This window comes from Bufo bufo, chromosome 3 (assembly GCF_905171765.1).
Source record: "Bufo bufo chromosome 3, aBufBuf1.1, whole genome shotgun sequence".
Taxonomy (NCBI): Eukaryota; Metazoa; Chordata; class Amphibia; order Anura; family Bufonidae; genus Bufo; species Bufo bufo.
In genome coordinates this window covers 568,510,461-568,654,639 of record NC_053391.1, presented here as the reverse complement: position 1 = coordinate 568,654,639, position 144,179 = coordinate 568,510,461, and the positions used below count along the sequence as shown (strand labels likewise).

Genomic DNA, 144,179 nt, shown 5'->3' with positions numbered 1-144,179 from the left:
GCTCTACTTGTATATAAGTTTAATAGAACAGGTTCTGTAGACATCTATGTGGAATCAGCTGGCGACGGTGTAAAAGGAGTGCGCTTCTTCTTGACACTAACATCGACCTGTAAGGCTGACTTCATACTTGAGTTATTTAGTCAGTTTTGGCCCCGTGACTGCCCTAATAAGTGAAGTGTGCAGTGATTCTAAGAGCGACGCCTGTCATCTGCATGTCATACCGACTCACAGTATTATTTCACTACCAAAGCAGACTCCCTATGTGTTACTACAAGGCACAGTGTTCTATACCACTATAAAGACTCTCAGCAGCCAGAAAATAGCTGTTTTTAACGCAATTCGCCCCAAATGAATTCGGACCACAGCAAATTTTTCTGAAGAATCAAGTTTTTGAAAAATTCACTCATCTCTAATATATATATATCAACAGATTAAGTATGAATGGCGCAGTAAGTGAACAAGATAAAGGCGGCGATATTTAGACCGCCTGTTAAGACTGAGCCGGACACACAATAAATATATATATACATATATTAACAGAGTAAGTATGAATGCTGCAGCAGGTGAACGAATTAAATGTGGCAATACATTAGACCACCTTTTGAGACTAAGGGTACTTTCACACTAGCGTTATTCTTCTCCGGTATTGAGTTCCGTCACAGGGGCTCGATACCGGAATAAAACCTAATGCATTCTGAATGGAGTGCTTTCCGTTCAGTAGGCATCAGAATGTCTTTGGCCAAATACCGTAAGAGGGACTGAACTGGAGAAAATACCGCAGCATGCTGCGGTATTTTCTCCGGCTAAAATTCCGGAACACTTGCCAGAATTCCGGATACGGCATAAATTTCCATTGAAATGTATTAGTGCCGGATCCGGTACCAAGTGTTCTGGAAAACCGGATCCAGTTTCCTGGTCTGCGCATGCACAGACCTTTAAAAATGTGAACAAAATAAATACCGGATCCGTTTTTCTGGATGACACCGGAGAGACGGATCCGGAATTTCAATGCATTTGTCAGACGGATCCGCATCTGGATCCGTCTACAAATAATATCCGGCAACGGAACTGCCTGCCGCATCCTCACAACGCAACTGTTAAAGTACCCTAAGTCTGATGCACAGTAAGTCTATGTATAACAGTATGGCAGGCGCAGCACTATGAAGTGCCTTTTGCGCTGTGGAATTAGAAGAATTTTGATATCTCTGACTTTTTAGTCTAACCATACTGTCTATAACTCTGTAATTCCTCTAGCACCATTCTTTGGAAGCAGTAGGTTTAAAGAGCACACAAAATGCTTGAAATAACTTCTTTATTAACTTCAACTTTTCTTCATATATAACACTGCCCGCCTCCGTAGAAGATAGTCCATGTACAAAACACGTGTTGAATAAAGTATCATAAAATGGCGGTATGCATAAGATGGTGGTTCAACTGTTCAATCTCGTCATTCAACATAGAATGGTGGCTATATTTCTCTCTTGAGTATCTGTACTCTAACTTTAAGTCATTTAAGCACTTTATGATCTCTGAGGTCCAACTAATAGTTCTACTTGCTGAATTTGGTCGCAATTTGCAGTATGCAGTTAGCAGTAACTATTTGCAGATTGGTTGAGTATGATCTGGTATGGTTATATGCAATTTGGATTGCAATATGGAATTGGAATTTGGATTGTGAACTTTGTAGTTTGCAGTTGTATGGCTCAGTAGTTCGTTTGAATGCAATTGGTGGAACTGTAAGTAAACATACATATCACGAGTTCAGTATGCAGTTCTAATCACTATATTAACAGTAGAAACATTATATAACTGTTTTAAATACCTGTTTTGGCCTCTTGCTTCCATAAAACATAGCTCTTAGTGGAGTGTGTGTCTGTTCAGCTCCTCTCTCTGGTGAATAATGATTCCAGCAGCTCCTGCTAGGGGGTTTTCCCACACAGACTGTGTGTGAGGCTGGCTGTGATTGGTCAAAACTCCTGCTGTGTGTGAGGCTGACTGTGTTTGGTCAAGACTCCTGCCCTGCAACAACAGTTTACCTCTATGCTTTCTGTTTCTGCTGTTTCATTGAGCTTACCTCACATCCATATAATAAATCTTAAAGGCATATTATCTTTTATGTGGGGGATTGGGTCAGCACAACCTGTATGTAGGTGCACATCACTATGGCGAAATACATACACAAACAAAAAATACAAATGTGATAGCACTCTACATCCAGCATTCCTCCATCCTGGATGAGGCATTGGTGTACATTTTGGCCAAAGCGTAATAAGCCACTCACCACGTCAAGGTCGCCTCTAATGAGTGGTCCCTAACACTAGTTCCTACCTGTTCATGGGCCATGACTGCCACACAAAGTCCAGGGAATGCAGGTCAGGATACACGCCAAGCACACTCTGCTTTTAACCCTGTCCGGTGCCATTACAGCTTTCATCGGATCCAGGGATGCAAGTACCTACATGCACGCTGAGCCCACCATATACTTCTCCTGGAGCCAAATGGCTACTGGTAGGTTCTATATAAGCAGACTCAGTTTTATACGGACTTTAAAACCAGCCTCCAGGACAGATTGACTGGTCAGGTGTGCATGACTCCAAGGAGATCGCCACGCCTCCAATATATGCTACAAAGAAAAAATGTGGGGGATTGGGTCAGCACAACCTGTATGTAGGTGCACATACACATCTGTGAACACAATATATAACAGTTTTATTACATCCAAACATGAAGTCACTGTAAATAACTCTGCTTTTGTCTTTAACACACAAACATAGGAACTGTATTAAGGTTATTGGCAGGTTTAGCTGTAAAAACATATACATAAGCTATATTAGCAACCTAGGACAGGTCTTAGTTGGCCAGTTACATGGAACAATAGAGGGGCTGGCCTCGTCTGACCCAAAAAATGTATTCAAGCGATGACCAGGCAGATAGTTACAGCACTGAAACATCAGGTGATAATCTTGAAAATGAGAATAGAGAAAACAGGGCAGTAATGATGGAAGACACCTACTGTAAAGGAAAAAAGCATTATGCCTCAAGATATTGCATGTCATGTGCAAAGAAATGATATACTGTACTACAAAAAGAGTTCATTGATTATTTGGGGGGTCCATTTCAGGTCTTGCTGGCATTCCAGATTTTGACCAGTTTCCATGGAGTTGGGGGGTGTAATGGTAGAAAGATAGGCTAGGCCTTGTACTACAGACCAGTCTGGAAAGTCATTTATGCCTAGAATACAGAGAACTTCTGGGAAGTCTGCAAGTTTGTGTATAGCAAGTGTATTCCCGTCCTCAGGAAAACAAAAGCCAAATGGAAAAAGCCATCTGTAAGCGATTTTTCTATTCCTTAAAACTTATTTCCAAAAAGAAAACTCATGCCACCAGATAGCTCTCCTTTTAAATAGGCTTTGAAGCATAACTTTGATAACAGCTAAGCAAGCATGTCATTTGCAGACACCTGTTTGAGGGTGATAGCCCCTCGTCACTGCAGAGCAGAGAGAACTAGCTTAGCTAGGCCTTGGTCAGGATCTGTGTGGTACTATTTCTCCTTATGGAGAGCAACTAGTTAGTGTGAGGAGTCAGACAAATGCTCCTCTGAGTTTCTGGGAAAAAGATATGGAAATTGTCTTTTCTTCAAAAAGGAAAAGAAAGCTAAACATCTGATGTCAATGCTTGATATTTTAAACATGTCCTGAAGCATAACTTGGATAGCAGCTGTGCCAGCATCTCATCTGCAGACAGACTGCCTCTCATCAGTGTAGAGCAGCAAGAACTGACAGTCACCTAGCTAAGCCAGTTCTCTCTGTTCTGCACTGATGAGGAGCAATCACCCTAAGGCTCCATTCACACGTCCGCAAAATGGGTCCGCATCCTTTCCGCAATTTTGCGTAACGGGTGCGGACCTATTCATTCTCTATGGGGACGAAATGGATGCGGACAGCACACAGTGTGCTGTCTGCAGCCGCAATTGCGGAGCGCAGCCCCGATTTTGGGTCCGCAGCTCCGCAAAAAGATAGAGCATGTCCTATTCTTGTCCGCAGCTTGCGGACAAGAATAGGCATTTCTATGGGGGTGATGGGCTGGTGTGTTGCGGACCCGCAAAACACACCACGGACGTGTGAATGCAGCCTAAAACAGCTATCTACAGATGAGAGGCTGATTTTGCTATTATCCAAGTTATGCATCAAAGCTTGTTTAAAAGGATAGCTACCTTATAGCTATAACTGATAACTTTATAGGATCGCTACCTACATCTGGTAGCATAAAATGCTTAGCTATTTGTATTTTTGGAAGAAAAGCTAATTTGCATATACTTTTCCCAGAAATCCAAAAGGAGTGTTGGCTAGCATATAAGACTATGCACACCTTACAATCCCTCTCCCTATACCCCCCTCTCCTTCTCCGCCAAACAAATCTGAAGAAATTAAGATTTTACTTAGGCTACTTTCACACCTGCGTTCAGGTGTCCGCTCGTGAGCTCCGTTTGAAGGAGCTCACGAGCGGTCCTGAACGCAGCCGCCCGGCCGCAATGCATTCTCAATGGAGGCGGATCCACTGAGAATGCATCCGCCTGCCAGCGCTCAGCCTCCGCTCCGCTCAGTGAGCGGACACCTGAACGCTGCTTGCAGCGTTCGGGTGTCCGCCTGGCCGTGCGGTGGCGAGCGGATCCGTCCAGACTTACAATGTAAGTCAATGGGGACGGATCCGCTTGAAGATGACACCAAATGGCTCAATCTTCAAGCGGATCCGTTCCCCATTGACTTACAATGTAAAGTCTGAACGGATCCGCTCAGGCTACTTTCATACTTAGAAAATTTTCTAAGTTTTAATGCAGACGGATCCGTTCTGAACGGATGCGAACGTCTGCATTATCGGAGCGGATCCGTCTGATGAAACATCAGACGGATCCGCTCCGAACGCTAGTGTGAAAGTAGCCTTAATTGCAACTTAAAAAAAATAATTCAGGCCAAATATCAATTTGCTTATCTCTAAACCTTATATACAGTGTATATGAGCCTTTGGGCGAAACACATCTTGCTATTAATTGAACTGACTGGTTCAGTGAGAAACTGATATTGTTGTGCTGTTCTGCAAAGATTATCTAAACGTTTAGCTCTGTTGTAGAACAGTTGCTATCTGAGCAAGTTACTGCTCTTTATATTTTACATTACAATGGAACAGAACTTTTCTGTATTTGCACTTGTCACATTGGCAAAGCTGAATACACTATGTGTCCACCCAACCAAATCATTCAATGCGGGGACAACAAAATATTCCTGCGAGCAGTTTTATGTATGACACAGGGCACTACCTATTTTATAGGTAGAATAAGTGGGTTGTCTAATAATTTAAGAAAATGGCCTACAAGCAGGAAATTGTAAAACAAAAAACAAACATTACTCATCTGTTCAAGGGGTTTTCAAGGAGTCAAATATTGATGACCTATCCTGACTTCATGGCCTATATGCCGCTCAGTCCCATTAAATTCAGTATACAATGTACAACGCTGGGCTTGGCATGCTGTGAGAAGGCTGCAGCGCCCACTAAAGTGCCATGGCCTCTTCAAGTGGCTGATCAGCAGTGGTGCCAGGAGTCAAACCCCCATGGATCATGTTCTCCAGATAGGGCCTGGGCAGCAACACTACGCACAGCCACTATACAATGTACAGCGCTGTGTCTGTGTTTGGTATGCTGTGAGGAGGTGACCTGGAGCACCTTTGCCTCTTCAAACAGAAGATCTTCGGGGGTGCCGGGGGTCGGACTCTCAGCAGTCAGATATGGCAGACCAGTTTTCAATATTGTACTCGGAAAACCCCTCTAAATCTTCTGCCGCTGCAGAGCAGTACCCCAGACCTAGGGGTATCTGCAATTGCTGTTGTATTATGTATTATATACACTGAGCAAAAATATAAAACGCAACACTTTCGGTTTTGCTCCCATTTTGCATGAGCTGAACTCAAAGATCTGAAACATTTTGTACATACAGAAAAGACCCATTACTCTACTGTGGAGTACTGTGTACAGTTTTGGGCTCCTGTAAACAAGGCAGACATAGAGCTGGAGAGGGTTTCAGAGGAGGGCAACTAAAGTAATAACTGGAATGGGGCACCTACAGTACCCTGAAAGATTATTAACATTAGGGTTATTCACTTTAGAAAAAAGATGACTGAGGGGAGATCTAATTACTATGTATAAATATATCAGGGGGCAGTACAGAGATCTATCCCATCATCTATTTATCCCCAGGACTGTAACTGTGACAAGGGGACATCCTCTGCGTTTGGAGGAAAGAAGGTTTGTACACAAACATAGAAAAGGATTCTTTACGGTAAGAGCAGTGGAACTCTCTGCCTGAGGAGGTGGTGATGGTGAGTTCACTAGAAGAGTTCAGGAGGGGCCTGGATGTATTTCTGGAGTGTAATAATATTACAGGCTATAGCTACTAGAGAGGGGTCGATAATCCAGGGAGTTATTCTGATTGTCTGATTGGAGTCGGGAAGGAATTTTTTGCCCTTAAGTGGGGAAAATTGGCTTCTACCTCAGTTTTTTTTTTGCCTTCCTCTGGATCAACTTGCAGGATAACAAACTTGATGGACAAATGTCTTTTTTCAGCCTTATATACTATGTTGCTCTCAAATATTGTTCACAAATCTGTCTAAATCTGTGTTAGTGAGCACTTCTCCTTTGCCGAGATAATCCATTCCACCTCACAGGTGTGGCATATCAAGGTGCTGATTAGTCAGCATGAATATTGCATATGTGTGCCTTGGTCGGTTGGATTGCTGAAGATAATGCTTCCAGTCGGTTAAGCACCAACCTCTCTTCCATCAAGTGTATTGAAATTTGCAATACAGACACAGTTTTTGGATGCAGGGCAGTATATGTCACAGAAACCCAGAGAATATTGACACTATATTAGGCCCAGATTATTGGAATTTGCAATACAGACACTGTTTTCTGATGTAGTACAGTATTGGTTACAGAACACCACAGGATATAGACACTATATTAGGCACAGATTATTGGAATTAACAATACAGACATCGTTTTTGGATGCAGGACAGTATGTGTCACAGAAACCCACAGAATATAGACAATATATTAGGCCCAGATTATTGGAATTTGCAATTCAGACACTGTTTTCTGATGTAGGACAGTATATGTCACAAACCCACAGAATATGGACACTATTTTAGGCCCAGATTATTTGAATTTGCAATACAGACACTTTTCTGATGTAGTACAGTATTGGTTGCAAAACACCACAGATTATGGACACTATATTAGGCCCAGATTATTAGGATTAGTAATACAGACACTGTTTTCTGATGTAGTACAGTATTGTTTACAGAACACCACAGATTATGGACACTATATTAGGCCCAGATTATTAGGATTAGTAATACAGACACTGTTTTCTCATGTAGTACAGTATTGTTTACAGAACACCACAGATTATGGACACTATATTAGGCCCAGATTATTTGAATTTGCAATACAGACACGGTTTTCTGATGTAGTACAGTATTGGTTACAGAACACCACAGATTATGGACACTATATTAGGCCCAGATTATTAGGATTAGTAATACAGACACTGTTTGCAGATGTAGTTCAGTATTTTTTACACAAAGTCACACACTACGGACACTAGTTGTGGACCAGATTATTAAAGACACAGTCTGCGGATGATGTACAGTATATGTCACTAATAGGTATAAAATAAAAATATCTTGCTGCTGTCAAACACACAGTAGTCCTTAAAAGGACTTTGGGATCTTTGAAAAGCTTTTGGTAGTAAAAACAGCAAATTTATAAATCGCTACTGGCATTACAGTGAGGGCAGTACTTACCTGGACCTTTATTGGCTGCTTAAAGCCCGTGAGACGTGCAGAGAGAAGACTTGAGCATGGCGCTCGAGCACATGCGGTACTCGGTCGAGTACCGCCATGTGCCGAGCATAGCGATGCTCGAGCCGAACAGATATTCGGCCGAGCATGCTCGCTCATAACTAATTACATCACATATCGGGAAGGGGTTAAAAAAAACGGTATTGTTGATTTCAATGGAGTCCAATGTCTTATTTTTTCACAGCCGCTATTCACTGGTCATTAAAGCAGTTGTCTCATCATGGACAATAGGGGCATATCGCTAGGATATTCCCCCATTGTCTTATAGGTGCGGGTCCCACACCTATATCGAGAACGGAGCCCCTCAAGTAAAGGAGGGCGTACTGCGCATGCGCAGCCGCCCTCTATTCATTTTCTATTTGGCAGGCGAAAATAGCCAAGCGCTGGCTCGGCTATATCCGTCGGCCCCATAAAAAAGAATGGGAGCGGGGGCCGCGCATGTGCGGTACGCTCCCATTCACTTCTATGGGGACCCAGCTTGGTAGTGGCCAGACCGGAGTCCTCCAGCCACCACCTTGCGGGGCTCCGTACTTGATATAGGTGCGGGTCCCAGCGGTGGGATCCGCACCTATAAGACAATGGGGGCATATCCTATCGATATTCCCCCATTGTCCATGATGAGACAACCCCTTTTAACGTCATTATAGTACACAACCTCTTTAATGATGGCTAAATTTATGCCGACAGCAGGGTTATTAAATCTTCCCCATTTTTTCTACTGTGGGAAATATCATCTTGCTCATTCTGGAAATGCTCCTTTTATACAGTACATTCAGTCTTTAGAATCACTGCAATTCAGAGCTTTCCTTTTTTATTAGTACTACTAGTGGCAGTGGTAGTACTAGTGCTCATATAATTACATTATGTTTTTTTTTCTCTTTGACAGATGTTTTCTTCCTCAGAAATGTCCTTCATTGAAATTTTACTATCTGCATGTTGTCACTTGCTTTTCTTTGATGGCCCATATCTCTCCTGTTTCAGTCTTTTTATATGGTATTTTCTGTTATTTAGGCCTCATGCACACGACCGTGCTGTTTTTTGCGGTCCGCAAACCGCCGATCCGCAAAAAACGGAAGCCGCCCGTGTGCCTTCCGCCCATTGTAGACATGCCTATTCTTGTCCACAAAACGGACAAGAATAGGACATGCTATATTTTTTTGCAGGCCACGGAGCAACGGATGCGGACATCACACGGAGTGCTGTCCGCATCTTTTGCGGCCCTATTAAAGTGAAAGGGTCCGCATCCGAGCCGCAAAAACAGCGGCTCGGATGCGGACCAAAACAACGGTTGTGTGCATGAGGCCTAAAGCTGAAAGTCAATAAACCATTAATGAGAAAACGTCTGTTTTGTATATATTTCTTACACTACGTCTCTGCATCCTGCCGAAGGATACTTTTAAAATGAGGTGCAACAGAATGCATCCTGCTGCTATTGATATCTATTATTCAAAAAACAGAATCCATGTGGATCCGGTTCTTAAGGCTACATTCATACCACCAATCCATGTGCTTTCCACATCCATATGTCTATTCCGCAAATTATATAACATGTCCTATACTTGGCTTTAAAATGCCGACCGTGGCCCCATTAAAGTGAATAGATGCGCAAAAAAATACGGATGTTACACAGACAGCCTCCATATTTTGTGGATCTGCAGTTTGCGGACCACAAAATACATACAGTTGTGTGCATGAGCCCTAAACGAGACAGGGAAAAAGGAGCCTGAAGACTATACAGCATATCCAGTTGTATGATGTTTTAATAATACATTTTCGCAATAATAAAACAATACTTATCTGTAGGATCTACATATCGTGTGAATCTAGTCTTACAGATAGGACTACACGAGAACTCTGCAGGTAAGGATAGTAAAAACGCACATATTGAGACATGCAATCAAAGGCCAGATTCAGACAACTCGATCACCTTAAACTGGCCTAACTCGATGGTGATATGTAATACCCCAGAGTGGTCTCCAATGGGCTAACCATAATGTCATCTGTGTATTTATTCCAGGTTCTCCCACATTGGGCATTCCTAACCATTGCTATGAAACGGTTATGTCCATGTAATATGCCTAGTTCACCAGCAGATGGCAGTGTATATGGCAGAGAGTTTTTAGATAGAATGGAACTTACCATTCCATTCTCCCCCTTTTGGGCAAAAGTTGGCCAGTACCATTTCCTACCAAGGGAGGGGCTGCAGGAAGTTTCAGTCAGTCTGGAGTCTAGTCTAGAATTGGAAGGAGACAAGAATTACCTCATCCTATAGATTAACGACAGAGTACTATGAGGGGGGTCAACAGCCAAAGGTACCCCACTCTAAAGGTAGCAGAATCACTACAAAGTCCAGTAACCAGACTAAAGATGAGTTTAGCACAGCAGAGAAGGATAAAGCAGAATATCCCAGTTTGCCTGCCAGTTTATGCCAAAACCTGCTGGAACCAAGAGAAAGATCATTTTTTGGACTGATGCAAGTGAGTCAAGCAAAGCTGTTGAACTTTATAAGGTCTGGACTCGACTATTTCTCCACCTCCACAATTTCGCTCCCCTTTATTGCTTCGGAGCCTAACCTTGGAGAGTGACAGTATTCAGGTAGGAGCACCGTGACACAAACAGACTATTAAAGCCGCACCACACCACTCGGCATTCCTATAAACCTGGGACACGATTGGCCCTGGGCGGGCAGCACTTTGCAGATGCAACAGTCACAAAATTACAAGCCTGTTAGATTATTGGATGCAGTCTGCATATTGCATGCAACTTTGCCAGCAACAGATTTCTCTGCAACATGTTTATTTTTTTGTGTGTGTGATGGCTGTGGCAAATACTAAATCAGACATATCACAAACACACATATCGTATGACATCAATGCAACAGCAAATTGCAGACAAATCACACTTTTTTTGTTGTTGCACGACTTATGTGAAGCCTGTTGCTGCATGACCACTGTGCATGCCAAGCCTAAAACAACTTTCTCAGGCTTCTTTCACACTGCTGGCAGGATCCAGCACTGCAGGACATTATCTGAATGTCCGCCAGCCTTATTGTCTATAATGGGGTCTGGTGGAGATCCGGCCTGTACCTGACAAATATACCTGGATTCGGCCAGACAAATACTCCATATCAGTATGGCTTTATGAGGGATGGGTTCTGTCAAACTAAGATCAGTTTATACAAAGAAGTAAATTCAAAACTGGACTGAGTCATTGGATGCAATGTATCTTGATTTTTTTTCAAAGCATTTGATACTGGGCCACATAAAAAGTTGGCACATAAAAAAAGAATGCTTGTGTACACTATGGCCAGGACCCATGTTGTTGCTGTCATGGTCTTACCTTCTTGCTGTTCTCCTTCGTTTGACATGTGCTGGCGGCCATCTTGGTTTCTGGGTTTCTTGTAGCCTCCCACCCTGCGGCTCCTCCTTCCCACTGGGAGGAGCTGGATGCCTAGCTCATATATATAGGAGGTCTGTGGCTTCAGTTCCTTGCTTGGTCCCTCCTGTGTTCACATGCTTCTAGTCTGCTGCTGCTTCTGGTTCCTGATCCTGGTTTCGTCTCGACTACCCTGCTGGTTTCCTGATCCTGGTTTCGTCCGACTACCCTGCTGGTTCCTGATCCCTGGCTTCGTCTGACTACCCTGCTGGTTCCTGATCCTGGCTTCGTCTGACTACCCTTCTGGTTCCTGACCTCTGGCTTCGCAAAGACTCTGCTTCGGTTTCGCCATCCGTTTGGACTTTTGCTTTACAGCTTTATTTCAATAAAGCCTTCTTATTTTCACTTATCTCTGTTGTACGTCTGGTTCATGGTTCGTGACATTAGGACCAAGCCATGAATTCTGACGGTACAGGGCCATCCACGCTACCCACGCTGGTTGCCAGACTTGATCAGCAGGATCACCTGTTGGGTCGGTTCGCTGTGGCGTTGCAAACCCTGCTTGAACGCACGGCTCATTTCGCTCCCGTTTGCTGATGGGTCGGTTTGTCGCTCCTGGGCCCGCTCCTACTGCCGCTCCGGTTGTTGCGCCAGAGTCTACCCCGACACCTGTTGTTGCACCTGCGGTGTTTCGGGGTATGACCGGTTCTGCCCTCTTCCACAGCGCTTTGGGGGAGAGCCAACTCAGTGCCGAGGTTTCCTTAACCAGGTGGGCATTTATTTCGAGTTGCTGCCACATGCCTTTCCTACTGAGAGATCAAAGGTGGGCTTCTTGATCTCGCTGCCTCTCGGACAAGGCCTTGGCCTGGGGCCAGCCCTTTATGGGGAGAACAACAATCCGGTGGTTGCCGAGTTTTCCGGTTTTGTTGCTTCTCTTCGGAAGGTATTCGATGTGCCGGCTCGTGCTGCCTCTGCTGCGAAGCTCCTTATGTCCATCAGACAGGGTTCACGATCCGTAGCTGAATACGCCATTGAGTTTCGTACCCTGGCAGCAGAGGTGGGCTGGAATAATGAGGCTCTGGTCGCTGCTTTTCACTCATGGTCTCTCGGATGCCTAGAAGGATGAGGTTGACAGCTAAGGACCTACCAGTGGAGCTCGAGTCTCTTATTTCTTTCCTGATTTTGATTGACACCAGACCTCAGGGAGAGACCCTTCCTTTAAGGAGAGCCTGCGGAGGTTTTCTAACAGATTGGCGCCTACGTTTGCTGTCCACCCCGTGCCTCCCTCTCCTCCCACGCCTCCTGGGGATGACTTGTCTGGGGTGAACCACTGCAGCTGGGGTTTGCTCGCCTGTCCGAGGGGGAGAGGGTACTCCGGAGACGCGAGGGCCGATGCATGTACTGTGGTCTCGGTTGGGCATTTTCGGTTGGCATGTCCGAACCGTCCGGGAAAACGCTCGCACCTGAGATCCACCCCCCTTCTCGGGGGCAGATCTTGGGTGGAGTCTCCTGTCCCGGTTTCCCGTGTTGACAAACACTGATCACTGTTGTCCTCTCCTGGGTCGGGGGCTCGGTGACGACCCAGGCGTTGGTGGACTCTGGTGCTGGTGGTTTGTTCATTGATAAGGTGTTCGCTGCCGCCAATTCCATTCCTCTGCAGGCTCGAGGTTCCCCACTGGCTCTTGAGGCGATAGACGGCAGACCCCTTCTGCCGCCACACGTGACTCATGAGACCCTTCCAGTGGGGATAGCCATTGGTGCCGTTCACAGAGAGTCGGTCTGCCTCCAGGTTATTTCGTCTCCACACTACTCGGTGGTCTTGGGGTACCCCTGGCTCCGGAAGCATAATCCGACTTTCGATTGGAGATCGGCCGAGATCCTCTCGTGGTCACCGCAGTGTGGGGCTAGTTGCATCCATGGGTCTGTCAAGTTGCTGTGTACTTCCTCGGACTCTCTGTTGCCTCCTGAATACGAGGAGTACCGGGATGTATTCGATAAGGTGCGCGCGGTTGCCCTACCTCCGCACCGCCCATACGATTGTGCCATAGAGTTACAATCTGGTGCCGTTCCTCCTCGTGGCAAGGTCTATCCACTGTCGGTAGCGGAGAATGAGGCCATGGAGGAGTACGTGAGGGAGGCGCTTTCACGCGGACACATTCGCAAATCCTCGTCCCCGGCAGGGGCTGGATTTTTCTTTGTGAAAAAGAAGGGCGGTGAGTTGAGGCCTTGCATCGATTACAGGGGTCTCAATCGCATCACGATCAAGAACGCTTACCCGATACCCTTGATTTCCGAGCTGTTCGATCGCCTTAAAGGGGCCACGGTCTTTACCAAACTCGACCTGAGGGCGGCATATAACCTGGTAAGGATCAAGGCGGGCGATGAGTGGAAGACCGCGTTTAACACCAGGACCGGTCATTATGAATCCTTGGTTATGCCCTTTGGGTTGTGCAATGCGCCCGCAGTCTTTCAGGAATTCATCAACGGTGTTTTCCGTGACCTGTTGCAGCAGTGTGTGGTGGTCTATTTGGATGACATCTTGGTATATTCTGAATCCATGGAGGCCCACATTCTGGATGTCAGACGAGTGTTGCAACGGTTACGAGAGAACAAGCTGTTCGGTAAGCTTGAGAAATGCGAATTTCACCGATCCCAGGTAACCTTCTTAGGTTACATCATTTCCGCTGAGGGGTTCTCCATGGATCCTGAGAAGGTTTCGGCTGTCTTACAGTGGCCCCAGCCCAGTGGTCTTCGTTCCCTGCAGCGCTTTTTGGGCTTCGCCAATTATTATCGGAAGTTCATCAGGGACTTTTCCATGCTAGCCAAGCCTCTCACGGATCTGACCAGGAAGGGCAGTAATTCCCAGGTCTGGCCGCTCGAGGCCATCCGAGCTTTTGAGGCTCTAAAGTCCGCCTTTGTGTCGGCTCCGATTCTGTCGCATCCCAACCCTGGGTTGCCCTTTGTCCTCGAGGTGGACGCGTCTGAGACGGGAGTAGGCGCCCTTCTGTCTCAGCGTAGAACACCAGAGGGTCCTCTGCTTCCTTGTGGGTTTTACTCCCAGAAACTGTCTTCCGCGGAGTGCAACTATCAGATTGGTGACAGGGAGTTATTGGCCATCGTGCAGGCCCTTAAAGAATGGAGGCACTTGCTCGAGGGTTCGGTGGTTCCGGTCCTCATCCTGACGGACCACAAGAATCTGACCTACCTTTCTGAGGCCAAGAGATTGACACCACGTCAGGCCAGATGGGCTCTGTTCTTGTCACGTTTTAATTACGTGGTCTCCTACCTACCCGGTTCCAAGAACATCAGGGCGGATGCCTTATCACGGCAGTACTCCGAGCTGTCCAGGGAGGAGTCGATTCCGACTTCGGTCATACCTCCGAATCAGATCTTGGCCGCCATTCGCACCAGCCTGACCTCTCCCCTGGTGAGCAGATTTTGGCGGCTCAATCTGGTGCTCCCTCTGGGAGACCCAACGGCAGATGTTTTGTGCCTGAGAGTTGCGCACTCGGTTGTTGCGAACCTACCATATCTCCAAGACCGCGTGGCATCCGGAAAGAATCAGCTGTCCTGGGCCGTTTCACGTCTGTTCTGGTGGCCTTCCCTACGTTCCGACTCGCCCGCATATGTAGCGGCATGCTACGTTTGTGCCCAGAGTAAGTCCCCTCGGCACCTTCCGTTGCGGCCCTTCTGCAACCCAGATAGCCACCGGGGAGCGCCCTTGGTCACACCTGGGGATGGATTTCATTGTGGACCTCCCTGCATCCCGAGGCACTACGGTCATTCTCATGATTGTGGATCGGTTTTCCAATATGTGCCACTGTGTTCCTCTCAAGAAGTTACCCTCTGCACAAGAGTTGGCCACGATTTTTGCAGGGAGGTCTTCCGGTGGCACGGTTTGCCCAAGGAGATTGTGTCGGATCGGGGGGAGGCGTCAGTTTGTGTCCAGGTTCTGGCGCGCCTTTTGCTCCAGTTGGGGATTCATCTCTCCTTCTCCTCGGCCCTACCACCCTCAGTCCAATGGGGCCGCAGAACGATCCAATCAGGCCTTGGAGCAATTCCTTCGTTGCTATGTCTCCGATCACCAAGACAATTGGTTGACCTCCTGCCCCTTGGGCTGAGTTTGCCAGGAACACGGCGGTGAACTCTTCCTCTGGGACGTCTCCCTTCATGGCCAATTATGGGTTCCAACCTGCGAGTTACCGGAGGTATTCTCTCCCCAGGATATTCCGGCTTTGGAGGATCACCTTTCGTCCTACGTGCTTCTTGGGTACTCATCCAGAAGTCCCCTTGAGGTCTCTGCGCAGCGCCAGAGACTCCAGGCTGATCGCAGACGAGCGCCTGCTCCTTCCTACCAGGTCGGAGACCGTGTAATGGTAGTCCACCGCAACCTCAACCTTCGAGTGCCCACTCCCAAGCTGGCGCCTCGCTTTGTTGGTCCCTTCCGAGTGCTTCGCAGGGTAAACCCGGTAGCCTATGCCCTTGCGCTTCCTCCTGGCATGCGGATCTCCAACGTGTTCATGTCTCCCTGTTGAAGCCACTGGTGTGTAATCGTTTCACTTCCTCGTTCTCGGCCTCGTCCGGTCCAAGTGGGTAATGTGAGGAGTATGAGGTGAGCAATATCCTGACTCACGCCTGGTCCGCGGTCGGGTGCAGTTTCTGGTCCATTGGCGTGGTTATGGTCCAGAGGAGCGTTCCTGGGTTCCCTCCGCAGATGTCATGCTCCTGCCTTGCTCCGAGCCTTCCACGCACGCTTCCCTCAGAAACCGTTCTTTACTCGCGGTAGGAGGGGCCCTTGAGGGGGAGGTACTGTCATGGTCTTACCTTCTTGCTGTTCTCCTTCGTTTGACATGTGCTGGCGGCCATCTTGGTTTCTGGGGTTTCTTGTAGCCTCCCACCCTGCGGCTCTCCTTCCCACTGGGAGGAGCTGGATGCCTAGATCAATATATATAGGAGGTTCTGTGGCTTCAGTTCCCTTGCTTGGTCTCCTGTGTTCACATGCTTTCTGTCTGCTGCTGCTTCTGGTTCCTGATCCTGGTTTCGTCCGACTACCCTGCTGGTTCCTGATCCTGGTTTCGTCCGGACTACCCTGCTGGTTCCTGATCCTGGTTTCGTCCGACTACCTGCTGGTTCCTGATCCTGGCTTCGTCTGACTACCCTGCTGGTTTCCTGATCCTGGCTTCGTCTGACTACCCTTCTGGTTCCTGACCTCTGGCTTCGCAAAGACTCTGCTTCGGTTTCGCCATCCGTTTGGACTTTTGCTTTACAGCTTTATTTTCAATAAAGCCTTCTTATTTTCACTTATCTCTTGTTGTACGTCTGGTTCATGGTTCCGTGACAGTTGCAGCGAGCACCAGTGGGAGTCAGTGTAGAGGATGGGAGTGGCAATGGCCCTGATATAGTATAGTTGTATCATGGTGTCCTACCTCAGACAGTCACTCCTTGGGGTCTGTTGCAGTGAAAGGTGTAGCATTGAAGAATGAGGCCAAAGTTAAGCGTAAAAAAATCCTTTTACTAAGTGCAATGTAGAACTCGAGAATACAAACAGTAGCAGCAGGCTTTAGTGCAATTCTCTTCTGGCACAGCTGAGGAGGTATGGTGGTAGGTTGGATGGCTGTAGTTCTGCACTTAGATGTTGTTGGCCTAGTTGTAGTTTGGTGATAAGGGTGTCTTTGGCCCGTTTTCCCTCACCTTACAGCAGTGTCAATAGAAACAATGTTGCAGTTCACTCTGCTGTCTCTGTTCCAAAGAGTTTACCTGCGTCCTTATTTACATACTGGGGAGTGATGGGATATATGTGACTCCATTTTGTCTCATTTAGCACGTGTAGTACATTTGGGTTAGTGCACTACAAAACCTCCTCCCCCTATGGAATGTGAGACACTTCCTTAAACTGTTTCATGAAATCCATACATGTTGAAAGTATGAACAGCCTTCTAGCCATAAAAGACATCTGGCTCAGTGTCTGCCAGCCCATGTGTATATACCTGATTGGTCAAATGCTGTTACTATGAGTCAGCTATGATGTTTAATGCAGAGCTTATGTGTGACCATACTATTGGTCAAATACTAATGCTAACTATATGATTGGATGTAAAGGAAGCTCTACCCCCTCTATTAAAACTGTTTGCCAGCTGTGAATAAACCAGAATGGATTGGAAATAGACATGTGTTCATGTGGTCTATCTTCTTCATTCTCCCGGTACCGGTAAGACTTAATTCAAGCTGGCCACTGAAATCATGTGTCAGGGACACACCGTTAGGGAAGAGAGTAAATTTTCCTTACAGATCTGGGGACTCAGTCCGGGATTGGGAGGGTCAACTCTTCAGGTCTACCGTGAAAGACATCAATTTTTGTCCGCCTTGGACCTGGGAGCAATGACCAAAATCCCATTCAAGTAAGTCGAACCATCTATTTATGATTTCAGTGGATTGCGATGTCTGGGACATGCAAATGTTGATTTTAAGCGGCTCATATCATAGGGTCCATATCGTTAGGTAAAAATGTTGATTATAAGAGGCTTAGTAAGTCCATATCGTTAAGAGATAGTGCACTATATAAGGATATCTGTTCCGGGAACAGAAGGATACAAGCTTGAATTAACTCTTATGTATATATAGTATAAGTATTTTAGAAGTATTAAGATTATCTGTCTGTGTGAGATGTTGGCCGGGTGGTAAGTTTACGGTCGCATCCCGCTTTGAAATCATTCTGTTTCTATCACTGCCAACATGTAAACTTTGTTGCACGTCTAGTCCCACAAATTATTTTCTAGTTAACACATGAGTAGACAATTTGGGCAAGATGTGATAATTGCAGTTTAAAATGTGAAACAGATTGTTATGCCAGGCTGGCAGGGATGAAAGGCTGCAAAAAGCTGTTAGAAGCTTACAGACTGGTTACATCAGAGCTCCTGTGATTGTGAAGGGGGGGCTATAGTGAGTGACAAGACACAGCAAGTCAGGACGTTAATTCATGGCAAGGAAAAAGTGTCTCAGTGGTTTGCAATTAGAAGGGCTTGTGTTAAACGTTCAGAAATGAACTGGTTAAGTTTTGTTGCCCTAATGAACTGTGTGTGTTTAAAATAGTGACGATTTATAGTCCTGGAATAGAGATTACAGCACTAAAAGATGGACAGTTAATGGCATAAGTGTATTGATAGTTGAAGAGAGAAGTTGTTGAAGGATAATAATAGCCTGGTGCAAGCTGAGTTATGGTGGAAAAGTGTATATGGAAGTGACTGAGAGAACTTGAAGTTAGAGAAATGAAATGAGCAGCATTTCTTATTTCAAGATGGAGGATTTTGAATCCTATAGAGAACAAAGAAGTTGCCATGAGGCATCCCTCCCCCCCCCCCCCCCCCCCCCCCCACCACATCTGCAGTAAACTCCAAAATGTCACTTGTAGTCCCACAAAAAAAAAAAAAAAAAAAAAAATTTCTTCCTGTTCTGTCTGAGATGTGTTTTCAGAGAGAGCCCCCTCCCATCTCACCCCCCTTCTCTGCTCAGGAATTTCATATGGGGGTTGAGGGGGGAGGGGGGCTGCTAATTGGTAATGCATAAGCAGCAATGTGAAGATACTAACCTGTGTTATCTATAAGATATTCCAGACAGGGCTCCAGTATTAATTGTATCTTTCCAAATTGTATGTTCCGATAGTTTAAAATGTGCCTGCAGTGATGATGCTAATTGGAAGTGTCCACTCGTATCAATCTAAGGTTGCACCCAATAAGTTCTTATTCAGATGTGAGTAAAAGTTTGAGGAACATGTGGTACAGCTGAACGTCTTGATGTATTGCTTTACTTCCCCTGTTTGAACACTCCTGAAATAGGAGACGCAAGGCAGAGGAAATGGGGGAAGTGTTAGTTATATAGAATAAGTAACGATGTGTGTAACACTAAACCAAAAAAAACGACATGGCATATAAGAATGATTTGTTAATTTTAACAAAATGACTGTATGATTAACATGTATATTGTTTTACAGCGACAGACCATCAGCAATTGCTGTGTTTGTCTGTGCTGCAAGTTTGGGATGTAACAAAGAGATTGTGTGATTGGGTGAAAGATACATGATTCAGTGGAAGGTGAATGGTGTGGCTCTGAGTTGTATGTACGTAGCAGAGCTGTGTGTGTGCAATTCATATTTTATTGTATAAGGGCGTGGTTATGAGCTGGTTTGTGAAGATGAGTACATGAAAATGTATATGAATGCGTATGGAATACGGTATTTTGTTTTTTTAAATATGCGCATTAAGAATTTTATTTTATTTTATTGAAGTTTTTGGGTTTTTTATTGGTACCACAGCATTGATCAAGCTGTACATTTTTATTTCAATGAAAAAGTTTTTATGGGCCCTTTGTGTGTTCATGTCTGTATTGTCAGATCTGTTTGTTTCAATGTTTGCAGTTACATGTTACATGTTCAGTGTTGTGCTTAACATCAGAGCTCTGCTCGTATGGACAGCTAAGATTCTAATGGCAGAACAGAAGACAGACCAAAGCGTCCACCAAAAGGGGGCGGACTTAGGTGACTCAGAGTGTCAGGAAGGAAATGTGAGCCCTCTATGGGAATAAATGGGGTACTGACAAGGACATACAGAACAGATTCCTTACCAGTAGAAACCATGACAGGGAATACATCATTCATGTATTTAGCATTATACTAGATTGCCCAGTCAGCCTATTAGGGAGAGATTTGTTCATTAGGCTTAACTTGCAGGTATCAGCAAAGAATCAGGACATAAGAGTACACTCAGGTCTCATTCCAGGTCTCTACACCAGTGCCACTGATTCTTGCAAACATACAGGACCACCCAGAATAACATTAACCCTGCATTATGGTCCTCAAATGAATATGACACAGGATTCATAGATTGCACACATTACACAGCTACTGTGAAACCAGGTGTCATCTCAGTGTTTCCAGAAACAATACCTGCTGTTAAAAAGAGAAACTTGATGGGCTTAGGCCAATGATAGAAGAATTCCTACAAAAGGGAATCCTGGAAGAGGTGATTTCACCCTACAGCACGCCCGTGAATCCAGTGACAAAGGCAGATGGTGCTGCCCGCTTTGTACAGGATTTAAGGGCCATCAACAACATCATTGTGCCTATAGCCCCTGTTGGTACCTGATGTCACTTAATTATTATCTGCCATTCCAGCAGACGCTGTTTGGTTCAGTGTGATAGATCTGAAAAATGCTTTCTTTTCTATCCCAGTTGATAAGATAACCAGACTACTTTTTGCTTTTTCCTTTGACAGACGCCAACTGACCTGGTGCAGAAATGCCCTAGGGATATGCTGATTCACCTGTAGTGTACAGCATAGTCCTCCGAGCGATGTTAGAGTCATGGTACATCCCCCCAAGGTTCTGTGCTGCTGCAATATGTCGGTGATTTATTACTGTGTAGCATGTCAGCGGAGGCCAGCATTCAGGATGGTTTATCACTGTTATAATGGTTGTCAGGATGTGGTCACAAAAGTGACACTTAAGCAAATGCAAATGGTGTAAAATGCAGGTTGAATACTTGGGCTTTGTCCTACAAAAGGTGAACGGAGAATCAGCACAGAAAGAGTCCAGTCTATTGCGGGTTTGGTCGCCCCGCACACCAAGAAAGAAATGTTATCTTTCCTTGGTATGATAAACGGTAGACAATGGATTACTGATTGCTCCCACTATGACAATGTTTTTGAGGCAAGCCACTCTGGATGGAAATCCAGATTTGATTAAATGGTCTTCTGAAATGTACAATGCATTTGATTATCTGAATGTTCGCTCATGTCGAGTCAGGGCTGGGGCCTCCCTGACTATAATTTGCCCTTCCACATGTTTGCACGCCAAAATTGTAAAACCATGGCGGGTGTACTGACACAAGAAAACGGAGGCAAGTTGCGTCCTTGTGTGTTTTTCTCAAAGGTAATGCCCACCTCTGTCCAGGGGATGCCGGCATGTCTGCGTTCTCTTGCAGCCTGTGCTATGATGGTAGAGTCGGCAAATTCTTTCACAATGTGACATTACACCATTTTGCACACCACTCATGATGTTGTAGGCCTACTCAAGGACATCCGCACTCAACACAGCAGGCAGCTGAGCTTATTGCACTCACTAGGACATGTATTCTACATGCTGATAGACCTGTCACCATTCATACTGAGAGTAGGTACACACATGGGGTAGTGTGGGACCATGGTATGATCTGGCAGAGGAGAGGATTTACGGCAGCAGATGGTAAGGATCATGTCTCACAGGGCAATGCGCTGGCAGTTAAGATGGCGAAATGAGTTGCCAAAAGCAACCTCACAGGTTTGTATAACCATTGGGAGATGCCATGTTTGGCACCTCCAACCGCTGAGATGTTGCACATGCTTACTGATCTTCAGTGGTATGTCACTGAACAGGAACAGCAGGACTGGTGTTATCCAGTATTGCAGAAAAATCCTGAGATAGGATTAGTCTGCGAAGAGGGGAAGTTATGCATTCCCCCAACACAGTGCTTCCATCTTAAGTAGCACATTTCCACAGAGTAGGACATAAACAGCATTGAGATACTCATGGGTAGGCCTTTCCCCACACCATGGGCAAGACGCCCCCTGGTGGTGCAGGAAGGGGACTTGGACCTGATCAGAGAGAAGTACTAATCTGATCAAAGTCCTCAGTAAAACTGAAGAAAAAGTGGCTTGTAAGTCTCCTTCTCTTTCACAGGAATCAACCCGTCCATTCCGGATAGGCAACCAGGTGATGATCAAGATCTTAAAGAAGGGAAAGGAACCAGGAAGTTTCACCTACGGACCACCCACCGAGGTAGTCGTGATCACCAGAACAGCGGTCCTCACTGAACAATCGCCCACGTGGATCCACGCCACAAGGATTAAGGTGGTGAAGAAAAGAGAGGTACTAACGGGGGCAGACAGCCCTGACCTCCAACGAGGCCCAGAGGTACTAACGGAGGCAGACAGCCTTGACCTCGAAGAAGATACAGAAGGGGTACTAACGGAGGCAGACAGCCTTGACCCCCAACAAGATGACGCAGTCGGGAAATTCCTCGAGATGGCTGAGATGTAGTGCCTTAATAATTGTAATTTTGTGTCTCCTACTTACTGTCCCATGGCTGTGGAACAGACAGATATACCTGGAAACAGAATGCAGAGGGGAAGACAGTCTATGCAAGACAAAGGAGAACTTATGGCTGTACCTGGCCAAAACTCTGAACTTAACTGACTTTTGTCTCCAAACCACTTTATCGGCATCTAACATTTTGGAGACATGTCTGGTAGCAGTCCTCACCCCAGTAGATGTATGGACGGAGCTCCTACGTTCCCAATGGAATGACGCAGATATGGAGGATCATGATGTTAAATATGGATATGTAAATCCTTATCATGCTTGTTATGACTGTCCTACATATGAGAATCTGCAGAGTAATATGATAGAAGTAATTACAGGTCTTGTCACAACAGCAGAAATATGTTATAACTTCACCTGTGATGAGACACTATTGCCTCCCTGCATACAAGCAAAAATGCAGAATAAGATTAAGCCAAATATTTGTGATAGAGATTTAGGTAGTTGTAAAAAGATAATATCAGGAAAGAATATGCAATGTAATATTACAAAAACAGTACCATCCCTAGACAAACATGTACCTCTACCAGCAGGATGGGTATTGGCCTGTGGGAATACTAGTTACACATACATACCGGCCAATATTACAGAGGGACCCTGTACAATAGCCAGGCTGACATTAGCAATGATACCACTATTCCCAGCAATGCAGATACGACACACGAGAGACACTGCCCTACAGTTACCGGAAAATTGTGATTATAATGTGAATCTCCTCTCTAGATCAGAATATATGAGTTTAGGGGTATCTTTGATAGGAGTACCAGGGTTGGCCATATATAACCACAGGACAATATCAAAACTTGCCTGTTTTATGGTAAAACAGATAAATGTTACTAGTGCAGTTCTGCAAGATATGCTGCTGGATATACAATCGTATGAAAAGGCTATCTTGCAGAATAGGGCAACTATTGACTATTTATTGTTCCAACATGGTGTAGGATGCTCAGCGTTCGCAGGGATGTGTTGTTTGAATTTATTAGATCACTCCCGTGGAATAAAAGATGAAATAGGCCAATTAGAGGAGATGAGAAAACATATAAAACAAGATGTTGACCAAGGTTGGTGGGACTGGCCTTTTTGGCTGAATATCTGACTTTGGTCAAATAAGATATGTTTTAGGAGTGGCACTCGCCGTGGTCGCTGCAATAGTGTGTCTCTGCTATTGTCTACAGTGTGCGCCCTCCCTTCTTACCATATGTCAAAAAGGTGGCCGAAAGAGGGGTACACTCAACATTCCTCTATACTCCGGTAGAGGTAGAAGAGGCAAACACAACCTCAACAAAGCCTGAGGATTATACTGCTGAAGGGTATATGGAATACCTAAAGGCTTATAAGCAAACCAAGGGAGAACAGAGAAAGAACCATATAGTATATATATATATATAAGGTTCTAAGAGGGGATTTGATGGGATATATGTGACTCCATTTTGTCTCATTTAGCTACGTGTATTACATTTGGTTAGTGCACTACAAAACTTCCCTCCCCCTATGGAATGTGAGACACTTCCTTAAACTGTTTCATGAAATCCATACATGTTGAAAGTATGAACAGCCTTCTAGCCATAAAAGGACATCTGGCTCAAGTGTCTGCTAGCCTATGTGTATATACCTGATTGGTCAAATGCTGTTACTATGAGTCAGCTATGATGTTAATGCAGAGCTTATGTGTGACCATACTATTGGTCAAATACTAAGGCTAACATATGATTGGATGTAAAGGAAGCTCAACCCCCTCTATTAAAACTGTTTGCCAGCTGTGAATAAACCAGAATGGATTGGAAATAGACATGTGTTCATGTGGTCTATCTTCTTCATTCTCCCGGTACCGGTAAGACTTAATTCAAGCTGGCCACTGAAATCATGTGTCAGGGACACACCGTTAGGGAAGAGAGTAAATTTTCCTTACAGGGAGTGGGTGCTCCAGGAGCTGCTTCCTCCTCCTCTGGCAGGAGCGGGTCCTCTCCCTTCCCCTCTCCTCTTAACTCTGCCTAAAGAATGCTGAATCACACAAGACTTCTCCCTACTGGCAGACAGCCGGACAAGTCCACTGTCCTAGGAGGTGTGGAACAGGGTGTTAATCCCTGTCAGGGTGGGTTCACATCATGTTGTATGCCTCTGTTTTACATATACATTACAAAAAAAAGGATACAAAAACACACCAAGTTCTTGTATCATGCACAGTCCAGTAAATATATATATATATACTGTATATAATTTTTTTTAAATGGTAAAAAAAGTATACTTTTTTTTACAATTGAACTCTATGGTGAACAGATGCCACTGTATGGCATCAGTCTGAGGCATCTGTTTAAGGCTACTTTCACACTTGCGTTATTGTCTTCCGGCATAGAGTTCCGTCGTCGGGGCTCTATGCCGGAAGAATCCTGATCAGGATTATCCCCATGCATTCTGAATGGAGTGAAATCCGTTCAGGATGCATCAGGATGTCTTCAGTTCCGGAACGGAACGTTTTTTGGCCGGAGAAAATACCGCAGCATGCTGCGCTTTTTGCTCGGGCCAAAAATCCGGAACACTTGCCGCAATGCCGGATCCGGAATTAATGCCCATTGAAAGGCATTGATCCGGATCCGGCCTTAAGCTAAACGTCGTTTCGGCGCATTGCCGGAGCCGACATTTAGCTTTTTCTGAATGGTTACCATGGCTGCCGGGACGCTAAAGTCCTGGCAGCCATGGTAAAGTGTAGCGGGGAGCGGGGGAGCAGCATACTTTACCGTCCGTGCGGCTCCTGGGGCGCTCTAGTGTGACGTCAGGGGCGCCCCAAGCGCAGGGTATCATGTGATCGCATTGGACACGTCATCCATGCGCATGGGGCGCTCTGACGTCATTCTGGAGCGCCCCGGGAGCCGCACGGACTGTAAGTATACCGCTCCCCCGCTCCCCGCTCCTACTATGGCAACCAGGACTTTAATAGCGTCCTGGGTGCCATAGTAACACTGAAAGCATTTGGAAGACGGTTCCGTCTTCAAATGCTTTCAGTTCACTTGCGTTTTTCCGGATCCGGAGTGTAATTCCGGCAAGTGGAGTACATGCCGGATCCGGACAACGCAAGTGTGAAAGAGCCCTAAGGCTACTTTCACACTAGCGGCAGGACAGATCCAACAGGCTGTTCACCCTGTCGGATATGTCCTGCCACTATTGCCGTGCCGCCGGACCGCTGCTCAGTCCCCATTGACTAAAAAGTCGGACATGCAGTACTTTTAGTCCGGCGGCCTTTTGCCGTGCACTGCCGTGCTGCGTCGGAGCTCCGCCCCCATTGTAGTCAATGGGGACTGAGCGGCGGTCCGGCGGCACGGCGAAATAGCGGAAGTATGTATCCAACAGGGTGAACAGCCTGTCGGATCCGTCATGCTGCTAGTGTAAAAATAGCCTAACGTATACATTTTTTGTATACATTAAAGGGGTTCTTCCATGAATGATGTAAAAAAAGACATAATATAGGACATGGCAATCTCTTTCTAACAAAGCTAGAACCAGCCCTGTATCTCACATGGTTCCAGTGATGCCCCCATTCATTGCTTTGCTAGATTTTTATCAAGCTAAAAGCTGAAGGAGAGTATTTTCTGCTGCAGCTCAGGGGGCGTGTCCATGCTCTCCCTATTACAACTCAGGCGGCAGTTGAAGGATGAAACTGAGCATGTGCGGCCATCTCAGTGAGCAGGACAAAGAAATAAGAAAAACAAAAAAATGGTGTCGCTATACAGATATATTTTATAGAATTATTGAATAACTCACTGGCTATGCTAAATTCCTAATTACATGCAATTAGAAAAATATTCAGATCCAGGTGCTGGTTTGAAAACTGTAGAATATTTTTGTGTGGGACAACCCCTTTAAACAGATGGGAAAAACATGATGTGAAACCAGCCTTACAGACAGCCATTGCCACACAATACCTCCCCCTGCTGGATAAAATGACATAATACATAAGACAAACATAACGTTGTATAGAATTACATGTAAAACATGTGAGAGCACAATAGTAATACTCTCAACTCTGGGGTATTACACAGTCTTGCCAGCAGCCCACTTTCAAAGGACATCTATCAGCAGAGTTGTACCTATGAATCTTACTGACCTGTTGCATGTACGCTTGGCAGCTGAAGGCATCTGTGTTGTTGCCATGTTCATATGTGATCATATTGCTGAGAAAAATTAAGTTTAAGGGTCCATTCACACGTCCGCCATTTTTTTCCGGATCCGTTCCGGATTTTGCGGACCCATTCATTTTCAATGGGCCCGGAACAGATGCTATGTGCTGTCCGCATCCGCACTTCCGGATCCGCAATTCTGTTCCCGAAAAAAATAGAACATGTCCTATTCTTGTCCGCAACTGTGGACAAGAAAAGGCATTTTCTATATAGTGCCGGCAATGTGCGGTCCGTGAAACGCGGAACGCACATTACCGATGTCCGTGTTTTGCAGATCTGCAAAACACCTATGGACGTGTGAATGGACCCTAAATGTATGCAAATTAACCACCAGGAGCAATGGGGGCATTGCCGTTACACCTAGAGGTTCTGCTCTCTCTGCAACTGCCGCACCCTCTGCACTTTGATTGACAGGACCAGATAGTGTAAATGTGATCATGCCTGCCTCGCCCTGTCAATAAATGTGCAGAGGTTGTGGCAGTTACAAAAAGAGCAGAACCTTTAGGTGTAACGACAACGCCCCCATTGCTCCTAGAGGCTCATTTGCATATATTAAAACATAATTTTTCTTAGCAATGTGGGCACATTTGAACATGGGACCAACCCATCTGCCTTCAGCTGCCAAGTGCACAAGCAAAAGGTCAGCCAGTTTCATCGGTACAAATCTACTTACAGATGCCCTTTAAAATTAACTCATTTTCTTTTTAGGTCTCTGAAAAGTTAGTAATGCTGATGACTGTTGTGTGGAGATGTTGCCACTAGATGGCTTTTTTACATCAGCCATATTAACGTCTAAAGACAGCAGGCGATGCAGGTTCACAGTCTGCTGCAACATCTTAGCGTCACTGCAGATGAGGGGGGGGGGGGGGAAATGGCTGCAGAAGTGCCCCAGCACTAAGAACCAACTGTAACCAACAGCCTGTGTATTTAGTGCTGGCTCCTGCTTAACAGTCAGGGTTGGAGGAGATTCACCCCTTTATCATGTCGCAATCCATACCGGATCAGGTTTTCCAGTAACCTGATCGTAGCTGGGGAAGCAATAGTCAGTCCTTCATAAGTCCCTATCTGCTGTGTAAGCCTGCTGTTAGGGCAGACTAGTGTCATGCTGACACAGAATATAAAGTATTAGCATACAGGAGTATGCTAATACTTTACAAATGTGAAATAAAGTTCGGTATTCGGTACTGTTATTGAATCTGAATTGTTAAAATCACAAGCCTTTGAAAAAAAAATCACCGTTATTTAGCATAAAATACATTTTATTGCACACACATTAAATAAAAAAATACACATTAAGTATCCACATGACTGTAATAGCCTTAATTTAAAGGCTATATACACCATCGAGGGCAAATTTTATTATGATTGCATCTTACTCATTTTGGGCTAAACATTTTTTCAATTGGTCTTTATTAAAAAATATTGAGCCATTCTGTTTTAGCTGTTTGAATCTTACTTTTTACTTTCACTTTGTGCCTGTCATCTAATAAATCTTATCTTTAAATTACCAGATAGTAACACACAACCTTTTCCCTCTAATCTCTTTATTTTCTAATTGTAGATTTTTTTCTAATTCTATTTCCTGAACATGATTATGGGGGCAGCCATATTGCCTGAGCTGTTCTTAAAGGGTTTCTACCACCAGAAATACTGTTATGTAGCTGACTGACATTAGCGATGCGCTAATGTCAGCACTACATAACAGTATGTTTTTTACCTTTTGGTTAAAAAAAACACTTTTATAATATGCTAATGAGCCTCTAGGTGCTATGTGGGCGTAAAATCAGCACCTAGAGGCTCCGTCTACTCACCCTTTATCCCGCCGAGGTCCCCGTCACCTCTTGATTGATGTGACGGTTCGCAGTAGCGTTGACTAAATCCCGCGCCTGCGCCGTTCACTTCTGTCTCCGGCGCAGGCTCATTCACTTCAATAGAACGGCTCCCTCCTATTCTCTTCAAACAGCTGATTGCCAGGGGTGCAGGCAGTCGGGGCCTTGCCAATCTGATATTGATGACCTAACCTGAGGATAAGTCATCAATATAGCAAAAGCGGAGAACACCTTTAAAGCCTTTTCATTGTGCAACTTTAAACTTTAACAGACCTCCCAGAGTGGCCAGAGCTACGGTGGTAATCATACTTGCCTGTTCCCCAACGCTGGGTTCCTGCCCCATCACTCCACGGCTGCTTCCGCAGGTCCTAGGTCTCACTACAATCAACATCCTGTCAGGACCCAATTCATTGCAAAATGCAATGAAGGGAACACATGGTGGCAAAGTTCCATTCATTGCATTTCATCATGGGTATATTAAATAAAGTTATTGATATTACCTGGTACTAGAACTGGAAATTTCTAGTGTTGCCCTGAGATGGAACATCTTCTATCTGGATTGGTGGACAGCCTAACAGATGAGAGAAGAAGAAAAAATGGTCAGTGCGCATTCACGTATCTTTCAAAGAAGAAGACAGTCCAACTACCGGTCTATCAATGGAGGAACTTCTTAAACAACTTATCTACAAGGCAGAAGCTCATGGGGCGAAGAATGGCTAAAGAAGTGCTTATCTGAAGATACATAACCTGAAGATGCATTGGCAGGATCTTCTAATTCAGTCTGCTGCACAGGGAAGAGCGCGAGCATGGAGATTATTGATTTAATGAAAGTCACTGGTGCGCTCATACGCATTGACGATGCAGGAAATAGTCAAATAGTCTTACCAGGAAGAGAAACAGCCAGGACCAGATCGTCTATGCGCCACTGCTGACATCAGTAAAGAGAAGAAGGAGTGAAAAGAAGAAGAGAAAAGACAGCCTAGCAAGAAGAAAAACAACATAAGGAAGAGGACTCAGTGTCACAGATTAGGTATAGGAGGAAACACCAAACTAACAATCAGGATGAAAAGGGAAAGCCACTAGGCCTCAATGCTAGGGAAAGGAAAAGGTCACCTCCTAGTAACCCTATTCCTGGTCCTGACTCCTAACCGTATGGGCACCCCTTGAAGGTAGAAATGCCCATACCCTGGAACCTGGTACCCTGGAGACCCTACAGATCCCTAAGAATATTGTCAGGGCTGAGGGAACCCATTCCTTCACCGATGAAGGAACTGGCGTCTCCCTGAGGCCTAGTAAAAAAAGCAAGAAAGGGAAAACAAAAACACAAACGCGACACTTAACTTCTGTAGTGATAAAGCAGGAACACCAAAGACGACCTCACACCAGCTCTGCCAAACCCAAATTAAGCTATCTACCGCACAATCAGAAAGGTGGGGCAACACAAAATAGGGTAGAGTCACAAACAAACACTGAATAAAGAGTAATCAAAGAGGCTGTTAGATTCCTCCATGCTCCGCCAGTCTTCTTGATCTCCTGACATCTGGTAAGATGAATGAAGACGGCTTTTAATACCCCTGAGGGTCATTTTGAGATTCTGGTCATACCCTTTGGGTTAACCAATGCTCCAGCAGTTTTTCAAAACTTTGTCAATTACATCTTTCATCATCTGGTGGGGAGGTTTGCTGTTGTATATCTGGATGGCATACTAATTTATTCTCCAGACATGGAGACTCATTAGGATCATATCAGACAGGTGTTACAGATCCTAAGGGAGAATAAGTTGTATGCTAAGATGGAAAAGTGTGTATTTGCAGTTCAGGAAGTGCAATTCCTGGGTTACCTGCTTTTATCCTCAGGTTTTCATATGGATCCCGAGAAAGTCTGTGCCGTGTTGGACTGGGATCGACCCGAAAATCTGAAAGCGCTTATGCGGTTTTTGAGGTTCGCAAACTACTACCGTAAATTCATCTAAAACTATTCGACTGTGGTTAAACCTTTAACAGACATGACTGGGAAAGGTGCCGATGTCGCTGTTTGGTCTGATGCGGCATTACAAGCCTTTTCTGCAGTGAAGGAATGTTTTGCTTCAGCCCCTATTCTGGTGCAACCGGATTTGTCACAGCCATTCATTGTAGAGGTTGACGTGTCAGAGGTAGGGCAGGGTCCTTCACCTAGTAAATGGCAGCCATTTGCTTTTTTCTCCAAAAAACTCTTGACTGCTGAAAGAAATTATGATGTGGGTAATAGAGAATTGTTGGCCATTAAGTTGGCTTTTTTGAGGAATGGCGTCATTGGTTAGAAAGAGCAATTCATCCTATTACGGTGATTCTGGTGGTTGTTGATCGTTTTAGTAAGATGCTGCATTTTATAGCATTATCTGCTCTACCTAATGCCAAAATTTTTGCACAGGTGTTCATTGATAACATTGTGAAACTACAGTCAGGTCCATAAATATTGGGACATTGACACAATTCTAACATTTTTGGCTCTATACACCACTACAAATGGCGTTGAAATGAAACAAACAAGATGTGCTTTAACTGCAGACTGTCGGCTTTAATTTGAGGGTATTTACATGCAAATCAGGTGAATGGTGTAGGAATTACAACAGTTTGCATATGTGCCTCCCACTTGTTAAGGGACCAAAAGTAATGGCACATAATAATCATAAATCAATCAAACTTTCACTTTTTAATACTTTGTTGCAAATCCTTTGCAGTCAATTACAGCCTGAAGTATGGAACGCATAGACATCACCAGACGCTGGGTTTCATCCCTGGTGATGCTCTGCCAGGCCTCTACTGCAAATGTCTTCAGTTCCTGCTTGTTCTTGGGGCATTTTTCCTTCAGTTTTGTCTTCAGCAAGTGAAATGCATGCTCAATCGGATTCAGGTCAGGTGATTGACTTGGCCATTGCATAACATTCCACTTCTTTCCCTTAAAAAACTCTTTGGTTGCTTTTGCAGTATGCTTTGGGTCATTGTCCATCTGCACTGTGAAGCGCCGTCCAATCAGTTCTGAAGCATTTGGCTGAATATGAGAAGATAATATTGCCCAAAACACTTCAGAATTCATCCTGTTGATTTGGTCAGCAGTCACATCATCAATAAATACAAGAGAACCAGTTCCATTGGCAGCCATACATGCCCACACCATGACACTACCACCACCATGCTTCACTGATGAGGTGGTATGCTTAGGATCATCAGCAGTTCCTTTCCTTCTCCATACTCTTCTCTTCCCATCACTCTGGTAAAAGTTGATCTTGGTCTCATCTGTCCACTGATAAGTCGCAGTTTTTTGGGGCATATGGGTTCCATCACCAGTTTGGCACATTTTCTGGTTCCCAAACTTCTGGTATTCCTGAGGAGGAAAGATTTTCCTCTTCTTTGTCTTCTATTTGGAGGAAAATTCAAAATAACTTGAAAAAGATGGGCAACAAGTATAATCGTGTGGCTGACAGTATGAATGATCCGGACCTGAGAGTGGGTGATTCTGTGTGGCTGTCCACAAGAAAAATTAAGCTTAAAAAGGTACCTTCTTGGAAGTTGGGCCCAAGATTTATTGGTCCATATAAGATCATTGCCATTGTTAGCCCTGTAGCCTTCCGTCTTGAACATATTTCATAAATCGTTGTTGAAAGATTGTGTCGAACCTGTTGAGCCGTCCTCCTTGCCTCCCACTCCTGTCATGGTCGACAGTAATTTAGAATTTCAGATCAGCAGGATTGTGGACTCCCGAGTTCTCCGTAGATCCCTCCAGTATCTCGTCCACTAGAAAGGTTATGGACCAGAGGAGAGGATGTGGGTTCCAGTGGACGATGTTAATGCTAATCGTCTTGTGAAGGCCTTTCACAGAGCTCATCCCGATAAGGTCAGTCCTGGGTGCCCGGAGGTCACCCGTAGAAGGGGGTACTGTCACGGTCCCTTCTGTGACAGATGTCAGGAGATCAAGGAGACTGGCGGAGCATGGAGGAATCTAACAGCCTCTTTGATTACTCTTTATTCAGTGTTTGTGACCTCATCCCCTGTTTCAGGTGTAGCTTAGTACTCCTTATTCTACCCTATTTTGTGTTGCCCCACCCTTCTGACTGTGCGGTAGATAGCTTAATTTGGGTTTGGCAGAGCTGGTGTGAGGTCATCTCTGGTGTTCCTTCTCTTCCATCACTACAGAAGTTAAGTGTCGCGTTTGTTTGTGTTTTGTTTTCCCTTCCTTGCCTTTTGTTACTGGGCCTCAGGGAGAAGCCTGTTCCTTCATCGGGGAAGAAACGGATTGCCTCAGCCCTGACAATATTCTTAGGGATCTCTAGGGTCTCCAGGGATCCAGGTTCCAGGGTATGGCATTTCTACCTTCAAGGGGTGCCCATACGCTTAGGAGACAGGGCCAGGAGAAGGGTTACTAGGAGGTGACCTTTTCCTTTCCATAGCATTGAGGCCTAGTGGCTTTCCCTTTCCCTCCTGGTTCTTAGTTTGGTATTTCCTCCTATACCTCATCCGTGACACTATGTCACCAATACCAACATATTTAATACCATACCTAACCTGAAAATCAGTATAGGTATAAAGGAAAATTGTATCAAAGAGGCAATGATATGCCAAATTTCCCCCCTTGTATATCATTTAAAATAGACAATAAAAGAAAAAAATTTGGAAAAAGGAATACGTGGATATTTTTTATTTGCTTCCTTCCTCAGAAGAAGTAGTGAAAAGTGATAAAGATGAAAAAACAGAGGAAGAAAAGAAATGCACACATAAATTGTTTTTGAACTGGAAACAGGCATTCTCAATTTACGCCGCAGTTCTAGGTGAAAAACACTCCAAGTTATTCAGTAACTAGCAGAAGGACCCGGCATTGCACGGTTATATTTCATCTATTTCATTTAATGTTTGTGTGTGTCGTTAAAAGATATCAACAGTATCCCCCATAACAGTGACCTCTACAGCACCTAGAACTCTACAGTTCCCACACCTTAACACTCACCCCCCCCAGTGCCCCACCACTTTAAAATGGGACTTCCACAGCTGTCAGGGACCCAGGAAGGCTGTTCCTCATCGGGTTCGTAGGCGCGGGCATCGGGTGCAGGTAGCTCCTCCTCCTGGCAGGGCATCTGGCGCTGGTGTGGCCAGTGCGCATGCGCGGGTCGGGCGCCGGGTGCGCGTGCGTGGTATGCAAGCCACGCGCGCGGAGATGCGAGAATTGTGCGCATGCGCCATTCCAAACCACAGGTGTTACTCAGGCTGGGGGAGGACTTCAGCCTTCACCACTTGCTCTCAGCCTGATGATTGGCCTCTGACTGAGGAAGCTTCCTGATTGCCCTGGCAGCCAGGGGGCGGTCCTGGTCTCCCTGTGTATTTAAAGCTGGTCAGAGCCTTGACTCATTGCTGAGTTATTGTACCCTATGGTGAACACCCAGCTCCTTCCTGTGAACATGTTGTTTAATCTGACTTCCCGGCTACAGAACCTTTGCTTGACCCTTCGACCACGATTACTGCTGCCCGCCCTGACCCGGAACTGTACCTGACTACCCAATTGGATTATCCTTTTGTATTACGCTATTTCTGGACTTATTTCGCCCCCGCCAAGGGGTTCCACACCTGACCCACTACTCACGCCCTGACATAACTCAGCCTGACCATGGAACCCGCGGGACCTGCGGACGGTGCCCTTTCTTTGTCCGAGCAACTGACGCTGGTGGCGCAAGCCCTTCAGGACATACAGACCAGCCATGAACACCTATAGGGGAGGATGAGTGCCCAGGAGCTGCGCCAGGCCCAGGCCACTGCACTACCACCCTTACCTCCTTCCGTTCCACGCCCCTCACTAGAGGTGGTGAACAGTGAGCCTTCCTGGAACGCTTTTCTGGAGAAAGGAGGAAATTTCGTTAGTTTCTCATCTCCTGCGAACTACTGTTCTCCTTGAAACCCCGCACTTACTCCTCGGACTACGTCAAGGTACAGACAGCCATCTCCCTGCTCACGGGACCCCCACAGACCTGGGCCCATCAGCTCCTGCAAACTGATAGTCCAGTGATGTCCTCTTGGGGCTCCTTTGTTTCTGCCATGCAGGCGCTCTTTGACGACCCCCTGCGTGCCTCCACCTCTAGAGGCACTCTCCGTTCCCTTCGGCAAGGAAGGCGTCCAGTGGAGGACTACATTACGGAGTTCCGGGAGGTCGCCCCAGATACCGGACTCACGATTACCCAACTGGACCGCCGTTTTTCGGGAACGGAGGATGGAGAGGCAGCACGCTCTGCCCCCGCCTGCACGGCGATCCAACCCTCTTCCATTTCCAGTCCCTGGGCCATCCTCCACAGTGGGGGACTTCGCCCCGGAGGAACCAATGCAGATCATTGTAGTCAGGGGTCCGCTCTCAGCAGTCGAGAGGTCCAGAAGGCGGACTCTCAATCTCTGCCTCTACTGTGCCAAACCCGGGCATATGTTGAGAGACTGCCAAATCAAACCACCTACAGGTAGGACTGTCAGTTCCGCTGTGTTCCTGAACATGCCTGTATACAACGGTTTTTCACATCTAACCCTATGTGTTTCCCTGCAGCTGAACGGGACTGGCCATGAACTTGCGGCCTTAATCGATTCGGGCGCAAGCAGCTGTTTTTTCGATCTTGAACTTGCCACGCAGCTGGGACTACCCTTGCGCCCCAAGGAACACCAGTCCCGACTCCACGTGGTGGACGGCAGTACGTTAAAAACCGGGCCTGTCTCAATGGAATCACAACCCTTTGCACTTTCCATTGGTCGTCACCACCGTGAAGAAATCGTATGGGACATCGTACCCTCTCCCCTGTTTCCAGTTATCCTGGGCATCCCATGGCTTCGAAAGCGCAACCCCCAAATAGACTGGGCCATGGGACGTGTCACATTTCAGTCCTCCTACTGCATCTCATCTGCTCCTGGCCCGCTGCTAGCCCTGGCCTCATCTTCTCGGGTATTGCCCGCCAAGTACAAGGAATATGCGGATGTCTTCGAGAAGGCGGGGGAAGACACCTTACCTCCCCACAGACCCTATGACTGCCCCATTGATCTACTCCCCGGGGCCCCATTGCCGCACGGACGGTTATACAACTTGTCTGAGCCAGAGACCCAGGTGCTGAGGCAGTATATAGAGGAGAGTCTGGCGAAGGGCTTCATCCGCCCGTCCACCTCCCTAGTCGGTGCAGGTATCTTTTTTGTGGGGAAGAAAGACGGGGGTCTTCGGCCCTGTGTGGACTACAGGGGCCTTAACAACATCACCAGGAAGAATAAATACCCTCTCCGTCTCATTCCTGATCACCTGGACCGAGTGAAGGATGCCAGAGTGTTCTCCAAGATCGACCTCCGGGGGCCTACAATCTTGTGCGGATCCGTGAGGGCGACGAATTGAAGACGGCTTTTCGTTCCAGATTCGGCCCTTATGAGTATCTGGTGATGCCCTTCGGGCTTTGCAACAACCCAGCTACATTCCAAAGCTTCATCAATGATGTCTACCGAGATCTTCTGGACACATACGTGGTAGAGTATCTAGATGACATCCTTATCTTTTCCCACACACTCCAGCAGCATTAGAGACATGTGAAAGTAGTCCTCCAGCGCCTTCGGACGCATCGGCTCTATGGGAAGCTGGATAAGAGCATCTTTGAGGTCCCCTCTATCGAATTCTTGGGATACATACTGTCCCCCGGAAAGGTGGAGATGGACCCCAAGAAGGTTTAGGCCATCCTGGAATGGCCTATCCCACGGAATCGACTAATGGTCCAACAGTTCATCGGTTTTGCGAATTTCTACAGTCGCTTCATCTGGAATTTCTCGGCCATATGCGCCCCTATTACGGTCCTAACCGGGAACAACGTTCCGTTTGCATGGACCCCTGCCGCTCACAAGCCCTTCCAAACCCTCCAAAGACTCTTCACACAAGCTCCGGTGCTGGCGCAGCCTGACGCTGCTCTCCCTTTCTACCTGGAGACGGATGCATCAGAAAAAGCCGTCGGGGCGGTTCTCTCCCAAAGACAAGGGGAGAAGCAACTCCTACACCCAGTGGCGTTCTACTCCCGCAAGTTAACCAAGGCGGAACGCAACTACGATGTGGGCGAGAGGGAACTACTGGCCATTAAGAATGCACTGGAGGAATGGCGGTATCTGCTGGAGGGAGCCAAGCACCCGGTAACCGTGTATACCGATCACCGTAACCTGGAATACCTTCGTACTGCTAAGAGGTTACGGCCCCGGAAAGCCAGGAAGGGCCCTCTTCTTTTCCCGTTTCACCCTCCAGATAACGTATCGTCCTGGATCAAAGAACGGGAAGGCCGATGCCCTTTCCCATCTTCACGACTCCGATGCCGTTCTTACGCCTCCAGAAAACATCCTTCCAAGTACCTACTTTCTGGCTACACAACACTCGTTACTCGAAGAGATCCGACAAGCCAGCATGACCGTACCATCGGAAGCAGCACACCTGCCACAAAGGCAGGGTTTAAGTTACCCTCAGGGAAAGATCTACGTGCCTACCTCCCATCGGGTACCGATCCTGCAGCATCATCACGACCACCCAACAGCAGGTCACCGGGGAGTATGCAACACTTTTGAGTGCGTGCATAGGCAGTTCTGGTGGCCTTCCCTAGCGGCGGACGTACGGTCCTTTGTGGGCTCATGTACTGTCTGCGTCATGCACAAAAGACCCCACACCCGGCCAGTCGGCCTGCTACAACCTCTACCCGTGGCAATGGTGCCCTGGAGGGACCTCGCCATGGACTTCATGGTGGACTTACCTCCTTCACAGGGCCACACTACGATCTTGGTCGTAGTAGATAGATGCACCAAGATGGCCCACTTTATCCCGACTACTGGCCTTCCAACAGCCCAACGCACCTCAAAGTTATTCCTACAGCACGTGTTCCGCCTACATGGGCTTCCCTCCTCTATTGTGTCCGATCGAGGTTCGCAGTTCACCTCCCGTTTTTGGAGCTAATTTTGCCGCTGCCTCCACATCACCCGCAACCTGTCCTCTGCTCATCATCCCCAGTCCAATGGCCAGACGGAGAGGACGAACCAGACTTTGGAGCAGTACCTCCGCTGCTATTCATCATACCTGCAGGACGACTGGGTGGACCTTCTCCCTCTGGCAGAATATGCGTACAACCAACAGCAACATGCCTCTACGGGACTCTCTCCTTTTTACGCGAATTACGGGTACCATCCGTTGATGCTTCCGGACCTCCCTGTGGACATTCCCGTACCTGAGGTGGCCCAGCGCCTCCATCGTCTCCCGGGTTTGCTACGTACCCTAGTGCGGAAGCTCCGCACTACCCAGCAACAGCAAAAAGCTAAGGCCGTTTGGAGATGCACCGAGAGCCCCAAGTACAAAAGCGGGGATAGGGTATAGTTATCCTCTCAGCATCTCAAACTCAACTGCCCGTCAAGGAAATTGGGCCCTCATTATTTGGGACCATTTACCATCTCCTCAATGGTTAACGACGTCACGGCCAGACTAAGGGCTCTTTCACACTTGCGTTGTTCTGTTCCGGCATAGAGTTCCGTCATCGGGGCTCTATGCCGGAAGAATCCTGATGAGGATTATCCCCATGCATTCTGAATGGAGAGAAATCCGTTCAGGATGCATCAGGATGTCTTCAGTTCCGGAACGGAACGTTTTTTGGCCGGAGAAAATACCGCAGCATGCTGTGCTTTTTGCTCCGGTCAAAAATCCTGAACACTTGCCGCAAGGCCGGATCCGGAATTAATGCCCATTGAAAGGCATTAATCCGGATCCGGCCTTAAACTAAACGTCGTTTCGGCGCATTACCGGATCCGACGTTTAGCTTTTTCTGAATGGTTACCATGGCTTCCAGGACACTAAAGTCCTGTTTGCCATGGTAAAGTGTAGTGGGGAGTGGGGGAGCAGTATACTTACCATCCGTGCGGCTCCCGGGGCGCTTCAGAGTGACGTCAGGGCGCCCCACGCGCATGGATGACGTGATCGCATGGATCACGTCATCCATGCGCATGGGGCGCCCTGACGTCGTTCTGGAGCGCCCCGCTCCCCACTACTACTATGGCAACCAGGACTTTAATAGCGTCCTGGGTGCCATAGTAACACTGAACGCATTTTGAAGACGGATCCGTCTTCAAATGCTTTCAGTTCACTTGCGGTGTTACGGAACTGGCGGGCACTTCCGGCAAATGGAGTACACGACGGATCCGGACAACGCAAGTGTGAAAGAGGCCCAAGTCTGCCTGCCTCATTTAACATCCATCCGGTGTTCCATGTATCACTGCTGAAACCCTACCGTGCCAACACCCTTACGGGCAGAGTGCCGATGCCTCCTGCTCCCATTCAGGTGGATAACGATGATAAATACGAAGTCCAGGGAATCCTGGACTCCCGCAGGCGCCGTGGAGTCTTGGAATACCTTGTCCACTGGAAGGGGTATGGGCCAGAGGAGCGTTCTTGGGAGTCAGGAGGTAACCTTCATGCAGACGCCAAAGTCTGCGCATTCCACCGGGCTAATCCTGATCAGCCATCCCAGGCTCGCGTCCGGTGGCCGCTCCTTGGTGGGAAGCTCTGTCAGGGACCTCATCGGGTTCGCAGGCGTGGGCATCGGGTGCATGTAGCTCCTCCTCCTCCTGGCAGGGCATCTGGCGCTGGTGTGCGCGGGTCGAGCGCCGGGTGCGCGTGCACGGTACGCAAGCCGCGTGCGCGAAGATGCAAGCGTAGTGCGCACACTCCATTCCAAACCACAGGTGTTACTCAGGCTGGGGGAGGACTTCAGCCTTCACCACTTGCTCTCAGCCTGATGATTGGCCTCTGACGGAGGAAGCTTCCTGGTTGCCCTGGCAGCCAGGGGGCAGTCCTGGTCTCCCTGTGTATTTAAAGCTGGTCAGAGCCTTGACTCATTGCGGAGTTATTCTACCCTATGGTGAACACCCAGCTCCTTCTTGCGAACCTGTTGTTTAATCTGACTTCCTGGCTACCGAACCTTTGCTTGACCCTTCGACTACGATTACTGCTGCCCGCCACAACCCGGAACTGTACCTGACTACCCAATTGGATTATCCTTTTGTATTACGCTATTTCTGGACTTATTTCGTCCCCGCCAAGGGGTTCCACACCTGACCCACTACTCCAGCCCTGACAACAGCAGCCCATCCCCTTAACTTTGACCTTGACAGCAGCCCGCCCCTTTAACAGTGAGTTTCACAGCACCCCACTCCCTTGACAGTGACCTCCTCAGGGGCTCACCCCCTAAACAGTGACCTCTACAGTACCCCACTCCCTTGACAGTGACCTCCTCAGGGGCCCACCCCCTTAACAGTGACCTCTACAGTACCCCACTCCCTTAACAGTGACCCCAGTCCAGACTAGTCCACATACAAAAAGCTATCTGCTGACCCCCCTCATCCATCTTTAAACTCAGTGCCATCAGCTGCCACCCAGTGCCATCAGCTGTCCCCCAGTGCCATCATCTTACCCCCTAGTGCCATCAGCTGCCCCCTCAGTGCCACCAGCTTGCCCCCAGTGCCACCATCTCCCCCTTCTAGTCATGTCCCCAGCACCACAGCTCTTCCATCTTCTTCTCCGCGCGCTTCACTCTAGTCTTGACGTCACACAGCTTCGGGTCATAGTGTGCGCTTATGTGCACTGTGAACTAACGATGTGTCAGGATATAGTAAAGTGCAGCGCAGTGCCGGCGGGTGACTACGGAGCGGTGAGTAATAGCAAGCGCTTCACTTCTGCTCCGTGGTCACATGACAAACAAATTTATTTTGTGTCAAATTACTCAATTCAATTGAGTAATCGTTTCAGCCCTACATCCCACATCAGGCCATAATTGCGTTACAGTGGTTCCGTTCAGTTTTCAGTGATTATGCTAAGGTTTTATGTTTTTCGATTTCTATTATTTACAGATATAAGGCGCTTCAATGGGAGCGAAAGTGTCACCTTCACTGGCAAATATTTTTATGTTTTTTTGGGAGCATGAATATTTATTTTCTGACACTAATCCCTTTGACGGCTCACTACAGTGGTAGAGTTGCTACTAGAGATGAGCGAAGTATTCCAAAATTCGATTCCGGTGCTTTGCCGAATTTTACTAAAAAATTTGCTTTGTGATGAATTACTCTATCATGAAACACATTTCTTTGTAAGTACCCCTCAGATGCCACGTCCATAGCTGATCGCGGCATCTGACAGTAATAATACAATGTAAAAAGTTTAAAAAAAGGAAATTAAAATCATACTTACCTCATCCATTTGCTCGCAATGGGCCGGTCGCTGTCATCTTGATTGAAGATCTAGAGCAAAATCATATGTCACCGCGCACTTAATTCCGTGTGAGATCTTCAATCAGGATGGCGGCCGCCCCGTCACAAATAGTGATGTCGCGAACAGAAAATTTTCCGTTCGCGAATGGGCGAACCGCCATAGACTTTAATAGGCAGGCAAATTTTAAAACCCACAGGGACTCTTTCTGGCCACAATAGTGATGGAAAAGTTGTTTCAAGGGGACTAACACCAGGACTGTGGCATGTCGGAAGGGGATCCATGGCAAAACTCCCATGGAAAATTACATAGTTGATGCAGAGTCTGGTTTTAATCCATAAAGGGCATAAATCACCTAACATTCCTAAATTGTTTGGAATAACGTGCTTTAAAACAACAGGTATGATGTTGTATCGATCAGGTAGTGTAAGGGTTACGCCCGCTTCACAGTGACAGACCAAACTCCCCGTTTAAACGCACCACAAACAGTCCATTTGCACAACCACAAACTCCCCATTTAAACAAGGTTGGATACCAAGCTAGCCATGTCCCGTTCCTTGTCCTCACTGATGTCATTGAAGGTCTCTTCCTCCACCCAGCCATGTACAACACCAAGGGTCCCCGAAAGGTGACAACAAGCCCCCTGGGACGCCTGCTGTGGTTGGTCTTCCACCTCCTCAAAGCCACCTTTCTCCTCTGACTCCTCTTCTTCAGACTCCTCTCTCTGCATTGCCTCTCTCTGCGTTATTATAAGGTGTGTTATGTTGTTCTATTCTTATCAGTTTAATCCCTGTTACGTCCCCTATCAGGGGACGTGTATATGGCATAAATTTTAGGAACGGGGAGATGGAAAAAGATGCTTGGTCGGTCCTCCTACTTCAAATTTGAGGCACTGCGCGTGCAATCTAATGTGCCGCCAGACAGTTGTGGTGTGTTATGTTGTTCTATTCTTATCAGTTTAATCCCTGTTACGTCCCCCTGGAACGCCTCAGACTCCACCAGCTTGTATGGTAAAAGCTGGCGGGCTAAGAGTTCAGACAAGCCAGCTGTCAGACGCCGGGCAAGGGGGTGACTTTGTGACATTGGCTTCTTACACTCAAACATGTCCTTGACAGACATCTGACTGTGGGCAGATGAGCACGAACTGCTCAAGGCGAGAGACGGAGTGGCGGATGGTTGAGAGGGGGCAAGGAGGACAGCAGTGGTTGATGTGGCTGAAGATGCTGGACCAGGAGGAGGATGGCGGCTTTGAGTTTGTGTGCTGCTTGTACTCATGTGTTGATCCCATAGGCGTTTGTGATGTGCGATCATGTGCCTTCGCAAAGCAGTTGTACCTAGGTGGGTGTTGGACTTCCCACGACTCAGTTTCTTTTGGCACAGGTTGCAAATGGCATTGCGGTTGTCAGAGGCAGATACACAAAAAAAATGCCACACTGCTGAGCTCTGCAATGACGGCATTCTGGTGGTGGCAACAGCATGCGTTGATTGGCGTGCTGTCTGGCTGACCCCGGGTGCCGATGCATGCTGTCTGACTGTGCCACTAGCTCCTTGCGACGACCTCCCCCTGCTTCCAACTCGTCTCCTCTCTGTCTCCCCATCTGAACTTTCCCCCTGTTGTTCTTCTCTTCGAGCGGGCACACACGTGACATCCACGGACACATAGTCATCATCATCCGCTTCACTTGTATCTGACAACTCAGCAAAGGAAGCAGAAGCGGGTACAACATCATCATCATCATCACACCGTACGTCCATGTGTGTAATGCTGCCTGACTGAGACATATCCCTGTTATTTACATCCTCTGGCAATAATGGTTGCGCATCACTCATTTCTTCCAACTGATGTGTCAATAACTCCTCTGACAGATCAAGTGAAGCGGCTGTGGTGCTAGTGTTGGTGGTGGCGGCGGGCGGGCGAGTGGTAACTTGAGAGGTGCCCAAAGCTGAGCTGGAGAAGGATGGTGCGTCAAGGTTCCGAGCGGAAGCTGTAGAAGATTGGGTGTCCTGTGTTAGCCAGTCAACTATGTCCTCAGAACTTTTTGAGTTCAGGGTACGTGGCCTCTGAACACTGGGCATTAGTCTAGGGCCAAAGGGAATCACAGCACCACAACCACGACGGCTCCTGCGGGGTGGCCTGCCTCTGCCTGTAATTTTTTTTAGATTAGTTAAGTTGTACTATGCGTGCAAGCTACTGTGACACAAGATATGAGTTGCGCTGAAGTGACACTATGCACTGCACTGGGCCTTAAACACACAAACATGTGTGTAACTGACTGCTATTTATTCAGTCAAAATAGTTTTTTTATTTAAATAGAATCGAATGTGACACTAGATATGAATGGTGCTGAAGTGACACTATGCACTGCACTGGGCCTCTAACACAGACATCCCAACCTGCAAAAACTCATTTCAGGGAGGTGTACTTCTCATTTCAGGGAGGTTTTCTTTTTTTTTTTTTTACAAACTTTTTATTACATTTTCCAAACATATGCAGTATCTGCACACTTTGCTCTATGGTGTGGAGGACGGGGCTCATTACCCTGCCCCAAATTATCATATTTATGTATATGATTAAAGCATCCAGGGGGGTGAATTTAACACTGGGGTAAATTATATAATTAAAATGGAGGGTTAAATGTGTAAATGTATTTAAAAAAAATACATCTCTGTCAATAGTTATATAGCTACTGAATGAGACAGAAGAAGGGATGCCTTTAACATATATATCTCCTTGAGAGGCCAATTTGACACTAAAGGGTTAATTCAACCTGTAATCTAAACTCTGTCCTGTCACTTCTCTTATCTCTCTGCTCTGCTATCTGACTGAGATATTGTTTCACATGCAGGTGTCAGGGAGCTGTTATCTAATAGAGGGAGACTCCCTGAACCTCCGGGAGAGTTGAGATCCCTGCTAACACACAAACACATGTGTAACTGACTGCTATTTATTCAGTCAAAATTGTTGTTTTTCTCTAAATGTAATCGAATGTGACACCAGATATGAGTTGCGCTGGTGACACTATGCACTTGCAGGGCTGTGAGCCCGACAAACACGCTGGCAGGCAGGCAACTGCAATTTGATTACACAGGGAAAAAAAAGCAGACTGATGTTCTAGCCCTAAAAAGGGCTTTTTGGGGTGCTGTCCTTACAGCAGAGATCAGATGAGTCCTTCAGGACTGTAGTGAACACTGAATACACTAGCCTAGCTATCGATTTCCCTATTAAATCATCAGCAGCTACACTGTCCCTCCTCTCACTAAGAATGCAGCTTCCGAATGAATCTAAAATGGATGCTGTCCAGGGGGTGGGAGGGTCTGGGAGGGAGGATCTGCTGCTGATTGGCTGGAATGTGTCTGCTGACTGTGAGGTACAGGGTCAAAGTTTACTCAATGATGACGAATAGGGGGCGGACTGATCATCGCATATATTCACCGGCCGCGGCGAACGCGAACAAGCTATGTTCGCCGGGAACTGTTCGCCGGCGAACTATTCGGCACATCTCTAGTCACAAACAAATGGATGAGGTGAGTATGATTTTTTTTGTTTCTTACATTATTTCAGGGAAAATTGAATCATTACCACGGAACACAAGGAAATTTGGCTTCTTCGTGAACAGAATTTTCCCTGAAATTCATATCGAAGTCAACACTAGTCGCTACATCGATGCCCTGTCGTTCATCTGGTGGCCGTACCAGAGTTTATACTGTATTTGAATGCGAATTTATACAATTTGCGTTTTACCTCCTATTCACATCTCACTGTAATCTATTTTTTGGATTTGAAATTGACAGCTTCTCCTAAGGCCTCATGCACACGACCGTTGTGTGCATCCGTGGCCGTTGTGCCGTTTTCCGTTTTTTTTCGCGGACCCATTGACTTTCAATGGGTCCGTGGAAAAAACGGAAAATGCACCGTTTGGCAGCCGCATCCGTGAGCCGTGTTTCCTGGCCGTGAAAAAAATATGACCTGTCCTATTTTTTTCACGGCCAACGGTTCACGGACCCATTCAAGTCAATGGGTCCGTGAAAGAACACGGATGCACACAAGATTGGCATCCGTGTCCGTGATCCGTGGCCGTAGGTTAGTTTTTATACAGACGGATCCGAAGATCCGTCTGCATAAAAGCTTTTTCAAAGCTGAGTTTTCACTTCGTGAAAACTCAGAACCGACAGTATATTCTAACACAGAAGCGTTCCCATGGTGATGGGGACGCTTCTAGTTAGAATACACTACAAACTGTGTACAAGACTGCCCCCTGCTGCCTGGCAGCATCCGATCTCTTACAGGGGGCCGTGATCAGCACAATTAACCCCTTCAGGTGCGGCACCTGAAGGGGTTAATTGTGCTGATCACGGCCCCCTGTAAGAGATCAGGGCTGCCAGGCAGCAGGGGGCAGACCCTCCCCCCCTCCCCAGTTTGAATATCATTGGTGGCCAGTGCGGCCCCCCCCCTCCCTCTATTGTAATAATTCGTTGGTGGCACAGTGTGCGCCCCCCCCCCCTCCCTCTATTGTAATAATTCGTTGGTGGCTCCAATCGGTAACCATGGCAACCGGGACGCTACTACAGTCCTGGTTGCCATGGTTACTTAGCAATAGTACAATAGTAGAAGATTCATACTTACCTGCTGCTGGCTGCTGCTGAGATGTTCGTGTCCGGCCGGGAGCTCCACCTACTGGTAAGTGATAGGTCTGTGCGGCGCATTGCTAAATGAACTGTCACTTACTAGTAGGAGGAGCTCCCGCCCGGACACGAACATCGCATCTCCCAGGTAAGTATGAATCTTTTACTATTGTACTATTGCTAGTAACCCGCTGCCACCAATGATCGGGGGGGGAGATGGGAGGCCGCACACTGGCCACCAATGTTGTTAATGCTATAGAGGGAGGGGGGGCCAATGGGGGGCGCACACTGTGCCACCAACGATTTATTACAATAGAGGGAGGAAGGGGGGGGGGGCGCACACTGTGCCACCAACGATTTATTACAATAGAGGGAGGAAGGGGGGGGGGCACACTGTGCCACCAACGATTTATTACAATAGAGGGAGGAAGGGGGGGGGGGGCGCACACTGTGCCACCAACGAATTATTACAATAGAGGGAGGAAGGGGGGGGGGGCACACTGTGCCACCAACGAATTATTACAATAGAGGGAGGAAGGGGGGGGGCGCACACTGTGCCACCAACGAATTATTACAATAGAGGGAGGAAGGGGGGGCACACTGTGCCACCAACGAATTATTACAATAGAGGGAGGAGGGGGGGGGGTCTGCCCCCTGCTGCCTGGCAGCCCTGATCTCTTACAGGGGGATATGATAGTACAATTAACCCCTTCAGGTGCGGCAACTGAGGGGTTAATTGTGCTGATCACGGCCCCCTGTAAGAGATCGGATGCTGCTAGGCAGCAGGGGGCTGTCATGTATACAGTTTGTAGTATATTCTAACTAGAAGCGTCCCCATCACCATGGGAACGCCTCTGTGTTAGAATATACTGTCGGAAATGAGGTTTCACGATCTAACTCATATCCGACAGTATATTCTAACATAGAGGCGTTCCCATGGTGATGGGGATGCTTCAAGTTAAAATATACCATCGGATTGGAGAAAACTCCGATCTGATGGTATAAAAGGGACTCCAGACTTTACATTGAAAGTCAATGGGGACGGATCCGTTTGAAATGGCACCATATTGTGTCAACGTCAAACGGATCCGTCCCCATTGATTTGCATTGTAATTCAGGACGGATCCGTTTGGCTCCGCACGGCCAGGCGGACACCAAAACGACTTTTTTTTTCATGTCCGTGGATCCTCCAAAAATCAAGGAAGACCCACGGACGAAAAAACGGTCACGGATCACGGTAAAACGGAACCCCGTTTTGCGGACCGCAAAAAAATACGGTCGTGTGCATGAGGCCTAACAGGGATTTTTTCCACTGACAGCAGGGAACACAATATTGTATGGTGATTCCGGTCACCCCATACATATTATCAGGAGTGTCCCCCTAAGCGCAATTGTTCAGAGGGGGCAGAGTATAGAATGGAATCTGTGAACATTAGGCCCCTTGCAGATGAGCATGTCCGGATTAGGTCCAGATGCATTCAGTGAAAACTGGGCGATTTCGCAAGCAAGTCCATTCAGTTTTGTTTGCGATCGCGTTCAGTTGTTATCGCGCGGGTGCAATGTGATTAAATAACTGAATGTATACAAACATCATCTCTTAGCAACCATGAGTGAAAAACGCATCGCATCCACACTTGCTTGCGGATGCGATTTTCACGAAGATCCATTCACTTCTATGGGGCCAGCGTTGCATGAAAATCGCAGAATATAGAACATGCGTGAGGGATGCGTGAAATCCAAAGCACATGTACACAAACCCACTGAAATGAATGGGTCCGGATTCTGTGCGGGCACAATGCGTTTGCATCACGCATTGCACCCGCGCGGAATACTCGCTCATGTGAAAGGGCAGCAATATCCTGATTGGTGTGTGAACAGGGCTCTAGAGGTAGTTAAACACAAAACCAGAACTAGTTTGCTGATGATAAAAACACAAGATCATTTTCTGACAACAATACAGTGTTTTTTTCAACCCCATATAGTTTGCAATATAATAAAATATGTCAGATTATCAGGAAGCACCTGCCGATACTTCATTGTGATTCAGGATTTGCAGCGGTAGTGGGGAAGGGTGTTCGGTGTGTTGCCAGACGTTCGAGCACGCTTGGTTATATTTTGTCACCCAGTTTGTTCAGAGTCAGGAGCACTGTGACTACTAAAACATGGATACAAGGGCATCTACACATGGGGTCCCAATATATGTACTCGTTGTTCTGTTATTTATGTTTCCAAATATTTCCTGTTCAAACAATTGGAAGTTCACAAATGAACAATACATTAACTGTAACAAGCAGTGTGTATCGGTATCTGTATCTACCTGCAAAATGTGTCGGCCCCAGTGTGTGGGCTGCACTGCTGGCCCTTTTAAATCAGTCAGGGAGCACTCGTCTGACACTATTAGAGATGAAAATAAAAATACCCTGCGTCACATTTCAATGGTGATGTTACCCATGTAATGGTACAGGGTACAGAAAAAGTGACATTGTCAGAAAGAGGCGGGGGACCTGCAAAGGAAATTATTAAGCCGAGAGGCGTTTTGGATGTTTAAACTCAATTCCTGTGTCCCCCATGGTCTGAACAGGAAGCAAGACCTGATTTAGCATTATTGGCTGTATTTTTTATTGCAACATTGTATAACTTTGTTTTAATTATGTATTTATATGACAAGGTATTTACTTGCACTTGCTACACTGAATGGTAGCAGAGTGGTTAGGGTACTTTCACACTAGCGTTTTTCTTTTCCGGCATAGAGTTCCATCCTAAGGGCTCTATACCGGAAAAGAGCTGATCAGGCATATCCCCATGCATTCTGAATGGAGAGTAATCCGTTCAGGATGCATCAGGATGTCTTCAGTTCAGTCATTTTGACTGATCAGGCAAAAGATAAAACCGTAGCATGCTACGGTTTTATCTCCGGCGGAAAAAACTGAAAACTTGCCTGAATGCCGGATCCGGCATTTTCCCCCATAGGAATGTATTAGTGCCGGATCCGGCATTCAAAATACCGGAATGCCGGATACGTCCTTCCGGCCTGCGCATGCGCAGACTGGTAAAAATGTGAAAAAAAAATACAAGACGGATCCATCTGTCCGCATGACAAGCGGAGAGACGGATCCATTCTTGCAATGCATTTGTGAGACAGATCTGGATCCGTCTCACAAATGCTTTCAGTCACATCAAAATCGGCTGATCCGGCGGGCATTTCCGACGACTGAACTGCTTGCCGGATCACACTGCCGCAAGTGTGAAAGTAGCCTTAGGCCTCATGCACACGACAGTTGTGGAAAAAAATCTGAAAATGCACAGTTTTGCAGCCGCATCCGTGATCCCTGTCCGTCAAAAAAATAAGACCTGTCCTATTTTTTTGACGGACAACGGTTCACGGACCCATTCAAGTCAATGGGTCCGTGAAAGAACACGTATGCACACAAGATTGGCATCCGTGTCCGTGATCCGTGGCCGTAGGTTACTTTCATACAGACTGATCCGAAGATCCGTCTGCATAAAAGCCTTTTCAGAGATGAGTTTTCACTTCGTGAAAACTCAGATCCGACAGTATATTCTAACACAGAGGCGTTCCCATAGTGATGGGGACGCTTCTAGTTAGAATATACTGAGAACTGTGTACATGACTGCCCCCTGCTGCCTGGCAGCACCCGATCTCTTACAGGGGGCTGTGATCCGCACAATTAACCCCTCAGGTGCTGCACCTGAGGGGTTAATTGTGCATATCATAGCCCCCTATAAGAGATCAGGGGCTGCCAGGCAGCAGGGGGCAGACCCCCTTTCCTCTCCAGTTTGAATATCATTGGTGGCCAGTGTGCGATTCCCCCGGCTCCCCCTCCCTCCCTCTATTGTAATATCATTGGTGGCCAGTGTGCAGCCTCAGTCGGCCCCCCCTCCCTCCCTTTATTGTAATATCATTGGTGGCCAGCGTGCGGCCCCTCCCTCTATTGTAATATCATCATTGGTGGCAGCGGAGAGTTCCGATCGGAGTCACAGTTTAATCGCTGGGGCTCCGATCGGTAACCATGGCAACCAGGATGCTACTGCAGGCCTGGTTGCCATGGTTACTTAGCAATATTACAATATTAGAAGCATCATACTTACCTGCTGCACTGTCTGTGACCGGCCGGGAGCTCCTCCTACTGGTAAGTGACAGGTCTGTGCGGCGCATTGCTTAATGATCTGTCACTTACCAGTAGGAGGAGCTCCCGGCCGGTCACAGACAGCGCAGCAGGTAAGTATAATGCTTCTAATATTGTAATATCGGGCAGGGGGGGAGAGGTAAGGCCGCACACTGGCCACCAATGATATTACAATAAAGGGAGGGAGGGGGGCCGACGGAGGCCGCACACTGGCCACCAATGATATTACAATAGAGGGGGGGATCCCGCACACTGGCCACCAATAATATTACAATAGAGGGGGGGGGCCGCACACTGGCCACCAATGATATTACAATAAAGGGAGGGGGGCCGACGGAGGCCGCACACTGGCCACCAATGATATTAGAATAAAGGGGGGGCCGGGGGGGGCGCACACTGGCCACCAATGATATTCAAACTGGGGAGGGAGGGGGGTCTGCCGCCTGCTGCCTGGCAGCCCCTGATCTCTTACAGGGGGCTATGATACGCACAATTAACCCCTTCAGGTGCGGCACCTTAAGGGTTAATTGTGCTGATCACAGCCCCCTGTAAAAGATCGGGTGCTGCCAGCAGGGGGCAGTCATGTACACAGTTCGTAGTATATTCTAACTAGAAGCGTCCCCATCACTATGGGAACGCCTCTGTGTTAGAATATACTGTCGGATCTGAGTTTCACGATGTAACTCAAATCCGATGGTATGTTCTAACATAGAGGCGTTCCCATGGTGATGGGGACGCTTCAAGTTAAAATATACCATCGGATTGGAGAAAACTCCGATCCTATGGTATATTAACTCCTGACTTTACATTGAAAGTCAATGGGGGACGGATCCGTTTGAAATTGCACCATATTGTGTCAACGTCAAACGGATCCGTCCCCATTGACTTGCATTGTAATTCAGGACGGATCCGTTTGGCTCCGCACGGCCAGGCGGACACCAAAACTTTTTTTTCATGTCCGTGGATCCTCCAAAAATCAAGGAAGACCCACAGACGAAAAAACGGTCACGGATCACGGACCAACGGAACCCCGTTTTGCGGACCGTGAAAAAATACGGTCGTGTGCATGAGGCCTTACTTGGTAATTCATTCTCTTCAATGTGCACACATGAGGTTTGGCTGTTCCCCTCCCACTATGGCTGTTATTTAGGGTACTTTCACACTAGCGTTTTTCTTTTCCGGTATAGAGTTCCGTCCTAGGGGCTCAAAACCGGAAAGAAACGGATCAGTTTTATCCTAATGCATTCTGAATGGAGAGCAATCCTCTTAAGTTTTTTGGACGGAGAAAATACCGCAGCATGCTGCAGTTTTCTCTCCTGCCAAAAATCCTGAACACTTGCCGGAATGCCGGATCCGGTATTATTTTCCATTAAAATGCATTAATACCGGATCCGGCCCCAAGTGTTCCGGAAAAACGGATCCGGTTTTGCGGTCTCCGCATGTGCAGACCTTTAAAAATTTGAAAAAGATAAATACCGGATCCATTTTTCCAGATGACAATCGGAAAGATGGATCCGGTATCGCAATGCATTTGTCAGACGGATCCACATCCGTATCAGTCTGACAAATGCATCCGTTTGGGTCCGGTGATGGAACTGCCTGCCGGAATCCTATGCCGCAAGTGTGAAAGTACCCTTAAGTTTGGCTGTTTTTGTTTGTCTTACTATTCTATGACTAAAGGCTACTTTCACACTAGCGTCATGGATCAGCAAAAACGCTTCCGTTACGATAATACAACCGTCTGCATCCGTTTTGAACGGATCCGGCTGTTTTATCTTTAAAATAGCCAAGACGGATCCATCATGAACACCATTGAAAGTCAATGGAGGACGGATCCGTTTTCTATTGTGTCAGAGAAAACGGATCCATCCCCATTGACTTACATTGTGAGTCAGGAAGGATCCGTCTTGCGCCAAACCACAATGCGGAGAGCTACTTGCACATCTGCGTTTTCCCTTTCCGCTATTGAGATCCGTTCCGTTTTGTCCCCATTCATTGTCAATGGGGACAAAACTGAACGAAACGGATTGCACCAGAATGTATTCCGTTCGGTTGTGCCCCCATCACGGACAGAATAATGTTGCAAGCGGTGAAACGGGCTCATTCAGACGGCAGTTTGAATGCGGAACGGGTGCGGACCCTTTCATTTCATTGGGGCCACAAAAGATGCGGACAACACACCGTATGCTCTCCGCATCCGTGGTTCCATTCTGTGGCCCCACAAAAAATAGATAGGCATTTTCTATTATTGATGCAGCGATGTACGTTCCGCAAATTACAGAACGCACATGGCCAGAATCCATGTTTTGCGGATCCACAAAACACTATGGTCATGTGATTGCACCCAAAGGGTGCAAAGAGGGCACACTGCCCTGTCTGTATCCATCTGTATGTGGCTGATTTTAAAGAGAACAGGATAAATATTGGATGTTTTTACCATTACCAGAGGCCGGACCTTTTCACTTTTTCTGCAACACTGGTGCGGTCCTGCACTCTCCATGCCTCAGGTTCCAAGGGTGAAGCTGGCTACTGGAACGGTTAATGCTACGTTATAAATGTGAGATTCTTGGCAAATACATTTCGTACAAAATTATTTGTGCCTCTCCGTCAACAACAAGGCGATCTCTTTAGGACGGGAACCTACACTAAATACTACCTCCACTGGGGCCATACAGGCCTCCATTAAATTCAGGGAAGGCAGGTTCTACATGCATGCTGAGCCCACCCTGTATTAGACCTCTTTTGGTACCACAATGGCCTCCATTAAATCCAGGTCCCACATGCTGCGCCCACTCTGTATTTTACCTCTACTGGTGCCCAATAACTGCGGGGGGCGCAGGCTACAGCTTTATACTTGCTCTAATTAAAATCAGCCATGGCGACGTGCACCTGCGCATTGGGATGTGCTGACTAACCCCCATTTTGTTCTTTGCATATAAGCAGTATGAGACTGATACCGCAGAGGCAGCCATAGGTTTGAAATAGTGTGGCTGGAGTTGAGTCTTCCCATATAGGTGCTACACTGAGAGCAGACGTGCTAGGCCGGAAGATATAATATGGAGATCCGCACGTGGGTGACGGTAAGAGGACTCCCCACTTCGGCCTGTGCCTCAAGCCCTGGGAGCCTAAGTGGATGTGGGACAGCTGCAGGAGAGACCCTGGGCTAATGAGCACAATGGGCCTAGGAAAGGCCTCTAAAAATGTAATGGTCATGCATTATGGGGGACATCTGTTACCCCTTTTTCTAGTCTAAGATGGTTTAAAACAAAAAGATCAAAGAATATATATATATATATATATATATATATATGGGTTAAACACACCTTGCTATCTGGCGCTACGGGTAGGCAAGCCTAAAAAGGATAATACTGTTTTGAAAATGATAAAGATGAAAATGAAATTACGAAAAGAGAAGGTGTAGCAGCACTTAGTCACTCAGTCTCTGAGTACATTCACATTGCTTGATAAAGACTATTGGCAGTCGAAATGTTGCATCTTTTTGGTGAATAAACTTGCGTAATTAGAAGACACTGGGGGGCATTTATCAAAACTGGTTTAGAGGGAAAACTGGTTTCGTTGCTCATAGCAACCAATCAGATTTCACATTTCATTTTTCAGTGCTCCTTTGGAAAATTAAAGGTAGAATCCGATTGGTTGCTATGGGCAACAATGTTTTCCTTTACACCAGTTTTGCTAAATCTACCCCACTGGTGACCAAGGACTGAGCCTAAGGCCTCATGCACACGACCACAAAACACAGATCTGCAAAAAATATGTATGACGTCCGTGTTCATTCCTAATTTTGCGGACTGGAACAGCTGCCCCTAATAGAACAGTATTATCCTTGTCTGTAATGCGGACAATAGGACATGTTCTATTTATTTTTATTTTTATGTGGAACGGACATACAGAAACAGAATGCACATGGAGTAACTTCTGTTTTTTTTTTTTTTTTTTGCTGACCCATTGAAATGAATGGTTCCGTATAAGGTCCTCAAAAAATATTAGTTTGTGTGCATGAAGCCTAAATGAGTAAGTGTAAGGCCTCTTGCACACAAACGTATTTTCATTCTGTTTACGTTCCGTTTTTTTTTTTGCGGACCGTATACGGAACCATTTATTTCAATGGGTCCGCAAAAAAAATGGGAAGTACTCCGTGTGCATCCCGTTTCCGTATTAAAAAAATAGAACATGTCCTATTATTGTCCGCATTACGAACAAGGATAGTACTGTTCTATTAGGGTCCAGCTGTTCCGTTCAGCAAAATACGGAATGCACACGGAAGTCATCCGAATTTTTTGCAGATCCATTTTTTGCGGACCGCAAAATCATACGGTCGTGTGCAAGAGGCCTAAATGTGTTAAGGAAACCGCCATGCCTGATACTGAATAAGGGCTAACTCGCAGGATTGATTTAGAAAAAACGCGCAAAAAAAAAAATCAAAATTTGTTTTATTTTTTAGCAGTGGGTGTTCACTTCAATACAAAGCTGAAAAGATTTGAAGCAGATCTGCACCAAATGCATGGACTTACATGGAGCTGCTTCCCATTCATGTCAAAAGGGGTATTCAGCACTGATTCTGCCCCCAAGATAGGGCATGCTGCTTTTTATTTATTTTTGCATTTTTTATTTATTTTTATTTTTTTACACGTGTTAAGGCTACATGCACACGACCGTATGTGTTTTGCGGTGTTAAGACCTACAGTGGTTATAGTACTGCGGCCTTCTATTCCTTCCCCAATAGCTGAGCATATGTGATTATAGCTACCATAGGAAATAGGGGGATAGGGTCGATGAATGCAGCTTCCAAGATGATTCTCCCCAGCAAAAGTAAACAAAGGACAATAACCAATTAACATAAAGAGTTAGGGCTCATGCACACGACAGTATTTTGCGTTCAGTATACTGGACGTTTTTTGAGTTCAGTATGCGGAACTTACACTGAACCATTTATTGCAATGGTTCAGCAAAAAATACTGAAGTGTCTCCGTGTGCATTCCGTTTCAGTATTTCCGTACCGTGAAAAGATAGTGTCCTATTCTTGTCCGCAAATCACAGTGCTTGGCTCCATTCAAGTCAATGGGTCCGCAAAAAAACGGAACACATACGGAAATGCATCCGTATGTCTTATGTATCCGTTCCATTTTTGCTGAACCATCTATTGAAAATGTTATGCCCAGCCCAATTTTTTCTATGTAATTACTGTATATGGCATATGGAAAAACGGAAAGGAGACGGAGACACAGAGGAAACAAAAAACGGAACAACGGATCCGTGAAAAACGGACCGCAAAACACTGAAAAAAACGTACGGTCGTGTGAAAGAGGCCTTACAGTAACACCCGCCCTCTCTCTGCCTGGAAGCTATTGAGATAAGTTAAGGGATAAACCAATTATCTCCAGGCAGAGAGCACACAATTCTCCCAAACGTTGGAACACCCTTTTCCCCACAATTTACATATTCCCTGATAGCCCCGATCTGGGGGACCAACATATCAAAATTTCACCCAGATCGGTTCAGGGGTTCTTAGAAAACATGGGAGTCACAAGTTACTGACCACACACGAGGCTCCTGCCCAAAACAGTTCTATGAATTCCGCGTGTGCGGTCGATCAATTCGCAAAAAGGTAAAACCTGAATAAAGTCTATTTTCTTCACAATACATAAAACCTGAATAAAGTCTATTTTCTTCACATGCGGTCCGCCCAAAAAAAACAGGTGATGCCTTTTTTATTTTTTTTTGAAGATCCATTGCCTAAAACGGACAAGAATAGGACATGTTCTATTTTTTTAGTTTTTTGCGGGGCTATGGAACGGACCTACTGATGCGGACAGCACACGGTTTTTCGGGGACCCATTGAAATGAATGGGTCTGCATCCTATCTGCAAGAAAAAAATGGAACGGAAACAAACAACCTTCGTGTGCATGTAGTCTAAGGCCTATTGCATACGACCGTATGGCTTTTTCAGTGTTTTGCAGTCTGTTATTCACGGATCCGTTGTTCCTTTTTTTTTTTTTTTTCGTTGTGTATCCGTTTTTGTTCTGTTTTTCCGTTCCGTTTTTCCGTATGGCTTTTACAGTATATCGTAATTACATAGATAAAATTGGGCTGGGCATAACATTTTCAATAGATGGTTCAGCAAAAAACGAAACGGAAGACATACGGATGCATTTCCGTATGTGTTCCCCTTTTTTTGCGGACCCATTGACTTAAATGGAGCCACGGAACGTGATTTGAGGGCAATAATAGGACATGTTCTATGTTAAAACGGAACGGAAATACGGAAACGGACCGTATACGGAATGCAAAAAACGGCCAGTAAACGGGAAAAAAAAAAACGGCCGTGTGCAGGAGGCCTAAAAAGAAGAAAGTGCTACTTTCCATTGAAATTAACGAATGTCCAAAAAACACACAAACAGATCAACATTTCATACTCTGGCAGCATTGGGTACTTTTTCTAGTATAAAAGAAGTAATGTTTCTACCCTCATAGATGGTTTGGTCTTTGTTATATGAATTGTGGGCCTCATTTATCAAAACTGTCTAACAGGAAAGCTGTCTTGCAACTAATCAGAGCTCACCTTTCATTTCTTTAAGTGTTCTGAAAAAATGACAGGTGAGCTCTGATTGGTTGCTATGAGCAACTAAGAAAGTTTTCCTGTTAGTAAAAAAAAAAAAAGCCAAAGAGAAGAGGCTCTGATAAGTAAGAATGCATGGTCCCTCCAGGGGTATATTATGCTCACCTGCATTGTGAAAGCTTAGAGTGCGGGAGCAGAGGTCGGGTGGGCTAACTTTAGTCTCACTATAGGGTGATGGCTGGCGCAAATCAGCGACCAATGTAGTTACAAACGGTAATATATAAGTATTTTCACATGGACAATACATTTTTCTTTTTTCATTTTTTTATTTCAGGTGAATAATACAACAGCGCTCAGTGGGGCACACTGGCTTAGTTGCCCATAGCAATCAATCAGATTGCACCTTTTCTATTTCAATCTGATTGGTTGCTATGGGCAACAAAGCCAGTTTTCCTCTAGACCAGTTTTGATAAATGCCCCCCAGTGTGTTCTTCTAATTCTGCAAGTTTATTCACCAAAAAGATGCAACGTTTCGACTACCAATAGTCTTCATCAAGCAATGTGAATGTACTCAGAGACTGAGTGACTAAGTGCTGCTACACCTTCTCTTTTCATAATTTCATCTTCATCTTTATCATTTTCAAAACAGTAGTATCCTTTTTAGGCTTGCCTACCTCTAGCGCCAGCTAGCAAGGTGTGTTTAACCCACTTGTACGATATATATCTCTGTTCTTTTCGTTTTAAACCATCTTAGACTAGAAAAAGGGGTCCTGAGTACCCCCGAAACGTGTTGTCCATGTGAAAATACTTAATAAAAGTCTTACAATTTGTAACTACATTGGTCGTGGATAGAGATGAGCGAAGCGAGCTTCAAATGCTACATCCGAAGCCGCTTCACTAAAAAATTTGTTATAATACTGTACGAAGATTAGTCTCCGTACAGTATTAAAATGTATGGGCTCCAATGAGCCGAACTAAGTTATTCATGAAGTTGCCCGAGACTTTGTTGAATAACTTCGGTAATTAATTAATACAGTGAAAAACCTTGGAACCAAACTCTGCTTCGGTTCCAAGGTACCACTAGGTTCCAAGTTTTGAAGTGGTTTTTCACTGTAATAATCAATTACCAAAGTTATTCAAGAAGTCTCTCGCGACTTCGTGAATAACTAAATTCGGCTCATCAGCGCTCATACATTCTAGCACTGTATGGAGACGAATCTCCGTACCGTATTATAACAAATTTCTTTGTGAAACGACATCAGATGTAGAGTCCGAAGTCGCTTCGCTCATCTCTAGTCGTGGATTTGCGCCTGCCAGCTATTGCCCTAAAGTGAGACTAAAGTAGTCCACTGGAAAATGATGCCTTGTGTGTCTGTGTGCTATTTATTCCGTGCAGGGGGCATTTCCCCTCACACAACACTTGGGATGTAGTAAAAATGTATGTGTGTGTATAAATAATTGCCACAATGATCGAAAATAGAGGGTTGTTATTAAAGGGCTTCTGTCACCCCACTAAAGTAATTTTTTTTTTTTGGGCTAGTTAAATTAGTTATATAGCGATATATTAAAATATAATAGTGTTCCTTACTTTGATCCAGCAGTTTAGTCAAAAAACGAAGTTTTATAATATGCAAATTCGGTCTCTACCAGCAAGTAGGGCGTCTACTTGCTGGTAGCTGCTGCAGAAAACCGCCCCCTCTTCTTGTTGATTGACAGGGCCAGCCGGGATCTCCTCCTCCGGCCAGCCCTGTCGGCATTTCAAAAATCGCGCACCCGTGTTGAATCTGCGCAGGCGCTCTGAGATGAGGAGGCTCGTCTCCTCAGAGCTCCCTCATTGCGCCTGCGCCGATGACATCATCACTTTTTTGGCAGATTTTCCATTTTAATCCAATTTTTTCTTTAACACATCGATGGTTAACAGCCAAACAAAACTCAATATTTATTACCCAGATTCTGCGGTTTACAGAAACACCCCACATGTGGTCATAAACTGCTGTATGGGCACACGGCAGGGCGCAGAAGAAAAGGAACTCCACATGGTTTTTAGATGCCATGTCCCATTTGAAGCCCCATGATCCACCCTTACAGTAGAAACTCCCAAGAAGTGACCCCATTTTGGAAACTAGGGGATAAGGTGCCAGTTTTATTAGTACTATTTTTGGGTACATATGATTTTTTGATCATTCATTATAACACTTTATGGGGCAAGGTGACCAAAAAATTGGTTGTTTTAGCACAGTTTCTATTTATTTATTTTACAGCGTTCACCTGAGGGGTTCAGTCAAGTGAATAATACAATAATAGCATTTTTGAAACAAAAAAATTATGTTTTAATGTGTCCATGTTGTGAGAGCTATAGTTTTTTTATTTTTTGAGAGATTTTCTTATGTAGGGGCTTATTTTTTGCGGGATGAGGTGACGGTTTTATTGGTACCATTTTGTGGGACATACGCATTTTTGATCACTTGGTGTTGCACCTTTTGTGATGTAAGGTGACAAAAATTGCTTGTTTTGACTTTTTTTTTTTTTACGGTGTTCACCCGAGGGGTTAGGTCATGTGATATTTTTATAGAGCTGGTTTTTACAGACGTGGCAATACCAAATATGTCTTTTATTTTATTTTTTCTATTTAAAAAAAAAAAAAATTATTCCTTACTTGGGGACTTTTTTTTTTTTTTTTTTTACATGTGAAACTTTTTTTATATAATTTTTTTTCAACCCTTTATTTATTTATTTATTTTTGATTTTACACTTTTCGTCCCCCATAAGGTCATACAAGACCTCTGGGGGACATTTACTTCACTTTTTCATTTTTTTTTCACTCTTGAATTCTCCTGTAACTGGGGCTGACATAGTAGCCCCAGTTACAGAAGAAATACACCCCCCAGAGAGGCTGTACAGCGTAATTCTGCGCTGTACAGCCTCAGTGCAGGGCAGCATAGCACTTCCTGCTCTGCATACACAGCGCTCGGTGAGCGCTGTGTATGCAGCGATCCAGAGAGCAGGGACACCTGGGAACTTCTCTCTGGGTTGCCCTGCTGTCACTGACAGCGGGCAACCCGATCAGCAGCTGCACGATTAGCGTGCAGCTGCAGTTTCTGAACGGACGTTTTAAAACGTGCGTTCAGAAATAGAGATCCACCCATAGGACGTTTATATCCTATGGGCGGACGGAAAGTGGTTAAGGACCAGGTAATTTTTTGCAAATCTGACATGTCACTTTATGTGGCGGTAACTAGAGTTGAGCGGACACCTGGATGTTCGGATTCGGCCGAACTTCGGGAAAATGTTTGAGTTCGGTACCCGAACTTGACCCGAACTTGACCCCGAACCCCATTGAAGTTAATAGTGACCCGAACTTTTGAGCACTAAAATGGCTGTAAAAAAGTCATGGAAATGGCTAGAGGGCTGCAAATGGTGTCAAAATGTGGTTAAAAGCATGGCAAGTGCTCTGCAAACAAATGCAAATGGATAGGGAAATGACTTTAAATAACATAAATACGTAAAAATAAAAAATAATAATCTTTATCTGGGAGGACCAGGTCCATATGGAGGTTGAGGAGGCAGTAGATGTGGAGGAGGAGGTAGCCTACACTGGTTTTTGGTTTTAAATTTTTATTTTTTTAAATTGGGGTACACCCCAAAACATTGGGAAATATAACCTGTGATAACCCCCTCCAGTCGTGCTAAACAGACGTTCAGACAATACACTGGCTGCAGGGCAGGCCAGCACCTCCAAGGCGTAAAGGGCAAGCTCAGGCCATGTGCCCAATTTGGAGACCCAGAAGTTGCAGGGGCTGACCCCTGTCAGTCAGTTCGTGTAGGCGTGTGCACACTTACTGCCCCACCATGTCGCACGTCCCCGTGATGTTCACGATCCAATTTGATATCTGCTCTATCAACTTTCGATGTTCTTTTATGCGCCTACCATGGTGATCACGGGTGGCGGGGAATCAGGGTTCCAGGCCAGAGAGGGAGCATGAGAAAGAGAGACCACATCCAAGGGAGGATTCCGTTTTTCAAATTTAAAATTATAGAGTGGAAATATGGGAGAAATTATTAAAGCATAAAAGTGTGACAACTTTTCAAAGATTAAGCATTGAATGAAAGGATGTGGTGCGCATTAATTACTGAATAATTTATTAAATTTTATTCCCTGTCACCTATGCATAGCAGGTGTTTATTCACGTCTAAAATTGTATAATGTCAACCCAAGAATGTAGCAGAAAAATTATTGAAATTTATTAAGCTGTCAACTAGGTATAGCAGTGGTACTATACACCCAAAAATTGGTGAATTTCACCCGAAAATGTAAATGACAAAGTAGTGAAATGATATAAAATAAAACACGTACAAAAAAAAAAAAAATTGATTTATGAGGTGGAAGCGGCGGTGGAGGAGGACGAGATAGCCAACACAGGTTTTTTGTTTTAATTTTATAAAATTAAGGTACACTGCAAGAGTGGGAAATATCCAAAATACAAACATGAGCAATTGCGCTGCAGTAGAACAATGGCTGCTTAGTGCCGGTATACATGTCTATTCTGCACAAGGTACGGACAAGTCCTGAGGGATCCATGCCTGGTTCATTTTAATGAACGTGAGCTTGTCCACATTGGCTGTGGACAGGCGGCTGCGCTAGTCTGTGATGAGGCCCCCTGCCATGCTAAACACACGTTCAGATAATACACTGGCTGCAGGGCAGGCCAGCACCTCCCAGGCGTAAAGGGCAAGCTCAGGCCATGTGCCCAATTTGGAGACCCAGAAGTTGAAGGGGTCAGACCCGTCATTCAGTACATGTAGGCGTGTGCACACATACTGCTCCACCATGTTGGTGAAATGCTGCCTCCTGCTAAGACGTTCCATATCAGCTGGTGGTGCTGGTTGTTGTGGCCTGCTGACAAAGCTTTTCCACATTTCGACCATGCTAACCCTGCCTTCTGAGGTGCTGGCAGTGCCCCAGCTGCGTCGGCAACCTTTTCCTCGTCCTCTGCCTTCGCCTTGTGCTTCCACTTTGCCCCCGCTGTCAGGTGGGAATGCCACCAGCAGCGCGTCTACCAGCGTGCGCTTGTACTCGCGCATCTTACGATCACGCTCCAGTCACTGAATTAAGGATGGTACGTTGTCCTTGTAACGGGGATCCAGCAGCGTGGCCACCTAGTAATCAGCACAAGTTAGAATGTGGGCAACTCGGCGGTCGTTGCAGAGACACTGCAGCATGTAATCGCTCATGTGTGCCAAGCTGCCCAGAGGCAACGAAAAGCTGTCCTCTGTGGTAGGTGTATCGTCTGTATCCTCTGTATCCACCCCCATCCACGCACCAGTGATGGCCATGAGCTGGTCTGGGTGCCACCCAGCTGCGAACATGGCTCCTCCTCCATCTCCTCCTCCTCCTCATCCTCCACCTCGTCATCCTCCTGAACTGTGCCCTGGCTGGACAAATGTGTACCTTGGGTTTGTGGGTGCAGAAACCCACCCTTGGAGCCACTTGGGAATGACTGGCCGGAAACCCTACGAAATGATCCCTCTTCCTCCTCCTCCTGTGCCACATCCTCTTCCATCATTGCCAGGAGCGTTTTTTCAAGGAGGCATAGAAGTGGGATAGTAACGCTGAGAACTGCGTTATCGGCACTGGCCATGTTGGTGGAGTACTCGAAACAGCGCAACAAGGAACACAGGTCTCGCATGGAGGCCCAGTCCTTGGTGGTGAAGTGGTGCTGTTCCGCAGAGCGACTCACCCGTGCGTGCTGCAGCTGAAACTCCACTATCGCCTGCTGCTGCTCACACAGTCTGGCCAGCATGTGCAAGGTGGAGTTCCACCTTGTGGGCACGTCGCATATGAGGCGGTGGGCGGGAAGGCCGAAGTTACGAGCAGCAGCAGTGTGAGAACGCAGAAAGCGTGCACAGACGGCCCGCACTTTATGCAGCAGCTCTGACATGTTGGGGTAACTTTTAAGGAATCTCTGCACCACCAAATTCAGCAAATGCGCCAGGCAAGGGATGTGCGTCAAACCGGCTAGTCCCAGAGCTGCTACGAGATTTCGCCCATTATCGCACACCACCAGGCCAGGCTTGAGTCTGACTGGCACAAACCACTCATCGGTCTGTTGTTCAAGGCCCGTCCACAGCCCCTGCGCAGTGTGGGGTTTGTCCCCCAAACAGATACGTTTTAAAACTGCCTGCTGTCGTTTACCCCTGGCTGTGCTGAAGTTGGTGGTGAAGGTGTAACGCTGACCGGATGAGGAGCTGGTAGAGGATGAGGAAGCAGAGTAGGAGGAGGAAGCAACAGGAGGCAAACTGAAGTGCCCTGCAATCCTTGGTGGTGGAAGGACATGCGCCAAACTGCTATCCGCCTCTGGCCCAGCCGCCACTGCATTTACCCAGTGTGCTGTTATGGAGATATAGCGGCCCTGACCGTGCTTACTGGTCCACGTATCCGTAGTCAGGTGCACCCTGCCACAGATGGCGTTGCGCAGTGCACACCTGATTTTGTCCCCCTACTTGGTTGTGCAGGGAAGGGATGGCTCGCCTTGAAAAGTAGTGGCGGCTGGGCACGACGTACTGTGGGACAGCCACCGCCATAAGGCCTTTAAAACTATCAGTCTCCACCAGACGGAATGACAGCATTTCAAAGGCCAGTAATTTAGAAATGCTGGCATTCAGGGCTAGGGATCTCCTGTGGGTAGGGGGGTACTTCCTCTTCCTCTCCAGCGTTTGCGATATGGAGAGCTGAACGCTTCCGTGGGACATTGTGGAGATGCTTGGTGACCCAGGTGTTGGTGTTGCTGGCAGATCCTCTGTTTGCAGGGTGCCAGGTGGCACTGTCATTCCAGAGGTGGATAAGGAGGCCGCAACTGCAGCATAAGAGGAGCCAGAGGCCTTTCTTGGTTTTTGAGGTGTCTACTCCACTGCAGCTCGTGCTTTGCACTTAAATGCCTGGTCATGCAGGTTGTGCTCAGGTTGAAAATGTTTATGCCTCGCTTCTGGCTCTGATTGCACAGCGTGCAAACCACTCCTGTCTTGTCATCAGCACATTGTCTGAAGAACTGCCACACCAGGGAACTCCTTGGAGCTGGCTTTGGTGTGCTTGGTCCCTTGCTGTGGTGGGCAGTAGGAGGCGTACTGTCTAGAGGACGGCCGCTCCGCTTTTGCACCCTGCTCCCTCTTCTGCTGTGCTGGTGGCTCTGTGCGACCACCGCCTCTTCCTCCGAACTACATAGGTCACTCGCATGACCTTGATTCTATGTGGGGTCGAGGACCTCATCGTCCTCCACATCATCTTCCACATAGTCTTCACCCCTGCCCCCCTTGTCGGTCTGCACACTTTCAAAAGCCCCAGCAGTTGGCACCTGTGTTTCGTCATCATCCGAGACGTGCTGCGATGGTCCTCCCATGTACTCCTCTTGAAAAATAAGTGGTTGGGCATCGGTGCACTCAATCTCTTCCACTTCTGGGGCAGGGATAGGTGGATGGCCCTGGGAAACCCTGCTAACAGTCATCAAAAAGCAGAAGAGACTGCGGCATGACTTGGGGCTCAGACTGCTTGGCTGATTTGCAAGGGGGTGAGGTGAAAGACTGATGGACATCGGCTGCAGGTGCTAACTGTGGTCTTTTAGCAGGAGACTGGGTGGGAGACAATGTGAAGGAACTGGATCCACTGTCAGCAACCCAATCTACTATCGCCTGTACTTGTTCAGGCCTCACCATTCGTAGAGCAGCATTAGGCCCGACCAAATACCGCTGCAGGTTTTGTCGCCTACTCGCACCTGAGGAAGGGGTTTCACTTGTGCGTGTAGCTGGCACAGATCGACCACGTCCTCTCCCTGCAACAGGAGCTCCACCAGCAGCACCACGACCTGGGCAACATCCCTTATTTGACGCTCTCCTCATATTTTTAGAATTTAGGATCTTGCCCTAAATGGGTGTTTAATAGTAGAATAGAACGACAGTATGTAAAGGGAGTATCTCACACGTTCTGAACCACTGTAGGCCTGAAGTAAATATATCTTTGCTCAAAATGGCTGTATTTCCAATGCCCGATTCAAACCCCTGTATGTAGAGAGGGTATCTCACACGGCCTGAACCAGTGTAGGCCTGAGATCAATATTGGTGCACCAAATGGCGGTATTTAAAATCTCTGAATGTAACCCAAATGTATTGAGGGTGTATCTCACAATGACATCTGCATCAAAGGCTGCCAACTAAATTTCTTGTGCCCAAACGAGTGTTTGTTTAACAACTGAATTTGACAGCAGTATATAAGCCTGTAATTTCACACGTGCTGATGCTGCAAGGCCTGAAAATAGTGTTTTTTGTCAAAAAAGTGTGTTTTTCTATCCCCAGAAAATGATGGGTGTATTTCTACCTTTAATTGCACACTGACTAATACAGATGTTGTAGTTTGCCCAAAAAAATGGCGATTTGCAATGTCCCAAAAGCTCAGATGCAGTGCTGGTGCACGGAGTTTGCATAAAATGGCCGCCGCCGCCACCCACCTAACAGAATTATAAAAGTTATTTATTTTTTGGTCAATGGCCTCAGGGCAGGGTAAAACGATTGTGCCCTGCACCCACACAACTATTTCTAGGTAGATCGCCGAGTTTGATTCTCTCCTATTCTCTCCCTGAAATCACAAGTCCAGCAGCATCCTCTCCCTACACTTGTAACAGCAGAGTGACGTGCAGCGCTACGTGACTCAAGCTTATATAGGGCCTGGGTCACATGCTGCTCTGGCCAATCACAGCCATGCCATTGGTAGGCATGGCTGTGATGGCCTCTTGGGGTAAGTAGTATGACGCTTGTTGATTTGGCTGCTGTGCAGCCTTTCAAAAAGCGCCAAGAAAGCGCTGAACACCGAACTTTTACAGAAATGTTCGGGTCCGGGGTCCAAAAACCTAAAGTTCGGTACGAACCCCGAACTTTACAGTTTGGGTTCGCTCAACCCTAGTGGTACCTTTTTAAAAAGCTTTTACTTATCCAGGCCATTCTGAGATTGTTTTCTGGTGACATATTGTACTTCATGACAGTGGTAAAATTGAATAAAAAAAAAATATATTTATTTATCAAAAAATACCAAATTTACCAAAAATTTGGAAAAATTAGCAAATTTCAATTTCTCTGCTTTTATAATAGATAGTAACACCTCCAAAAATAGTTATTACTTTACATTCCTTACATGTCAACTTCATGTTTGGATCATTTTTTGAATGCCATTTTTTTTTTTTTTGGGGGGTGGGGGGACGTTACAAGGCTTAGAAGATTAGAAGCAAATCTTAAAATTTTTTCTGAAAATTTTTAAAACCCACTTTTTAAGGACCAGTTCAGGTCTGAAGTCACTTTGTGAGGCTTACATAATAGAAACCACACAAAAATGACCCCATTTTAGAAACTACACCCCTTAAAGTCTTCAAAACTGATTTTACAAACTTTGTTAACCCTTTAGGTGTTCCACAAGAATTAATGGAAAATGGAGATGGAATTTCAGAATTTCACTTTTTTGGGCAGATTTTAATTTTTTTTTTCCACGAACAAAGCAAGGGTTAACAGCCAAACAAAACTCAATATTTATTGCCCTGATTCTGTAATTTACAGCCACATATGGGGTGTTTCTGTAAACTGCTGTATGAGCACACGGCAGGACACAGAAGGAAAGGAATAGTTTTTGGAAGGCAGATTTTACTGGACTGTTTTTTTGACACCATGTCCCATTTGAAGCCCCCCTGACGCACCCCTAGAGTAGAAACTCCAAAAAAGTGCCCACCGTTTTGCAAACTACAGGATAAGGTGGCAGTTTTGTTGGTACGATTTTAGGGTACATATGATTTTTGGTTGCTCTATATTACACTTTTTGTGAGGCAAGGTACCAAAAAATTGCTGTTTTGGCACCGTTTTTTATTTTTTGTTATTTACAACGTTTATCTGACAGGATGATCATGTGCTATTTTTATAGAGCAGGTTGTTACAAATGTGACAATACCAAATATGACAACTTTTTTTTAGTTTTTCAGTTTAAGATAATAAAGCATTTTTGAAAAAAAAATATTTTTTAGTATCTCCACATTCTGAAAGCCTTTTTTTTTTTTTTTTTTTTTTTGGGGCGACTGTCTTATGTAGTAGCTCATTATTATTATTTTTGTATATGAGATGACTGTTTGGTACTATTTTAGGGTGCATATGACTTTTTGATCGCTTGGTATTACACTTTTTGTGATGTAAGGTGACAAAAAATGGCGCTTTTTTACACACTTTTTATTTAATTTAATTTTTTACGGTGTTCACCTGAGGAGTTAGGTCATGTAATATTTTTATACAGCAGGTTCTTATGGACGTGGCGATACCTAATATGTTTACTTTTTTATTTACTTAAGTTTTACACACATTTTTTAAACCCAAAAAATGATGTTTTAGTGTCTCCATATTATGAAAGCCATGTTTTTTTTATTTTTAGGGTGATTGTCTTAGGTAGGGGCTAGTTTTTTGCGGGATAAGGTGACGTTGAGATTGGTATTAATTTGGGGGCATATGCCTTTTTGATCGCTTGGTGTTGCACTTTTAGTGATGTAAGGTGACCCAAATTTTTTTTTAACAGATTTTATTTTTTTTCATCTGAGGGCTTAAGTCATGTGATATTTTTTTATAGAGCCGGTCGATACGGACGCGACAATACCTAATATGTCTACTTTTCTCTTTTCCCTATTTTTTAGAAAAATTTTTTTTTTACTTTATTTTGGGAAAAGGACGCTTTTTTTGTAAAACTAAATTTTTTCACATTTCACTCTGGGACTTCAACTTTTGGGGTCTGATCCCCTCTACAATACTTCTGTATTGTAAAGCATTGGCTGTAAGTGTATTACTGAATATAATACATTTAGGCTAGCTCTACACGGCGACATTTGTCGCGCGACAATGCGCAACATTTGTCGCATCAATGTCGCGCGACAATTTTTATAATGGCAGTCTATGGTGTCGCACTGCAACATGCGACATGATGCGACTGCGACGCAACAGTCGCAGAAAAATCCATCTCGATGGATTTTCTGCGACTGTTGCGTCGCAGTCGCAGCATGTTGCATGTTGCAGTGCGACACCATAGACTGGCATTATAAAAATTGTCGCGCGACATTAGTGCAACAAAATGTCGCGCGACAAATGTCGTCGTGTAGACCTAGCCTTACAGCTTCCTGCCTGTGAGATCCAGGGTGCTAAATCTCACAGGCTGTCAAGGAAGGCAGCCACGATGCCTTAGGAAGGCATCGGGCTCCCTTCCCTGCCATCGGGTCCCTGTCACAGCAGCGCGGGGAACTGATGGCTGCTTCCTCCCTGCATTGACATCGCAGTTAGCTGCGGATCCTTAAGGGGTTGGGTAGGAACAGGGTTTTGGGGAAAAAAATGGTTTGTTGGGACCAAACATACAGAAATTATGCCTTAATAGGGGCAGATCCCTACTCCTGTTTATATATATATATATATATATATATATATATACACACACAAAAGAATGAGGCAGCACTCCAGACGTCAGGTGAAAAAGATAGTGGATCCTTTATTCCCCTCTGCAACGTTTCAACCGCTCAATGCGGTCTTTATCAAGCATAGTTACAAGTGTCATACAGGGGTATATATACCCAGAGTGCATAGTGGCAATACAAGTGAAAATTATTCAATTACATCAGTAAAATACATAAAAACAACTTAAAAATAGCAAAAAATGTCACAATAATAGAAGCGACATAACAGTGATACCATACAACTTGTGCATGTGATGTGAATCAATATTGTACATAGTCATATCAATGCTGTAGCATAAATATTATAAATAGGGCTCCTTGTGCCAGTGATGCACCACATGTGCAAACGTGTTAATCATAATCATGATAAAAAACTAAAGGAAAACTCACACAGCGGTAGAAGACTAGCGGCGCCAAAATCCACGTCCTCCAAAACCAACGGCGCATGTCCAAACACCTAACAACGCCACCCAAAACAAGCAAGGAGGCGTTATGTCGCTTCTATTATTGTGACATTTTTTGCTATTTTTAAGTTGTTTTTATGTATTTTACTGATGTAATTGAATAATTTTCACTTGTATTGCCACTATGCACTCTTGGTATATATACCCCTGTATGACACTTGTAACTATGCTTGATAAAGACCGCATTGAGCGGTTGAAACGTTGCAGAGGGGAATAAAGGATCCACTATCTTTTTCACCTGACATCTGGAGTGCTGCCTCATTCTTTTGTTATTTATATCTACGGTTAGCCGTCTGAGCCTGCGGCTTTGAGGATTTTTTTGCACCCTTTCTTTTGTCTTGTGCTGCTGGAGCTCTTTTTGGTGTTTTTTTTTTTTTTTTAAATATATATATATAATATATATTACACTTTTATAATAAACACTAGCTTGTTCTGCACAACCATCCAAAAATTATACTTTATATGGGGCAGAATTCCTGCCTGTATTTATTCACACAAGTGTTAATTGAAGGAAGATGCAGTAGTTTGTTCTGAAGTTTAACAAGCTTTGAAAAATTCTCCCTTTTATTTGGGAGCAGCAGCACTACAGTGTGAATGTAGAAAGGGTAAGGTGTGTAGGATTCATAACTGGAAGCAATATTTGCACCAGCAATAGATGCACATCATGGAACATTTTAGGAAGTATGTTTGTACAGCTGTGTTGGGGTAGTAGTATAAGTGGTGGTTGCCTGGGGGTAATGGTAGTGGCAGTATGGGTAATGGAAGTGGATGTAGGGGGATTAGCAGAGGGGTGAAGCAGTGGTGGCTCCAGCAGCAACAGCAATATGGTATGGAACATGATGGTAAGCAGGCAGACAGCGGCAGTGGTGTGCCTGAGCACTGTCAGCAATGGCAGATCTATTCATTGGCCTCAGCCAGTGGTATGTGAAAATCCTTAAGGATCCATGACTCGTTCTCTTTGACAAAAGTGATGTTTTGTACACTGAGGGAGGACAACTTTGTCTGCTTGGGTGTGACAATGCCACCTGCAGTGTTGAAAACCCTCTCTGAGGTGACAATGGAGGCTGGACAAGAAAGTACAGTGCAAACTGGCCCAATTCAAGCCACTGTTCCAATCTGGCTACCCAGAAATCCATGGGGTCAGCAAAGACGGCATGACACAAAGAAAGGCCAGAGTCCAGGTAGGACCCCCATTTTTGCTTTGATAGCAAGGGAGTAAAAACGTGGCTATCCAGTAATCATCAGATTGCTTGATGCTAACAATATGCCTGTCAGTACTCTTCTCACCTGTCGGTCATGCTCGCTAGCATGCCTAAGTACCCAGTTCTTTCCAGCTGAGCCCTAAACTGCTATGATTAGTCATCATGGCCGGTCGTCGTTGTCCTCATCATCCTCCTGCTCCTCCACTATTGACTCCTCCAGTGGTAGCTCCTAATCTTCATATTTCTCCTCCATGAAACTTTGTCCATGTAGGTCCCAAACAGTTACAGGGCAGCCAGTAAGATGTGGAAGCTGTTCTTCTGCCATCCATTGATGAATCAGCATCTGCTCTAGGATAAATAATGGGATATGACATCATTCATGCCACAATTGTCCCTACTGACAAATCTGGTGTCCTCCTCGAAGGGCAACATGAGACTCTGAACTGCCACTTCATAGCCTCAAAACACATGCTAAGGTGGTCTAGTGCATGATCAAATCATTAATTGTTTAATGCTACTCATACAGGCACTCCACCATATGGAAGAATTGCAGCCATTTGGAACATCGCAGATTAAATGGTGCAATGGCAGAACATTCTGTCGCTGAAAGGCCAGGATAGTGTTCCTTGCCAAATAAGGATGGCTGGAATACGAGGACAGGCTCCTGCACTTGGCCAGCACCCTCTGCAAGCTGCAGTACTTTTTCAAAAAGCAGTGCATCACTAAATTTATCAGTTGCGTCATCGAGGGAACATGAATTATTTCCCCCAAATGCAGCACAGCCACGATGTTCCAGCCAATGTCACTGTACACAGCAACAATTGCAAGGAGTGGCCTACATTCTGTCATGTGACCATACAAGGCAGGGATAGTATTTTTGGGGAAATAATAGTGGCTAGGTATCTTCTAGCAAGGCCATCAGTTTCCTAAAGGCAGCAGAATCTATTAAGTGGTACTGCAGTGACTACAACACCAGCAACCTTGCCAGGTGAGAGTTAAGCTTGCACTCAAGCTAATTTCTGGTCTCAGGGGCATACATAGAAATCACTGGGCCTCATAGCTAGAATCTGAATTGGGCTCTATGAGACACCCATAGCTCACATCTGCTGCAGGAGTTCCAGCAGAAGCTTTCTTCGTAGATTCTGTCAAAAACAAAGAGCAAAATAGTGCTGTATGCAGTGGTATTTTGTCTGACAAAATGCCTGTACTCAAGCAGGATCTCAACAGACCTTATTATTGTAAATAGGATCCGGCAGGTGCCTGCAGTGTTCGGCATATGCCAGATCTGGCGATTCTGTTATTCTGCTCCTATGCTGGAACAGAATGACGAAATATGATCCCAAATGAGTACCTAGCCTTACCCAATGAATTGTGCCCGTTGCTGCTACCTTTTATACAGTGTGCCATTCTTCCCTCATGAACTGTGCCCGCTGTTTCACCCACCCTCCCCCAATGCTGACTTACTGTTTGTGCTGCTAGCAGAGCGGAGTCAGGGCCTGGGGCAGATCTTCATAGTGCTGGACTGGAGTCTGGACAGTTGAGGCTGCTGGATCAGGTCAGGTCTTGACTGGTCAGTCAGGTTACAGTGCCACATGTGGCAGCAGAGGAACAGGGTTGTGACGAGGTATTAGGCAGAATAATCAAATGGAGCACCCTTTGTAAAATGCTTTTCTTTTTATTAGCAAGTAAGGTCGTTTTTAATTATTTCTACAACATGCAGACACAGAACCAGTCACAACCAGGGCCGTCTTTACCAAGGGGCAAAAGGGGCAGCTGCCCTGGGCCCAGTTGCTCCTGGAGGGCCCAAGGCAGCTGCCTTTTGAGTCCTGCTAGCCACTGCCCCGGGTGTCAGGCTGTCAGCTACACAGGAGGTGCTGCCATACTATGCAATGCCTGCCGGCACTGAGTCCAGCTAGCGAACTGTGTCTGTGAGAGCTGTGAGTGTGATCTAGGACCTTAGATGACATCATCACCATGTGACCAGTAACCTAGCAATATTACTGGTCACATGGCTATGAGGTCATCACAGGTCCTATCAGGAGTGTTGCAGGAGAAGTTTGGCTTTTTTTTTTGTGAAGATTACATCAGAAAAAGGTGACAGGGCCTGTTATACTAATATACTGTAAACTACTGTATACTGGGGGCCTGTATACTGTGGGGGGCCTGTATACTGCAGGGATCTCAAGTCTCCAGGACGTTCAGGGAGTCTCCCGCTATTAGATGGCGGCTCCCTGACGCCAGCATGTGAAACAATATATCCCAGAAAGGTTTACTCTAGTGATGTCCGGTTCATGAACGAATCATTCTTTTGAATGGATTCAGTTCACTGAACCGGAGGAGTCGATTCCTCTGACTGAGCTGATCGGTGTGAAACATCTCAGTCAGATAGCAGAGCAGAGAGACGCTGGCAGCAGGGAGGGAGGAGTGTAATCTGATCCTAGAGTGGAAGCCAGCCCCTCCCCGCCCACCCCGGCCTGCAACCAATCAGAGCTCAGGCAAGTAGCTCAGAGTCACACACTGTACAGGAGGGAGTCTAAGAATCGAACGAGTCACAGGTTAAAAGAATCGACTTGGTTAGAGACTCATTCGATTCTTTGAGTTAAAAGAACCGTGAGTCACTAGAACAGTTTACACTGAGGCTGATGACCAGGCTGCAGCAGTGATAAGGTTAAGGGACAGAGGGCAGTCAGCAGAGAGATAAGAGAAGTGACAGGACAGAGTTTAGATTACAGGTTGAATTAACCCTTTAGGGTCAAATTGGCTTCTCAAGGAGATATACAGTCAGGTCCATAAATGCTATACTGCATACTGTGGGTTGCTGTATACTATAGGGTGCTATACTGCATACTGTGGGGTGCTGGGGTGCACTGTAACACTAGGGTAAGCCGAGCCCCGGTCTCCTTCCTGCAGAGCGGTGCCCACTTCCAGCCTGAGCCCAGCTGCCCAGAGCACTGATCCTGAGCCGCTGGAGTCTTCAGAACTGGAAGTATTTACATCACTGTACTCTACCAGATGTTTGGATTTATTGTGTGTGTGTGTTGTGGTGGAGGGCGTGATTGCATGCTAGGGTGTGGGAAGGCGGGATCCAGGGGGCCCAAGTAATTTTTTGCCCAGGGTCCAATCAATATTAAAGACGGCCCTGGTCATAACTGCTGCAGAACCTCCTAATACACACCTCAGCTGCTGCAGAACCTTAAAATACATACCTCTGCTTCTACACAACCTCATATCACACACCTCAGCTGCAGCAAAACATGATAATCTGATGCTACAAAACACATTAGGATTTGATCACATCTGTGTTGGGGCCTCAGTCGCAGATCAGGTCATAAATGCTGGACAAAAGTTTACAACCTGACAGGCTCCATGATGGAAACCATCAGATCTCAACATAGTCAGTGGGATCTGTCAGATGTTGTCGTCTGTGATGTGTCCATTCTGTCACGACCATTATTTCTGTTGCCGTGCTCCTATGACAAAGCAGAAAAGTGAAAGCCACTACAGCAGATGTAAACCAAGCCCACATCTGAGATGCTGCAGAACATCATAATAGTGACAAGAGAACTACTAGTCTCATTATCACCTGATTGTTATTATTGGAAATTAAGGGGCAACAAACAGAGGGGTAAAAGTCGAGAGAAATACAACTCTCAGCATTACCAGACTGCTGTAGGGCATGAGTTGAAAATAAATGGAGAGGGACATAATAGGACAGAACTACAATTCCCAGCTTTTCTAGGATGTTACTGTGGGTTGTCCCAAGACACCACTAACCTCTCCTCCAGGTACAGCACAGAAGATCTGCCCCCTCATGTTGACATCCCACAGGTCTTTCACCAGTTCTCTGCACTGGTCACATGATGACATCATCACATGTCCTTCAGACTTTGCTGCTCTGCTATGCCTTGGCTTCCTGCGGGCCTTTCCTCCACTGCGGGCCCCCTTCCTCCCATAGCAGCTGCATGGTCTGCCTCCATTGGAGGTACGCCACTGCTGTCAGTATGGCATCAACAGTAAAATGCATTTGTACAGCATAAGCTGTACAATACATTATAGAAGTGATCAAAATATTATTTGCTACAGTCCCCTTGTGAGACTAGTAAATGGTTTAAAATGTTTCAGTAAATTTTAAAAAAAATCTCCAAGTTAAAAAAATTAATTGAAAAAAAAATTCAATTTTTCAAAAAATTTAAGAAAAAAACCTCCATATATTTGGTTTTGCAGCGACCATAATGAAGCGTACTACACAATTATCATGTTATTTATACCGTACAGTGAACGCCATAAAAAAGCTACATTTGTTGTTATTTTTTGCTTGTTTGCCACAAAAAATAGAGATCAAAAAGTGTTATGTACCCCAAAATGACCAAATAAAAAATAACAAACCCTCACATAGCTCAGTAGAACGAAAAATTATGGTTCATGGGATGCAGGGATACAAATATATATATATATATATATATATATATATATATATATATATAATCAGGGCAGCACTCCTTGTAACAAAAAGATGGGTGCCAGCGGTGTGAACACCTTACCAAGGTGTATAGTATAAAACAAGAAGAGACACCGCAGCACATCCGTAGGTGAAAAATAGTGGATCTTTATTCACCCTTGCGACGTTTCAGTCCACTTGCTGGGACTATTATCAAGCTTGATAATAGTCCCAGCAAGTGGACTGAAACGTCGCAAGGGTGAATAAAGATGTGCTGCGGTGTCTCTTCTTGTTTTATATATATATATATATATATATATATATATATATATATATATATATATATTTTTTTTTTAATATAAAACCGTTTTTATTGTGCAACGTACAAAAAATGTATATGTATTTGGCATCGACCTAATCTTACTGACCCAGAGAATAAAGTTATCCTGTTATTTATGCCAAAAAGTGAACATCGCAAAATCTCAGCAGCAGTATTGCAGTCTTTTTCCATGCCTCCCAAAAAGAGTTGATCAGTAAGTTATGTGTACCTTAAAATGGTGCCATACAAATACCAGAAAAAAACAAGCTACATTTAAGGAAAAATAAAAAAAAGTTATAGTTCTTGGAAGATCATGATGAGAAAATTGCTTGGTCACTAATGCCAAAAATGCATGCAGGGGAAGGGGTTAAGGGGAGGTAGATATTCCCTGAGCACGGTTATTTTTATCAGTGAATTGTGTATTACTATATCAGTTATGAGACATTGCACTAGTTCTACATTCTTCCTGTGCATCAGGTGAAAGTCTTCACTGATTACACAATACTGCTGTTAACCTTGCTATTATCCTTATTGTTTTGCTGACATTTTTGCTTGTACTGAAAAGATAAGGGTAAAAAAGCCTTCTTGACCAAGAACATGATTCATTTGGGAAAAAAGGTTACAGCATAAAGATAAAATGTTTTTGCGGCATGAAACTTTGCCAAATATTCTGACTATAGAGCTGTGATAAATGCAGTAACAGGTCCTACTATACAACCCGAAACAGCCAATAGTTAATAATATAAGAACAAATTCTCAGACAGAGGTATACTTAGAGAGGACCGTTTACCGGTTTTTGCTTTATAAAACCAATACTGTAGTCCATGTTAGGGAGATGCCACCTCACAAATTTTTTTTTCATGATCCTCTCCTCCGCTGAGCCCCCCTTCCGATTTTGGTTTTTGCGCCTGATATGCTAATTAATAGCATCGGCTTTTCTCAGTGGACGTCTCCTTCTCCTTAGCTGGGAGTTGCTCACGCGAGAACAGGCTATGGAAGCGAGTACAGCAAGTACTATGCTCACTTACATGTTATAGAGCAGGAGGAGCTGAGCAGATTGATATACCGTATAGTTTTATGGGAAAAGATTCAGTAAAACTTGTATTTTATGCCAGATCCTATGTTATACTAGATTCTTGTTCATTCTGGGCCGGGAATTCAAGGAGGTGGTCTTATCAGTGATTGACAGCCTTCCCCCTATGACTGTGTATTCACAGATAGCTGTCAATCACTGATAGGACATCTCCTTGACTTCAAAGCCCAGAATGAGCAGGAATTTGAATGATATACAACGTTTACTTAATCTTTTCTTATAAAACTATATATCAATCTGCTCAGCTCCTCCTGCTCTATAATAACCTGCTGCCTGCCGATTATTTCACATTTTCATGATGACAGGTTCCTTTAAATATACGCACTCGTAAAGAAAAACGAGTGGCCATCATTACTTTAAGAAATGAAGGTCAGTCAGTCAGCCGAAAAATTGGGAAAACTTTGAAAGTAAGGGCTATTTTACCATGAAGGAGAGTGATGGGGTGCTGCGCCAGATGACCTGGCCTCCACAGTCACCGGACCTGAACCCAATCAAGATGGTTTGGGGTGAGCTGGACCGCAGAGTGAAGGCAAAAGGGCCAACAAGTGCTAAGCATCTCTGGGAACTCCTTCAAGACTGTTGGAAGACCATTTCAGGGGACTACCTCTTGAAGCTCATCAAGAGCATGCCAAGAGTGTGCAAAGCAGTAATCAAAACAGAAGGTGGCTACTTTGAAGAACCTAGAATATGACATATTTTCAGTTGTTTCACACTTGTTTGTTATGTATATAATTCCACATGTGTTAATTCATAGTTTTGATGCCTTCATAGTCATGAAAATAAAGAAAACTCTTTGAATGAGAAGGTGTGTCCAAACTTTTGGTCTGTACTGTGTGTGTGTGTATATGTGTGTATATATATATATATATATATATATATATATATATATATATATATATATACATACACATACTGTGGGGATTCACTCTGGTAGACAGGACAGGCGGACATCGTATAGAGGCAAAAACCAGTTTGTAACTCAAAAACTTCAGTGTTTTATTCACACTTATGGCAACAAAACAGTACAACAGTCCATTTGCAGTTTTGATGTTCTTTCATACAGCAAAACAGTCACCTGTTATCCTAGGTGTTCACACCCGATCGGCATTGCTCCGGACAGAGCAGACCTCCCAAACTCAGGCCTCCAGCCTAGCACACGGCTCAGATCCCAATCCAGCGATTGCCAGAGCTCCGCCGTCAGAGATAATTACCACTACCTGACACTGCTGGCTGGGTTTTTATATAGGCCAGTCAAGACCCGGCCTGAAACGTGGGGAGTAGTCACCCACCCAGCACTTTGACTACTCCCAGTAAGAGCCGTCCCGGATCAGCTATTACAGCTATACTAAATAGCAAGGTGTCAAAGAGCAGCTGCTGCTGACACTTGAAAACTGGCTCTTACTCCGAGGCCAGGAACCTCGGTGACACATACCTTCCGTCAACGACGGTCCCTTGCGTCTTCCTGCAATAACGTAACCTTTTATAACTGTCAATTAAAAATACCCCAAGTTAGTAAATAAAAAAAACTCAATATTAGAGGGAGTCAGGGGTCAAGATTACTTGCCCTTATCGCTGCCTCTACCGACTATTGGCCCTGCCTATAAAACAAAATGGCTGCCCAATAGGGGCGATCCCGTGTCAAGAACCTCCTATATATCCCTAGGATGCCCTGACAAAGGGATCAATACCACCACAAGACAGATCCTAATCAAATACATCAATAGTCCTTACATTGTCAATAGCCCTTATGTTCAAAAAAATGGATATATATGGTTGCGTTGACGAGTTTAAATGTATGGGTATAAGAGGTGGGTATAAAGTTGTTCAAACTGATGGTAAACTATAATAGTAACACGCGTTCCATCGCGTTTCCCTGCACCATCTGTGGTGCCATTTATCAGGGGACTGTGGATCATACTGTATATTTGTTAGAGTATATAATAAGGCTTAATGCTCAACAATACCATACAAAGAAACACCTGATATATCAAAAGGTTTTTACTCGGCAGCCTCGTTTTCAAAGGGGCACAGACATAAATAATATATTTAAAACAAAGAACATAGTATCCAAGGGTACGTGGCTCACAACTATGTCAATGGGAGTATGCCCATATTGAGTAGGGGGATACTCTGGCACATATACTGTGAAACTTATACAATTATTGGCACTAATTCACTAACTTGGTATTTTTAATCAACAGTAATAAAGGTTACGTCTAATATTTGTGAAGGTACTCTGACTGGGAATAGGGTAGGACATTTTTAATTGGATATAGGTTTTCGCATTGGGGGTTATCTCCTAGGTCAGATAACTTCTTTAGTGGCTCCACACTTTCTCCAGTCTCACAAGTCTGACTTGGGGTAACACTTGATTCTGTCCTGTCTTTCAAACCACACATCCAAGCCCTCTCCCCTCCTGCCACCTCCAAATCGAACATTTCTGGTATCCACTCTTTCCTCAAAACAATTGTAGTGCATACCCTCATCTCAGAAAGGATTAAATCCTTGTGCATATAACTAGCCCTTTGCAGTAGTCCTCTGAGGTACTGCGCCCGCCTAAGGCCTTATTCACATCCTTCCCCATGGTATGTCTGATACAGTTAGGACCCTTTCACACGGGTAACATTTCCACGCGGGTGCAATGCGTGAGGTGAACACATTGCACCCGCACTGAATCCGGACCTATTCATTTCTATGGGGCTGTGCACATGAGCAGTGATTTGGCCACATGAGCGGTGTTTGGCCAAACAAGAGGACATAGAAGGAGGGGCACGCCATATGGGTTTTGGAAGGCAGATTTTGCTGGACTGGTTTATTTACACCATGTACCATTTCAAGCCCCCTGATGCACCCCTAGAGTAGAAACTCCATAAAAGTGACCCCATCTAGGAAACTACGGGATAAGGTGGTGTTTTTGGGACTATTTTAGGGTAAATATGATTTTTGGTTGCTCTATATTACACTTTTTTGAGGCAAGGTAACAAAAAATTTAAATTCTAAAATTGTTTCTACATTCGCTATTTAGTTTTGTGGAACACCTAAAGGGTTAACAAAGTTTGTAAAGTAACTTTTGAATACCTTGAGGGGTGTAGTTTCTTAGATGGGGTCACTTTTTTGGAGTTTCTAGTCTAGGCTACATCAGGGGGGCTTCTAATGGGACATGGTGTAAATAAACCAGTCCATCAAAATCTGCCTTCCAGAAACCATATGGCGTTCCCTTCGTTCTATGCCTGGCCGTGTGGCTATATAGCCATTTACGACCACATATGGGGTGTTTCTGCAAACTACAGAATCAGGGCAATAAATATTTAGTTTTGTTTGGCTGTTAACCCTTGCTTTATTACCGGAAAAAAGGATTCAAATGGAAATTTTGCCATAGAATTGGTGCTTTGGCACAGTTTTTAGTTTATATTTTTAACGCTGTTCATCCGAGGGGTTTGGTCAAATGTTGTTTTTGTAGGGAAGATTCTTACGGACGCGGCGATACCAAATATGTCTACATTTTAAAATTTATTTAGATTTTACACTATTATCTCCATAGCCTGAGAGATACAGGTGTTTTTTGGGTTTTTTTTTTGGGCGACTATCTAATGTAAGGGCTCATTTTTTGCGGGATGAGATGGCGGTTTTATTGGCACTAATTGGGGGTGCATATGACATTTTGATCGCTCGCTATTACAATTTTTGTGATGTTAGGTGACAAAAAATTGCTTTTTTTTTACACGCTGTTCATCTGGGGGGGGGAGGGGGTTGGGTTAAATGTTATTTTTATAGAGAAGATTTTTACGGATGCGGCGATGCCCAATATGTATGGCTCTCAGACTTTGGAGACACTAAGCAGGCATCCTCAAACTGCAGCCCTCCAGATGTTGTAAAACTATTGTTTCCGTGTCTCCAAAGTCTGAGAGCCATAGTTTTTTATGTTCTCTATGGAACTGTTGGGGATTATAAAAATTTAGTACTCCATGGAAGTGTGATACTCCCTAAAGAAATCGATAATGCAGAGGCCTGGATGATCGGGGCACGTGTCACATTGAGTGGTGGTGTCCTTCCGTATCCCCACCTGTGACACACTCTGCACTTTTTTTTGGGTTCGTCCCTTCTTTCCAGTATGGGGGACCTGGAAAATGTTGGCCAGGGACTATCTGGGCGCCTCCAATTCTCGAGGTACTTCGGCCTGCTCTTTCCCGGTCTGAAAAGATCAGGTCCTTGAGGACTGCCTCATAGAATTGGAGGAATGTCCCTGTGCTGCCAGCGCTTCGGGATAGTACAAAAGCGTTGTACAACTTTTTTGTACCATGCCCGGGTTTTGCGCATGGCATTATATGGCTTGAGGACTTGATCAGAGAGATCAACTCCTCCCATATACCGATTGTAGTCGACGATACAATCGGGCTTGAGGACCGTTGCCGCGGTACCTCGCACAGGGACAGGGGTGGTGCTGTTACTGTGGATTGTGGACAGTATAAGGACATCCCTCTTGTCCTTATACCTGACCAGCAACAGGTTTCCACTGGTAAAGGCACGGGTCTCATCCCTGGGGATAGGTACCTGGAGGGGGTAGGTAGGGAGGCCGCGTTGATTTTTCCGCACGGTCCCACAAGCGGACGTGGATCTGGTGGCAAGGGACCTGAACAAGCGGATACTAGTATAAAAGTTATTAACGTATCGGTGGTAACCCTTATCTAGCAGTGGGTGCATAAGGTCCCACACGAGTTTCCCGCTAACACCCAGAGTGGGGGGCCATTCTGGGGGTTCAATACGGGAATCTCGCCCCTCGTACATACTAAATTAGTAAGTGTACCCTGAGGTACTCTCACAAATTTAGTACATTTTCACGCCATACCTCGCCCGCTTAGTGGGAATGTATTGGCGGAAACTGAGTCTCCCCTTGAACGCAACGAGAGACTCATCAACCGCGACCTCCCTTCCAGGTACGTAGGCCTGCGCAAATATGGCCCCGAAGTGATCGATGACCAGCCATATCTTATACAGATGGTCATGGGCAGGATCACCTCGGGGGGGGGGGACATGCTGCATTATCTGAATAATGCAGACATTTCCGGATGGCCTCAAACCGGGGGCGTGTCATGGCCATACTGTAGAGTGGGGTCTGGTAGAGGACGTCCCCACTCCAGTATTGCCTGACACTGGGTTTTTGCACTAGACCCATGTGCAGCACGAGGCCTCAAAATGTCCTCATCTCGGCTGCACTGACCGGCGTCCAGCCACCGTGTCTAGCCAAAAAGGAGCCCGGTTGCTGAGCAACGAACTGTTGGGCGTACAGATTCGTCTGCTCCACCATCAGATTCACAAATGGATCACTGAACAAGAAACTAAAAAAGTCAATTTCAGTGAAGCCCACTGTGGGAATCTGGATTCCTGGATTGCCAACAAAATCCGGAATCTCAGGCTCAAAATCCACTGGGCGATGCGCTAAGTGCTGTGGACCCCAACCACCAGAAACAATAAATCAGATAGTGTTTTTTTTTTTTTTTTCCTAACTAACTTTTCCCTTCTAACCCTGCCTAATGGTGCCTCTCCCTCACTGACCCTAACCTACCTGGAGGGTGATGGGTGCAGGAGGGTAATGGGTGCCGACGGAGGGATCGCAGGAGCTGTTGAGGACTGTGCTGGACGGTGCAGGTGCAGCTGCAGGAAGAGGAGGGGAGAGAGGAGCGCCGGGAGTTTGAATCTCCCGCCTCTCTCCAGGACCAATCAGCACCATGGACAGCAGCCATCAGCACCACGGCCAGCACCGCCTCTCCCAAATGCTCGGACTGTGATTGGTGGTGTGTAATCACACCACCGATCACCGTCCTTTTCCGGTTCATCGGGTCACCGGAGACCCGAATGGACCGGAAACGCAGCAAACCACAGGTCTGAATTGACCTGCGGTTTGTTACGATCGCCGATGCGGGGGTGTCACATGACACCCCCCCAGCGTTGTGACAGGATGCCCGCTGAATGATTTCAGCGGACATCCTGTTCCGATTAACCCGCGCCGCAATCGCGTTTTAAAGTTAGGACGTACCGGTACATCCTGAGTCCTTAAGGACTCGGAAAACGTGGCATACCGATACATCCTAAGTCCCTAAGGGGTTAAAACAGTGGCGGATCCAGAGCCTGATCTCGGGAGGGGCACTTCCCCGGGCAATAGGAGATTATGGGGCCCCTGTGTCCCCGCCCACCCTCAAGCCACACACACACACAGCCCTACCCATATATTGCGCCGATACCTCTTACATCCAGTGACGTCTTCATTGATGTAATGTTCTCTTTCTTCATCTTCTCCATTCAGACCAGACCACCATGATGATTTATTTCAGCCATCTCTCATCTCTGCAAAGTTTGACTGACTGACTGACATCTTGGTTTCCTACTTTTCCTCCCACCTTCTCAACATCCCATTATGCAACCCCAATACTGAGATGCTGTGCCCCCCAAAACTATATTGTAGCAACAGATAAACCCCCTGAAAATTTTAGTTACACACAAATAGCGCCCCCTTCAATAATTATTGGAACACAATGCCCTAAAAAATAACTGCACCCAGCAAATAGTGCCCCTGATAGTGTAACCATAATGTCCCCCAAAATTAACTGTGCTAAGCTGATACTTTGCCAGGGCGCCCCCACAGTAATAGTGCTCCCCAAAATCCCAACAATAGTAATAATTCTGTTCCAGAGTGCATTTAGTAGTAATAGTGCTCCTACAGTACCCCCAACAGTAATTGTGTCCCAGAAGTAATAATGCTCCCATAGTCCCCCAGTTGTAATAAAGCCCCCTTATAATATGTTCCAGTACAAAAAAAATGCTCTGTGTGGCAGTAAAAAAAAAAACTCCTCTTAGTGACCCCAGTAGAGTCAATGTCCCCAGAGTGCCCTCATGTGATCCAATGACCCGTACTGTGTGCCACTACAAAAAACACTTAGTGCCCCCAGTTGAGCTAAGGTGCCCATAGTGCCTCTATAATTTGTGCCAGTATAAAATACTCCTATATAGTGCCCCAGAAGATGCCCCCATAGTGCTCCTCCCTGTCCCCATAGTGCCCTTCATAATATGGCAGTATAAAATGCCCCTATAGACTGCCCTACATAGATGCCCCATAATGCTTCTCTCCCCCCTTCCCCATAGTGGCACCAAAATAGGTGGCAGTATTAAATGCCCCTATATAATGCCCCCATAGTGCCCCCCAATAATGTGCCAGTATATAGGGCGCCACCCCCCTTCTTGCCATACTGTACTAAAAACAATTAAAACAATGATGACGTCATCGCGCCGCCTGCACCGGCCTCTAATAGGCTGTAGGCCTAGTTCCTGCAGCCTTTAAGAGGAACGGGGAAGGGAGATGCCTCTCCCCCGCTCCTCCGCACTATTCATCTGTATCGCTGTCCTGAGGACGGCGATACAGATGAATATGGAGATGAGCGCTTCCACAATGGAAGCACTCATCTCTCCCTGCCACCGCCGCAGTAGAAGAGGGGATGATCCAAACTGGGCCCCACAGCAGTCGCATGGTCTGCAACTATGGTAGTTGCGCCCCTGCCTGTGGTTCTTGGTGTGTTTTTTGCAGTAAACATTTCAGCTTCACATGTTGGTTAAAAGTCTGAGAAATGTGAAATGCAATGGTTAGGTGTCTTTTTTTTGTCAGTCTTATAAACTATGGGTGGCATTTATCAAACCATATACATCAGGTTTTTGGTGTAAAAAAAATGTTGGACAACATGCTAATTATGACTTTAAAGACTTTTTGGAGACACGCACAAGGCAGAAAACTTAGAGTAGACCTGGATTATGGCACATTTACTTCAACACTTGAAATGTAACAGAAAAGACACAGAAAAGTAGCATCCAACTCCAGGCAGAACCCTGATGTATTTAAGACTATTGTACAGTTACAGGTGTGCAACACAATGCACCAAATTCATGAAAATGGCACCATTTCATAAATTTGGTGCTACCACACAATGTAAAACCAGACTTAAAAGTGAAATGAAATCGATCTCAAATGATAAATGTTACTATGCTACTATTTTGGGGTCTCTGACTTTTTTTGTTAAAGCTTCTCCATTTATAGGAAAAAAAGTTCAGGAAAAAATATGGTTCACAGAGTTGTTTAGAAAGCAATGCTGCTAAAAAAAAAGCCATAAAAACTGTCATATGGAAAAAAAAATACAAGCCGTTCTTATGTGAATTTAAAATGCCAGAGCAAAATCATGTGCATAGAGGCCTCAAGCCATTAAAAAAAAAAAAAACTTCCAAAGTGAAGATGTAAGAGTAAAGTGATCCGGGTTATTTAATTTATCAGACAACAATGCTTGAAGAAATGCCAAAGGGAGGTTATATCCTGGTTGTAGCAAGTAACCATGAGACCTACTGGAAACCTTGAAAAAGAGGATTTGCTCATCTGTTACCTCTAGGCATAGACTTTAAAAGCAACAGCAGTTAAAGTCTTGGGCTCTGGAGTCTTCAGGTGGAGAAGGAATCTTGTAAGGTAAGGTGCAGTTTTTATTTCTTATACAAAAAAATTGCCTTAATTAACTTAAGTTGGAAGAAAAGTTTCCTCTAGGAAAAGGTCTGCCTTATTAGTCCTGTTTGGATCTAATTGTATTTTTGGATAAAAAATACAAATAAACAGCTGAAATAGCTCTATCATAAAATGTTAGTCATAAATAAGGAGAAACCAGGATGATATCTTAGGGGCAGCCTCTATGGCAGAAAACCACTGTACAGAAGGGGACACAGACAGAACAGGACCCCTGAAAATCTGCTGCATACATCCTACCATTTCTGCTGCATAGACATGGAATTTTACAAACCCCCATTACAGATGTGGAATATTGAGAACCTTTTGCAACTGGTTTCATTTTTCATTCGGCAAAGCATCTGTTTTCCTCTATATTTTGCTATAAGTTGTCTATTTTTTTCATCATTATTTGAGATTTTTGTTCCTGGTTTACCGTTTTTGTAATGTTGCTGAAATACAGATATAAAAAAGGGGATATACTGTGTATGTGCATGTGAACTATACAAATACCGAAAATGCATTTTTAAATTCAACCCATTGACTTCTATGGACTAAAAACAGTACCTATACAGAGCCTGACACTGGAAAGAAGTCCCGTATTTTCATGAACTGTCCAGCAATTTTAGAAAAGTAGCCGACCCTATTTAGCATTATGGAGTAACATTGTAAGGCTACTTTCACACTTGCGTTTAGAGCGGGTCCGTCTGGTATCTTCACAGACGGATCCGCTCCTATAATGCAAACGCTTAGATCCGTTCAGAACGGATCCGTTTGCATTACCATGAACAAAAAAAAAAAAATATATATATATATATTTTTTTTGTTCATGATAATGCAAACGGATCCGTTTTGACTTTACATTGAAAGTCAATGGGGGACGGATCCGTTTGAAAATTGAGCCATACTGTGTCATCTTCAAACGGATCCGTCCCATTGACTTACATTGTAAAGCTACTTTCACACTTGCGGCAGAGAGATCCGGCAAGCAGTTCCGTCGCCGGAACTGCCTGCCGGATCAGGCAAAATGTATGCTAACTGATGGCATTAGTAAGGCTGATCAGGATCCTTATCAGTCTTAAAAATGCCTGATCAGTCGAAAAAATGCATTGAAATGCCGGATCCGTCTTTCCGGTGTCATCCGGCAAAAACGGATCCGGCATTTTATTTTTTCACCTTTTTTTCAGTCTGCGCATACCAGAAGGACGGATCCGGCATTCCGGTATTCTGAATGCCGGATCCGGCACTAATACATTCCTATGGGAAAAAATGCCTGATCCGGCATACAGGCAAGTCTTCAGTTCTTTTAGCCAGAGATAAAACCGTAGCATGCTACGGTTTTCTCTTTTGCCTGATCAGTCAAAACGACTGAACTGAAGACATCCTGATGCAAACTGAACGGATTACTCTCCATTCAGAATGCATGGGGACATACCTGATCAGTTCTTTTCCGGTATAGAGCCCCTGTGACGGAACTCTATGCCAGAAAAGAACAACGCCAGTGTGAAAGTAGCCTAAGTCTGGACGGATCCGTTTGCCTCCGCACGGCCAGGCGGACACCTGAACGCTGCAAGCTGCGTTCAGGTGTCCGCCTGCTGAGCGGAGCGGAGGACAAACGGTGCCAGACTGATGCATTCTGAGCGGATCCACATCCACTCAGAATGCATTAGGGCTGGACGGATCCGTTCGGGGCCGCTGGTGAGAGCCTTCAAACGGAACTCACAAGCGGAGCCCCGAACGCTAGTGTGAAAGTAGCCTAAGACTGAACATGCAATGCAACAGATCTCTGCAAACCAAATAAAGTACAAAAATGCATAATAATTGCTAGTGCTATACTTATAAATTAAGTCTTTGTATGTTGGACAGATCTAAATTCCTCTCAGTAAATGAGGGGAATAGAGAAATAGGAGAGAAAAGGGGCGCACAATAGGGTAGTATGTATATACAGATACAATGGTAATATCATAGGAATTGTGAAGGCTCACCTTTTTTGGTTGTGCAAAATTTAGGCACAACTCTATTGAAGGCTTTAGAGTGATGAGACTTATCTTCCGGAACTGCAGCCACAGATTGTGAGTTCTTTTTGATGGGATGTCCAGTCCCACAAAAGGAAAAATGGCAATAAGAGAGAAATTCTGCTTCGGCGCAAGTCCACAAATGGAAACGGTCTCACAAGTATGATAGTTCTTCTTTAATGGAAACAACGCGTTTCGGGGAGTGAAACTTCCCCTTCATCAGGTTTCATAGTATTACAATAAACAGACAAATATTTATAGGTGCAGAATAACAGAAAACAACAAAAAAAATGCCAAAAACGAACACTAGGGGCGGAGCTACCTACAGGTGTCACTTCAGACATCAGGTAAACTCAATCTAATCAAATCTCAGTTTCGTTTATACAGCTCTTACTATGGTGTAATCCCATGTAATTCTGTGTAAATTCAATAAAAAAACGAGTATCCTAAACATTTATTTCATGTAAAGACATTTCTGTGTATTTAACACATATACATCATGTGACTGCAGGAGGTCACATGATCGGACTGCAGGCTGGAGACATGAGCATCTTCTGGTGATCGGCTCTCTCTCATATGGAAATGCAGAGGGAGAAGGAGAGAGGCCGATCACCATGGGCTCCTGTCTCTGTATGTATGAATACTTTGCTGTCTGCAGGAGGCCGCCGGCCAGGGGGCGTGTCGGTCTGTGACGTCATGACCATGTGATCGCAACCTTGCGGTCACATGGTCCGTTGCCAGGACAACGGCAATGCTTTGGTTTCAGGCCACAATTAGGTGATATGAAAGAGCTCTGCCCTGGTGTATCAAGGGGATTCAATAGACCAGGATTACACCATAGTAAGATCTGTATAAACGAAACTGAGATTTGATTAGATTGAGTTTACCTGATGTCTGAAGTGACACCTGTAGGTAGCTCCGCCCCTAGGGGGCGGGCCCCAGGTGTTAGTTTTTGGGCGTTTTTTTTGTTGTTTTTGTTATTCTGGACCTATAAATATTTGTCTGTTTATTGTAATACTATGAAACCTGATGAAGGGGAAGTTTCACTCCCCGAAACGCGTTGTTTCCATTAAAGAAGAACTATCATACTTGTGAGACCGTTTCCATTTGTGGACTTGCGCCGAAGCAGAATTTCTCTTATTGCCATACTTATAAATTAGAGATGCTTGGCAAATCATTTTGTACAAAATAATTTGAGCCCGTCTGCCGCACGTCAAGGCGATCTCTGGAAGACTGGTTCCTAACACTAAATTCTACCTGTTATGTGCCATGATGGGTTTACCATACTGTTCAGGGAGTGTAGGTTCCACATGCATGCTGGGCCTGCTTTAATTTCTGTCACCTTTGGTGCCAAAATGGCCTCCATTATATCCAAGGAATGCAGGTACCAACATGCATGCCAGGCCCACTCCACACCACTCCTGGTGCCAAATGGCCACCAAAGAATGCAATGAGAGTCCACAACTATATCTCTCCTGGTACCAAATGGCTTCTAGTGAATGAGGGAGAGCAGGCCAAGCTATATACTCACACTAATTAAAATCAGCCTATGGGGCAGACGAGCTGGTCAGGAGTGCATGACTGTGGTGTCAGCCACACCTCCAGCACGAACTGCAGAGAAAGAGGGGGTCAGTCAGCACATCCCAATGCGCAGGGGCACGTTGCTATGGCTGAGAACAACACTGTAAAACAAGTGGAGTAACATTAGCAGCATATTATAGACAAGAAAAAAACACATGAAATAGTGATGAAAATTGTTTGTGTGAAAGCAGCCTTACGTTATAAGAGCAATATTAAACTCACACGAGTGCTGTCAGTGGAAAACTGACATATTCCCTCCAATTTGCTTCAGATTTCTTTATTGTTGTATGAGATTCTGTTAAGTTCTTGCACTTTTTCCACATCAGTTTTCATGTATCATTCACCCGCATGAAAAAAACCTGAAGAATAACACCCAGCACCTTCTAGCAACCATCAGTGAAAAATGGAACGTCCTTCAGTGTCCTTAGGCCCCTTCATACAGGCAAGAATTTCACGCGGGTGCAATGCGTGAGGTGAACGCATTGCACCCGCACTGAATCCGGACCCATTCACTTCAATGGGGCTGTTCAGATGAGCGGTGATTTTCACGCATCACTTGTGCGTTGCGTGAAAATCGCAGCATGTTCTATATTCTGCGTTTTTCACGCAACACAGGCCCCATAGAAATAAATGGGGATGCGTGAAAATTGCAAGCAAGTGCGGATGCAGTGCAATTTCCATGCATGGTTGCTAGGTGATGATAGGGATGAAAGCAACCCCAGACCCCATTAAAGTGTATATCCTGTATTTTCCCTTATAACATGGTTATAAGTTAAAATAATAGCATTCTTAATACAGAATGCTTACTAAACTGTAGATTGAGGTGTTAAAAAATAAAATAAAAATTTACTTACCTGTTCCAATTGATCGCGCAGCCGGCATCCTCTTCTTGCTTCTTTCAGGACCTGCAAAAGGACCTTTGACGTAATCTTCTATCTTCATTCAGCATGACCTGCGCTGACGTCACAGCGCTCACCACGTGGTGAGTGCGGTGACGTCAGCACAGGTCCTGCTGAATGAAGATAGATTACATCACCAAAAGGTCCTTTTGCAGGTCCTGAAAGAAGCAAGAAGAGGATGCCGGCTGCGCAATCAATTGGAACAGGTAAGTACATTTTTATTTTATTTTTTTAACACCTCAATCTACAGTTTAGTAAGCATTCTGTATTAAGAATGCTATTATTTTCCCTTTATAACCATGTTGAAAGGGAAAATATTAAAATCTACAGAATACCTAACCCAAACCCGAACTTCAGTGAAGAAGTTCGGGTTTGGGTCTGGGTACCACAGTCAGGTTTTTTTTATCACGCACGTGCAAAACGATAAACTGAACATCGGAACACAATAGCAGTCAAAACTGACTGCAATTGCGTACCTACTCACACCCGCATCCTATCCGACCCTCACACGCGACGCCCGTGTGAAAGAGGCCTTAATGTATGGTTAATTTTTCTTTTCACTGACTTGAATGGGCTGATTGCACCTTTTAATTCCCAATTTCCAGTTTGTCATGGCAAGACAATGATTTTATATGCTGCATAAACAATGTATAATCAAACTAATGAGCATTATACTAGATTTGTGCCGCAAATAAACAGGGCAATTACCGAGTATGACTCATACTAAAATTTGTTTCTGGCACTATTAATCTGCCCATGTAAAAGAGCCTTTATATATATATTTTTTTTAAATGGAACATTCTATCTGAAATTGGATTTAGTAGAAGATGAGATTAAGTAATATCCATTTGGTAATGGTAATAATGGGTATATAATAGAATGTATATCTGTGTTCTATCTATTGTAGGGACGCATTATAACTTCATCCATTATGTGGCTCCCTGTGCTGGTGCTGTTGGGTTTGATCTTCCTATACAGACGATACAGATATGGTTTGATCCTGAAGAATCTTACAGACAAATATGTCTTCATCACTGGATGTGATTCCGGATTTGGAAATCTGTTGGCAAGACAGCTGGACAAGCGTGGAGTGAAGGTTCTGGCGGGTTGTCTGACAGAGAAAGGAGCTGAAGACCTAAAGAAGGAGACGTCAAGCAGAGTGCAGACAGTCACTTTGGATGTTACCAACACTCAGAGTGTTGTTGCTGCAGTCAAGTGGGCATCTGATATTGTTGGTGACCAAGGTTAGATTGTTGAAGCCTACCCTCCCCACACACACACACAATACTTTGCAAACTGCTGAGGCAGGTTTTCCTTTCCAAACCTGACTTAAAGGATGACTGTCATATTTATTTATTTTTTTGCTAAAGTGTACGGCAAGTGATAGGGGGAATATAAATGTAATTGTTACCTTTCAATGCAATCTAATGCTCCGTTACATTCACTGACCTGCGATCCCTGTGATAATTCATGAAGCAGCAGCCGGCTCACTGCGCACAGTGCTTCTACTTCCGACAGCTGCTTCATGAATTATCACAAACGTTCACAATCTTGCTATGCTCTATATTCCGCCTTCCATAACTAGTCCGGTAGCACGTGCCTGATTATTTCTCCTGAGCAAAATTCTGAACTGGATAGTTTGTGGCGGTATTTATCAGCTCTCAAATGTGCAATGTCCCTTTTTAGTAATGGAGTTCTTGTGGTACAGTAGCAACACTTTAGGCCTGACACAAAGCAGAGACTCTAACTACAGGCCTGATCTAAGTCTCTAGGCGCCAACACTGCAGTGTGATGCGTGCACGATCTTACCGACCCGGGTCTGCTCTTTATCCACTGAGGTCTCTGAACCGAACAACCAGTCTCTCCAGCAAACAATAGGTTCCACAGGGTGTGCAGCTTGTTTCTTAGCTCTTGTCAGCCTTCCTGGAAACAATTCTTTCTCTAGACAGGATCTGGGTCTTGGGCAACAATCAGCTTCACTCAGCTGCAGCTGTGGTCACAGAGGAGGTCCTCTCACTTCTGGATCCATTAGCTTTTCTGCTCACACACAGCTCCTCAGCTCCTAGGGCTACTTCCACACACTCGTTTGATGCAGATCCGTTCAGAATGGATCAGTTTGTATCATCTTTAACATAGCCAAAACCAATCAGTCTTGAACACCATTGAAAGTCAATGGGGGACGGATCCGTTTTCTATTGTGCCATATTGTGTCAGTGAAAACCTCCATTGTCCCCATTGACTTCAATTGTGTGTCAGGACAGATCCGTTTGGCTCAGTTTCGTCAGACGGACACCAAAACGCTGCAAGCAGCCTCCAAAGCGGAATGGAGGCGGAACGGAGTCAAACTGATGCATTCTGAGCGGATCCTTATCCATTCAGAATGCATTAAGGGCAAAACGGATCCGTTTTGGACCGCTTGTGAGATCCCTGACTGGATCTCGCAAACGGAAACCTAAATGCCAGTGTGAAAGTAGCCTAAGATGACTGCAGATCATTCTTCATGCTCTTTAGATTCACACCTCTCATGGATATGGAAATATATATGCAGTCAGTCAGCTGTGCCTAGGAAACAGCAGCATCTTGTGGCCAAACAGCAAAACATCAGTCTAGATCATTTAACTTCTTTGAAACAAACACAATGTTCAGACGATGAGAGCTGTTTCCCCATCTCAGTTTTTATAGGCAGACCTTTCTGCAGGTTTTTCAGCCAGAAGAAAATCCAACAGGAAGGAAAAGTATGTCTTAAAAAGTTCAATTCCTAGTGAATCTACTTCTGGTTTTGGTTGAAAAACCTGTAGGAAAATCTGAATCTTGCAGTGAAGCATATAGCAATTCAACTTTGTAAGCAGCAAGTTGCCAGTTTACCCCTTACAGTATGTACTTTTAAATAGATAGTGTTTCTATACAAACATTTGTTTGGACCATCTAATGCTCAGAGAATAGTAACATTTTGGTTAGCATACACATTTGCATGTGTGCAGATGAGGGTGATCGGGAAGTAACTCTGTAAAGGGATAGCAACCTAGCAGCTGCAAGGACTGTCAGGGGTAATGGCCAATTGTAGACAAATGGCTGGTTCAGCTGTACATAGCTATGGTAGGGAGCAGCCTCTCAAAGACCCATAGCGGCATAGATGGAAATTAAAAGAATCTTCAGCGATCTTGGGAGTAGTCTGACCCTGGGGGACAAGTGGTGGGCACATGGTCCTTGTGGTGGGGCACTATGCAGATAATACAACAGGTTGTGGCTGCAGCAGTCGAATACTCTAAACATTAACCTATTTGAGAGTTTCACGCTCTCCCCTGCAGACAATCCACTTTAACGGACAGGCTCATATACTATCATTGGCCATGTAGAACATATGACAAAATACTCGCGATACCTATCGGTATGCGAAAAGCATTCAATCCTTTAATATTCATAATTAGCAGCTTTATAATGTACTTAATGCTCAGTCCTTTCTGATCAGACCCGCTTATCCCATGGTAATTATTTGAGACCACCACTTCACTCATGCATGTTGGTGGGACTTACGGAAAGGTTTAAGTAGTCATTATATTGTTGTTACTTATCAATATCAGATTAGTGTGGGTCCCACAAATTAGTGGCACCCACAGCAATCAGCTGATTTTGGTCGCCTGAATTAAGACCGTGTATAGAGTCAGAAGCAGCACGCTCAATTCTTTGCTTTTGGAATTTGTATGTTCTAGCCGTATTTGCGTGGGTTTCCGCCAGGTGCTCTGGTTTCCTCCCACACTCCAAAAATAGGCAAAGTGGCTTCCTAAGGAATCAACCATAATGTGTGTTGGGGTTCGAGCACCTATATGGCAGCCACTTACTTCCCAAGGATTTACCAAAGCTACACAACTATCCTTGCACTTTGAGTCCCTATGAGAAAAGCACATTACAAATGTTTGTCATTATCAATAGTAACATAGTTTATAAGACCGAAAAAAAGACATCTGTCCATCCAGTGTGGCCTGTTATGCTGCAAGTTAATCCAGAGGAAGGCAAAAAAAAACTGTGAGGTAGAAGCCAATTTTCCCCACTTAAGGGGAAAATAATTCCTTCCTGACGCCAATCAGGCAATCCGAATAACTCCTTGGATGAACGACCCCTCTAGTAGCTATAGCTTGTAATATTATTACACTCCAGAAATACATCCAGGCCCCTCTTGAACTCTTTTAGTGAACTCCCCATCACCACCTCCTCAGGCAGAGAGTGCCATAGTCTCACTGCTCTTACCGTAAAGAATCTTCTATGTTTGTGTACAAACCTTCTTTCCTCCAGACGCAGAGGATGTCCCCTTGTCAGTTACAGTCCTGGGGATAAATAGATGATGGGATAGATCTCTGTACTGACCCCTGATATATTTATACATATTAATTAGATCTCCCCTCAGTCGTCTTTTTTCTAAAGTGAATAACCCTAATTTTGATAATCTTTCAGGGTACTGTAGTTGCCCCATTCCAGTTATTACTTTATTTGCCCTCCTCTGAACCCTCTCCAGCTCTGCTATGTCTGCCTTATTCACAGGAACAGGAGCCCAGAACTGTACACAGTACTCCATGTGTGGTCTGACTAGTGATTTGTAAAGTGGTAGTACTATGTTCTCATCATGCGCATTATCTTATTGGCCTTGGCAGCAGCTGCCTGACACTGATTTCTACAGCTTAGTTTGCTGTTCACTAAAATTCATAGGTCCTTTTCATGTCAGTGTTACCCAGTGTTTAGTATGTACGGGTGACTTGCATTATTCCTTCCCATGTGCATAACCTTACATTTGTCAGTGTTAAACCTCATCTGCTACTTCTCTGCCCAAGCCTCCAATCTATCCAGATCCATCTGTAGCAGTATACTGTCCTCTTCCGTGTTAATTACCTCACACAGTTTTTGTGTTATCTGTAAAAATTGATTTTACTGTGCAAGCCTTCTACAAGATCATTAATAAATATATTGAAGAGAATAGGGCCCAATAATGACCCCTGAGGTACTCCACTAGTGAAAGTGACCCAATCTGAGTTTGTACCATTAATAATCACCCTCTGTTTTCTATCACTGAGCCAGTTACTTGCCCACATAGACATTTTCCCCCAGTCCAAGCATTCTCATTTTATATACTAACCTTTTATGTGGTATAGTGTCAAATGCTTTGGAGAATCCAGATATACGACATCCATTGATTCGCTGCTGTCAAGTCTAGAACTTACCTCATCATAGAAACTGATTAAATTAGTTTGACATAACCGATCCCTCATGAAGCCATGCTGATATGGTGTTATTTGCTTATTTTCATTGAGGTGCTCCAAGATGGCATCTCTTAGAAAACCTTCAAACAGTTTACCCATGACAGATGTTAAACTTACAAGCCTATAGTTTCCTGGCTCTGTTTTTGGACCCTTTTTGAATATTGGCACCACATTTGCTATGCGCAAATCCTGTGGAACACTCCCTGTCAGTATAGAGTCCTTAAATATCAGAAATATGGGTCTGGCTATGACATTACTTAATTCTCCTAGAATACGGAGGATGTATGCCATCTGGTCCTGGCAATTTTTCTATTTTAATCTTTTTAAGACGCCGCATGCTGTACTTCTTCCTGGGTCAGACAGGGCACTTTTAATGGGGAATTTACTTTTACATTCTGCATTTCATCTGACAGTTTATTTTCCTCAGGTACTACAGTGGAGAAAAAAATTATTTAATAGCTTTGCTTTGTCCTCATTGCTCTCTGCAACTCCCCCCTCATTACTCTGTAAAGGGCAGACAGTATCAGATTTATACTTTTTATCATTTATATAATTGAAGAACATTTTAGGGTTAGGCTACTTTCACACTTGCGTTCAGAGAGGATCCGTCTGGTGTCTGCACAGACGGATCCTCTCCTATAATGCAGACGTTTGGATCCGTTCAGAACGGATCCGTCTGCATTATAGTTTAGAAAAAATTCTAAGTGTGAAAGTAGTTCAGACGGATCTGTCCAGACTTTACATTGAAAGTCAATGGGGACGGATCCGTTTGAAAATTGAGCCATATTGTGTCATCATCAAACGGATCCGTCCCCATTAACTTACATTGTAAGTCTGGACGGATCCGTTTGCCTCCGCACGGCCAGGCGGACACCCGAACACTGCAAGCAGCGGAGGCTGAACGCTGCCAGACTGATGCATTCTGAGCGGATCCGCGTCTACTCAGAATGAATTGGGGCAGTACGGATGCGTTCGGGGCCGCTTGTGAGCCCCTTCAAACGGAGCTCACAAGCGGAGCCCCGAACGCTAGTGTGAAAGTAGCCTTAGTTTGCTCTCTTTGGCAATTAATCTCTCGGTCTCTAGTTTGGCTGCTTTTATTTGTTTTTTACATATTCTATTTTTTTCCTTATAGTTCTTCAGTGCTTCCTCGCTACCCTCCTGTTTTAGTGATTTTAAATATTTATCATCTTTTTGTCATTTATTGCTTACATTACAGTTCTATTTATACACATTGATTTTTATTTATTTTTTCAATGTTCCTTAAACTTTATTCCCATAAGGTATGTACCTCTCACAATTAGATTTTAGAATGCTTAAAAATATCCCATTTTGTGGCTGTATTTTAATTTTTGAGGACTATGTCCCAGTTAGTTAGGCCTATGGCCTCTCTTAGTTGGCTAAACTTAGCTTTTTTGAAGTTTGGAATTTTTGTTCCTCCCTGAAACACTCTTTTGAAGGACAATTGGAAGGTTATTACTTTATGGCCACGAGTCCCCCAACCTGCACATCTGTTCTGCCAGGTCTATTGGTTAATACGAAGTTCAGTATGGCTGACCCTCTAGTCGAGTCCTGAACCAGTTAGTTATTGCCACAAATCAGTTTCCTTTATGAGATATACAGGTTTCAGTTTCCCAGTCTATATCTAGGTAGTTGAAGTCTCCCATAATAACAACCTCATTATGATCTGCCGCCTCGTCTATCTCATTTTAGTAGTAGATTTTCTGTGGACTCTGGTATATTAGGTGGTTTATAATAAACTCCTATTAGTGTTTTTTTTATTGTTTTTGCCTCCATGTATTTTTACCCACAGTAACTCCACATGTTCATGTCCCTCACTTATATCTTCTCGCTGTGGGCTTTAGACGGGACTTTACATAAAGGCAGACCCCTCTCCGGTTTTGGCGATCCTTTCTAAACGGACTGTAACCCTGTATATTAACTGCCCAGTCATAGCTATCATCTAGCCTTGTCTGTTATTCCCACTATGTCATAGTTCTCCTCACACATCACTAATTCCAGTTCCCCAGTTTTATTAGTCAGGCTTCTGGCATTATAGATGCATTATAAGCAACAAAAAAAAGCATTAGTAAATAATAAGTACCACACTGAGTAAATCAATATCAATGTGCAGTACAGCAGATGTGGTGGTATCTGCAATTGTTTGGTTTGTTTCTATTATGTAATGTACACCAAGCATGATATCGTATGATTGGCAGGGCTAACCACCACAATTCTAGATAGTGAGAAATGAGGAAACGTGTCTAATTGCTCCTGCTCCAAGGGTCTTGGGGACCAGGATTATAATCTGTTCTTCTGTTAGACGACTACTCCAGAGAGACTGTAAGAATACCAAAACTCCAGCCTGAGCCCACCAAGAAGGGGCACTGCCCTCACAAGCATGGGAAATAGAAGAACCACCCAGTGGGAGCCCACAGGGCTGTGTTTAATTGCAAGATGGCGCCCGTCAATTATACCGGTGAAATCTGCCTTCCAGAAGCCATTAAGTGCTCCTTTCCTTCTGACCCCTGTGGTACGCACATATAGCAGTATACAAGCACATATGGGATATTGCTGTAATCAGGAGAAATGGGCAATAAATTAGGTGGTTCATTTTCTCCAGTTCCCCCTTGTGAAAGTGAAAGATTTGGGCCTAAAGTCCATTTTTCTGGAAACAATTGTAATTTTTTATTTTCACAGCCAATTCCATGAATCACCTTTGAGGACAAAGTTCTCAATACACACCTTAAAATATTCCTTGAGGGGTCTCGTTTCCAGAATAGGGTGTCTTCATATGCAACATAGCTCCCAATTAACATTCCAGCTAAATCCGCTCTCCAAAAGCCATATGGAGCTCCTTCCACTCTGAAGCATGCTGTGCGCCCATACATCAGTTTTTGAGCACATAAGGGGTGTTTCTGTAAGCTCCTGATTCAGGGTAATAGATTTTGAGTTTTATTTGTCTGTTAACCCTTGATGTGTTGCAGAAAAAATTGATTCAAATTAAAGGGATTCTGTCATCAGATTTTACCCCTATAACCTAAACATATGCTCATGTCTGGACTAATAAGAAGAATCCTAAGCTGGCCTTATTAAACCTCACTGTGGCTCTATTTGTCCAAAAAACAGTTTTTTATGACCTGCCAATCACTTACTTAAGGTGCCCAAGGGGAGGTCCGTTAATACAGGGTGCCCGGCCGCACCCCTCGCCGTCCGGTGCCCAGCGCCGCCTTCCGTCTTCATCGCCGCCTTCCCTGTCTTCAGCGCCGCCTTCTACAGCTCAGCACCGCCTCCGCAATCCTCCCCATCCCTCTGCCAGATCCCGCGCCTGCGCACTAAGCTCAGCCAATCTGCAGGTCATATTAGGGTTGAGCGAAGTGCGCATCAGGCCGGCAAATGCGCACTTCGCTCAATGAAGCCACTGCCAGGAGTCCGCACGAGCGCATCAGGCCGAGCCTAATGCGCAGGCGCGGGATCTGGCAGAGGGACGGGAGGATTGCAGAGGCGGCGCTGAGCTGTAGAAGGCGGTGCTGAAGACAGGGAAGGCGGCGATGAAGGCGGCGCTGGGCACCGGACGGCGAGGGGTGCGGCCGGGCACCCTGTATTAACGGACCTCCCCTTGGGCACCTTAACCACCTCAGCCCCCAGTGCTTAAACACCCTGAAAGACCAGGCCACTTTTTACACTTCTGACCTACACTACTTTCACCGTTTATTGCTCGGTCATGCAACTTACCACCCAAATGAATTTTACCTCCTTTTCTTCTCACTAATAGAGCTTTCATTTGGTGGTATTTCATTGCTGCTGACATTTTTACTTTTTTTGTTTAATCGAAATTTAACGATTTTTTTGCAAAAAAATGACATTTTTCACTTTCAGTTGTAAAATTTTGCAAAAAAAAACGACATCCATATAGAAATTTTGCTCTAAATTTATAGTTCTACATGTCTTTGATAAAAAAAAAATGTTTGGGTAAAAAAAAAATGGTTTGGGTAAAAGTTATAGCGTTTACAAACTATGGTACAAAAATGTGAATTTCCGCTTTTTGAAGCAGCTCTGACTTTCTGAGCACCTGTCATGTTTCCTGAGGTTCTACAATGCCCAGACAGTACAAACACCCCACAAATGACCCCATTTCTGAAAGTACACACCCTAAGGTATTCGCTGATGGGCATAGTGAGTTCATAGAACTTTTTATTTTTTGTCACAAGTTAGCGGAAAATGATGATTTTTTTTTTTTTTTTCTTACAAAGTCTCATATTCCACTAACTTGTGACAAAAAATAAAAAGTTCTATGAACTCACTATGCCCATCAGCGAATACCTTGGGGTCTCTTCTTTCCAAAATGGGGTCACTTGTGGGGTAGTTATACTGCCCTGGCATTCTAGGGGCCCAAATGTGTGGTAAGGAGTTTGAAATCAAATTCTGTAAAAAATGACCTGTGAAATCCGAAAGGTGCTCTTTGGAATATGGGCCCCTTTGCCCACCTAGGCTGCAAAAAAGTGTCACACATCTGGTATCTCCGTACTCAGGAGAAGGTGGGGAATGTGTTTTGGGGTGTCATTTTATATATACCCATGCTGGGTGAGAGAAATATCTTGGCAAAAGACAACTTTTCCCATTTTTTTTATACAAAGTTGTCATTTGACCAAGATATTTATCTCACCCAGCATGGGTATATGTAAAAAGACACCCCAAAACACATTCCTCAACTTCTCCTGAGTACGGGGATACCAGATGTGTGACACTTTTTTGCAGCCTAGGTGGGCAAAGGGGCCCATATTCCAAAGAGCACCTTTCGGATTTCACTCCTCATTTTTTCCTGAATTTGATTTCAAACTCCTTACCACACATTTGGGCCCCTAGAATACCAGGGCAGTATAACTACCCCACAAGTGACCCCATTTTGGAAAGAAGACACCCCAAGGTATTCCGTGAGGGGCATGGCGAGTTCCTAGAATTTTTTATTTTTTGTCACAAGTTAGTGGAAAATGATGATTTTTTTTTTTTTTTTTCATACAAAGTCTCATATTCCACAAACTTGTGACAAAAAATAAAAACTTCCATGAACTCACTATGCCCATCAGCGAATACCTTGGGGTCTCTTCTTTCCAAAATGGGGTCACTTGTGGGGTAGTTATACTGCCCTGGCATTCTAGGGGCCAAAATGTGTGGTAAGTAGGTAAATGACCTGTGAAATCCGAAAGGTGCTCTTTGGAATGTGGGCCCCTTTGCCCACCTAGGCTGCAAAAAAGTGTCACACATCTGGTATCTCTGTATTCAGGAGAAGTTGAGGAATGTGTTTTGGGGTGTCTTTTTACATATACCCATGCTGGGTGAGATAAATATCTTGGTCAAATGCCAACTTTGTATAAAAAAATGGGAAAAGTTGTCTTTTGCCAAGATATTTCTCTCACCCAGCATGGGTATATGTAAAATGACACCCCAAAACACATTCCCCAACTTCTCCCGATTACGGAGATACCAGATGTGTGACACTTTTTTTTGCAGCCGAGGTGGGCAAAGGGGCCCATATTCAAAAGAGCACCTTTCGGATTTCACAGGTCATTTTTTACAGAATTTGATTTCAAACTCCTTACCACACATTTGGGCCCCTAGAATGCCAGGGCAGTATAACTACCCCACAAGTGACCCCATTTTGGAAAGAAGAGACCCCAAGGTATTCGCTGATGGGCATAGTGAGTTCATGGAAGTTTTTATTTTTTGTCACAAGTTAGTGGAATATGAGACTTTGTATGAAAAAAAAAAAAAAAAAAAAAAAAGCATTTTCCACTAACTTGTGACAAAAAATAAAAAATTCTAGGAACTCGCCATGCCCCTCACGGAATACCTTGGGGTGTCTTCTTTCCAAAATGGGGTCACTTGTGGGGTAGTTATACTGCCCTGGCATTTTCCAGGGGCCCTAATGTGTGGTAAGTAGGTAAATGACCTGTGAAATCCTAAAGGTGCTCTTTGGAATATGGGCCCCTTTGCCCACCTAGGTTGCAAAAAAGTGTCACACATGTGGTATCGCCGTATTCAGGAGAAGTTGGGGAATGTGTTTTGGGGTGTCATTTTACATATACCCATGCTGGGTGAGAGAAATATCTTGGCAAAAGACAACTTTTCCCATTTTTTTATACAAAGTTGGCATTTGACCAAGATATTTCTCTCACCCAGCATGGGTATATGTAAAATGACACCCCAAAACACATTCCCCAACTTCTCCTGAGTACGGCGATACCAGATGTGTGACACTTTTTTGCAGCCTAGATGCGCAAAGGTGCCCAAATTCCTTTTAGGAGGGCATTTTTAGACATTTGGATACCAGACTTCTTCTCACGCTTTGGGGCCCCTAGAATGCCAGGGCAGTATAAATACCCCACATGTGACCCCATTTTGGAAAGAAGACACCCCAAGGTATTCAATGAGGGGCATGGCGAGTTCATAGAATTTTTTTTTTTTTGGCACAAGTTAGCGGAAATTGATATTTTTAAATTTTTTCTCACAAAGTCTCCCGTTCCGCTAACTTGGGACAAAAATTTCAATCTTTCATGGACTCAATATGCCCCTCACGGAATACCTGGGGGTGTCTTCTTTCCGAAATGGGGTCACATGTGGGGTATTTATACTGCCCTGGCATTCTAGGGGCCCTAAAGCGTGAGAAGAAGTCTGGAATATAAATGTCTAAAAAATTTTACGCATTTGGATTCCGTGAGGGGTATGGTGAGTTCATGTGAGATTTTATTTTTTGACACAAGTTAGTGGAATATGAGACTTTGTAAGAAAAAAAAAAAAAAAATTCCGCTAACTTGGGCCAAAAAAATATCTGAATGGAGCCTTACAGAGGGGTGATCAATGACAGGGGGGTGATCAATGACAGGGGGGTGATCAATGACAGGGGGGTGATCAGGGAGTCTATATGGGGTGATAACCACAGTCATTGATCACGCCCGTGTAAGGCTTCATTCAGACGTCCGGATGCGTTTTGCGGATCCGATCCATCTATCAGTGCATCCGTAAAAATCATGCGGACATCTGAATGGAGCTTTACAGGGGGGTAATCAATGACAGGGGGGTAATCAGGGAGTCTATATGGGGTGATCACCACAGTCATTGATCATGCCCCTGTAAGGCTTCATTCAGACGTCCGGATGCGTTTTGCGGATCCGATCCATCTATCAGTGCATCCGTAAAAATCATGCGGACATCTGAATGGAGCTTTACAGGGGGGTAATCAATGACAGGGGGGTAATCAATGACAGGGGGGTAATCAATGACAGGGGGGTGATCAGGGAGTCTATATGGGGTGATCACCACAGTCATTGATCATGCCCCTGTAAGGCTTCATTCAGACGTCCGGATGCGTTTTGCGGATCCGATCCATCTATCAGTGCATCCGTAAAAATCATGCGGACATCTGAATGGAGCTTTACAGGGGGGTAATCAATGACAGGGGGGTGATCACCACAGTCATTGATCATGCCCCTGTAAGGCTTCATTCAGACGACCGGATGCGTTTTGCGGATCCGATCCATGTATCAGTGCATCCGTAAAAATCATGCAGACATCTGAATGGAGCTTTACAGGGGGGTGATCAGGGAGTCTATATGGGGTGATCACCACAGTCATTGATCATGCCCCTGTAAGGCTTCATTCAGACGTCCGGATGCGTTTTGCGGATCCGATCCATCTATCAGTGCATCCGTAAAAATCATGCGGACATCTGAATGGAGCTTTACAGGGGGGTAATCAATGACAGGGGGGTAATCAATGACAGGGGGGTGATCAGGGAGTCTATATGGGGTGATCACCACAGTCATTGATCATGCCCCTGTAAGGCTTCATTCAGACGTCCGGATGCGTTTTGCGGATCCGATCCATCTATCAGTGCATCCGTAAAAATCATGCGGACATCTGAATGGAGCTTTACAGGGGGGTAATCAATGACAGGGGGGTGATCACCACAGTCATTGATCATGCCCCTGTAAGGCTTCATTCAGACGACCGGATGCGTTTTGCGGATCCGATCCATGTATCAGTGCATCCGTAAAAATCATGCGGACATCTGAATGGAGCTTTACAGGGGGGTAATCAATGACAGGGGGGTAATCAATGACAGGGGGGTGATCAGGGAGTCTATATGGGGTGATCACCACAGTCATTGATCACGCCCCTGTAAGGCTTCATTCAGACGTCCGGATGCGTTTTGCGGATCCGATCCATCTATCAGTGGATCCGTAAAAATCATGCGGACGTCTGAATGGAGCTTTACAGGGGGTTGATCAATGACAGGGGGGTAATCAATGACAGGGGGGTGATCAGGGAGTCTATATGGGGTGATCAGGGAGTCTATATGGGGTGATCAGGGGCTAATAAGGGGTTAATAAGTGACGGGGGGGGGGTGTAGTGTAGTGTAGTGGTGCTTGGTGCTACTTTACTGAGCTACCTGTGTCCTCTGGTGGTCGATCCAAACAAAGGGGACCACCAGAGGACCAGGTAGCAGGTATATTAGACACTGTTATCAAAACAGCGTCTAATATACCTGTTAGGGGTTAAAAAAAACACATCTCCAGCCTGCCAGCGAACGATCGCCGCTGGCAGGCTGGAGATCAACTCTCTTACCTTCCGTTCCTGTGAGCGCGCGCGCCTGTGTGCGCGCGTTCACAGGAAGTCTCGCGTCTCGCGAGATGACGCGTATATGCGTGACTGTGCGCAGCGCTGCCACCTCCGGAACGCGATCCTGCGTTAGGCGGTCCGGAGGTGGTTAAGTAAGTGATTGGCAGGTTATAAAAACCAGTTTTTTGGACAAATAGAGCCACAGTGAGGTTTAATAAGGCCAGCTTAGGATTCTTCTTATTAGTCCGGACATGAGGATATCTTTAGGTTATAGGGGTAAAATCTGATGACAGAATCCCTTTAAATCTGCCAAAAAAGTGAAATTTAGAATTTTCATTCCCATTTTCATTTAATTCTCGTGGGGCACCTAAAGGGTATACGGATTTAAAGAATCAATCAAAAATGTTTCCACCTCTAAATGACAACACCCCAATCGATACCTTTCTAAGTGTGGTAACCCGTGATCTCCAGAAACTTGATGGAGTATCCATGGGACACGACAATATAAACCACGAAGAAAGGGTTGTTTTGGAGGAGTTAGAGAGTGACACCAATATTGTCATTAAGCCCTCAGACAAGGACGGCAATATTGTGGCCATGGATCATGATAAATATCGCATGATGTGCCTCAGACTCTTGGAGGATAAAAAGACCTATACTGTTCTGGGTACTGATCTTACATCTGTGTATAGAGCCCAACTCATGACAATACTGGGTGAGGCATATGAGGAGAGACTCATTAGCAAGGCAGAGTATGAATATTTACTACCCAAGTTCCCTGTCCTTGCTACATTTTATAGTCTGCCCAAGCTACACAAACAAGGCCCTCAATTGAAGGGCAGACCCATTGTCTCAGGCATTGGCAGCCTCACTGCAAATATTAGTACATATGTGAACACCATCCTGCGACCATTTGTAGAGACGGCCATCTTATGCCTGTGATACCATGGATGTGTTACAGCAGTTGGATGGTATCTATTGTGATGAGGGAGTATGGTTGGCAAGCCTGGATGTAGAGGCCCTGTACACCTCTATACCCCATGAATTGGGATGTGAGGCTGTAGGGACCTTTCTCCAACAGAGAGGTGAACAATGTCATCGCCATAATACCTTCATCATGCAACTCTTGAATTTTATTCTGACACGAAACATCTTCCTCTTTGCGTCCCTGTGCCCCGACGTTCGCAAACCTCTACCTGGGCTGGTGGGAGAAGGAGGTGGTGTTTAATGACATGATGGAACAATATATGTACATCTTGTATCCAACTATGGATTAGATATATAGATGATGTGCTGATACTATGGAATGGCACTAGAACTAGCTTCACGCACTTTGTGGAAACCCTGAACACTAACAAATTAGGCCTATTCTTTACATCTGAAATGCAAGAGAGGCAGATTACCTTCTTGGACCTTACCATCCTAATAGGGAGGGACAGGAGAATTACCACCAAACTATTCAGAAAACAAACTTCCACCAATAGTCTCCTGCACTGGGAGAGTGGACATCCCCTGGCCCTTAGAAGTGGCATCCCGAAAGGACTGTTGTCCCTTACTTGTTTTGGAGAGTTCCTTGGTCTTCATGGCAGTGTTTGGTTAGTGATTCCTCTTGCTTAGGTGTTGCAGCCTCTGGGGCCTTTCAAAAAAGGTGTGTGTATATGTAATGACAGATCATGTGACACTTAGATTGCACACAGGTGGACATCATTTCACTAATTATGTGACTTCTGAAGGTAATTGGTTGCACCAGAGCTTTTTATGGGCTTCCTAACAAAGGGGGTGAATACATACGCACATGCCAATTTTCTGTTTTTCTATTTCTAAACAATAGTTTTGTTTATATATTTTTCTCATTTCACTTCACCAACTAAGGGCTCTTTCACACTTGCGTTGTTGTGTTCCTTCATAGAGTTCCGTCGTCGGGGCTCTATGCCAGAAGAATCCTGATCAGGATTATCCCCATGCATTCTGAATGGAGAGAAATGCGTTCAGGATGCCTTCAGTTCCGGAACGGAACGTTTTTTGGCCGGAGAAAATACCGCAGCATGCTGCGCTTTTTGCTCCGGCCAAAAATCCTGAACACTTGCCGCAAGGCCGGATCCGGAATTAATGCCCATTGAAAGGCATTAATCCGGATCTGGCCTTAAGCTAAACGTCGTTTCGGCGCATTACCGGATCCGACGTTTAGCTTTTTCTGAATGGTTACCATGGCTTCCAGGACGCTAAAGTCCCGTTTGCCATGGTAAAGTGTAGTGGGGAGCGGGGGAGCAGTATACTTACCGTCCGTGCGGCTCCCGGGGCACTTCAGAGTGACGTCAGGGCGCCCCACGCGCATGGATGACGTGATCGCATGGATCACGTCATCCATGCGCATGGGGCACTCTGACGTCATTCTGGAGCGCCCCGGGAGCCGCACGGACTAAGTATACTGCTCCCCCGCTCCCCACTACTACTATCGCAGCCAGGACTTTAATAGCGTCCTGGGTGCCATAGTAACACTGAACGCATTTTGAAGACGGATCCGTCTTCAAATGCTTTCAGTTCACTTGCGTTGTTACGGATCCGGCGGGCACGACGGATCCGGACAACGCAAGTGTGAAAGAGGCCTTAGATTATTGTGTTCTGATCCATCACATAAAATTCAGATTAACAAAACATTGAATTTAAGGCTGTAATGTAACAAAATACAAAAAAAGTCAAGGGGGGTGAATACTTTTGAAAGGCACTGTATGTACAGTATGCACTTATGTCCTTACCTTTTTCTCTCCTCAGTATTAGGAGGGAGGGAACATGCTTGATCTTCATATTTGGGCATTTGCTGCCAGGGAGGATTTCAAAGAAGAACCTCAGGATGCCTTGCCTTTCAGCAAGGATGTATGCAGTACCCCAGACCTGGGGTATTTTCAAATTCTATGCTATATTGTACATGTATATGTTATGCCCTGTATATCGGCATGGGAGGTATGGTTAGCAGGACAGGGTTAACCACCATGTTCCTCCCCTCTTGGTAGGAATGGGCTGGTCCTGCTGTCTGCCAGGAGGTGTAGTTCTAGAAAGACAGTGTGAAGGAAGGAAGGAAGCACATGCTAGAGTTCCTACTCTAGTCTAGGGGTCTTTATTTAGATCTTCTTTGAGACCAGTACTCGAGAGAAATTAGCAAAGCCAAGACTATTTCTACCTTAGAAGCTACAGCGTGCTTAGTCAACAGCTTCATAGACTCTACTGCAGGTGAGGGAATACAGTTTTGACACTCATCTCCTAAAAAGCATCCAGGCCAGATTAACTCCAAGCCTGCATTACACAGTGGGCACCTATATTCAAAAGTTCCAGCTTTTAGCTGTTAGGCAGAGCTACAAGAGAGACATCAGCAAGATGGCACATTTGAACTGCCATTAATTGACACTTATCCAGTCACCATATCTCATCATCTGGGGATAGAGACAGCACTGTATACAACTACTGCACTGATTAAAGAGTATTGTATACTTTTGCTTCTACATTTACTCCCATCCTCTGCACCAGCTCTTTGGAGCTTGCTGCACAGTGACAAAAGAGCACACCCATTCTTCCCTCAGAGCACACCCTGATGTTAGGGATCCTTCCAGGTGGGGATTCTGGTGTCCTTATTGTTAGGAGTTTGGGCAGGAGTGTGCATGATGGTTGAGGAGCCAGTAACCAGGCTTCTGGCAGTAAATAAAGAAGTCTCTTTTTACTAAAAGAGCAGTAGTACATTCAATGGTATCAAGGCACAGTTTTGGGCAGTTCATTTTGAAACTCTTCCCCAATAGCAAGGTATGGATAGCAGCAATGATGGAGGTTGTGGTACTCCTGCTTTCTGTCTATCCAAAGTCTCTCTGCAGAACCTAAGGCAGGCAATCAGATTCTTAGGAGATGTTTCTGTAATTCCCAGGCTGAGGGGTACAGAATTAAGATACTGCTGGCCAAACCATCTTAAAGTGTGTTAGTAATACTACTTCTCACCGCAGTAAGGTCTCTTTCTGCCATAGAGTAGTATGATACCTCACTGACAGACTCCAACTCTGAGGAGTAAGTACATGTCTCTTCCTCAGCTAGCAAAGAACAACGCTCTTTCTAAGCAGGGGCGGACTCAGGTCCATTTCATTGCAATCTAAGGGGGTTGAGTCAAGATGTTGACCCTTATCTATATCATACTATTAGGTATATAAATGCATAAAATCAGAACATTTCACTTAACAATTTAACACTACAACAATTTAGCCTTTTGCAATTACTCTATTTTGGCGTACTGCATGTACCACACAAATTATACTACAAAAATAATTTTAAACAACTTTTGACATGTCGTTATCAGAAGTTTTGATCAGTGGGATCCAGGAAAGGAACTTATTCAAAGGGGAAGAAGTATTCAGATAAAAGCAGTGCCCCTTCTTTTCTGATAGTCTGTGAAAGGCTATAAGCCATTTATGAATCAATACATCACTCTCTGAGGAGAGCCAAGTAGAGATTAAAGTTCTTAATCATTAAATCATTAGTTTTCCAATCTAAGAAAGCATTCCACAAAAACTAACTTTTGTATACCAGAAAACCAGGTAGAGGCTTCATAATTACCTCCATGGCCTCATAACTTCACGTGGTAAGTAATAAATTGGGCTATATGCATACCAATTTATTGTATCCAGTAACTGAATCCAGTCTACAGATGACTAGAGGTTAACAGATTGTCAAACACTCAGATTCATACCAGTTCTCCATACTACCTAAATTTAACATGAACTAGCATAATGCCCTCAGCTACACAAATATTAGTAAGACCATGCTTTTCAACGATATTAAGATGCTTGTTTTCATGAACTCCTATGTACGTACGCTTGTTTTAGATTAGGTAGTAGTTTAGTGGTGGATAAAGAGGTTAAAGGGGTATTCCTACAATCAACATTTATCACCATAAATGTCTGATTGCTGAGGCCCCTCTGCTGGAATGCATGTCCCCATTCCTCTTTGTCGGTCGCACAAATCCAAAAGGAAGAGTTTGAATGCAGTGGTGGTCGAGCACGAGTCCCACCACTTCATTCAATGTCCATGCAGCTAATGGAGTTAGTATGTAAAATTACGGTACACTTCAGGTTTGAATGTTTCAGTCAATCCATACAGTTAACCATAGTCAAAAGGATCAATATCTGTCACAAAATATGACATTTCAGCTCTCCCAAGCAGGTATAATGTATGAGCAGAGATAGTGCTATTAGGCAGAAGGGGCACTGGCATATTGAGGGGGCTGATGAAACAGCAGATCAGTGACCAGTGGCCCACAGCATTCAGACATGTGTCAACTACCTGTGGATATATGATAAATGTCAATTGTGAGAAATCTCCTTTAACCAAGTTTACACTTAGCAGTTTATGATGGGAGTAAAGCTGCATTGTAAACGCTCGTTTTCCCTGCGGCAATAGCTTATCATGAGTTCTCCAAGAACCGGTTTTACAGTGAATTCAAGGATGTGAAATGCGTAGTATAACATACAGCCACTATAACTGTGAATTAATATAGTTTCCTTAACCCCTTAACCACCTCAGCCCCCAGTGCTTAAACACCCTTAATGACCAGGCCACTTTTTACACTTCTGACCTACACTACTTTCACCGTTTATTGCTCGGTCATGCAACTTACCACCCAAATGAATTTTACCTCCTTTTCTTCTCACTAATAGAGCCTTCATTTGGTGGTATTTCATTGCTGTTGACATTTTTACTTTTTTTGTTATTAATCGAAATTTAACGATTTTTTTGCAAAAAAATGACATTTTTCACTTTCAGTTGTAAAATTTTGCAAAAAAAACGAGATCCATATAGAAATTTTGCTCTAAATTTATAGTTCTACATGTCTTTGATAAAAAAAAAATGTTTGGGTAAAAAAAAAATGGTTTGGGTAAAAGTTATAGCGTTTACAAACTATGGTACAAAAATGTGAATTTCCGCTTTTTGAAGCCGCTCTGACTTTCTGAGCACCTGTCATGTTTCCTGAGGTTCTACAATGCCCAGACAGTACAAACACCCCACAAATGACCCCATTTCGGAAAGTACACACCCTAAGGTATTCGCTGATGGGCATAGTGAGTTCATAGAACTTTTTATTTTTTGTCACAAGTTAGCGGAAAATGATGATTTTTTTTTTTTTTTTCTTACAAAGTCTCATATTCCACTAACTTGTGACAAAAAATAAAAAGTTCTATGAACTCACTATGCCCATCAGCGAATACCTTGGGGTCTCTTCTTTCCAAAATGGGGTCACTTGTGGGGTAGTTATACTGCCCTGGCATTCTAGGGGCCCAAATGTGTGGTAAGGAGTTTGAAATCAAATTCAGTAAAAAATGACCTGTGAAATCCGAAAGGTGCTCTTTGGAATATGGGCCCCTTTGCCCACCTAGGCTGCAAAAAAGTGTCACACATCTGGTATCTCCGTACTCAGGAGAAGGTGGGGAATGTGTTTTGGGGTGTCATTTTATATATACCCATGCTGGGTGAGAGAAATATCTTGGCAAAAGACAACTTTTCCCATTTTTTTATACAAAGTTGTCATTTGACCAAGATATTTATCTCACCCAGCATGGGTATATGTAAAAAGACACCCCAAAACACATTCCTCAACTTCTCCTGAGTACGGGGATACCAGATGTGTGACACTTTTTTGCAGCCTAGGTGGGCAAAGGGGCCATATTCCAAAGAGCACCTTTCGGATTTCACTCCTCATTTTTTCCTGAATTTGATTTCAAACTCCTTACCACACATTTGGGCCCCTAGAATACCAGGGCAGTATAACTACCCCACAAGTGACCCCATTTTGGAAAGAAGACACCCCAAGGTATTCCGTGAGGGGCATGGCGAGTTCCTAGAATTTTTTATTTTTTGTCACAAGTTAGTGGAAAATGATGATTTTTTTATTTTTTTATTTTTTTCATACAAAGTCTCATATTCCACAAACTTGTGACAAAAAATAAAAAGTTCTATGAACTCACTATGCCCATCAGCGAATACCTTGGGGTCTCTTCTTTCCAAAATGGGGTCACTTGTGGGGTAGTTATACTGCCCTGGCATTCTAGGGGCCCAAATGTGTGGTAAGTAGGTAAATGACCTGTGAAATCCGAAAGGTGCTCTTTGGAATGTGGGCCCCTTTGCCCACCTAGGCTGCAAAAAAGTGTCACACATCTGGTATCTCCGTACTCAGGAGAAGTTGAGGAATGTGTTTTGGGGTGTCTTTTTACATATACCCATGCTGGGTGAGATAAATATCTTGGTCGAATGCCAACTTTGTATAAAAAAATGGGAAAAGTTGTCTTTTGCCAAGATATTTCTCTCACCCAGCATGGGTATATGTAAAATGACACCCCAAAACACATTCCCCAACTTCTCCCGATTACGGAGATACCAGATGTGTGACACTTTTTTGCAGCCTAGGTGGGCAAAGGGGCCCATATTCCAAAGAGCACCTTTCGGATTTCACAGGTCATTTTTTACAGAATTTGATTTCAAACTCCTTACCACACATTTGGGCCCCTAGAATGCCAGGGCAGTATAACTACCCCACAAGTGACCCCATTTTGGAAAGAAGAGACCCCAAGAAAAAAAAAATAAGCATTTTCCACTAACTTGTGACAAAAAATAAAAAATTCTAGGAACTCGCCATGCCCCTCACGGAATACCTTGGGGTGTCTTCTTTCCAAAATGGGGTCACTTGTGGGGTAGTTATACTGCCCTGGCATTTTCCAGGGGCCCTAATGTGTGGTAAGTAGGTAAATGACCTGTGAAATCCTAAAGGTGCTCTTTGGAATATGGGCCCCTTTGCCCACCTAGGCTGCAAAAAAGTGTCACACATGTGGTATCGCCGTATTCAGGAGACGTTGGGGAATGTGTTTTGGGGTGTCATTTTACATATACCCATGCTGGGTGAGAGAAATATCTTGGCAAAAGACAACTTTTCCCATTTTTTTATACAAAGTTGGCATTTGACCAAGATATTTCTCTCACCCAGCATGGGTATATGTAAAATGACACCCCAAAACACATTCCCCAACTTCTCCTGAGTACGGCGATACCAGATGTGTGACACTTTTTTGCAGCCTAGAGGAAAAAAAGGAGACAATGCGGCAGCACTCTGCAAATCAGACAAAGTACAACAATGCTTACAAAAATTATGCTGCTAATACTACGCTTAAAAAGCGAGATGCTTGGTCAATGCATTTTGTACAAAACCATCTAAGCCCGTATGCCAAACGTCAAGGCGATCTCTGTTACACGGGTCCTAACACTAAATACTACCTGTTATGCGCCATAATGACCGCCATAAAATTCAGGGAGTGTTGGACCCACATGCATGCTGGATCCACTCTGCCTTTTTCCGTTTTTTGTGCCAAAATGGCCTCCATTACAAGGGATGCAGGTACCAACATGCATGCTGAGCCCACTCTATACCCTTCCTGGTGCTAAACAGCTTCCAATGAATGTAGTGAGAGCAGGCCACAGCTTTATACTGAAAATAATTAAAATCAGCCTATGGGGCAGACAGGCTAATCAGGAGTGCACGACTCGCTGGAGTGCCACATCTCCAGCATTGTAAATCTGCAAAAAAAGAGGGTTAGTCAGCACCTCCCAGTGCGCAGGTGCACGCCGCCATGGCAAAGACCTAGAGGAAAAAAAAAGGAGACAATGCGGCAGCACTCTGCAAATCAGACAAAGTACAACAATGCTTACAAAAATTATGCTGCTAATACTACGCTTAAAAAGCGAGATGCTTGGTCAATGCATTTTGTACAAAACCATCTAAGCCCGTATGCCAAACGTCAAGGCGATCTCTGTTACACGGGTCCTAACACTAAATACTACCTGTTATGCGCCATAATGACCGCCATAAAATTCAGGGAGTGTTGGACCCACATGCATGCTGGATCCACTCTGCCTTTTTCCGTTTTTTGTGCCAAAATGGCCTCCATTACAAGGGATGCAGGTACCAACATGCATGCTGAGCCCACTCTATACCCTTCCTGGTGCTAAACAGCTTCCAATGAATGTAGTGAGAGCAGGCCACAGCTTTATACTGAAAATAATTAAAATCAGCCTATGGGGCAGACAGGCTAATCAGGAGTGCACGACTCGCTGGAGTGCCACATCTCCAGCATTGTAAAACTTTTTTGCAGCCTAGATGCGCAAAGGTGCCCAAATTCCTTTTAGGAGGGCATTTTTAGACATTTGGATACCAGACTTCTTCTCACGCTTTGGGGCCCCTAGAATGCCAGGGCAGTATAAATACCCCACATGTGACCCCATTTTGGAAAGAAGACACCCCAAGGTATTCAATGAGGGGCATGGCGAGTTCATAGAAATTTTTTTTTTTTGGCACAAGTTAGCGGAAATTGATATTTTTTATTTTTTTCTCACAAAGTCTCCCGTTCCGCTAACTTGGGACAAAAATTTCAATCTTTCATGGACTCAATATGCCCCTCACGGAATACCTGGGGGTGTCTTCTTTCCGAAATGGGGTCACATGTGGGGTATTTATACTGCCCTGGCATTCTAGGGGCCCTAAAGCGTGAGAAGAAGTCTGGAATATAAATGTCTAAAAAATTTTACGCATTTGGATTCCGTGAGGGGTATGGTGAGTTCATGTGAGATTTTATTTTTTGACACAAGTTAGTGGAATATGAGACTTTGTAAGAAAAAAAAATAAAAATTCCGCTAACTTGGGCCAAAAAAATATCTGAATGGAGCCTTACAGAGGGGTTATCAATGACAGGGGGGTGATCAATGACAGGGGGGTGATCAATGACAGGGGGGTGATCAATGACAGGGGGGGTGATCAATGACAGGGGGGTGATCAGGGAGTCTATATGGGGTGATAACCACAGTCATTGATCACGCCCGTGTAAGGCTTCATTCAGACGTCCGGATGCGTTTTGCGGATCCGATCCATCTATCAGTGCATCCGTAAAAATCATGCGGACATCTGAATGGAGCTTTACAGGGGGGTAATCAATGACAGGGGGGTAATCAATGACAGGGGGGTGATCAGGGAGTCTATATGGGGTGATCACCACAGTCATTGATCATGCCCCTGTAAGGCTTCATTCAGACGTCCGGATGCGTTTTGCGGATCCGATCCATCTATCAGTGCATCCGTAAAAATCATGCGGACGTCTGAATGGAGCTTTACAGGGGGGTAATCAATGACAGGGGGGTAATCAATGACAGGGGGGTAATTAGGGAGTCTATATGGGGTGATCACCACAGTCATTGATCATGCCCCTGTAAGGCTTCATTCAGACGTCCGGATGCGTTTTGCGGATCCGATCCATCTATCAGTGCATCCGTAAAAATCATGCGGACGTCTGAATGGAGCTTTACAGGGGGGTAATCAATGACAGGGGGGTAATCAATGACAGGGGGGTGATCAGGGAGTCTATATGGGGTGATAACCACAGTCATTGATCATGCACCTGTAAGGCTTCATTCAGACGTCCGGATGCGTTTTGCGGATCCGATCCATCTATCAGTGCATCCGTAAAAATCATGCGGACATCTGAATGGAGCTTTACAGGGGGGTAATCAATGACAGGGGGGTGATCACCACAGTCATTGATCATGCCCCTGTAAGGCTTCATTCAGACGACCGGATGCGTTTTGCGGATCCGATCCATGTATCAGTGCATCCGTAAAAATCATGCGGACATCTGAATGGAGCTTTACAGGGGGGTGATCAGGGAGTCTATATGGGGTGATCACCACAGTCATTGATCACGCCCCTGTAAGGCTTCATTCAGACATCCGGATGCGTTTTGCGGATCCGATCCATCTATCAGTGGATCCGTAAAAATCATGCGGACGTCTGAATGGAGCTTTACAGGGGGGTAATCAATGACAGGGGGGTAATCAATGACAGGGGGGTGATCAGGGAGTCTATATGGGGTGATCACCACAGTCATTGATCACGCCCCTGTAAGGCTTCATTCAGACGTCCGGATGCGTTTTGCGGATCCGATCCATCTATCAGTGGATCCGTAAAAATCATGCGGACGTCTGAATGGAGCTTTACAGGGGGTTGATCAATGACAGGGGGGTAATCAATGACAGGGGGGTGATCAGGGAGTCTATATGGGGTGATCAGGGGTGATTAGGGGTGATCAGGGGCTAATAAGGGGTTAATAAGTGACGGGGGGGGGGGGGTGTAGTGTAGTGTAGTGGTGCTTGGTGCTACTTTACTGAGCTACCTGTGTCCTCTGGTGGTCGATCCAAACAAAGGGGACCACCAGAGGACCAGGTAGCAGGTATATTAGACGCTGTTATCAAAACAGCGTCTAATATACCTGTTAGGGGTTAAAAAAAACACATCTCCAGCCTGCCAGCGAATGATCGCCGCTGGCAGGCTGGAGATCAACTCTCTTACCTTCCGTTCCTGTGAGCGCGCGCGCCTGTGTGCGCGCGTTCACAGGAAGTCTCGCGTCTCGCGAGATGACGCGTATATGCGTGACTGTGCGCAGCGCTACCACCTCCGGAACGCGATCCTGCGTTAGGCGGTCCGGAGGTGGTTAAGGACACAGCCATATTTCACCTTAAGGAGTAAGGACCAGGCCATTTTTTGCAAATCTGACCAGTTTCACTTTAAGGCCTCTTTCACACGGGTGTTGCGGGAAAATGTGCGGGTGCGTTACGGGAACACCCGCGATTTTTCTGCGCGAGTGCAAAACATTGTAATGCGTTTTGCACTCGCAGAAGTTCGGGCTTGGGATCGGTGTTCTGTAGATTGTATTATTTCCCCTTATAACATAGTTATAAGGGGAAATAATAGCATTCTGAATACAGACTGCATAGTACAATAGGGCTGGAGGGGTTAAAAAAAATAATCAGTAGGAAGGCACACGGAAACAAAAACGGAAACGGATCACGGAAAAACGGAACCCCGTTTTGCAGGCCGTGAAAAATACTGTCGTGTGCACGAGGCCTTATCCAGGCCATTCTGAGACTGTTTGTTTGTTTTTTCGTCACATATTGTACTTCATGACACTGGTAAAATAAAGTTAAAAAAATTCATTTTTATTTATAAAAACAATACCAAATTTACCCAAAATTGTAAAAAATTTCAAATTTCCAAGTTTCAATTTCTCTACTTCTAGAATACATAGTAATACCTCCAAAAATAGTTATTACTTTACATTCCCCATATCTCTACTTCATGTTTGGATCATTTTGGGAATGATATTTTATTTTTTGGGGATGTTACAAGGCTTAGAAGTTTAGAAGCAAATCTTGAAATTTTTCAGAAATTTTCAAAAAGCCAATTTTTAGGGACCAGTTTAGGTCTGAAGTCACTTTCCGAGGCTTACATAATAGAAACCACCCAAAAATGGCCCCATTCTAGAAACTACACCCCTCAAGCTATTCAAAACTGATTTTACAAACGTCGTTAACCCTTTAGGTGTTCCACAAGAGTTAATGGCAAATGGAGATAAAATGTCAGAATTTCGATTTTTTTTGGGCAAATTTTCCATTTTAATAAATTTTTTCCAGTAACAAAGTAAGGGTTAACAGCCAAACAAAACTCAATATTTATTTCCCCGATTCTGTTTGCAGAAACACCCCATATGTGGCCGTAAACTACTGTACAGGCGCGCCATATGGTTTTTGGAAGGCAGATTTTGCTGGACTGGTTTATTTACACCATGTCCCATTTGAAGCCCCCCTGATGCACCCCTAGAGTAGAAATTCTATAAAAGTGACCCCATCTAAGAAACTGCACCCCTCAAGGTATTCAAAACTGATTTTACAAACTTTGTTAACCCTTTAGGTGTTGCACAAGAGTTATTGGCAAATGGGGATGAAATTTGAGAATTTCATTTTTTTGCCAAATTTTCCATTTTAACCAATTTTTTCCACTAACAAAGCAAGGGTTAACAGCCAAACAAGACTGTATCTTTATTGCCCTTACAGAAACACCCCATATGTGGTCGTACACTACTGTACGGCCACACAGTAGGGCGTAGAGGGAAAGGTGCGCCATATGGTTTTTGGAGGGCTGATTTTTATGGACCGGTTTATTTACACCGTGTCCTGTTTCAACCCCCCTGATGCACCCCTCGAGTAGAAACTCCCTAAAAGTGACCCCATTTTGGAAACTACGGGATAAGGTGGCATATTTTTTGGGACTATTTTTAGGGTACATATGATTTTTGGTTGCTCTATATTACATTTTTGTGAGGTAAGGTTACTAAAAATTAAAATTCTGAAATTTCATCTCCATTTGCCATTAACGGTTGAGGAACACCTAAAGGGTTAACAAAGTTTGTGAAATCAGTTTTGAATACCTTAAGGGGTGTAGTTTCTTAGATGGGGTCACTTTTATGGAGTTTTTACTCTACGGGGGCTTCAAAAGGGACATGGTGTCAATAAAAAAGGCCATCAAAATCGGCCTTCCAGAAACCATGTCGATCCTTTCCTTTTGCGCCCTGCCTTTTAGTGATACAGCAGTTTACAACCACAAATGTGGCGTTTCTGTAAACTGCAGTATCAGGGTAATAAATATTAAGTTTTGTTTGGTTGTTAACCCTTGCTTTGTTACCGGAAAAAACTGATTGAAATGGAAAAGTGCCAAAAATAGCTGTTTTGGCACAGTTTTAAATTATTATTATTTTTGACCGTGTTAATCTGGGGGGTTAGGTCATGGGGTATTTTTATAGAGGAGATTCTTACGGATGCGGAGATACCTAATTTGTATACTTTTTTTTTAAAATTATTTTAGTTTTTACAATTTTTTTTGGTGTCTCAAGTCAGAACCATAGTTTTTTTTTTATCCGATGTCAGTGGCTAAATTGGGATATAAATTTAGTACTCCATGGAAGTGTGGTACTCCCTGAAGCAACCAATAATGTAGGCCCAGATGATCGGGGCACGTGTCACATTGAGTAGTGGTGTCCTTCCGTATCCCCCTCCTGTGACACACTCTGCACCTTTTTTGGGTCTGTCCCTTCTTTCCAGTATGGGGGACCACACCTGGAAAGTGTTGGCCAGGGACGATCCGGGCGCCTCCAGTTCCCGAGGTACTCCGGCCTGCTCTTTCCCGGTCCGAAAAGATCAGGGCCTTGAGGACTGCCTCATAGAATTGGAGGAATGTCCCTGTGTTGCCAGCGCTCCGGGACAGCACAAAAGAGTTGTACAAGGCAACCTGTACCAAGTAGACCGCAACTTTTTTGTACCATGCCCGGGTTTTGCGCATAGCATTATATGGCTTGAGGACTTGATCAGAGAGATCAACTACTCCCATATACCGATTTGTAGTCGACGATACAATCAGGTTTGAGGACCATTGCCGCGGTACCTCGCACAGGGACAGGGGTGATGCCATTACCATGAATTGTGGACAGTACAAGGACATCCCTCTTGTCCTTATATCTGACCAGCAACAGGTTTTCAGTGGTAAGGGCACGGGTCTCACCCCTGGGGATAGGTACCTGGAGGGGGTGGGCAGGGAGGCCACGTTGATTTTTCCGCACGGTCCCACAAGCGGACGTGGATCTGGCGGCGAGGGACTGGAACAAGGGGATACTAGTATAAAAGTTATCCACGTACAGGTGGTAACCCTTATCTAGCAGTGGGTGCATAAGGTCACACACAAGGTTCCCCCTAACACCCAGAGTGAGGGGGCATTCTGGGGGTTGAATACGGGAATCTCGCCCCTCGTACACACGAAACTTGTAAGTGTACACTGAGGTACTCTCACAAAGTTTGTACAGCTTCACGCCATACCTTGCCCGCTTTGAGGGAACATACTGGCGGAAAATGAGTCTCCCCTTGAACGCAATGAGAGACTCCTCAACCGTGCCCCCCCTTCCAGGTACATAGGCCTGCCTGTACAAATTTGGCCCCAAAGTGATCGATGACCGGCCTGATTTTGTACAGGCGGTCATAGGCAGGATCAAATGCAGGCATTTCCGGATGGCCTCAAACAGAGTACGTGTCATGGCCGTACTGTAAGGTGGGGTCTGGTAGAGGACGTCCCCACTCCAGTAATGCCTGGCTCTAGGTTTCTTGACTAGGCCCATATGCAGCACGAGGCCCCAAAATGTCCTCATCTCGGCTGCACTGACTGGGGTCCAGCCACCGGGCCTAACCAAAAAGGAGCTCGGGTGTTGAGCAACGACCTGTTGGGCGTACAGGTTCGTCTGCTCCACCATTAGATTTACCAGTTGGTCACTGAAAAAAATGACTAAAGTCATATTCAGTGAAGCCCACTGTGGAAATCTGGATTCCTGGTTGGCCTACAAAATCAGGAATCATGGGCTCCAATCGCTCTGGGGTATACCAGACAAAGTTCACTGGCAGGGGGCTCCGGTGGATTTACCTGGTGGGCTGGAAAACTAGTATGAGCCCCAGAGCTGCTCGTACTAGTGTGGGCCACAGGGTCTTTAACATGGTGGTCCCCTTGCTCCACCTGGCGGCGTCTTCGCTGCCTTGGGGGCTCATCATCGCTAGATGATGAGGAGGACGCAGATGACAACAGGAAAGTGGGGTCATCCTCGTCCTCACTGGGACTCTCTGACTCGGAGGCAAGCTGGGCGTATGCCTCCTCGGCCTAGAACATCCGGCGGGCCATAGGGGAGTGTGTGTCTGCATGTGTGCGTGCGTGTAAATCTTTATTTGGTGTGTGTGTGTGTGGGGGCACAGGTGTTCGCAGACTTATCCCTAAAACGAACAGAAAAATAAATGTAAAAATAAAAAAAAGGGCAAAAAAAAAATTAAAAAAAAAATTAAAAACCGCTGATCAACCGTTCGAAGTTGATCAGCGGTGGGGTGTGCAATGCGCTAACGGTGGCCGGACGCTAAGAGTGCCGGCCACAGTCGGCGTACACCCGCAACAAAAAAAACTGCCTGCGCCCCAAAAAAGTTGTGGGGGGGGCAAGCGGCAGCACACCTGGGGTGTGTAGTGTCACACAGCTGTGCTGTGGACCCCAGACACCCTACTTAGGGTGGTGCAATCAAACTTTTTTTTCACACTAACTTTCCCTCTTATATCCCTGCCTAGCCCAACCTTTTCCTAGCCTTTCCCTAATTACCTGGCTGATCAGATGGGGGGTGCTGGGGCACAGATCGGGTCCTGGGGCAAGGATGGGTGCTGGGGCACAGATGGGGTGATGCTGGCTCAGATCCACACGTGCACTGCAGCGCTCCTCTCTCCTCCGCTCTGGGACACAAAAGGAGGAGGAAAGGAGCGCTGCTATGATTTAAATCTCCCGCCGGCCCGCCCACCTACCAATCAGAGGCGATCCTGAGAGGTGATGTCACCATCACCTCTCAGGATTGCAGGATGGTGATTGGTGGTGTAATATCATACCACCGATCACCATCCTGTTCCAGGTTATCGGGTCCTCAGAGACCCGAATAACCCGGAAACGCAGCAAACCGCAGGTCTGAATTGACCTGCGGTTTGCTGCGATCGCCGACATGGGGGGGGTCACAGGACCCCCCCCGGCGCATCTAGCCACACTTCATACGTTTCAAAGGCTTTTATCAACAATTACATGACATTTATGCAAAGAGTCAGTATTTGCAGTGTTGGCCCTTATTTTTCAGGACATCTGCAATTCGACTGGGCATGCTCTCAATCAACTTCTGGGCCAATTCCTGACTGATGGCAACCCATTCTTTCATAATCACTTCTTGGAGTTTGTAAGAATTAGTGGGTTTTTGTTTGTCCACCCGCCTCTTGAGGATTGACCACAAGTTCTCAATGGGATTAAGATCTGGGGAGTTTCCAGGCCATGGACCCAAAATGTCAACGTTTTGGTCCCCGAGCCACTTAGTTGTCACTTTTGCCTTATGGCACGGTGCTCCATCGTGCTGGAAAATGCATTGTTCTTCACCAAACTGTTGTTAGATTGTTGGAAGAAGTTGCTGTTGGAGGGTGTTTTGGTACCATTCTTTATTCATGGCTGTGTTTTTGGGCAAAATTGTGAGTGAGCCCACTCCCTTGGATGAGAAGCAACCCCACACATGAATGGTCTCAGGATGTTTTACTGTTGGCATGACACAGGACTGATGGTAGCGCTCACCTTTTCTTCTCTGGACAAGCCTTTATCCAGATGCCCCAAACAATCGGAAAGAGGCTTCATCGGAGAATATGACTTTGCCCCAGTCCTCAGCAGTCCATTCACCATACTTTCTGCAGAAGATCAATCTGTCCCTGATGTTTTTTTCGGAGAGAAGTGGCTTCTTTGCTGCCCTTCTTGACACCAGGCCATCTTCCAAAAGTCTTCGCCTCACTGTGCGTGCAGATGCGCTCACACCTGCCTGCTGCCATTCCTGAGCAAGCTCTGCACTGGTGGCACTCCGATCCCACAGCTGAATCCTCTTTAGGAGACGATCCTGGCGCTTGCTCGACTTTTTTGGAATTATTAGGAATGATAATTGCCTTCTGTGTCAGCCCTTGTGATTTGTCTTTTAGTAAGTGGTTAGCATGTCATCTCCCACTCTCAGAAATGTCTTGTCCTGACAAGATAGTTAAGTGTTCGATCTAATATGATTAACTATCTATCTATAACTCTCATAAGTAATGTTATCTGATAAATATACTACCGAAAGCATTTCTCAAAAAAAATAAAAAAATTTCCTCTGAAGCAAAAAATTCCAATTATCAAAGGACAGGAAATGGTCTTATACTTAGAGGTATGAAATGCTAAAATCCTATTTTCTTATCTGCAGGAATCTGGGGCTTGGTAAACAATGCAGGAATTAGTATACCAAGTAATGCTACTGAATGGATGACAAAAGAAGATTTCTTCAAAATCATAAATGTTAACCTCCTGGGGGTTGTTGATGTGACCATCCATTTCTTACCCTTGATTCGGAAAGCTCGAGGACGAGTGGTCAATGTAGCCAGTATAGCAGGAAGACTGACTGTGTGTCCCGGGGGATACTGCTTGTCCAAGTATGGAGTGGAATCTTTTTCAGACTCTCTAAGGTTAGTACTATTATTGCTTGGGCCTTGAAATTATTTGGCTTTGTGCTTTTTCTTTTTCCTTTATTTCATAAACCTGTAGAGCATACATGAAACATTGTACTATATCCTCTTATAGAAAAATGGCATATTCATTATTTTTCAGCAGACTCTACTTTCCCTTACCCCTCGTGTAGGCTGTCTGTGACTGGGAGTCATAGACCAAAATGGTGGAATTTGCTGCCAGAATTCCAGCAGTGGCTGTGTGTTGTCTACCTTCCATTGTTTTCAATGGGAGGCAATGATGCAGCTTCCAGGCTGGTAGTTTAAAGCCATGACCACGGCAAGAAGGAACATGTCCCTTCTCGAAGCTGTGTATTGACAGCCACCACTTGAAACCTCAGTTCGGCCCCTAGTTTAACTCCATTCAATGGAGCGAAGATGGAAGGGAGTCCGCGGCATAGAAAGTGAACCAACCGTGGCACAAACTGCAGCAGATTTTTAAAATCTGCTGTGTGAATGTACTGTTGGGGTAAGCATACTGTGTTTCTGCAACTAAAAATCTGCTCCTTACATGTAACAAGTAAATAAAACCCTGCTGTGTGTACGTCAACTCTGCAACCATCAGGATACAAATTTAAAGGTTCCATATTCATGAAGGATAGGTACCATATACTTGCAAACTTCTGTAAATAGTTTGCTTCTACTGCTATTGAAGCTACTGCTATTGAAACAGTTCTGTTGTTGATGGAGATCTCCATATTGTCTTTAGCAGTAATCCCTGACTGATTCCCTATAGAAATTGCTGATATTCCTTCTGCTCACAGTCTCTATTTCTCACAGAGGTGTATGGAATAAAAAAAATATAAAAATAATGCCAGCAAATGCTTTTTTGCAAGGCCTAGCAAAACTCGACTTTTGAACCGTGTCTTCTTGAAGGAAAAGGCTTTCTCAGTGCTCTATGGTCATTAAAAAGTCTTGGACCACCACTTCACTTTAGATAGAATCCAAACATATGAAATAAAAAACCTTTATATGCCTTTCAACCATCCTGGATCTGGCGGGACAATCCTTCGTACCTGCTGGGGAGTGCAGGATGTGCTGTGATCAAGTATGATCACGGCATCTAAAGAGTGAAAAACCCGTAAGCGTACGCTTCCAGGTTAATACCAGCATCCCCGTGCTGCCAATGGGGATGCCAACAATTCACTCTAATAGGCTGGGTCTCTATGAAGAGACCCAGAGTATTAGAACGGCAATTTTTATGTTGGCCAACAGGTGGCAGTCCAACATAAGAAATCAGCAATTCACAATATGGTAATATTGAATAAAGAAATTTGTGAATGTGGTAGCCTCCTAGACTAGCTACAAAAACACAGTAAAAAAAAAATATATATATATATTTAATCACCCCCCCCCCTTTCCTTAGAATAAAAAAATAAATACATTTAATAATAAATATAAACATTATGGGTATCACCGCGTCCGAAACAACCTATACTATTAAAAATACAAAAATATTTTTCCAATACGATGAATGGTGTAACGGCAAAAGTATCAAAATGGCTGATTCGACATTTTTTTTCATCACTTCTGTTACTGAAAAAAATGTAATAAAATGTGATCAAAAACTCACACACACTCCAAAACGGTATCAATAAAAACTACAGATCGTCCCGCAAAAAAAATGAGCCCCCTATACAGCTCAGTAGACATAACTATAAAAAAAGTTTTTAGTTTTTTTTCAAAGTTTGAACTTATTTTTACAGTATTTAGACATATAAAACCTATACATATGTGGTATCATTGTACTCATACTGACCCAGAGAATGAAGGGCACAGGTCATTTTTGTCACAAAGTGAACGCTGTAGGGACAAAACCCGTAAAGGAATTGCAAGATTTTTAACAATTCTACCCCATTTGGAATTTTTCTCCCCACTACATTGTATGTCATATTAAATGTTGGCATTAGAAAGTACAACTTGCCCCCAAAAAAAAAAAAAAAAAAAAAGTTATGGCTCCAGAAAGATGGGGCAGAAATATGAAAATGCAAAAACAAACCTCCGGTATCCAAAGGGTTAAAGTGGAGTGGGTGGCCCATATTGGACTTTTTTAATGATGAAAGAGTACTGTGAAGTTTAAACTAAGAAAGAAGATGCTGTTCAAAACCTGAGTTGTCATCAGTCCTTTCTCTGGCAATCCCACCCACCTCCACCCTAATACTTTTAAAAAATTGTGCCCCCTCGCAGTAGTTATGCCCACATTGTGTCCTCTCACAGTAGTTATGCCCTCTGTGCCCCTTTCACAGTTGTAATGCCCTCTTTGTGCCCCCTTCATAGTAATCTCCATTGTTCCCCCTTCACAGTAATAATCCCCATTGTGCCCCCTTCATAGTAATAATGCCCATTGTGCCCCTTCACAGTAAAAATGCCCTCTGTGCTAGTAATGCCCTCTGTGCCCCCTTCACAGTAAAAATGCCCTCTGTGCCCCCTTCATTGTAGTAATGCCCTCTGGCTCTGTGCCCCCCTCAATAATAGAAATGCCCATTGTGCCCCCTTCACATTAGTAATGCTCTCTGTGCACCCTACATAGTAGTAATGCTCTCTGTGCCCTCTCCATAGTAATAAAGCCCTCTTTACCTCCTCTGTATTAAAAAAAAACCACAGTAACTATTCACCTTGTCCTGTTCCTGAAGCTCACATACCTCTTTCCTGCAGGCACAGATCGCGCTGCAGCACTATGTGGGCAGAGCTTATGCAGATATCCGGGCTGCAGGCTCTGCCCACACATGCCGGCAGTGCGATCTGTGCCTGCAGGCTGAGTGGTGGAGCAGGGAGAAGTCATCCTGCTAAACCATTCTGTGCGCCACCAGCCTGAAGGAGGGGAGGTGCGCTGGGAGCTGAGCGGTGAGGGACAGGACCACAGCTCCCAGCGCTCCAGCAATGAGCGCTTCCATATTTATTGATGAATAAATGTCCAGCTAAATCAATATATATTTTATAGAAGGATCATAGAATCAGAAAGTGTCCAGCAATATTGACCCTTTAAAACGTAACTTTTACTTATTAGTACTATATAAAATAATACCACTGTGGTGGTTCACCAGTGAAATTGTGAAACAGACAAACACTCAGGGTGAGTATAGGGATAGGTTGGACGTATCCCAACACTCCCCAGAGCTGCCCTATGTTCACTCACCTCTAAAAACAATATCAACGGTTGGCTACCCTGTAGGAACATATTTTATCTTTTTTCATTGTTTGTCTGTTTCACAATTTCACTGGTGAACCACCACAGTGGTATTATTTTATATAGTACTAATAAGTAAAAGTTACGTTTTAAAGGGTCAATATTGCTGGACACTTTTTTTTTTTTTTCATATTTTTTGATGGAAGCGCTCATTGCTTCTGGCACCGCCCTGAGACACAGCACCTGGGGAGGACCTCCCCCCCCCCCCCCCCCCCCAACACAAACACAAACACACACACACACACACACACACACTGGTTGTCATACACCATGCTGAAAAGGGTTTTTCTGGAATTGATTTTATGTTTTCATCATTACGATTGTCCTTGTCAACTGCTCTCCTACAGTCCAAGACACAGGTGGGAGTCACTCATTTCTCTCTATGTAACGGCACTAGTGTTCAGCGAACTTCCTTTCAGTGCTGTGAGAGTTAATTTTTTTCTCTTGCTCCCTGTCCAGCTGCTAACTAAGGAGCTGCTCAGTCTCCCTACAGTCAGGTCCATAAATATTGGGACATCGACACAGTTCTAACATTTTTGGCTCTATACACCACCACAATGGATTTGAAATGAAACGAACAAGATGTGCTTTAACTGCAGACTGTCAGCTTTAATTTGAGGGTATTTAAATCCAAATAAGGTGAACGATGTAGGAATTACAACAGTTTGCATATGTCCCTCCCACTTGTTAAGGGACCAAAAGTAATGGGACAATTGGCTTCTCAGCTGTTCCATGGCCAGGTGTGTGTTATTATTACCTCATTATCCCAATTACAATGAGTAGGTAAAAGGTCCAGAGTTCATTTCAAGTCTACTATTTGCATTTGGAATCTGTTGCTGTCACTATCAGTGAAGCAAGCCATCATTAGGCTGAAAAAACAAAACAAACCCATTAGAGAGATAGCAAAAACATTAGGCATGGCCAAAACAACGGTTTGGAACATTCTTAAAAAGAAGGAACTCATCGGTGAGCTCAGCAACACCAAAAGACCCGGAAGACCACGGAAAATAACAGGGGTGGATGACCGAATTCTTTCCCTGGTGAAGAAAACACCCTTCACAACAGTTGGCCAGATCAAGAACACTCCACAGTAGGTAGGTGTATGTGTGTCAAAGTCAACAATCAAGAGAAGAATTCTCCAGAGTGAATACAGAGGGTTCACCACAAGATGTAAACCATTGGTGAGCCTCAAAAACAGGAAGGCCAGATTAGAGGTTTGCCAAACGACATCTAAAAAAGCCTTCACAGTTCTGGAACAACATCCTATGGACAGATGAGACTAAGATCAACTTGTACCAGAGTGATGGGAAGAGAAGAGTATGGAGAAGGAAAGGAACTGCTCATGATCCTAAGCATACCACCTCATCAGTGAAGCATGGTGGTGGTAGTGTCATGGCGTGGACATGTATGGCTGCCAATGGAACTGGTTCTCTTGTATTTATTGATGATGTGACTGCTGACAAAAGCAGCAGGATGAATTCTGAAGTGTTTAAGGCAATATCTGCTCATATTAAGACAAATGCTTCAAAACTCATTGGACGGCACTTCACAGTGCAGATGGACAATGACCCAAAGCATACTGCAAAAGTAACCAAAGAGTTTTTTAAGGGAAAAAAGTGGAATGTTATGCAATGGCCAAGTCAATCACCTGACCTGAATTCGATTGAGCATACATTTCACTTGCTGAAGATAAAACTGAAGGGAAAATGCCCCAAGAACAAGTAGAAATTGAAGACAGTTGCAGTAGAGGCCTGGCAGAGCATCACCAGGGATGAAACCCAGCGTCTGGTGATGTCTATGCGTTCCAGACTTCAGGCTGTAATTGACTGCAAAGGATTTGCAACCAAGTATTAAAAAGTGAAAGTTTGATTTATGATTATTCTGTCCATTACTTTTGGTCCTTTAACAAGTGGGACTCCAGGACATAGCAGCCTTGTTGGCTCCCTGCAGTAAAGTCCACATTCCTGTACAGGGGGTAAAGGGTGAATACCAGGGAACCACTAGGACCCTAAGGGTGCTGGCACACAGTGCAGTTCTGACATACATTCAGGATGCAGTTTTCAATTTAGCCAGTTTAGCAGCCTTGTTAAACCCTGGTGTTCTGCATAGTGGGAATGATTTAGTTAATAAAAAACTGCATCCTGAATGCATGTCAGAACTGCACTGTATGCCAGCACCCTTAGGCCTCTTTCACACGGGTGTCACGGATTTTGTGGAAAAAATCATTTGCAATGAAACTGTTTGAATAGCGGTAGCTTATCCTGATTGCTGAGCTGATGTAGGAGTAGCACAAGGGGTCCCTTTATTTGTTGCTGTTTTATAAGAAGACCACTAGGGTTGAGCGAACCCAAACTGTAATTTTAGGATTTTTTTTTCTTTACCCCGAACCCGAACTTTTCAGTAAAAGTTCGGGTTCGTTGTTTAGTGATTTTAATGGCACTTTTTGAAAGGCTGCAGAGCAGCCAATCAATAAGCGTTTGACTTGTGTGCCCCTAGAAGCCATCACAGCCATGCCTACTAATGGCATGGCTGTGATTGGCCAGTGCAGCATGTGACTCAGCCTCTATATAAGCTGTAGTCGCGTAGCGCTGCACATCACTCTGCTCTGATTAGTGTAGTGATAGGATACTGCTGCTGTGAGGGAGAGAATAGTAAAGAATCGTTAATCTGAAGTGTTTAACTCAGCGATCTACATAGATTTTGTTACCCTGCCCTAAGCCCAGTGACACAGAAAAATAACTTTTATCCATCTGTTAGGTGGGCGGCGGTGGCCATTTTATGCATGTTCAGTGCACCAGCACAGCCTATGTGCATTTATGTCAGTCAAATACAAGCTAGAAATACTGCAACTATATTCTGGGTTTAAAAAAATCACCCATTTTTTGCAAGACCCTACATCTGTGGCCTTTGCAGCATTTTGTCAGTGTGAAATACAATCTTGAAATACTGCAATCATTTTCTGGGTTAAAAAAAGCACCCATTTTTGGCAATACCCTACATCTGGGGCCTATGCTGCATTTGTCAGTGTGAAATCTAATTTTGAAATACTGCAATAATTTTCTGGGTTTTAAAAAAACACCCTTTTTGGGCAAAATACTAAATTTGCGGCCTTTGCTGCATCTGTCAGTGTGAAATACACGTGTTAGATACTGCTGTTATATTCCGTTATTAAAAAAACACCCATTTTGGGCAAGATCCTAAATTTGCGGAGAATGAGGAGAGCGTTGAATAAGGGAAATGGCCCCGGTCGTGGTGCTGCTGGTGGAGCTCCTGTTGCAGGGAGAGGACGTGGTCAATTTGTACCAGCTACATGCACAAGTGAAACGCCTTCCTCAGGTGCGATTAGGCAACAGAACCTTCATCGTTATTTGGTCGGGCCTAATGCGGCTCTATGAATGGTGAGGCCAGAACAAGTACAGGCGATAGTAGATTGGGCTGCTGACAGTGTCTCCAGTTCCTTCACATTTTCTCCCACCCAGTCTCCTGCTGAAAGATCAGAGTTAGCACCTGCAGCCGATGTCCATCAGTCTTTCACCTCACCGCCTTGCAAATCAGCCAAGCAGTCTGAGCCCCAAGTCATTCAGCAGTCTCTTCTGCTTTTTGATGACTCTGCTAGCAGGGTTTCCCAGGGCCATCCACATAGCCCTGCCCCAGAAGTGGAAGAGATTGAGTGCACCGATGCCCAACCACTTATGTTTCAAGATGAGTACATGGGAGGACCACCGCAGCACGTCTCAGATGATGTCGGATAATGATGAAACACAGGTGCCAACTGCTGTGGCTTTCTGCAGTGTGCAGACTGACAAGGAGGGCAGGGGTGAAGACTGGGTGGAAGATGATGTGGAGGACAATTAGGTCATCAACCCCACATGGAATCAAGGTCATGCGAGTGACCTGTCTAGTTCGGAGGAAGAGGCGGTTGTCGCACAGAGCCACCAACACAGCAGAAGAGGGAGCAGGGTGCAAAAGTGGAGCGGCCGTCCCCTAGACAGTACGCTTGCTACTGCCCACCGCAGCAAGGGATCGAGCACACCAGAGCCAGCTCCAAGGAGTTCCCTGGCGTGGCAGTTCTTCAGACAATGTGCTGATGACAAGACACGAGTGGTTTGCACGCTGTGCAATCAGAGCCTGAAGTGAGGCATAAATGTTCTCAACCGGAGCACAACCTGCATGACCAGGCATCTAAGTGCAAAGCACGAGCTGCAGTGGAGTAGACACCTCAAAAACCAAGAAAGGTCTCTGGCTCCTCCGGCTTCCTCTTCTGCTGCAGTCTCTGCCTCTTCATCCACCTCTGGAGTGACAGTGGTGCCTGCAACCCCGCAAACAGAGGATCTGACAGAAAATCCACCATGTGGGTCACCAAGCATCTCCACAATGTCCCACGGAAGCGTTCAGCTCTCCATCTCCCAATTACTGGAGCGGAAGATGAAGTACCCCCCTACCCACCCGCGATCCCTGGCCCTGAATGCCAGCATTTCAAAATTACTGGCCTTTGAAATGCTGTCATTCCGTCTGGTGGAGATGGAGAGTTTTAAAATCCTTATGGCGGTGGCTGTCCCACAGTACGTCGTGCCCAGCTGCCACTACTTTTCCAGGCGAGCCATCCCTTCCCTGCATAACCAAGTGGGGGACAAAATCAGGTTTGCACTGCGCAACGCCATCTGTGGAAAGGTCCACCTAACTACGGATATGCAATGAGCAGGACACTGGGTAAGTGGGAATGCTATGCAGTGGGTCAGTTTATATATGTATACGTTTGTGACGCCAGTTGCAGCTAGCGCAGGTACTGTAGCAGGGCCCTTTAAGATGTTATAGCTCACGTACCAGGTGAGGAATGCCAGAGGGGGATAATGTCTGTGTAGTGTCAACGGTGTCTCCTACCTGTAGTACGGCTGGACTCCTGTATCCTGGCTCACATGCAACAAAATTGAGTGTGGTCAATAGGAGTAATTGAGGAACTTGAGTGATAGTAAATGAGATCCAGGCAGGACTATGATCCAACTTGTCTTTACTTAGAGGATGGCAACAGAAATCCATACAAGTTACAGCAATGAGTCTTTAGGTCCCAGCAGGTTTTGGCAATATGTGGCAGGAATCTATATGTATTCTGCATCTGATCATATGCCTAAAGAAACTGGCAGGTATCTATCTTCTGCTCTGTCTGAGGTCTGCTTAGTTTGGGCCTGACTAGCTGAACGAGGTATTTGGCTTCTCCTGGTCTCTGGATTTGGTACTCACAGGACTGCTCGCAGGGTATGATGTCTTCCTGGAGATCTGTAGTTCTGGAACTTGTTGCTTGCTTGTCAACCAGCTGGGATAGGTCACTCAGGCTGGGAAGATGGATCCTCAACCGAGGTTGGATCCAAGGTTGGAATCCCTGAAACTGGGAGCTCCTACCAACACAGCCTTCCCCAGGCAGGGGGCTGGTACACACTCACTAGAACTTTCGTTCTCCCCCATGAGGTAGGAAAATGGGAACACTCCACTCCTCCTCAGAAAGGGGGGAGCTAGCCTGGAATGCACTATTCCAGACTAGATATACTAACCTAGCTCTGGTCCACTACATATTGCTGCCACCTGTTGGCAGACAGGGAGATTACAGCAAATACATAATACAGGCCTGGAAAGTACATATGATGAAAGTGTACAGTTAAATCACATCAGATGGAAATACACATTTACACTTTAAATAATGCAGCAGGGGGAAAAGAGTTTAGTGACATACTCTGGGATGTTACAGATATGTGGACCAGTAAGCACGGTCAGGGCCGTTATATCTCCATAACAGCACACTGGGTAAATGTAGTGGTGGCTGGCCATGAGGCGGATAGCAGTTTGGCGCATGTCCTTCCACCACCGAGGATTGCAGAGCGCTTCAGTTTGCCTCCTGTTGCTTCCTCCTCCTACTCCGCTTCCTCGTCCTCTACCAGCTCCTCATCCGGTCAGCATAACACCTTCACCACCAACTTCAGCACAGCCAGGGGTAAACGACAGCAGGCAGTTTTAAAACGTATCTGTTTGGGGGACAAACCCCACACCGCGCAGGAGCTGTGGACGGGCATGGAACAACAGACCGATGAGTGGTTGGTGCCAGTGAGCCTCAAGCCAGGCCTGGTGGTGTGCGATAATGGGTAAAATCGCATAGCAGCTCTGGGACTAGCCGGTTTGCCGCACATCCCTTGCCTGGCGCATGTGCTGAATTTGGTGCAGAGGTTCCTTAAAAATGACCCCGATATGTCAGAGCTGCAGCAGAAAGTGCGGGCCGTCTCACCTTGCTGCTGCTCGCCTGTCAGCGCTGCAGCGTAACTTCGGCCTTCCCGCTAACCACCTCATATGAGACGTGCCCACAAGGTGGAACTCCACCTTGCACATGCTGGCCAGACTGTGCAAGCAGCAGGCGATAGTGGAGTTTCAGCTGCAGCACGCACGGGTGAGTCGCTCTGCGGAACAGCACCACTTCACCACCAATGACTGGGCCTCCATGCGAGACCTGTGTTCCTTGTTGCGCTGTTTCGAGTACTCCACCAACATGGCCAGTGCCAATAACGTCGTTCTCAGCGTTACTATCCCACTTCTATGCCTTCTTGAAAAAACGCTTCTGGTGATGATGGAAGAGGATGTGGCACAGGAGGAGGCGGAGGAAGAAGAGGGATCATTTCATAGGGTTTCCGGCCAGTCATTCACAAGTGGCTCCAAGGGTGGGTTCCTGCACTCTCAAACGCCAGGTACACAATTGTCCAGCCAGGACACAGTTCTGGAGGATGAGGAGGAGATGGAGGAGGAGGAACCGGGTTCACTGCAGGGTGGCACCCAAACCAGCTCATGGCCATTACTGGTGCGTGGCTGGGGGGGATACAGAGGATACAGACGATACACCTCCCACAGAGGACAGCTTGTCGTTGCCTCTGGGCAGCCTGGCATACATGAGCGATTACATGCTGCAGTGTCTCCGCAACGACCGCCGAGTTGCCCACATTCTAACTTGTGCTGATTACTGGGTGGCCACGCTGCTGGATCCCTGTTACAAGGACAATGTACCGTCCTTAATTCCATCACTGGAGCATGATCGTAAGATGCGCAAGTACAAGCGCACGCTGGTAGACGCGCTGCTGGTGGCATTACCACTTGACAGCGGGGGCACAGTGGAAGCACAAGGCGAAGGCAGGGGAGGAGGAAGAGGCCGCCAATGCAACTGGGGCACCGCCAGCACCTCAGAAGGCAGGGTTAGCATTAGTGTTGAGCGCGAATATTCGAATATCGAAAAATTTTTGCGAATATCGGCACTTCACTAATATTTCGAATATAGTGCTATAAATTCGATATTTCGAATATTTTTTTTTTTTTTTTTATTGTTATTTTTTTCTTTCCCACTTCCCAAAAGTAGTTCTTACCTGTCCTTAGGATTCCTGGCTTCCTGGCTGCTCCAGTCAGTGCCCGTTGCCGCTTCTGACGACTTCCGTGCTCATGGAGCGTCCTCATCACCATGGGAACGTCTCCATACTAGAATGTACTGTCGGATTTGAGAATCACGTTGAAATCGCAATTCGATTAATTCAAGTTATAATAATCAAATTGCGATTTCAACTTAGCACTGCTATATTCCATATTAGGCTAGAATTAACGAATATGGAATATAGCAGTGCTTAGTTGAAATCGCAATTCGATTATTATAACTTGAATTAATCGCATTGCTATTTCAACTTGGACCTGGTTTACTATGGTTGGCTTGGTAGAATTAGCGAATATGATGAATGTATTCGTCATATTCCTCAAAACGAAGATAACTAAGTATTCTCCATCTTCGTTTTAGCTCCATATTCGTCAACTTCGCTAATTCTAGCAATCAAATAGGAAAGTTGACTATAGAGACAGCTAAGTTTAATTCGCTATGCGATTACACTGCATGCAGAATTATTAGGCAAATGAGTATTTTGACCACATCATCCTCTTTATGCATGTTGTCTTACTCCAAGCTGTATAGGCTCGAAAGCCTACTACCAATTAAGCATATTAGGTGATGTGCATCTCTGTAATGAGAAGGGGTGTGGTCTAATGACATCAACACCCTATATTAGGTGTGCATAATTATTAGGCAACTTCCTTTCCTTTGGCAAAATGGGTCAAAAGAAGGACTTGACAGGCTCAGAAAAGTCAAAAATAGTGAGATATCTTGCAGAGGGATGCAGCACTCTTAAAATTGCAAAGCTTCTGAAGCGTGATCATCGAACAATCAAGCGTTTCATTCAAAATAGTCAACAGGGTCGCAAGAAGCGTGTGGAAAAACCAAGGCGCAAAATAACTGCCCATGAACTGAGAAGTCAAGCGTGCAGCTGCCAAGATGCCACTTGCCACAAGTTTGGCCATATTTCAGAGCTGCAACATCACTGGAGTGCCCAAAAGCACAAGGTGTGCAATACTCAGAGACATGGCCAAGGTAAGAAAGGCTGAAAGATGACCACCACTGAACAAGACACACAAGCTGAAATGTCAAGACTGGGCCAAGAAATATTTCAAGACTGATTTTTCTAAGGTTTTATGGACTGATGAAATGAGAGTGAGTCTTGATGGGCCAGATGGATGGGCCCGTGGCTGGATTGGTAAAGGGCAGAGAGCTCCAGTCCGACTCAGACGCCAGCAAGGTGGAGGTGGAGTACTGGTTTGGGCTGGTATCATCAAAGATGAGCTTGTGGGGCCTTTTCGGGTTGAGGATGGAGTCAAGCTCAACTCCCAGTCCTACTGCCAGTTTCTGGAAGACACCTTCTTCAAGCAGTGGTACAGGAAGAAGTCTGCATCCTTCAAGAAAAACATGATTTTCATGCAGGACAATGCTCCATCACACGCGTCCAAGTACTCCACATCGTGGCTGGCAAGAAAGGGTATAAAAGAAGAAAATCTAATGACATGGCCTCCTTGTTCACCTGATCTGAACCCCATTGAGAACCTGTGGTCCATCATCAAATGTGAGATTTACAAGGAGGGAAAACAGTACACCTCTCTGAACAGTGTCTGGGAGGCTGTGGTTGCTGCTGCACGCAATGTTGATGGTGAACAGATCAAAACACTGACAGAATCCATGGATGGCAGGCTTTTGAGTGTCCTTGCAAAGAAAGGTGGCTATATTGGTCACTGATTTGTTTTTGTTTTGTTTTTGAATGTCAGAAATGTATATTTGTGAATGTTGATATGTTATATTGGTTTCACTGGTAAAAATCAATAATTGAAATGGGTATATATTTGTTTTTTGTTAAGTTGCCTAATAATTATGCACAGTAATAGTCACCTGCACACACAGATATCCCCCTAAAATAGCTAAAACTAAAAACAAACTAAAAACTACTTCCAAAAATATTCAGCTTTGATATGAATGAGTTTTTTGGGTTCATTGAGAACATGGTTGTTGTTCAATAATAAAATTAATCCTCAAAAATACAACTTGCCTAATAATTCTGCACTCCCTGTATATTACTTTGATTTAAAAAAAAAAAATTGAATAGTTATAAATAATTCTTGATTATTATAATGATTCTATTTATTAAAAAAAAGCAAAGTAATATAATCGCATAGCGAATCAAACACAGCTGTCTCTATAGTCAACCTTCCTATTTGATTGCTAGAATTAGCGAAGTTGACGAATAGGTTGCTAAAACGAAGATGGAGAATACTTCGTTATCTTCGTTTTGAGGAATATGACGAATACATTTGTCATATTCGCTAATTCTACCAAGCCAACCATAGTAAACCAGGTCCAAGTTGAAATAGCAATGCGATTAATTCAATTTATAATAATCGAATTGCGATTTCAACTTAGCACTGCTATATTCCATATTCGTTAATTCTAGCCTAATATGTAATATAGCAGTGCTAAGTTGAAATCGCAATTCGATTATTGTAACTTGAATTAATCGAATTGCGATTTCAACTTAGACCTGGTTTACTATGGTTGGCTTGGTAGAATTAGCGAATATGACGAATGTATTCGTCATATTCCTCAGAACGAAGATAACAAAGTATTCTCCATCTTCGTTTTAGCTACCTATTCGTCAACTTCGCTAATTCTAGCAATCAAATAGGAAGGTTGACTATAGAGACAGCTGTGTTTAATTCGCTATGCGATTATATTACTTTGCTTTTTTTTTATAAATAGAATCATTATAATAATCAAGAATTTAACTATTCAATATTTTTTTTTAAAAAGCAAAGTAATATAATCGCATAGCGAATTAAACGTAGCTGTCTCTATAGTCAACTTTCCTATTTGATTGCTAGAATTAGCAAAGTTGACGAATAGGTGGCTAAAACGAAGATGGAGAATATTTTGTTATCTTCGTTTTGAGGAATATGACGAATACATTCGTCATCTTCGCTAATTCTAGATATCAAACCAATAGGAAAGTAGCCTTAAGTTAAAATCGCAATACGCGATTATTTAAATCGCATATTAATCGCGAATTTCGTCGAAATCGAATATGGCACCTGCCGCTCATCACTAGTTAGCATGGCTGAAATGTGGAAAAGCTTTGTCAGCACGCCACAACAACCAGCACCACCAGCTGATATGGAACGTCTTAGCAGGAGGCAGCATTTCAGCAACATGGTGGAGCAGTATGTGTGCACACGCCTACACATACTGAATGATGGGTCTGCCCCCTTCAACTTCTGGGTCTCCAAATTGGGCATATGGCCTGAGCTTCCCCTTTACGCCTTGGATGTGCTGGCCTGCCCTGCAGTAAGGGTGATTCAAGTCCTTATCTTCTACACACAAGTGATGCAACAGATGGCCTATCTGTCCTTGAAGTAATGGTGAGGCTGCCAGAAGCTAATAAATCCTTCACTTGATACAAAGGCGCCTAGAGCCTGGAAAAATAGCTATTGTCCTTCCTTTGTCTTTCCACAATAAACTTAGTAAAATCCACTTGGCCCTCTGGAAGAGTAGACTGTAGAATATAGACTTCACCTCTGTTCCTTGCTTGACACGGAGACAATGAATTGGCTCCTCTGGGCCGTAAAGCCCTATAGAGCGAGCTGAGAGGAGGGGGTCCTCTCCTTAACCCCTTGCTCCTCACTCCATCTCCTTCAATTCTTTGGTCTGGCTGACATCATTTATTTGACCTTTCTTCTGATCTGTCAGAAGGAAGGAAAAATGTTTTAGATCCACTCCTGTTTTTTTTGGGCATTAGCAATACTGATGAATTATTGAGCAAATGCTGACCGAGTGAAGGCATATGCTCCACAGACAAGATGCGTTTTTTGGGGGGTTATTGTTCTGATGGATCAGAGGAAGGGCAAATTAATCAGTGACATCAACACAAACTTACTGCTGACACCCTCTCCCCTCTGTCGGGGGCTCTACTTTTGTATAAGCATTTAATAGAACAGGTTCTGTAGACATCTATGTGGAATCATCTGGCGACTGTGTAAAAGGAGTGCGCTTCTTCTTGGCACTAACATTGACCTGTAAGGCTGAGTTCATACTTGAGTTATTTGGTCAGTTTTAGCCCCGTGACTGCCCTAATAAGTTAAGTGTGCAGTGATTCTAAGAGCGACGACGGTCATCTGTATGTCATACGGACTCACAGTATTTCACTACCAAAGCAGACTCCCTATGCGTGTTACTACAAGGCGCACTGTTCTACACCACTATAAAGGCTCTCAGCAGCCAGGAAATAGCTGTTTTTTAACATAATTCTCTGTGAATATATTCGGATTGAAACAAATTTTTCCTGAAAAATCTGGCGAATCAAATTTTTTAAACATTTGCTTATCTCTAGTGGTTAGGTCCCAAGGTCCGGGTATCACTTATATTCTTCCACCTCATTCTGAATAAAATAACCCCCTCCTCCATGAAAATAGTGTATAGATGAAAAACACAAATTCCCACACTGGTGGATGATAATATCATTCTCTACTTAAATGAAATTAATGACGGCTATACATAATTCTCCAGTCCTATTTACTTAACTATACAAAATGGGCAGGGCTCTATCTATGGCTTGTCCCAGGTGTCAGTTTTGACACAAACCTCTGACATATGCTCTGGACGTGCCATCAGATTGCTTCATTGTGTTATTGGGTTACTCTTCACTTTTATAACTTTTATAACTGTTTTGTACCATTATGCTACTACTGTCTTGATATGATGGTATTTTTGTCAGATTCTTGGACACATGTTATGTCTTGTTATCTGATATGTTGCTTTTATCATCTTTCAATAAAATCAGTTTAAAGGCTATGTACACCTTTTGGAGGCAATTTTTGCTTGATTGCATTTTCCTCATTCTTGGCTGAAAATCATATTTTCAATTTGCCTTTATTAAAAATATTGAACCGTTCTGTCACAAAGGTTTAGGGCTAACTGTTTTTCTAGCTGTGTGACTGGTACTTTCGCTTTCACTTTATGCTGGTCATCTAACCCTTATTTCTATACTACGAAGATGTTATAAACATTATTAATGCCAAATTTTTATCAATAAGATATGGATTGAGCTTTGAGTGTTTATAAGGTCAGAGAGCAGAGATAAGAAGTCCATCTGCTCCCCAGATGACCGAAAAAAAGAAAAATCCACAGGCAGGTAGTAGAGCATGTCAGCTCTGTGCAAAAAAAGGATTCCGCATTGTTAATAAATATCCATTGAAAAAAATAATTTTTAGCTTAAAGGGCTTCTGTCACCCCATTAAACCGTTTTTTTTTTTCTTTACTAATAATCCCTACACTGCGATCTCAGCATATATAAGCTAATTAATGATTTTCGTTCAGTAGAATTTGCTAAAAATCGATTTTTATAATATGTAAATTACCTTGCTACCAGCAAGTAGGGCGGCTACTTGCTGGTAGCAGCCGCATCCTCCGATCGTAATGACGCCCCCTCGGCTTGTTGATTGACAGGGCCAGCGGATAGGATCTTTCTCTGCTGGCCCTGCCTGTTACCATTCAAAATCTGGCGCCTGCGCCGCGGCCGTACATATCTTCAATCTGCGCAGGCGCACTGAGAGGTGGCCACTCACTCGGCCGCTCCATCCTCAATGCGCCTGCGCCGATGACGTCACATCTACACCCGGCGCAGGCGCATTGAGGAGCAAGCGGCCGAGTGAGTGGCCGCCTCTCAGTGCGCCTGCGCAGATTGAAGATACGTACGGCCGCGGCGCAGGCGCCAGATTTTGAATGGTAACAGGCAGGGCCAGCAGAGAAAGATCCCATCCGCTGGCCCTGTCAATCAACAAGCCGAGGGGGCGTCATTACGATCGGAGGATGCGGCTGCTACCAGCAAGTAGCCGCCCTACTTGCTGGTAGCAAGGTAATTTACATATTATAAAAATCGATTTTTAGCAAATTCTACTGAACGAAAATCATTAATTAGCTTATATATGCTGAGATCGCAGTGTAGGGATTATTAGTAAAGAAAAAAAAAAAAAACGGTTTAATGGGGTGACAGAAGCCCTTTAAGCTAAAAATTATTTTTTTCAATCAACAAGCCGAGGGGGCGTCATTACGATCGGAGGATGCGGCTGCTACCAGCAAGTAGCCGCCCTACTTGCTGGTAGCAAGGTAATTTACATATTATAAAAATCGATTTTTAGCAAATTCTACTGAACGAAAATCATTAATTAGCTTATGTATGCTGAGATCGCAGTGTAGGGATTATTAGTAAAGAAAAAAAAAAAAACGGTTTAATGGGGTGACAGAAGCCCTTTAAAATAAGTACAATGCAATAATAAAAAAAATTGCACCAAAGGTGTACATAGTCTTTATAAAAAAAAGTACACTGGCAACTGAATGGGACGAAGGAGCTGTGATTACACCTCCTCGCCCCTGCAATGTCGACGGTGAGCAGGTAAACAATTAATAGAACACTGCGCTCACAGGAGCACTGCATTCTCTTCCTACAGCTGATCAGTGGGGGTGCCAGGCGTCCGATCTCCCCCCACAGATCTGATATTAATGACCTAGGATAGGTCATTAATATGGAGAAAGCAGAAAACCCCCTTTAAGGCTGCTTTCACATCAGCATTTTGGCTTTCCGGTTCTGACATCTGGCAGAGGATCTCAAAACCGGGCCAAAACTGTTCAGTTTTGTCCCCATTCATTGTTAATATGGACAAAACTGATCAGGATGCATCAGTTCCATTTTGTTGCATTTTCTGTCCAGTCTGCAAAGGGGAATAAACCGGATACAGCATGATCAATGTAAGTCAATGGTACAGAATCCGATTAAATTCACCCCCCATTGACTTACAATAATTTTAATGGGGAATCCAGTTTTATTCCGTTTCGATTTATACAACGGCATATGAACGGAACGGACGCATAGTGTTGTATTAAATGAAACGGATCCGTTTTATTAAGGTTTTCAGATCCTCTGCCAGATCTCAAAACCTGAATGAAAAACAGTGATGTGAAAGTGGCCTAATGCTGGATTTCATTGCTTCTGCAACTTTATTTGAAGAGGACCTTTCATGGGTCCAGACTTTATAATTCTCCCGCCCTGTATCATAAGTTTCGCATCGGAACAGGGAGGAGGAGACTGCCCGACTTCTCAATGGGAGTCTCCTTCTCTCTGGCTGTGAGCTGTCCAATCACAGTGGAGAGCGTCACAGCCAGGGAGAAGGTGAGGGTTTTTTTGTTTTTTTTTCTCCCTGACTGTGACGCTCTCTACTGCGATTAAACAGCGCTACAGCCAGGTAGAAGGAGACTCCGATTGAGAAACAGGGCAGTCTCCTCCCTGTTCCGATGTGAAAATTAGCATACAAGGCGGGAGAATTTAACGGGGGCCACAGCGGGCGAACGGAGCGGCGCCCAGAAGAAATAGTAAGTGCAGTCAGATCCCTGCACTATGCCCTACATATCCTGATACTTGGTTTATAAAGTCTGGACCCATGAAAGGTCTTCTTTAATTAGTGACTCATTTTTACTTGTTGTGCCTAACAGTAAGTAGGTTTTGGAAAATTACGTTTTTGATAAACAAGTTTTTTTTCCTCACTGTTCCCTGTGTATTTTACAGGCGTGAAATGAAGGTATTTGGGGTCAAGGTATGCATTATCGAACCTGGCTTTTTTAATACACAAATTACAAGTGCAGAGTTGTTAAAAAAAAGTGCAAAAACCAGCTGGGACAGCACTTCAGAGGAAGTCAGAAAAAGCTATGGAGAGGCATTTTTTCAAAAGTGTGAGTATTTTACATCAAAATATATACATTAAGGCCTCATGCACAAAGCCATCACAGATGGATCAAACCCCCATTCAACTTGAATGGGTCCGTGATCCGTCCACAGCGCAAAATAAAATAGAACAAGTTCCACACCGCACCTTCCAGATTGCGGACCGATTCAAGTAAATGGGTCCGCATCTGTGATGCGGTGTGCACATAGCCGGGGCCCCTATATTATGGATCCGCTGTTTGCGGGCCGCAATACAAGCATGGCCAGACAACGGCTGTGTCCATAAGGCCTAATAATCTAATGGATTACCATCAACATTTTAATCGCAGAGAGGATAATGTTGGGGCTACACGATGATCTTGGCCATGACACCTGTCAAACAACCAAAGACCACATTTATAGCAGTGCAGCCAGCGTGATTCTCAAGTTGCTGAGACAGCGGCTCCAGAATTGCAAAAATCCTGATTCTGGGGAGGGTCACGCTGTAACCCCATTCAGTTCAATGGCTGCATTGCTACAAAACTGTCCTTGGTCATCCAACAGGTGTCACTGCCAAAATCGCTGCGTAAACCCAGCCTTAAAGGGGTTTTCTGTGATTTGACGGTGATCAATCTTCAGGATAGATCATCAGTATCTGATCGGTGGGGGTCTGACACTTGGGACCCCCGCTGATGAGCTGTTTGAGAAGGCACTGGTGCACTGCGGCCTTCTCTGTGCTTACCAAGCACAGCTCCCAACATTGTATAGCGGCTGTGCTTGGTATCGCACTCAGACCCATTCACTTCAATGAGTGCGATACCAAGCATAGCCGCTAAACAATGTATGGCGCTCTGCTTGGTAAGCTGCGTGAAGGACGTGGCGCTCACTGAAGCGCTGATTCCTTCTTAAACAGGTGATCATCGGCGGTCCTGGGGATAAGTCATCAGTATCAAAATCTCGGAAAACCCCTTTAATTATTACTGATTTCAATTTTAGGCCCCTTTCACACGAGCAAGTTTTCTACGTGGGTGCAATGATTGATGCGAACGCATTGCGCCCGCACGGAATCCGGACCCATTCATTTAAAGGGATTCTGTCATCAGAATTTAGGCCTATAACCTAAACATATGGCGAGGTCCCTACTAATACACTGAATCGCCTGTGGCTCTATAATCGTATAAAACAGGTTTATATCACCTGTCACTCACGTCACAAATGTGTCCATGGGGACGTCTCATGATGCAGGGTGCCCTGCTGCAGCCATCTCGTTTTGGTGCCCAGCGCCGCCTTCTGAATTGGAATCGCCGCCCTCCCTTTCATTAGAGCCGCCTACCTCAGTTCATCGCCGCCTCTCTAACGTCAGCGCCGCCTCTGAAATCGTCCGCTCTCCTCAGGTTATACCTAGTGCGCACGCGCAGTATCTGGCTGAGGAGAGCGGACGTTAGAGAGGCGGCGATGAACTGAGGTAGGCGGCTCTAATGAAAGGGAGGGCGGCGATTTCAATTCAGAAGGCGGCGCTGGGCACCTAAACGAGATGGCTGCAGCCGAGCACCCTGCATCATGAGACGTCCCCTTGGACACATTTGTGACATGAGTGACAGGTGATATAAACCTGTTTTATACGATTATAGAGCCACAGGCGCATTTGATAAGGTCACTTTAGGATTCAGTGTATTAGTAGGGACCTCGCCATATGTTTAGGTTATAGGCCTAAATTCTGATGACAGAATCCCTTTAATGGGTCTGTGTACATGAGCGGTGGTTTTCACGCATCAATTTTGCATTGTGTGAAAATCACAGCATGTTCTATATTCTGTGATTTTTCACGCAACGCTGGCCCCATAGAAGTGAATGGGGCTGCGTAAAAATCTCTTCGCATCTGCGAGCAAGTGTGGATGAAATGCGATTTTCATGGATGGTTGCTAAGAGATGTAGTTTGTAAACATTACATTCGCGCGTGCAAAACGCAGTAAATCGCATTGCAGCCGCTCGATAAAAACTGAACAACTGAACGCGATCGCAAGCAAAACTGAATGGCTTTGTTTGCGAAATCGCGCAGTTTTCACTGAACGTATCCAGACAGAATCCAGACACGCTCGTCTGCAAGGGGCCTTAGGCCTCTTTCACACGAGCGTGATGGATTAGGTCCGGTTGCGTTCAGTGAAACTCGCTCTATTTTGCAAGCAAGTTCAGTCAGTTTTGTCTGCGATTGCGTTCAGTTGTTCAGTTTTTTCCGCGCGGGTGCAATGCGTTTTGATGCGTTTTTCACGCGCGTGATAAGAAACTGAAGGTTTACAAACAACATCTCTTAGCAACCATCAGTGAAAAACGCATCGCACCTGCACTTGCTCGCAGATGCAATGCGTTTTTCACGCAGCCCCATTCACTTCTATGGAGCCAGGGCTGCGTGAAAAACGCAGAATATAGAACATGCTGTGATTTTTACGCAACGCAGAACTGATGCATGAAAAAAACACTCATGAACACAGACTCATTGAAATGAATAGGTCAGGATTCAGTGCGGGTCCTATGCGTTCACGTCACGCGTTGCACCCGTGCGGAAAACTCGCTCGTGTGAAAGGGGCCTTAGGCTACTTTCACACTTGCGGCAGAGAGATCCGGCAAGCAGTTCCGTCGCCGGAACTGCCTGCCGGATCAGGCAAAATGTATGCTAACTGATGGCATTAGTAAGACTGATCAGGATCCTGATCAGTCTTAAAAATGCCTGATCAGTCGAAAAAATGCATTGAAATGCCGGATCCGTCTTTCCGGTGTCATCCGGCAAAAACGGATCCGGCATTTATTTTTTCACCTTTTTTTCAGTCTGCGCATGCGCATACCGGAAGGACGGATCCGGCATTCCGGTATTCTGAATGCCGGATCCGGCACTAATACATTCCTATGGGAAAAAATGCCTGATCCGGCATTCAGGCAAGTCTTCAGTTTTTTTAGCCGGAGATAAAACCGTAGCATGCTACGGTTTTCTCTTTTGCCTGATCAGTCAAAACGACTGAACTGAAGACATACTGATGCAAACTGAACGGATTACTCTCCATTCAGAATGCATGGGGCTATGCCTGATCAGTTCTTTTCCGGTATAGAGCCCCTGTGACGGAACTCTATGCCGGAAAAGAAAAACGCAAGTGTGAAAGTAGCTTTACTCTGTCCCCTGTAGTCACAAATAATTATAGCTGAAGTGAGCAATCATAACATCTACAGTATGGTCAACAACCATTTTGAATTATTATTATATGCCCCTTCCCCTGAATATTTCATAATAGTTATGCATAGGAAGATCAGATGAAAACATTTTTGTTGTGATGTTCTTGATTCCTAATCAGATGTCTTTAGCAGTTATGTCAGGAGCTTAAATGTTGCAAATGGATATCCATCGTATAAATGGCTATTCCATTACAACAGGTCTTAAAAGTATTATAAGTAGGGATCTGACCTCTGGAACGTCAGAAACCTACTATCCATTCCAACCCTTTTTGCTGCCCCTCAAATCAACAGTCAGAAACTAGGACTAGACAAGACTCCAACATCTAATAATGTAAAGGTATCCATAATCACAATCACTTTACAAACTACAATAACTTTGTGGTTTTTGTAAAACTGTTGAGCAAACTTGTGTTTTTCAAGTTCAGTGTACAAGGTTTGGGTTATCTAAGAATTTTGTTATGGATTCCGCTACCACGGACCATAAGTTATGGTCCGTGGTAGTGGAATCCATAACAGAATTCTTAGATAACCCGAACCCGAACCTTGTATGCCGAACTCGAAAACACAAGTTATCCCAACACTAGACATGAGATAAGCCACAGACCTGGACATACTGTAAATGGAGAAGAAAACAGAACACATAGGATTTTCTTTGATCTAATCAGTACTCTCATATTTATAGGTATGCACATGGTCGATGTAATGTCCCCATTGTGTAACAAAGACCTGTCGCTGGTCACAAACTGCATGGAGCATGCTCTGACTGCCGTTTACCCCTGGACACGTTACTCCGCCGGATGGGATGCCACGCTCTTCTACTTACCACTTTCCTATTTACCTACAGTGATCTCTGACTTTATACTCACCATTGGAATGCCTAGACCAGCAGATGCTATCTGATGATTCTTCTGAAATCCCACAGCTTCATAGTTGATAACTTTCTGATATTATTTTAATGGGGCCATTTATCAAACTGATGTAAAGTAGACCTGGCTTAGTTTCCCATAGCAACAAATCAGATTCCACCTTTTATTTTGACGGCTCCTTTGGAAAATGAAAGGCGGTTTCTGATTGGTTGCTATAGGCAACTAAGCCAGCTCTACTTTACATCAGTTTGATAAATGACCCCATAGGTTTTGAGATACAGTACTAAAAAAGTAGTGAGGTCATGTCTAAACTGCACAAGCTTGGTGTAGGAAAATGATCTCGGAGCAGAATTTGTTTTATTTTTTTATTGTTTCATATGAACTTTGCAATACTTGTGAAGTGAAAACTATTTTCCACCCTTACAGTCGACCAATAGTTTCCTCTGTATGGGTGTATCTGTATAAAGCACTTTGGGTTTTCCACATTAAAGTGCTGTGTACCAGGTAACATAACACATGTTGGTACTGTCAAATGCAATATTTGATTTATTTAGAAACTTTGTTTTTGTTTGTGATACATAAGCATACAGAGTAATTAAATCTATATATTGATGAATAATGACTCTTGAATGTCATACATGCTGGAGATTTTATTTGATGGCGTCATTTATTGCTTATAGGTTTTATTACAATAAATAATGCCCTATACCCTAAATAATGATTTGTTACCCACAGGGACGTAGCTTAAGGCTCACGGGCCCTGGTGCAAGAGTTCAGATTGGGGCCCCCCTTCCCTCATTGCTTAGTAGCCAGGGGCCGGGAAGCACATATTCTTCTTGCTGCCCGAGACAAAAATTTAACCCCCACCCCATGCCAAATTCTTGATCTAACCCCTTTCCTCCAGCCAGCCAGAACTTGACCAGAATGCACTTTCTATAATAAGTGTCTTCTTATACGGCACAAGGGTCTTTAGATCCCCTCGGGCTCCTGGGCCCAGTAGTGACTGCTACCTCTGCACCCCTTATAGCTACGCCCCTGGTTACCCACTTACTGCCTATCTCACAACTTTCCGATAACTGTGTCTGTGAATATGATGCCTATCCAAGCCTCGGAAGTGTAACCTGACCCCAAAACAAAATATGTAATGGTTACCAAACTATCACACATAAAATGCCCATATATATTAGATGAGAGACAGCCAAACCCGTTGACTTGGGTGGCATCACAGTGAAGTATCATACAGCACATTATGGAGTCTGTGAGACAGTGAAGTACGGAGCTGCAGGAGACCACATATATACAGCCTCATGCACACAGATCTACTATTTGCATGATGCCTCCATGCCTGATGGTTAAATAACACATTTCTCCAGGAGTCTTGGCAGCAGTTATTAAAAGGGTAGTCTTCACTTCAGCAAATAGCATTTATTATGTAGAGGAAGTTAATATAAGGCACTTACTAATATATTGTCATTATCCATATTGCTTCCTTTGCTGGCTGGATTTATTTTTCCATCACAAGAAAAAACACTACCCTTTGTGGGCTCCCAAAGCCAAAACTTTTTGCTATAGTGTGCAAGCTTGACCACCACAGATGGATTGCAGGGTGGTCATAACCATGGAAACCAGCAATGTATAATGTGATGGAAAAATGAATCAAGCCAGCAAAGGAGGCAATATGGACAATCACAATACATTAGTAAGTGTGTTCTGCCTCCAGCAGAGATTCATTTCAGTTCATGTCTATTTATTTAATTTCTAATTCCTTCTGCTGCAATTTCTGTATTCCTGTAGTTATTAGTTAGGTAACAGCACCATCTAACGTGGTAAAAAT

At 44.9% G+C, this 144,179-nt stretch overlaps 1 protein-coding gene across 1 annotated transcript; it reads left to right on the top strand.

Annotated features, from left to right (window-relative positions):
- Window positions 1–83,412: 83,412 nt before the first annotated feature.
- On the top strand, window positions 83,413–142,793 carry LOC120996031 (retinol dehydrogenase 7-like). Its single transcript, XM_040425687.1, has 5 exons — window positions 83,413–83,533; window positions 88,966–89,302; window positions 119,642–119,900; window positions 138,123–138,286; window positions 142,162–142,793. Exons 2-5 carry the CDS (start codon window positions 88,990–88,992, stop codon window positions 142,377–142,379), a joined length of 954 nt encoding a protein of 317 aa, XP_040281621.1. The 5' UTR covers window positions 83,413–83,533; window positions 88,966–88,989; the 3' UTR covers window positions 142,380–142,793.
- Window positions 142,794–144,179: the final 1,386 nt, after the last annotated feature.

Bases quoted from the DNA above. Each gene is read 5' to 3' on its own strand.
- LOC120996031 (XM_040425687.1), top strand. From the start codon at position 88,990: ATGTGGCTCCCTGTGCTGGTGCTGTTGGGTTTGATCTTCCTATACAGA. The intron at 119,901-138,122 runs GTTAGTACTATT...TGTATTTTACAG, and splicing joins TCTTTTTCAGACTCTCTAAG to GCGTGAAATGAAGGTATTTG. The intron at 138,287-142,161 runs GTGAGTATTTTA...TCATATTTATAG, and splicing joins AGAGGCATTTTTTCAAAAGT to GTATGCACATGGTCGATGTA.